General features: G+C 36.8%; 5 protein-coding genes and 1 long non-coding RNA gene across 8 annotated transcripts; 1 reads left to right on the forward strand and 5 right to left on the reverse strand.

Moving 5' to 3' along the window:
• Positions 1-1673: 1673 nt before the first annotated feature.
• On the forward strand, positions 1674-44895 carry iglon5 (IgLON family member 5). Its single transcript, XM_048152712.1, has 7 exons — positions 1674-1929; positions 12844-12963; positions 23543-23674; positions 28386-28506; positions 28629-28769; positions 37449-37459; positions 44795-44895. The coding sequence occupies exons 1-7, from the start codon at positions 1845-1847 to the stop codon at positions 44893-44895; spliced, it is 711 nt and encodes a 236-aa protein (XP_048008669.1). The 5' UTR covers positions 1674-1844.
• On the reverse strand, positions 29671-35556 carry LOC125243228. The gene is made up of 2 exons (XM_048152711.1): positions 33968-35556; positions 29671-29862 (listed from the first exon to the last, which is right to left on the reverse strand). Exons 1-2 carry the CDS (start codon positions 34511-34513, stop codon positions 29791-29793), a joined length of 618 nt encoding a protein of 205 aa, XP_048008668.1. The 5' UTR covers positions 34514-35556; the 3' UTR covers positions 29671-29790.
• On the reverse strand, positions 39437-48187 carry LOC125243230. 2 transcript variants are annotated; one of them, XR_007178999.1, is made up of 3 exons: positions 48055-48187; positions 44747-44938; positions 39437-40645 (listed from the first exon to the last, which is right to left on the reverse strand). It is a non-coding gene; the product is annotated as an uncharacterized LOC125243230 (long non-coding RNA). The 2 variants fall into 2 exon arrangements; XR_007178998.1 differs by lacking the exon at positions 39437-40645 and adding an exon at positions 42880-43414.
• Positions 48188-71536: 23349 nt separating this feature from the next.
• Positions 71537-80178, reverse strand: LOC125244224 (free fatty acid receptor 2). Its single transcript, XM_048154272.1, has 2 exons — positions 79908-80178; positions 71537-73347 (listed from the first exon to the last, which is right to left on the reverse strand). Exon 2 carries the CDS (start codon positions 73282-73284, stop codon positions 72304-72306), a length of 981 nt encoding a protein of 326 aa, XP_048010229.1. The 5' UTR covers positions 73285-73347; positions 79908-80178; the 3' UTR covers positions 71537-72303.
• Positions 80179-80918: 740 nt separating this feature from the next.
• On the reverse strand, positions 80919-89713 carry si:ch73-90p23.1 (free fatty acid receptor 3-like). Of its 2 annotated transcripts, none has more exons than XM_048153595.1 (2): positions 89624-89713; positions 80919-84564 (listed from the first exon to the last, which is right to left on the reverse strand). In XM_048153595.1, the coding sequence occupies exon 2, from the start codon at positions 84534-84536 to the stop codon at positions 83550-83552; it is 987 nt and encodes a 328-aa protein (XP_048009552.1). In that variant the 5' UTR covers positions 84537-84564; positions 89624-89713; the 3' UTR covers positions 80919-83549. The 2 variants fall into 2 exon arrangements, with proteins under 2 accessions (XP_048009552.1, XP_048009551.1); XM_048153594.1 differs by lacking the exon at positions 89624-89713 and adding an exon at positions 88686-88828.
• Positions 89714-99820: 10107 nt separating this feature from the next.
• On the reverse strand, positions 99821-106124 carry LOC125243582 (free fatty acid receptor 3-like). Its single transcript, XM_048153339.1, has 2 exons — positions 106069-106124; positions 99821-102009 (listed from the first exon to the last, which is right to left on the reverse strand). The coding sequence occupies exon 2, from the start codon at positions 101979-101981 to the stop codon at positions 100998-101000; it is 984 nt and encodes a 327-aa protein (XP_048009296.1). The 5' UTR covers positions 101982-102009; positions 106069-106124; the 3' UTR covers positions 99821-100997.
• Between the last annotated feature and the right edge of the window lie 16481 nt (positions 106125-122605).

Raw genomic sequence — 122605 nt, forward strand, 5'->3', positions numbered from 1 at the left:
ATTTAATGCATCCACGCTGAATAAATTGACCCCAAACAGTAGTGTATAATGTTACAAAAGCTTTGTATTTCAGATCAATGCTGTTCTTTTGAACTTTCTATTCATTCATTCATTCATTCATGTGGATAAATGGATCATTTTAAAAATATATAAAAAAGTACCTACTGATATTTAACCCTTTCTTGCATGCATTATAAAAAAATGGTTTAAAATTGTTTAATTCAGTTTTCATGCATAATAAATGATATATTTGAATTGGGAGGAATAATAATAAAAAAAAGTAAATTAAATACTGAAAAATAGATTAATATGGATAAATATAAAAAATATAAATAAATAAATAAATACAAATATATTTTTAAAAAATATAAATATGATAACTGTAACATTCTTCAACAAACATATTAATTTAGGAGAGAGCACTGTGTGATATTTTACACTTTTTCACTAAATTATTTAAATGTACCTAAAATGATATTTAACCCTCTTGCATGAATTATGCAAAAGAAATCATTTAAAATATGTCTGGTTATTTTTTCATGCATAAGAAATGTTATTTTTGGGAATTGGGAGGACTTTTTTAATGTAAAGTAAATACTAAAAAAGAATTAATATGGAAAAAATGATCATTTAAAAAATAAATAATTTAAAAAATCTAAAAAAAAACATGGTAACTGTAATATTATTCAACAAACATATTAATTTAGGAGAATGTGTTGTGTGATATTTTACACATTTTCAGTAAATTGAGTAAGTTCTTATGTTTGGTTTAGTTTTTAAAGTTATATTTGGGAACTGGAAAGACTTTTTTGAACGTAAAGAAATACTGAAAAATAATTATCATGGATAAATGGATCATTGAAATATTCTTTAAAAAAAAAAAAAAAAGTAAATAAAAAAAACATGATAAATGCAATATTTTCCATAGTGGCTGCATCCGCGTCTGTTCCACTCCCACACGATGCTGCTTCAAGCCTTCAAACATATTTCCTCATGACAAATAATTTATATGAGTCTAAATGTTTTAAAATAGGGTTTACTCACTAACAAACGTGAATCATATTTTGGATGAAGGAAAAAAGCTTTTTGAGGGCAGATCTCCAGAGCAAAAATGCATCCTCCGCACGGCGAACAGCTCCAGAAAAAGATTTCGACTGCCAGGACATAGTGTGACAAAGAAAAGCTTTTATTGCTTTATTCAAAATTAACCATTTTATCGGCATCTTATGTGCTTGCAAAGCGAATGAATCACTTTAGTTGCCCTCGGGCAGGATTCATGTGTGTATATTGATTATTTGTGGATAGATAAACATCACACCACTTTTTCAGATGCTCATTTGGGGATCACGGCTTGTTTTTTCTGGCACTGTGCAGTCTTAAAGCAATCACCACTGGTCTGATTAGTCAGCTTAATGATCTAGTTAATGACCCGGACCTTATGAGCGAGTTGTAACGATTACAACACAGAAAGTTTCGTGCAGAGTTTCATGCTAGCGCTCATTCAATGACATCACAGTAATTGGCTATGAAACTTAGTCTGCAGATGCCATATTTTATTTAAAACAAGACATTGAGGGAGAGACGTGCAGTCCAAAAATAGCGCACAAAACAAACGTCCTTTGCCTTACAGCCTTGTTTTTATTCACATCAAGTGACTCGATTCTGTCTGCCACAAACTTGTTCGTCTCTTTCTTAGATGCAAGATAGATGAGGAGGTCACTCACAAGGCGTGGTTGAACCGCTCCAACATCTTATTTACGGGCACAGATAAGTGGTCCCTGGACTCCCGCGTCTCCCTGGTGAACAACAACAACAGCGATTTCTCCATTAAGATTGAGAGAGTGATGGTGGCAGACGAGGGACCCTACACATGCAGTTTCCAGGCCAGAAACCAGCCCCGTACGGCCCACGTCTACCTCATCGTTCAGGGTACGTTGATCTAAACCCTTTACAGTAGTGGCCAAAAGTGATGTCCGGAGGGGATATTTGCTTTTAATGACCCTACAAGTTTGATTAAACCATCAGAATATGAGGAAAATATGTTACATTGTTTAAATATTTTAAATTTGAGGGAAGAACCAAACACTGAACTTGGTTAAGGTATTTATCAGACAAAATTATTTGGCAGAAAAAAGGCAAACTACAGCTACAGGCTTTATTTTACTATGCAAAAGGAAATGACAGGAAAGCATTGACTACAACTTAATCAGTTATTAAATGGTTAGTTCACTCAAAAATGAAAATTTTGTCATTAATTACTCACCCTCATGTCGTTACACACCCGTAAGACCTTCGTTCATCTTCCGAATTAAGATATTTTTGATGAAATCCGATGGCTCAGTGAGGCCTGCATTGACGGCAAGATAATTAACACTTTCAATGTCCAGAAAGCTACTAAAGACATATTTAAAACAGGTCATGTGACTACAGTGGTTCAACCTTAATGTTATAAAGCGATGAGAATACTTTTTGTGTGCCAAAAAAAAACTAAATAACAGCTTTATTCAACAATATCTAGTGATGGGCGATTTCAAAACACTGCTTCATGAAGCTTTACGAATCTTTTGTTTTGAATCAGTGGTTCAGAGTGTGTATCAAACTGCCAAAGTCATGTGATTTCAGTAAACGAGGCTTCGTTATGTCATAAGTGTTTCGAAATTTCAGTGGTTCACCACTGGGGGGCGTGACTTTGGCAGATTCAAAACAAATGATTCGTAAAGTTTCATGAAGCAGTGTTTTGAAATCGTCCATCACTAGATATTGTTGAATAAATTCACTATTTTGTTTTTTTGCTGCACAAAAGGTATTCTCATCGCTTCGTAACATTAAGGTTGAACCACTGTAGTCACATGAACTGATTTAAATATGTCTTTAGTAGCTTTCTGGGCATTGAAAGTATTAATTATCTTGCTGTCAATGCAGGCCTCACTGAGCCATCAGATTTTATCAAAAATATCTTAATTTGTGTTCCGAAGATTAACGAAGGTCTTACGGGTGTGGAACGGAATGAGGGTGAGTAATAAATGACAGAATTATCATTTATGGGTGAAATAACCCTTTAATATTTTGTTGGTTCTCCCTTGTTCATGATTTCTTTGTATATGACAGCCTGGCCAAAAAATTATGTCTGCACAATGTTTCTTTGCATTATTATCACAAATTGACTCCATGCACAACTACGTAATATACTTACAAAAACACTTTTTTTTTTAATCACATTTGAGTGAAAGATGAAAATGTCAATTTTCTATGGAGTCAAATTAATGCCTTAAAGTTTTGCACAAAAATAAAGTTTTGCAAAACACAAAAAAGAATAATAAAAAATAAAAAATATAAAAAAAAAATAAATAAATAAAAAATAAAAAAATGTTTTGCAAACAAAAATAAAGAATTGCAAAGGAAAAATAAAGTATTGAGCAGAAAAAAATAAGTTTTGCAAACAAAAATAATAAATTGCAAAATAAAATAAAGTAGTGCAAAAATAAAAATATAATCAATTACAAAAATCAATGACAGCTGTAATCCTATTTTATCTTTGCCAAAGATTTTTCATGCTCAAACCTACTAAATCATTTGCAACGCTCATTTTATTCTGCGTTTCAGTCAAGCGTGCGCTCACGATACTGGTTTTCTTTTGCGCTGCACTTTTCTGTGCGGATCTCTTTATGGCACTGGTTTGACGTGGGGGTGGAGTCAAGAAACGGGGGCACGCCCCCGCGAAATGCATTGGAGGGGAACGTAATCAGCGACAGGTGAAATAATTCTTTGACATGGTTAAAAATAATGAATGGTTTGTTTTTGTTGGTTTGTTTAGCATATGTTGTCGCCAATTACGACCCCCTCCAATGCATTTCTTATAGTAATATGACCCGTTGCGCTCTGTCTCACTGCCTGTATCCACTTTTGTGTCCTTAAACATTCGTTTTTTGGGGTCGACAGCTTATAAAAACTTATTTCTGGGTTTTTTAGCTTGTTAGCTGTACACCTTGTCACACAGCAGCTTTTAGGCATTGTTCTGTTTTTTGTAATGAGTCAGAAAAGACAAGGAGGCAGCATCATGCATTACAAAGTCAATGGAGACGGTTGGATTGATTTTTCCCCCGGTTGGATTGTTTTTCCCCCGGTGGGCATGGTTTTCAGATTATAATAAATGCGCTCTGTCTCTATGTTTGATCTGTTCTGTTGCGATCTGCGTCTCCTGTCGATGACGTGTTTCGCGGGGGCGTGCCCCCGTTTCTTGACTCCACCCCCACGTCAAACCAGTGCCATAAAGAGATCCGCACAGAACAGTGCAGCGCAAACGAAAGCCGGTATAGTGAGCGCACACTTGACTGAAACGCAGAATAAAATGAGCGTTGCAAATGATTTAGTAGGTTTGAGCATGAAAAATATGTGGCAAAGATAAAATAGGATTACAGCTGTCATTGATTTTTGTAATTGATTATATTTTTATTTTTGCACTACGTTATTTTATTTTGCAATTTATTATTTTTGCTTGCAAAACTTATTTTTTTCTGCTCAATACTTTATTTTTCCTTTGCAATTCTTTATTTTTGTTTGCAAAACATTTTTTTATTGCTCAATTCTTTTTTTTGTTTTGCAAAACTTTATTTTTGTGCAAAACTTTAAGGCATTAATTTGACTCCATAATTTTCCTATAGACCGGACATCACTTTTGGCCACTACCGTACGTGTCACACAAACAAATGAACACAAAAGAACTGCAAAAATATGAATGGTTTTTAAAAGAGGTTTTTCAGAATAAAAATAACTGACAGAAATGTGTGTACATTTTGTGATCAGTATTTCTATGGAAGTCTGTAGAAACAATTCCAACTTTATATCTCACAGTTCTGACTTTTTTTTAAAGTTTGAATTAATCACACTTGTGACTTTATATCACACAATGCAACTTTATGTCTCACAAAAATGACTTTATATCTCTTGCAGTACAAATTTAAATCTCACAATGTAACATTATATCTTAAAATTGCAACACTGTATTTAAACTACCATTTGAAAGTTTTGGGTTAGTAAGTTTTTTTTTAAAGAAAACCAAGAATGCATTTATTTGATCAAACATACAGTAAAACTGTAATATTGTGAATTATCAACATAATATATAGTAAAGTGTAATTTGTTCCTGTGATCAAAGCTGAATTTTCAGCATCATTACTCCAGTCTTCAGTGTCACATGATCCTTCAGAAATCACTCTAATATGATGATTTGCAGAAACATTTCTGATTATTATCAATGCTGAAAACATGCTGCTTCATATTTTTGTGGAAACTGTGATACATTTTTTTTCAGGATTCTTTGATTAGAAAGTTCAAAAGAACAGCATTTAACATTATAAATGTCTTTACCTTTACTTTTGATTTAGATTTAATCATTTAGCAGACGCTTTTGTTCAAAGCGACTGACATTTGAGGAGAGCAATAGAAGCAGTTGAACCTACAAAAGAGCAACAATATGTAAGTACTGTGACAAGTCCCAGAGATCTATGTTATAACATAGATCAATTTAATGCATCCTCACTGAATAAAAGTATTCATTTCTTAAAAGAAAATTAAATCTTTCAGACCACAAACTTTTGAACGGTGGTGTAAATGCATAGCCATGAGAAGAAAAAAACTAAATTGTGAGATATAAAGTCACAATCCTTTTTACATTTTGATATATATATATAAGGCAGATATGGACTTTCACAGATTTCTGTCCATCCAGAAGAAAAACAATACAAATTATGCTTGAAACATGCATTTGAACAGTTGTCCTCATGGATGTCTATTTCATTTGCTTCTCTGTGTTTCAATCAAACAAACACCTTCTAAAGATTTTGTGCCACTAACCAGGGTAACTTTGACACATCCAGTGGCTATTTCTTCTTTGAAAATGCTTATTTACTTTCTTGATCAATATGCAAAGACTGAACAGACTGTCGGTGTGCCTAAGAATGGTTTAATTTCAGTACTCTGTGCATTAAAGTTAATGAGTTTAACATCAATTTTAGTGCTTCTCTTAAAAGTAAAGTACTTCTGTCAAAAATTCTGTTATTTACATCATTCAGAACACATTTAACTTTATTTCTGCTGTGGAACACAAAAGAACCATTTGCACAATATCCATACGAGTAATTCCTGTAACTCTTTCCCCGACAGCATTTTATTTTTAAGTTGCCAGTCAGCACCAGCACTGGATTTCCCGAAACCTTCTTAACTGTGTGTTGTTCTTAAATTATACCTTAAGCTGTACCTTAACGTTAATACGTGTTTCCCAAAACGTTCTTAGTTAAGTGTACCTTCTGTAAGTCATACTTTCATGAGGTTGGTCTGGAGCACTCTGAGCTATACCTTATCACTGTTGACAGTCAATACAAAAATAATTCTGAAGCTGTAATACACCCAGTGTTCGATTAGGATAATGGCAAAGAATAAAATGCAAAGATTCACTGATAAATTTAAATGTGCTTTGGTGCTGAACCAGAGACAGACGCGCACTCCGCTCTTGTCATGTATCACAACTGTTCAGTGTTTTTAACCTCATCAGGTTTATTTTAGTTTTCAGACATTTAAATACACATTTGAATTAAGTAGGCTACTGCATAAAAAAGACATTTATTGTTTGTTAAAATCAAATTACATACACTCATGTCTACGGAAGCTGCAACAATAACCCTTTCGGTTATATAATTTGACGAAGTGTTTTATTCATATCAGATACACATTGTGTATGAAACAATAAAGTTTACTCTATTCTTTTCCCAGTTCACCGGCCACATACTTTTATGTATTTCGGGGAAGATTTCGTAAATCCGACAGCTCTGAATTGCCATGCAAACTCATCGCCCAACAAAACACATTCACTTCCACATATTTTACAATCGGAATATATCATAAAATTTATGATATAGCTAACACGTTTGTGCATATTTTGAATAAAAAAATGAAGAAAAAAAAACTATATATAAACGCAATACCTACATGTCTGTCAGCTGCATGACGCGTCTCCAAGGAATTAAAACTTTGTTCTAAAATAACGGTCGCCTTAAACTCACGCTGATGGGGGCTCCGCGCCCCCAGAATATAGATCAATTACAATATAGATTTAGTTTGCAATTTGGATTACTTTTATAACATCCCATGAGTCCTGGTAAATGCAATTTCTACTTCTGAAGTGTTTCTTTTTATAAAGAACACTGATTTCTCGCATAACGCAGTGAAGCAGCCCCTGTATACAGGTGCTGGTCATATAATTAGAATATCATTAAAAAGTTCATTTTTTTATTGTAAATTATTTTTAAAAATGAAACTTTCATATATTCTTGATTCCCTACATGTAAAGTAAAACGTTTCAAAAGTTTTTTTTTTTTTTTTTTAATTTTGATGATTAGAGCATACAGCTCATGAAAGTCCAAAATCCAGTATCTCAAAATATTAGAATATTTCCTAAGATCAATCAAAAAATGGATTTTCAAAACAGAAAAGTTCAAGTTCTTTAAAGTATGTTCATTTGTGCACACTCAATACTTGGTCGGCAGCACATATTACAGCAAATGACTTGCTCCTAGTACAAATTACAGCATCAGTGAAGTGTGGCATGGAAGTGATCAGCCTGTGGCACTGCTGAGGCACTATTGAGCCTTCAGATCATCTGTATATTGCTGGATCGACTGTTTCTCATCTTTCTCTTGAAAATATCCCATAGATTCAGGGGTCAGGTATGTTGGTTGGCCAAAAAAGCACAGTAATATCATGGTCAGCAAACCACTTGGAAGTGGTTTTTGCACTGTGGGCAGGTGCTAAAGTCCTGCTGGAAAAGGAAATCAGCATCTCCATAAAGCTTGTCAGCAGATGGAAGCATAAAGTGCTCCAAAATCACCTGGAAGAAGCTTGGATTCTGTGCCTCTCCAGTCTTCCTTCAGACTCTGGGACCATGATTTCAACATGAAATGCAAAATTTACTTTTATCTGAAAAGAGGACTTTCGACCACTGTTCACTGTCCAGTTTTTTTTTCCTCCTTAGCCCAGGTAAGATGCTTCTGACGTTGTTTCTGTTTCAGAAGTGGCTTGGTAGTCCTTTTCCTGAAGATGTCCGAGTGTGGTGGCTCTTGATGCGCTGACTCCGGCTTCATTCGACTCATTGTGAAGCTCTCCCAAGCGTTTGAATCGGCTTTACTTGACGGTATTCTTAAGCTTGCGGTCATCCCTGTTGCTTGTGCACCTTTGCCTACCCAATTTCTTCCTTCTAGTCAACTTTGCATTTAATATGCTTTGATATTTCACTCTGTAAACAGCCACCCCATTCAGTAATGACCTTCTGTGACTTACTCTCTTTGTGGAGGGTGTCAATGATTGTCTCCTGGACCATTGCCAAGTCAGCAGTCTTCCCCATTAGTGTGGTTTCAAAGAACAAGAGATACCCGGAATTTATACTGTAGGGATGGTCATTTAATGAAACTCAAATGTAAATATTCTAATATTTTGAGATACTGGATTTTGGACTTTCATTAGCTGTACGCTCTAATCAACAAATTAAAAAAACAAAAAAAAAAAACTTTTGAAATGTTTTAATTTACATGTAGGTAATCTAGAATAAATGAAAGTTTCATTTTTTTTTTAAATCATTTACAATAAAAAAAATGAACTTTTTCATGATATTCTAATTATATGACCAGCACCTGTAGAGTGAATTATTGATTCTCGAGCCATCGATATCATCCAATTCAGCACCAGCGCCATGGACAGCACCTGGTAACATCGCACTTAAGAAGATAAACCTTAAGCAACCTCCTAAGTGATAGTTCGGGGAACACGCCTAGAAACGGTATATCTTCAGTGAAGGTCTACCTTTAGAGTCTTCGTAGCGCGCTAAGAGACAACGTTATTGGGAAATCCAGCCCTGGATTTTTGAGTGTATTCACATCAGTCAGTATATCAAAAGAAAGAGCCTCTGCTTATAAACATTTTATTCTAGCTTCATTCATTCTCAATTCGAGGAAATGAAATAGTAAATAGAGTGCACGATTTAGAAAATCGAGGAAACGAAATAGTAAATAGTGCGCATGATTTAGCAAATCGAGGGAACGAATAGTAAATAGTGCGCATGATTTAGCAAATCGAGGAAACGAAATAGTAAATCGTCCGCACAAACTAGCAAATCGAGGAAACAAAATAGTAAATCGTCCGCACAATTTAGCAAATCGCAGGAACGAAATAGTAAATAGTGCGCACGATTTAGCAAACCGAGGAAACAAAATAGTAAATCGTCCACATGATTTAGCAAATCACGGGAACGAAATAGTAAATTGTTTGCACGATTCAGCAAATCGAGGAAGTGAAATAGTAAATCGTCCGCGCAGTTTAGCAAATTGAGGGAACAAATAGTAAATAGTGTGCACGATTTAGCAAATCACGGGAACAAAATAGTAAATCGAGTGCATGATTTAGCAAATTGAGGGAACAAAATAGTAAATCGTCCCGCACGATTTAGCAAATCGAGGGAACGAAATAGTAAATCGAGTGCATGATTTACCAAACCGAGGGAACGAAATAGTAAATCGAGTGCACGATTTAGCAAATTGAGGGAACGAAATAGTAAATCGAGTGCATGATTTAGCAAATTGAGGGAACAAAATAGTAAATCGAGTGCACGATTTAGCAAATTGAGGGAACGAAATAGTAAATCGAGTGCACGATTTAGCAAATTGAGGGAACGAAATAGTAAATCGTCCCGCACGATTTAGCAAATCGAGGGAACGAAATAGTAAATCGAGTGCATGATTTACCAAACCGAGGGAACGAAATAGTAAATCGAGTGCACGATTTAGCAAATTGAGGGAACGAAATAGTAAATCGAGTGCAAGATTTAGCAAATTGAGGGAACAAAATAGTAAATCGAGTGCACGATTTAGCAAATTGAGGGAACGAAATAGTAAATCGAGTGCACGATTTAGCAAATCGAGCGAACAAAATAGTAAATTGTGTGCACAAATGAACAAATCGAGGGAAAAAAATAGTAAATTGTGTGCACAAATGAGCAAATCGAGGGAACGAAATAGTACATCGTGCACACGATTTAGCAAATTGAGGGAACGAAATAGTAAATCATGCGCATGATTTAGCAAATCGAGCGAACAAAATAGTAAATTGTGTGCACAAATGAACAAATCGAGGGAAAAAAATAGTAAATTGTGTGCACAAATGAGCAAATCGAGGGAACGAAATAGTACATCGTGCACACGATTTAGCAAATTGAGAGAACGAAATAGTAAATCATGCGCATGATTTAGCAAATCGAGCGAACAAAATAGTAAATTGTGTGCACAAATGAACAAATCGAGGGAACAAAATATTAAATTGTGTGCACAAATGAACAAATCGAGGGAACGAAATAGTACATCGTGCACACGATTTAGCAAATTGAGGAAACAAAATAGTAAATCGTGTGCACGATTTAGCATATTGAGGGACAAAATAGTAAATCGAGCGCATGATTTAGCAAATCGAGGGAACGAAATAGTAAATCGTGCATACAAATTAGCAAATCGAGGGAACGAAATAGTAAATCGTGCACACAAATAAGCAAATCCAGGGATCCGGAGATGCTGTACTATTTCAGAAGATGCGTAATAGCGCCCCTACCGTATAACAGTGAAAACATGGATTGCCAGAAAAACTCGTCAGTGGCAGGGAAGCGTTGTGTCATAATGATATAAAATCTAATCAATGGTGGGAAAAGAGTTAATGGCAGTACCAAGAAAACAAGAGGGCTTGACACAGATGTAATCAGGATCAGAGGGATCAGAGGGGTGGTTATGCTCAGTAATCTTTAGGTTGACCGGCTGTGTGGGGCAGAAATGGGCCGTACCGACTGTCACGTCAACAGCAACATGAGTAAGATCTTCAGCGATCCTGACTGACGTGATTTATTGGCAGCAGACCCCTCCGCTGATGGATTGCTAGCATCCCTCCCTTTACTTCAACCCCAACCCAACCCCGCCGGCTGAAAGTTGTCAATTGTTATGTATATCACGCCGTGCACGGTGCATTTTCCTGTTGCACAAGATTGAAAATATCAAAGTGAATTAGGGCTGCATGGTATTGGAAAAAACTGACATTGAGTTTTTATAGCGATATAAAAAAATACAGGAAGTTTTATCTGATGACTTGAATAGCTCTATTTGGAAAGAATGAATAATTCTAGAATGATTAGCATGATTTTGCTGGGGAGTGAAAGCCATAAACTCGCAAATAGTCAGTATTGTGAGTCGCAGTTACCTTTTTTATTTAGTTTTCATAGGTCACATTCACACTGTTTTTGACCAATTCGATTATTTATTATAGTTATTAAATAAATTAAACAAAATATCAAATATAGTAATAGCAAATATATAGTAATAAAACTATTGTAGTGTAAAATAACATTAAAATTAAAAACACTAATATTTACATCTTCATTTCTTCATTTTTCAAACAGTATATCAAGCCTTTATTTTGATGGGTTGCTGGAAAATAAATAAATGCACTGCCAGTTTGTTGTATATATTTATTTACATGCGTGCAGCTCACAGTAAATGAACCAAGCCATTCTGAGACTGAAGCACTTGCTGCATCCCAATTCGCCTATACTATGCCCTAAAAGTATGTACTGTTTTTGTGAAGAAAAAGTACATACTTCTGAGTGTGTAGCAGAAGAGTAGGCAAGCTTTGGGACACACTGCTTCGTCATAATTGCATCTTTAACGGATAACTCTGACAAATCCTGTCACCATTTAAACTGCCCCGTCAATCATCTTGTCACAGTTAAAATCCTCCACATTCAATTTAATTTCCTACCGTTTCGGACAGAAATGTAGTTGCACGTTGATCTGCCAGTCAGGTGTCTTTCCTTATGTGTTTGCATAATGATGCCTTTAAAAGTTAACCAAACAAATCTTTATAAAAGTTCACAATGCTGTTGCTGTTGTTTTTATTCATGTTTGAAGTTCTAATCAAATCCTCGTCCAACACGCAATGGGTTGTGAGCAATATTAGCCGTTAAAACATGCACGGATCTGCACTTCGGATTCTAAACGGAAAAATTAGACCATCCGGGATTCTTTGGAATACTCATTTCAACATTCTACAATTTGGAACACATTAATTCTAATTTCGAATAGTATTTAGGACTGATAGTATGCGAACTGGGATGCAGCAACTGCATTATGAACAACATGTGCAGAACCTAAAGTGAAGAATATTTGATAGAATGCTGCTCGGCTGGTACAAAAAGGGGGAGCATGTTCAAAATGCATCTCAAGCGCATTGTTGGCCGACCGGCAGGCCAGAACCATCTTACCAAACACAGGCGTTTTTATCTGCCACACGGAGCTTTGCAGACAGATGACCATATTTGCTCGATACCATTGTGCCCTCAATTTTAGTCTTAGTGCGATATGAGTGAAAATAATTACACCCCCCAGTCACTCCTCCAACAGGAAGGCATCTGCTTTGGGTCCAATCTTAAGTTTATCGTCGGAAGTATTTCGCCCTGTTAGAAAACTGAAAAATGGACTGCTTGAGAATGCCTCGCAGGCCAAATCTTTGGCCATCTTCATTAAAGCTCTGATCACAGGCCATTTAAATTCAAGGACCAGCTCATTATCCATCCGGCATTATGCATTGCCCTCTGCTTTGGGAATTTAGTTCAAAACAGCTGATTGGAATCATTTATACACCCTGAAACAAACAACCCGTCTCGAGCAAATTTATTCAGCTTTTTTTTTTAAACTAAGGTTGATTTTTGACATCAGTTAAGCCATGATATATTAACTTTAATCATAATTAAAAACTGTTTTGCAGTGCCGGCCCGGATAGTGAACATCTCGCAGGATAAATCCGTGAATGAAGGCGATGACGTGAGCCTCTTTTGCCTGGCGGTGGGCAGACCGGAGCCCACCGTGACCTGGAAGGACTTCAAATGTGAGTATTACTGCGGCCATTTTCTTTATTGGTCATACTGTAAATGAAGGTCAAGTTTAAAGGGATAGTTCACCCCAAAAATGAGAATACTGTCATCATTTACTCACCCTCAATCCTGTATGAATTTTTTTCTTCTGCTGAACACAAAAGAAGATATTTTGAAGAATGTCGGTAACCAAACAGTTGATCAGTGTTGCGTTGCCAATGCATGGTTTTCCCGCAGAATTAGGCTACTTTAACAGTGTTACTGCAGGTTGAAGTGACCCCAATAACGTGATATTTAGCCCCTGGAATGCTAATTTTACCAGGGGAGCCCTGCCAAAAAAGCACGGATTTTACTCCACTGGACATGATTTTTACCGTAGGACACCTCTGAAATGTGATTGGGCTCATTTGGGGCTAGTTTTGAGTAGCAATTGGGCAGGTTTTGTTACAAAAACCTGGCAACCCTGCAGTTGATGATGTATTTTTTTCCCATACTATGGAAGTCAGTGGGGTCCATAAACTGTTTGGTTACCCATATTCTTCAAAATATCTTCTTTTGTGTTCAGCAGAAGAAAGAAACTCATACAGGTTTGGAACAACTTGAGGGTGAGTAAATGATGACAGAATTTTCATTTTTAGGTGAACTATCCCTTTAAGCGCATTGCATTGTGGGATACTGTTTACTTAATATGTACTTAACATTTTATTTTGGTGGAAATATGTGTAATTGTCATGAAATTACATTTTTTAATGGTCCTAAAATATGCTTTGTTTTATTAATGCAAAATATATATTTTTTTCTTTTGATTTTGTGGACCAACTTTTATTTTGGTGTAGTTATCATGAAGATTATTTTTTAAATGGTCCGTAAAAAATGCTGTTTTATTTAATCAAAATATAATTTCTTATGTTTTTTTTTATTATTACTTTTTGGTGAAATTTTGTGGTTTCATGTTGGTATAAATATGTGTAATTTTCATTAAATGCAAAATGGTCTTAAAAAAAGACCTTTTTTAATATATATTTATATAACAGTTCTTTCTGGTTCTCAAATCTGATTGGCTGATAGCCGTGCAATATTTTAGTGATAAAAGCACTCTTACCTTTTCACCATTTGTATCACTCCTCCGAGCAAATCCACCATATTTTTTACAAATACTACACTTGTTATACTACGAACTGTAGTTTTAAGAGATTTTTTTAGGTGAGAATGTAGTTGTTTAGACCTGAAATATGTGACTCATATTTAATTATAGCGCCTATTTTACAATTTGTTTAGACGTTTTCGGAGATGCGAGCTCCAAGCCGTCAGCGACCGTTCAGTGCTCGAGTACCCGCCGAGAACAGCTTTATCTTGGCCAGTGCTTCTGGGATTTGCTGCTGTGACTTATATGTGATACAATTCATATTGGGTATATAACACAGGCAATCTTTGGTCTTATTAATCTGTTACTTGTTCCTGAGCACATCGAATTGTGCTATGTTAAATTTGATAATTTAATATTAAGGCTATATTTAACTTACATCCTCTATAGTATGTGTGTACTACACATTTTGACGAATGTTGTATGGGTATTTCATACATAAAATGTGCATACTGTACACAATACACTGCAGAAATACTAGTAGTTGCATGCAATTATGAGTTTAGTCTAAGTGATTTACAGCTCAGATTTCATTATAGTTAATTACAGCTACAACCAAGGGTGATAATTGTCAACATGTGCCGTCATCCTCTTTGCCACCATTATTGTTCTGCTGCAATATTAATAATTATGGTTATCATTAACATACTATTTATAACTTTCATTATCGCTGATATTAGCTGCATTCATTTCGAGTGGTCGTGATGAAACTCATAACAGGACAGGCATTTTTGTTTAATCTTTTCACAATATGATTACTGGACACGGTAGGGATCATCATTTACTGTCATTTATTTCTCAATTGATGCTTAGTCCTTTGAAATCAACTCAAGAGTCACTCCGCCTGGAAACAGACCAGCTTCACATGAATAGACCAGCTGAGCTCAGATACTAAACCTCTAGTGTGTCCGTGTAGTGTACACTCGCCATATCTGTGACTGTATTTTGCTCATTGAAGGGATCCGGTCACAAATGGTCAGCTGAGCAGATGGCAGATAGTATTACATGCGTCTCAAATCCGTCCAATGACCATTTATGATTCGTCAATTATGAGTCTGTTGAGAATGTGCCTGTTTCACTCCAAAATCAAACAAATTCAGTTACATTTATGCATTTGCCAGGCAAAAATGAGAGTGCATTTGGGATACGAATTTTATCACTGACCTTGAGCGTGGCATTGTTAACATCAGGTTTTACCACTTACAGGAACACAAAAATTAAGTCACAATTAAGCATTTTTTCCCCCTGTAAATTCTCATTACTGTAATGCAAAAACTATACCGTAATGAAAAAAAAAAAAAAATTAACTTAAATGTAACTTTAATGTGTAGATAAACACTCACACCCATCTGTTCACCCATGGGCGTGCTGGTCTGAAAACAAGGTGGGTTCAGGTGCATTGTTGGCGTGTTGCTATTTTGAGGCAACTGAAAACGACTGCGCCATTGACCAACAAAAACCTGGTCTAAAGTCAATGGCGCAGTATTTTTTGTTGCACAACTGCTCTCTCTGGCTCAGCGGAAGATCTGAATGTTCGCTGTGATCGTACTTGTCAAAGCTTTAATAGACATAGTCGAATCGTTGTCATTTAGGAATAAGATGTGGGTGTTTGAATAGAGATTGCAATCTTTCAAAAGGGACCTATAATGCCTCTTTTCACAAGATGTAATATAAGTCTCTGGTGTCCCCAGAATGTGTCTGTAAATGTGTCTGTAAATGTCAAGCTTGTCAAATTTGCCCCTATTTGGGTGTGAGCAAAAACATGCCGTTTTTGTGTGTGTCCCTTTAAATGCAAATGAGCTCTGCTTTCCAGAAGAGGGCGGAGCTTTAACAGCTCAACAACAACAAAGCTGGAGAATCTCACGCAGCCAAAATGAGGATTGTCAGTAACGGTGTTCAGCCTTACATTGTTCAAACCGGAGTCGACACTGATGGAGAGACTCAGGAAGAAGTTACAACTCTAACAGTGATCAGATCACTTGAGATGGATGTTAATGTTAGGTGTAAACAAGGTCAAGGTGATCTAGTCATGACAGGAATGTGTCAAAAGAAGAGATTTTTCTTTTATAATATCTGCTTTGAGTCTTTAGTTTCAATAGTGATGAATTGAATAATCCAGTCTATTGGTTTGTGTCTATCAAGTTGAAAATGCGAATGTAAACTTTTTTTAAAATGTATCATATTATTTTAGATAATTACATATTATTGCATATATTACTTTTTTCCATTGCATCAGCAAAAATAACCACATTGTGATATATGCCCTTTTCATGATATAAAATTACTCCTACTCTGCATAAAATCGTAGCCATAGCTCCTGTGGTCCTTGTCTGCAGATCTCTCATCTGCGCTTTTCCCCACTCAGCACTTCCTCTACACCTCATAACCCACCGGCACGGCAGAAATAAAGAGAGGGGCGTTAAGCGGGACAGAAAGAGCCACATTGTTATTCAGTGCGAGTCACTGCAGTGGAGCGATTGGTTGCCAGCAGCAGGGCGAGAAATTGGGCGTGTAGATTAGGCCGGAGAAACAGAAAGCCATCTGGACATGTACATCACAGTGTAGGGAAGCAGACAGGGTGCCATGACATCACAATCACATACCTGTCCGTCACTGACAGGTGACACGCCCACTCTGTCGACACACTGTAGCGCTGAGTGACTAACCAGGAGCTTACGTCGCACATGCACGTCCAAACGGATTGAAACCGGCGTTAATCACACATTCGACAGGTCAGTTTCATTCATTAGACTGACCACCTACACACATTCTGTCCAGTACGTTAACTAGCTGTACACCTCCGTGTTTTGTGAGTAACAACCGTGTTTAGATGCAAAATAAATTATAGAATCACTCCTGAAATTGTGAAAACGGACATAGTGATTAGCATACACTCGTAAAGTCAGCATGAAACAGAAGTTGCAGTAGCCTTTGTGACTTATATCCAAGTGAAACAGCTTCTGGAATGAGGAAAAAATGACTGTGTTTCATTCTCGGGAATGGATTTGACTATATAGAGGCAGGTCTGAAGGGCAGACTGCGTCTGAAATCACATACTCTCTTGAGTAGGTTGCGTCGCTTCACTGCCATTCACAAATCCTCTCCCGTGGCCTCATGGGATAGTAAAGTGTCCATCATATGCACACTTCAGAATCTCGCCAGAAGTAGTAGGTCATCCGGGTGCTTTTTGACTACCCTTTAACGAGTACTGTGAATTCGGACACACTTCTTTTGTCAAATACTGTTTTTCGCCTACTATATAGTAGGGAAGTATGCAATTTTGGACTCAGCCCCAACCTGCAGTCAGTTGTGGAGGATATTGAGTCCCACTCTCCGCCAAGACACACGACATGAAGGGATGCTGTTTTTCGAGTGCATATGAGTTAATAATAATAATAATATTAATAATAATGTGCATGGATAAATCATTCATAATAAACATGGCAACAGTCTGTTACAAAAAAAGAATTGTCCATTTTGACTTCATGGTGACTTTAAGAAAAAATGTTCAATGAGGTTTTAAATGGAACACTAGGGTTCTTGACTTGATTTTAAAGAACCCTTTATGCTACAAAGTTTCTATATAAGGAGAAATATCTCAAATTATTGCATAATACTTTCAGGTTTTTTCCATTTTTTCTAGTGATAAAGTATGTTTACAATCTTTTAAATTCATAAAATTTAATTAAGTCAAAATTAATTAAGACTAAATCCATAAAATGATTCCATGATAGGAACCCCAAAAGATTCTATATAGGAAGAACCCTTTACGGATCCATTTAGAACCTGTTCTTCTAAGAGTGTATGGTTTGTCATCTCATGGTTGTGAACAAGAAACACATTTAAGCATTTGGCAGTCAAAAATTAGTGCATTTGGAATACATATTCCTTGAAAAAAATAAACCGATGACCTCAGCATTGTTAGCATCATGGTCTACTAGTTGAGTTACAGGAACAGAAAAGAAACTGCATATTTTTACAGACTGCCCAAACCTAAAAAAAGAGAAGCAAATGGATCACTGCAATTCACAGAAGCGACTGGACTGGACAATGTAGGGAAATGCGGATTTGCAGTTATCATTTTGTGTCAATATGTTGAATTATGAGGTCAAATCATACCCTATATATTGTGTTGACAACTCATCAATTAAATATTTACCATCTTATATTCTGCATAATTGGATGTTTTTAAATAAACACTGACAAAAACTAAGTTTTAGGGCTGGACAATAAGACGATATATGTTACATTGATATAAGTGATTTAGACCTACCTATATTGTATTTATATAAAGCTTTCACAGGCAAATTTGCTTTATGTATTTCCCCAGCAAATCAGGCACATATAAATGTAAGGAAACACGATTCCTGTTTGCATGTCAATATCCATGGATTACTGGATTTTTGGTATGTTGTAACAGGAACACTAGAGTACAAACTTTAGTTTAATTCGTTTTACTCGTGTTTTACTTGCGTTTTCCCTATTAAACCCAGTCATGCGGCAGGCTCTTTTGCCACTCAGTCCAGCTGAGGGGGGATAGGGATGTCAATGCATACCCTCTATATATTATAAATGATTTATCCATGCACATCATTTGTTTAAAGGTGCCCTAGAATTAAATATTGAATTTACCTTGACATAGTTGAATAACAAGAGTTCAGTACATGGAAATGACATACAGTGAGTCTCAAACTCCATTGTTTCCTCCTCCTTATATAAATCTCATTTGTTTAAAAGACCTCCGAAGAACAGGCGAATCTCAACATAACACTGACTGTTACGTAACAGTTGGGATCATTAATATGTACGCCCCAATATTTGCATATGCCAGCCCATGTTCAAGGCATTAGACAAGGGCAGCCAGTATTAACGTCTGGATCTGTGCACAGCTGAATCATCAGACTAGGTAAGCAAGCAAGAACAACAGTGAAAAATGGCAGATGGAGCGATAATAACTGACATGATCCATGATAACATGATATTTTTAGTGATATTTGTAAATTTTCTTTATAAATGTTTTGGTAGCATGTTGCTAATGTACTGTTAAATGTGGTTAAAGTTACCATCGTTTATTACTGCATTCACGGAGACAAGAGCCATCGCTATTTTCATTTTTAAACACTTGCAGTCTGTATAATTCATAAACACAACTTCATTCTTTATAAATCTCTCTAACAGTGTGTAATGTTAGCTTTAGCCACGAAGCACTATCAAACTCATTCAGAGTCAAATGTAAACATCCAAATAAATACTATACTCACATGATCCGATGTATGCACGCAGCATGCATGACGAACACTTTGTAAAGATCCATTTTGAGGGTTATATTAGCTGTGTGAACTTTGTTTATGCTGTTCAAGGCAAGCGCGAGCTCCGGGGGTGGGGGAGCACGAGAATTAAAGGGGCCGCAACCTATATATCGGTGCATAGTTAATGATGCACCAAAATAGGCAGTTAAAAAAATCTATGGGGTATTTTAAGCTGAAACTTCACAGACACATTCAGGAGACACCTTAGACTTATATTACATCTTTTAAAAAGAAGTTCTAGGGCACCTTTAAATTAATGTGCTTCATAAACTTGAATGATTTTCCCTCCCTCTTGCAGCAACATCTCTTGTCTGATGACGAGGGCGGGGCAACCTGTCACTCACATGAGATCCACCAATAGCAAACCACAACCATCTAATCAATTCCCCACAGACAAAAATCAAGCCCCGCCCTACATTTGTTCTTGTTTGAGAAGCCATTTGCAACTTTGGTTTCATGCCGACTTTAAGCACATTTTCTGCAAATTCTCATTATTGTAATGCCAAAACTATACCATATAATGTAAAGAAAATAAGGATATATTATTTAAACTTGTAATTACTGTAATTAAAAAAAAAAAAGCTGAAAATTCAAAAGGAAAAAAATTATATATGCTCTAATATATAATTATATAAAGTAATATATGCAATAATAGCATGCAAACATGAAAAAAAAAAATGTTTCTGAAATGATTATGCATATTTACATTAAATCATGGTATGATTACATAGACACAAAAAGTGTCCCAATCAACCCTGAATTCACCCTATGTATTTTTGTTTTTTTATTTGTATTATTTAACACTGATCTAGATCCAGTAGGAATCCCTGTTTGATTCCATCCAGCCATTTGAATGTAATTCTAAAGCTGATTTTGTCATTTTCCAGCTGTAGTGGAGCAAAAATGCGTCTGGCCACATGGGAATGTGCTTGCCACAACTGTGAGAAATAAATACAAATAACATCTTATAAGTAAGCATCCCAGTTGGAAGTGTGCAAGACATACCAGTCTTTTTACCTGTAAACCCTTTTTGTCAGGATAAGATTATTTTCTCCTCCCCAGCGGGTTGAAATAGGTGCTCAGAAGGCCTGACGAAGATGTCACGGGGGAATGATATTTATTACGCTAATGGAATGAGTGAATAACATTGCTGTAAACCGCAGCGTGTGCTCAGTCGGGTGGTGTCGGCAGCTGCAAATAATCCTCTCCAGTTCAGTAGCTGTGCTAATAATCCCCCGGAATAATCTTCAATTAGAAAAGGTGCCGAATTTGTGGCATAAAGTCCTGGTGGTTGTGAATTAAAAGGTGTGCGGTTGCCTTTGTGATTGGCTGAGGCCAGAGAGACACTACTAAGAAGTGGATTATTCTGGTTGACACTGAGATTTTTGTGTGCTGTTAATAGTCAGCAGTCTGACTATAAAGAACAAAGTATGCTTGCATGAATCCGTTCTCGCTGTCATTGTTATACTAATAACATCCACTTTCATCACACAGAGGCAAATCCACCTTTGTCCCTGTAACTATAGATTTCTGTTGTTGTCTGTTTCGTCTCGCTAAAGGGAAAGAAGTGCCTTGGAGGTGCGAGACAGTCTTTTTGTAGTTCACAATGGCCGGTAAATAAAGCTCAGTGACGCATTACCCGACACACGTTCTGTGATGTTTATCTGAGGGCGACGCAGACATGAGTTTCTTATCAAAGCCTTTCAGTTTATTCCGCGGACCGTTTGTCACTCGCCTCCTCCTTTCATTGCTCTTGTTAAATAAATAAATTTTATTCTGTTGAAATTAATTTTAATCAAGGTGAAGTGTGCGATTTCTGCTCCAGTTGAGGCACCAAACTGAATTGCAAACACAACTGGAAAATAGAGTTCATCACATGAATTTTATTTTGAAGTGTGAAGGTTACATAAGCTCTGAAGAGAGGTGTGAAGTGTGAAGGTTGTATGGAGTTTGACAGCAGGCTTTATATAGGCTGTGTATTGAGACATGGTAGTTGTTAAGGTCTTATGAGAGGATCTGAGCATCAAGATAAGCAGTGTCTCATTTTGAAGGTTGCATCCTCTGGAGATCACATTTGTCGGCTTCATACGTCACAGCATATAGATATACAGAAAGTGTAAAAGTGTATACTAGATAATGTGAATAAATGTAAATATAAATATTTAAAGGGGTCATGAAGGGAGTTTTATTGTTTTATAATGTTTCCTGGGGTGCACTTATAATGTTAGTTTGCTTTTTGCATTAAAATTTGTTATAATTTAGAAATAAAAGGCATTTTTCTTACCCTGATTTTAGCGCTCTGTTTTAAGGGGCGTGTCTGCTGTGAGACTTCAGTGTAAACGCCCACTGCTGTGATTGGCTGACATGTTTGCATATGAAATAGCTCAGTATTACTCTCTCTTTTAGCACGTTTTTACTATTACAGCTCTCAAGGTTAACTAATCGTGAAAAGTGGTGATTATAGCATTACATTTAAATCTATGGTATTATATTTAGATCGTGGCATGAAAGGTTGCAGTGATGAACATTGTAGCCGATCACAGACATGTTGTTGAGATCATGAAAGCAGTGATCTTGTCAGTTTCTGCACACTAACGAATGCTTTCATCATAACTAACAGTGCAAACATGATGTAACTAAGAGATTCGTTGAATAAAACGGGAGTTTTGGCGCAAGTCCAGAACTTAGTCACTGATAAACTCACACTGTTTGATTGACAGCTCCAGCGATTGTAAAGGGAGCGTTCTTTGATCGCTTTCTATATATAATTTAATCACAGTTTAAATAACAGATTATTTTCATCCTACTAAGAGAAACAACGTAAAGTTGAGCGTTTAGTCACTGGTTTGATTTACTGACACACAGACAAAGATCATCTGACTGTACATGAATCATTAATATCAGATCAGGCATTAGAATGAACACAGTTACTGACATGTTGTTGCATTACTGTCGAGTCCATATCGTAAAAGTCTGTTTGCACCGAAATGCGATTGCTTTACCAAAGAATCCACAGTGAAATGTACCGAATACAAATAAATAAAGCTCAACTGAAAATAAATAACCATATTCCTGCATTAGGATCCTTTGAAAGGTAATGTTATTTTAGTCCTGTATCGCTCTTCTCTCCTCCTCATCTCACTAACACACCAGTGGGCGGGGCTAACGTTCCAATGATGAAGTAGGCATTGATTTCTTCTGCGGAGGCGGAGTTTCACCTATCTAGGCACATTGCACAATGAGTTGTTATCTGCGCTTGATTTCTCAGTTCATGACCCCTTTAAATATAAATGTTTGTAGACTATTGCAAAGGTGTTTTGAGTTTCTAGTGAGTTGCAATGCAGTTTTCTAAGAATTTCTGAGTAATAGCTAGGCAATCTACAGTAGTGGCCAAAAGTATATATTTGTTTTTTACGATCCTACAAGATCAATTAAACCATTTAAAATATGAGAAAAATATACAAAACGCTAAACTCGGTTAAGATAATTATCTGATGAAATTATTTGGCAAAAAAGGCAAACTACAGCTACAGGTTTTATTTTACTATGCAAAAAGATGCACAAAAAAAAAAAAAAAAAGCTCACGGGAAAAGCATACATTGACTACAACATAATCAGTTATTATGTTGTCTGGCCAAAAATTATTATCAGTCTGGCCAAAAATGATGTCGGCACAATTTGGCATAGCAAAATATGCTTACAAAATCGTTTTGCAGGAATGGCACACTTCACCTTGAACACTGTTGAAATAAACTTGGGATCGGGTGAAATGGTTAAATCGTTTAGTCATTTTAGCGGATGTAGAATAGTGGTTAAAGAGCCGGGTTCAAATCAGTGAATTCCCGTGTCACCATTGCGCTCCAGGGCAAGATATTCAACAGCCGGTTACTCCTTGAGACCCGTCCCTTGTGGTACACCGACCGAGAGTCGCTTCGGATAAAAAACATCCACTACATGATGAATAAGGAGAGTCGTTCTCCCTCAGTGTCCTCAGGCTTTTTCTTATTTAATATGACAGTGTGAAACAATGCTCCTGGTGCACCTGCTTTACAACACCTACCCACCCAATTACACTCACGTATGACATTGTGCACCACAGCAGCGTGTATTCAATCACCTTCTCGTCTTTTGTCTTCACAGATGGTCTCCTGAACGAGGGCGAATTTCTGGAAATCACAGAAATCAAGCGGCATCAAGCAGAGGAATTTGAATGCATCACCAACAACGGTGTGGCGCCGCCAGACACACGCCGTGTCAAGGTCACAGTCAACTGTAAGTCGAGTCGTCAGGAACACACATTCACATCCTAATGAGATCGTTGAGACTGTTTCAGAACACTCTGTGATGGTTTATTGGAAACATAAATTGAATTGCTGTCAGCCGTGTATAGAATTAAACTATCTTTTCATCATCTCCTCTCATCTCCACAGGGTTGTAAAGAACTTGAGTAATAGTACTTTATTACTGTACTTAAAGCTCCCTGTTTTAGCTGTGTCTAGTGGTTTTTGCAAATTTACTAGCCACTCAGCATTTTCACTGGCCACATTTTTGACATCGATACCATGGGGAAAAACTGCCATATAGATTTTTTTTATATTATCTCATAATTTGTCAGCAGGTTTATTAGGCCGCTGTCACTTTAAGACATGATGCACGGATCCATTATACTGTTACACATGCATTTCGTTTCTCAACTGTTTACGTTCATTTTAGACATGACCGACTGTGTTTACGTGAATACTCGCCGGCATTATCATTTTGTGTGTATTTGACTGTTTAAGTGCAATAAGCAGCGAAAAAACAACTCAATTTAGCACTGAGAGACAGCTTTATGTGTGAGAATGAGTAAAATTATGCGCAATGCATGCAATCCCACGCCGAAATTCAAGCCCTGTAATACCAACAATATTCATCTGGAGCAAATGAAAGGAGTGAGTGAGGGGGGGAGGGTTTGTGTGTCAACTCACTGTCTGAGAGATGAGAGAGAGAAAGAGCAGCTGGCATCGTGTATTTATTCTGCGGAAAATAAGTATTGGAAGCGTTTTTAGATATTTCAGTGTCGATATGCATCAAAAAATCTATATTTTTGACAATACTACATTGCATTTAGTTTATTATTTCAGATGCCTTTTTAAAAGACTACAACTGAAAAATGTATAAATTCATATAAAATAATATATAATATATATTAATATATAAATAGTGCTTGGCAGGAGTGACTGCGTTACACACCACTGCTGAAATTCACACACATTTGGCAGGTTGGCGGGTGTTAATGTCAAGCCCTGCCTCAGATTTGAAAAAGACTCAAGAAATGGGTGTGTAAATCTGTGGAAAAGTGGGAATATAGAGAGTGGGAAGAGAGGGACAACAACCATTAAAACACAGATCTACAACACACTCATCTCGTTCATGATCAGACGTACGTACCACAGTATAGTCCTTATTTGCACATATTATATTTAATTGGAAGAAGACATGATGAAATAGGTGCGCATGCATGGTGCTGGTTCATGTTTGGAGCCCTAGACTATATGAAATATGTCCATAACAACTTGAAACACCGCTTCGGATATGAACTGTGATCCGTGTTTTGTTAAACTCATCGCGGCGTTCCGCGCAGAAACTGCTCTCATTACATATTAAATATTGTCAGTCCTATTTTCCATGTGTTCGTAGTCAAACTCCAGCTCTGACCGCATTGTGAGGAAAAAGCAAACAACACTTGTGTGGAAAACATACACTTACGACATGTCAGAACACAAAGCTGAACAGGCAGAGCAGAGGTGAACGAACAGTGCTGAAATGATCTTTCGTGACATTTGAATTCTCTGCTGTAATGTGATCTCATGCATAATACAGCGCACTGATTGGATTAACAGAGTTCATTCTCATGAATAATGCAGAGAAAAGCTCAGAAACCGATGACATAGATGCATACTCTCTAGCCACGACAGCCAATCACAACTCAGAATTAACGCACATACCTCACTTTTCATGACGTTGGCTTTGCTTTTTAAACCGGAAGAACGAAATAGCTCTGAAAAATGTAAAAATAACCACATTTCCCATAATAATAAACATAATGTGTGCTATTGTTGCTTTCATTGATGTGCAAGCTGTACATATCTGTTAACATCTCAAAAATGTGTTTTAGGGTTTCATGACCATTTAACCCTCTACCACACGCATTATGATAAATCTATAGAAATTTTTTTTGACTCTTTTTCTTTTCTTAAAATGGCTTAACTTGAAGTGCTGTAAAAAAAAAAAAAAAAATTGAAAAAAAAAAAATTTGGAAAAAAAATATTATTTTAAGGTACTTTATGATATGTTGCCATATGGCAACAATGTACAATAGTGGAAATAACTTAGAATAAGTGTAAGTGTATATAGTTAATATTTTTCCTCAGAAATGTTGTTTGTATTGAATCAATTGGTGCTATTATAAGCTTTAGCAGTAATTATAAACAACACCTTATAAATATTCTCCAACATCTTGTGCTTTTATTTATTCCATTCTCTTTTGCTGAATAATGCTTTATATTCTTTGAATTTCATTACGTTTTTCATGAATATTATTTAAATTGCAAATGTAGACAAATCTAATACTGTTCATCATGTATCATAAAACATTGACATAAAACCAAAAACACTGCAGTTCATGAAAATTCAACATTACGCAATCTTATGATAGGAAGGTTATGAACATGAACCCTCCATAATCCTTGAAACTTCACCTTTTTTTCTGTATGAAACTTCAAAAAGCATTTTTTTTAAGAGGTGACGCACAGGTACACATCACATTTGGTGCTCTTTACCCTAACAATACACAATACACTTTGCTAGCTAGCTAACCTATTATAATAATGTCATTCCATATGGCAACACAGACATTTTAGCGATTTACCAAAAACTTTTTTCATAAAAACTTTTTTGAGTGGTGAATATGTCATCATAACTTACCTGAGATGATGTTAACATTTTTTTTGTGAACGTGACATGGACGGGTCCTCGTTTGTTACTGACGTTTTAGTTTGCTTTCAGCAACTACCGACAAGAGACGGCAGTCTGTCAGAAATCGCGCCACAGAAAAAAATTGCATGTCATGTGACTTAACCAAAGCACATCATTGGCTAAACTAAGGTCTTATCTTACCAAAAAAAAAAAAAAAAAAATGTTCTCTTAAAGAGATAGTGGCAAGGAAATGAACACAAAGTGCTATACAGTAGAGGGTTAAGTGTTATTTCAGGGAATTTGTGCTGCTCTTGAGTACCATAGAAACTCTTTCTTGTACTTTTTACAGTTTTATGTAGACTTTCAAAGTGCATATACTACCATTCAGACGTTTGAGGTCAGTAAGATGTTTTTATATATTTTTAAAGAACTTAATACTTATATTCAGAAAGGATGCATTTCATTGATCAAAAGTGACAATAAAGACATGTTACAAAAGATTTCTATTTCAAATAAATGCTGTTCTTTTGAACTTTAAAGGTGCCATCTAACGTTTTTTTACAAGATGTAATATAAGTCTAAGGTGTCCCCTGAATGTGTCTGTGAAGTTTCAGCTCAAAATACCCCATAGATTTTTTTTTTAATTAATTTTTTTAACTGCCTATTTTGCCGCATCATTAAATATGCGCCGATTCAGGTTGCGGTCCCTTTAAATGCTCACGCTCCCCACCCACGGAGCTCACGCTTGCCTTAAACAGCATAAACAAAGTTCACACAGCTAATATAACCCTCAAAATGGATCTTTACAAAGTGTTCATCATGCATACTGCATGCATACATCGTATTATGTGAGTATAGTATTTATTTGGATGTTTACATTTGATTCTGAATGAGTTTGAGGTTTTGCTCCGTGGCTAAAGCTAACATTACACACTGTTGGAGAGATTTATAATGAATGAAGTTGTGTTTATGAATTATACAGACTGCAAGTGTTTAATAATGAAAATAGCGACGGCTCTTGTCTCCGTGAATACAGTAAGAAACGACGGTAACTTTAACCACATTTAACAGTACATTAGCAACATGCTAACGAAACATTTAGAAAGACAATTTACAAATATCACTAAAAATATCATGTAATCATGGATCATGTCAGTTATTATTGCTCCATCTGCCATTTTTTGCTGTTGTCCTTGCTTGCTTACCTAGTCTGATGATTCAGCTGTGCACAGATCCAGACGTTAATACTGGCTGCCCTTGTGTAATGCCTTGAACATGAGCTGGCATATGCAAATATTGGGGGCGTACATATTAATGATCCCGACTGTTACGTAACAGTTGGTGTTATGTTGAGATTCAACCTGTTCTTCGGAGGTCTTTTAAACAAATGAGATTTATATAAGAAGGAGGAAACAATGGAGTTTGAGACTCACTGTATGTCTTTTCCATGTACTGAACTCTTGTTATTCGACTATGCCAATATAAATTCAATTTTTAATTCTAGGGCACCTTTAAAGGTATTGAAAAGTGCATCACGATTTTTACACAAAAATATGAAGCAGCACTTTTTTTAACATTGATAATAATCAGTTGATAATTAATAATCAGCATATTAGAATGATTTCTGAAGGATCATGTGACACTGAAGACTGGAGTAAGCAGTTTTGCATCATATACTTATAAATACTTATATAAAACGTACTACATTTTATAAGACATAAAAAATAAATAAATAATAATAACAGTACAATAGAATTAGATTAATAATAATGCATGCCTCAATACTTTATAAAGTTTGTGCATCACAGTTTAATAAGAAAATCTCCTCTACTTTTATCAATTTATAAGCAAAAGTTTAACATTTTTATACCATTAACAATGACTTATTTATGTCTCATTACTTCAGTCTTCAGTGACATGATGTTGAGTAGAGCACATAATTCCTATTTTTGGTTGAATTATTCCTTTAATTGAATAACAAGTGCTTGTACTTTAACTTCAGTACACTGTCTGTTTTTGTCTTTAGATCCACCAGTGATTACAGACGTAAAGAACATGCCCGCCCAGCTGGGAAAAACTGCAATTTTGCGCTGTGAAGCTATGGCGGTTCCCACCGCATCCTTCGAATGGTACCGGGATGACCGAAGGTAAGGTAACATCAACAAAGCGAGTGAAAGAGACGCTGTGAACCATGGGAAGCAGCACATACTGTGTTATGTGACAACTCACCTACCCTAACGTGTGATCTTTTGTATTACTTCTTTCTCAGGCCGGTCGAGAACGATAACACGCTGAAGATTAAAAACGAGAAAACACGTTCCCTGCTGCTCTTCACCAACGTCACAGAAAAACACTTTGGCAACTACACCTGTTTCGCCTCCAACCGCCTCGGGGCTTCCAATGCCAGCATGTTAAGAATTTGGGGCGGGTTTTTTTGGGCGTTGGTATTGTTACGTCCCCCTGGCGTCTAGAGGATATGGAGACGTAACATGAGAAAAGATTAACTATTAAAAAGCTGTTAAAAGAATGGACTCATTTATTAAGGAGATGTGATGTGTGTAGTAAAGAAACAGGCAGAGAAGAACTAAATTTGTAGTTGCTTTTAGTAAGGGAAAAATAATTCAATGTAACAAAACACCAATGATACAATAAGCAGTGAACCAAACATACATCCAAAACAAACAAATACCTATTTACAAATTATGTACAAAAGTAAAATAAACGATAACAAAGCGAGGGACGAGAGCGGTGCTAAAACAAAAAAAATCAATAAAACAAAACAAGTTAACTAAACCCCAACAAATTCTAAACTAATCAAAAGAAAGCAAGGAAAATAACATCTTCAGTGTAGAACACCGCTATCTACACTAACTAACAAACATAAATACATAAATTGGCACCCGCTCCTAAACTAGTGTGTTTAAACAACTTTACTCTACGTGTTGCGAGGTGTAAGTCACGTGACATACTAACCTGGTCCCATCACTATGTATCGGAGAAGGACTTGAACAAACTCTGACAAATCAAGAGTCGAGTCACGCCATAATCACAGTATCAGTAGTAGGGCATGATGAACACAGTTTCAAGTGAAGAAAACACACAATAAACAAATCAAACTAAACAAGAGCAAAAACACGACAGCAAACGCAGGAGAGCAAACAAAACAAAGCAAACGCTTCTCCCGCGCTCGTGTCGCATCCGGGTCTTTATACGCGCCCACTAGCGTCTCATTGGTTCTCGGGATGTCGCGAGACTCCGATGACTGGCCGCGACGTCATCCAATTACGGGACCTGTAACAAGTGACAGTGAAGAGAGAGAGAGAGAGAGAGAGAGAGAGAGAGAGAACGCTACGGGACGTAACACCCCCACCCTTAAAAAACAAACATACACATGTTTGATAGAACCAACCTATACCAGTAGGTACTCTTCCTTAGACCCGAGACAGAGCGTCTGCCACGACATTATCTGTACCCTTCTTGTACCGGATCTCAAGATTGTAGTTCTGAAAAATAAGGGACCACCTCATCAACCTTTGGTTCTGGTTACGCATACGTGAAATAAAAGTTAAAGGGTTGTGGTCTGTATAAACAGTCACAGGAAATACAGAAGAACCAACGTAAACCTCGAAGTGTTGGATTGCCAACAGCAAAGCCAAAGCCTCCTTCTCTATCGTTGAATAGTTCCGTTGACTTCTATTAAACTTCTTAGAGAAATAACAGACCGGGTGATCGATTCCATCCTTATCCTCTTGTATGAGTACGGCACCAGCTCCTAAATCACTCGCATCCACCTCCAGTTTGAACGCCAAGGAGAAATTTGGAGCAGACAGAACAGGCTTACTACACAGCAACACTTTAATATTTTCAAATGCTGTTTGACAATCAGTTGACCAGACAAAATGTTCTGAAGGACTGAGTAAAGTAGTTAATGGTGCAGCAACGGAGGAGAAATTGCGACAAAAACACCGATAGAAACCGGCCATGCCCAGGAATCTACGTAGCTCACGTCGGGTCTTAGGTACTGGAAAGTCATTTATCGCTGAAATTTTGGCCATCACCGGACGTACTTGACCATACCCCACCTGCTTACCAAGGTAAGTCACTGTAGCCTTACCGATTTCACACTTGGAGAAATTCAAAGTCAATGAAGCCTCCTGCAAATGCTTGAACACAGTCTCTAAAAGAGATACATGCTCACTCCAACTCTGTGAATAAACCACAATATCATCAAGATAAGCGTTACAATTCGGGACATCAGCAAGAACCAAATTAACCAGTCTCTGAAAAGTGGCTGCGGCATTTCGCAGGCCGAACGCCATAACCCTGTACTGAAGAAAACAATCTGGTGTTACAAAAGCTGAAATTTCAGATGCTCTGGGCGTTAATGGAACTTGCCAATATCCCTTGAGCAAATCCAGCTTACTCACAAATTTGGCGGAACCAACGCTGTCAACACAGTCCTCTATCCGTGGCATCGGGAAACAATCAGGGACAGTTACAGCATTGACACGTCGGTAGTCTGTACAAAAGCGTGCGGTACCATCTGACTTTTGTACCAAAAGACATGGCGAACTCCATGCACTAAGACTAGGACTGGCTAAACCTTTCTCTAATAGATACTGAGTTTCCTTCTTCATTGCAGCTCTTTTAATAAAGTTAACTCTATAAGGATGCTGCTTAATCGGCTGGGCCTCCCCTACATTGATATCATGCTGTAAAACATTGGTTAGTGTAGGAGTGTCCCCCAGTATAGAAGAAAAATTGCTAAGGAGTTTAATGATATCATCCCTCTGATCGGTATTAAGATGTGCCAAGAAACTTGACAGATTGGCTAGGGTTTCAGAATTAGACAATCTAGCAGATAACAATGGGGTATCTAACTCCAATAAGCCTTCCGCATTGTCTTGATCGTCAGCAAATGAGCTCTTGTCACATGCCACACCTACTGGACGGACACAATCGTCTTCCTTCTCCTTAGGTGACTCCCTGTCATCTCTGGTATGGTAAGCTTTTAACATATTGATATGACATACCCGTTTCTGACGTCTCCTATCTGGTGTACGCAATACATAATCTGTCTCTCCTCTCTTCTCCAAGATCTCATAAGGCCCTGAAAACCGTGCAGTTAATGCAGACCCTGGAACGGGAAGTAGAACCAGCACCTGATCGCCAACTGCAAAAGATCTGTTGACAGCAGATTTATCATACCACATTTTCATCTTGCCTTGAGCTTTAGCCAATGTCTCACGAGCCAGCATACATGATTTCTGAAGTTGATCACGGAATTTGCTAACATAGTCTAACACGTTTGTTTTCTTAGAGTCCTCAATGCCTAACATCCTCTCTTTTAGGACTTTCAATGGTCCTCTAACAGTATGGCCAAAGACCAGCTCTGATGGGCTGAACTTGAGGGACTCCTGCACTGTTTCACGAATTGAAAATAAAAGCAAGGGAACACCTTCATCCCACTCGGACCCTGTCTCGAGGCAGTATTTCCTAAGCATTGCTTTTAAAGTCTGATGGAACCTCTCCAAGGACCCCTGACTTTCTGGGTGATAGGCACTGGCTATGCGATGTGTAATATTGAGTGACTTAAAAACTTGAGCACACAACTTAGACAGAAAATTAGTCCCCTGATCAGTCTGGACAATTCTTGGTAAACCAAATGTGGTAAAAAACTTTGTTAAAACTTTAACGACTGCTCGGGATGTGATTTTGCGTAGTGGAATTGCTTCCGGGTATCTGGTAGCTGAACACATAATAGTCAATAAAAACTGATTACCAGATTTGGTCTTTGGCAAAGGACCAACACAATCCACAATCACATGTTCAAAAGGTTCGCCTATGACGGGAATTGGAATTAAAGGGGCTGGTGGAATCACCTGGTTTGGCTTTCCAGCATACTGGCAAACATGACAAGTCTTGCAGTACTTTACAACGTCACGCTTCAAACCGTACCAAAAGAAATGCTGTAAAACACGATTGTATGTTTTCGTCACCCCTAAGTGTCCGGAGAGCAGATGATCGTGCGCCAACGACAATACCTGTTGACGAAAAATGGAAGGAACCACCACCTGATAAACAACGTTCCACTCATCCTCGACAGCATTATTTTTATGCCACTTCCGCACCAGCAGTCCATCTCTCACCTAAAAATGAGACATTGTTAAGTGCAGGTTTCTCAGCCAGTTTAAAACATTTCACAAGTGAAATATCATTCTTCTGAGCTTCAATTAGCTTTTCACGAGTTACCGTCAATATTAATGGGTCGCTTACGACAACCTCATTCCCCTGATCACTGACATGAGACTCATCTGCAAGACTTCCCTCAGCCTCTTGATCTGCACATAAGAAAGAGTCAAATAAAGACACACCACCATCTTTCTTTGATTGAGCACGTGTGATGACGCAAGCAGTAAATGCACTTGGATATTTCTGTGCCAAATCATCAGAGCTATGCTCTGTCAGAGTATCAACTACCTCAAGTGAAGGTACCACCTTCCCTCCGGCCAAATCGTTACCCAAAATGAAGGATACCCCTTTCACTGGTAAAGCAGGGCGTACTCCTACCTCCACAAAACCGGACACCAAGTCTGTCTGCAGATGGATACGATGAACCGGGACTCTCATGACCTCCATGCTGAAACTCTGTACGAGTCTATTAGATCCAACTGATGTCTGATCTGAAAAAGGCAAAACATCTGCACACACAAATGACTGGGCAGCGCCCGTGTCTCTTAACACCCGCACTTCTACCTGATCTTCCTCCTTACCTGATAATGATACGTAACCTTTAGAAAGAAATGGTACATAAACACTGTCAACCTCACCTTGAATCTGTTCAAGATGTGCACCCGGATCAATGGCATTCACAAATGCAACCTCTTTTGTTTGGGTCTGCTGCTTACGCTTCAGAGTCAAACAATCCGCTATAACATGTCCCTTCTTATGACAGTAAAAACACTCCCGCATTTCTTTGGGCTTCTCGCCATTTAACTTGGGTTGCTGAACTTTCGTCGGCACCCTAAAAAAGGACTTTTCAATGCTTGCTGGCTGAAAAACATTTCGGTGTGTGAGCACAAACTCATCCGCTAACACTGCTGCCTGAGATAAAGTTGTTACTTTCTGTTCATTCAAATACAGCACCATTCTCTCTGGAAGACACTGTTTAAAATCTTCTAGTAGCATAAGCTCTCTAAGCGATGTGAAATCATCCACCTTACTAGAAGCGCACCACCTATCAAAAAGGATTCCCTTGTCTCGGGCAAATTCGACGTACGTTTGACTGGCGTTTTTTCTACGAGTACGAAATTGCTGCCTATAGGCCTCTGGGACTAATTCATAAGCTTTAAGTACAGCTAGCTTAACCACCTCATACTTAAGACTGTCTTCTAAAGACAAGGTTGAATAAACTTCTAAAGCTTTCCCAGCTAATTTACATTGCAACAACAATGACCATACCTCTTTTGGCCAACCCAAAGAAGTTGCAATTCTTTCGAAAGCGTTAAAATAGCTATCCACTTCCGTTTCACGAAAACTTGGCACTAAGGCAATATGTTTGCCAACATCAAAAGTGGCTGAAGTCGAATTAGCTGAATTGTCACTTACCGATGAAGAGTTCTGTGGAACAGAGGAAACCGCAGCAGCCTTCGCCGCCTCGATGTCCAACTGTCGAAGCTTAACCTCCTTATCGGCTTCAATTTCGAGCTTGCGCACCTGTAGACGCAGATCTAGTTCTGCTTGGCGGGATTGTGCTCTTTCTCGAGCTTCCATACGGAGCCGTTCAATCCGCACTCTCAACTGCGCCTCCCCTGTTGACCTGGGAGAGACTGGTGAAAAAGGTTCAAAAGGTGGAAGAGTTGCCCCAACGGTAGCCTCCGCCTCCGCTGTGACTAACTCGCCCTCACCTTCACCTACCTTCCCAGCATTCTGCTCCATGCCCGCAAGATCTGCCCCTCGGTCTACCACCGGCAAGCTTAACACTCCAGAGTCAATTAAGCAGTCAATCAATTCAGCTTTAATTTTCTTTTTTAAAGTTTGCTTTGGAATCGCAATTTGGAAGTGGTTAGCTATAATTAACAACTCATCTTTTCTGCACTTCTCAATCACCTCTAATGAGGGATTATTAACAAAGCTCTGCAAGTTAAACGCCATCAAAACTCATCAACATATGCCACGAGACCAAATTTGCTCAACCTGCATTCACACAAAATTCTGCCTGTAACCACACACACCTTATTCCTTAACAAAGGAGACAGCATCGCTTTGGGACGAGCCCCCAATTATGTTACGTCCCCCTGGCGTCTAGAGGATATGGAGACGTAACATGAGAAAAGATTAACTATTAAAAAGCTGTTAAAAGAATGGACTCATTTATTAAGGAGATGTGATGTGTGTAGTAAAGAAACAGGCAGAGAAGAACTAAATTTGTAGTTGCTTTTAGTAAGGGAAAAATAATTCAATGTAACAAAACACCAATGATACAATAAGCAGTGAACCAAACATACATCCAAAACAAACAAATACCTATTTACAAATTATGTACAAAAGTAAAATAAACGATAACAAAGCGAGGGACGAGAGCGGTGCTAAAACAAAAAAAATCAATAAAACAAAACAAGTTAACTAAACCCCAACAAATTCTAAACTAATCAAAAGAAAGCAAGGAAAATAACATCTTCAGTGTAGAACACCGCTATCTACACTAACTAACAAACATAAATACATAAATTGGCACCCGCTCCTAAACTAGTGTGTTTAAACAACTTTACTCTACGTGTTGCGAGGTGTAAGTCACGTGACATACTAACCTGGTCCCATCACTATGTATCGGAGAAGGACTTGAACAAACTCTGACAAATCAAGAGTCGAGTCACGCCATAATCACAGTATCAGTAGTAGGGCATGATGAACACAGTTTCAAGTGAAGAAAACACACAATAAACAAATCAAACTAAACAAGAGCAAAAACACGACAGCAAACGCAGGAGAGCAAACAAAACAAAGCAAACGCTTCTCCCGCGCTCGTGTCGCATCCGGGTCTTTATACGCGCCCACTAGCGTCTCATTGGTTCTCGGGATGTCGCGAGACTCCGATGACTGGCCGCGACGTCATCCAATTACGGGACCTGTAACAAGTGACAGTGAAGGAGAGAGAGAGAGAGAGAGAGAGAGAGAGAGAACGCTACGGGACGTAACATTCATGCTTGTATTTTAAAGTGCCCCTATTATGCTATTTTAAAGGTTTATAATTTTGTTTTGGAGTCTACTACAATAGATTTACATGCATTCAAGATCAAAAAAACACTTTAATTTTCTCATAATACACATTGCAGCACAGTGTTTGAAACGGTTCAATCAAGGACTCAGTCTCTCTAAACCCCTCCTTTACGAGAGCCTGCTCTGCTCTGATTGGATAGATGGCCCAGTCTGCTGGATTGGTCGACCAGTTACAGCCAGTGCCTTACCCACCATTGAGGTCCCTAGACCTTGGGATTTTTCCAAGGTGTATATAATGAAGTTTGTGAAATAACTGCCTAAAATTAAAGGATTATTTAACTTCAGAATTCAAATTTCCTGATAATTTACTCACCCCCATGTCATCCAGGATGTTCATGTCTTTCTTTCTTCAGTCGAAAAGAAATGAAGGTTTTTGAGGAAAACATTCCAGGATTTTTCTCCATATAGTGGACTTCAACAGTTACCAACGGGTTGAAGGTCCAAATGTCAGTTTCAGTGCAGCTTCAAAGAGCTCTACATGATCCCAGACGAGGAATAAGAGTCTTATCTAGAGAAACCATCAGTCATTTTCTAAAAAAAAATAAAATGTATATACTTTTTAACCACAAATGCTCATCTTGCACTGCTATTCGATCTGCCACGCATTACGTAATCACGTTGGAAAGGTCACATGTGACGTAGGCGGAAGTACTGATCCAGTGTCTACAAAACGAACGTGCAAAGACTAAGTCAAACGGCCTTTACAAAAAAAAAGTAAAACAACGATGTCGGATGATTTTGGAGTTGGAGGAGAAAATGAGATGGAGTTTTTCACCTACCGCGGTACTTCCGCCTACGTCACGCGTGACCTTTCCAATGTGATTACGTAATGCGTGGCGCATCGCAGAGCAGTGCAAGACGAGCATTTGTAGTTAAAAAGTATATAAAATTGTATTTTTTTAAAAAATGACTGATGGTTTCTCTAGATTAGACTCTTATTCCTCGTCTGGGATCATGTAGAGCTCTTTGAAGCTGCACTGAAACTGACATTTGGACCTTCAACCCGTTGGTAACTGTTGAAGTCCACTATATGGAGAAAAATCCTGGAATGTTTTCCTCAAAAACCTTCATTTCTTTTCGACTGAAGAAAGAAAGGAAATCAGGAAATTTGAATTCTAAACTGAACTAATCCTTTGACTTTACTTTGGTGCTGCACGGATATATATACGTCAAGATAACAGACCTTCTCATCTGAGCTGTCAAACTCATAAACTTTTGTTTAATTTTGCTATTTTTGGTTGAAAATATTGGCTATAATTTATGTGATTCATTGCCATTCATAACAAGAAAGCTGTTTTCATCAAGCATAAGATTAATAATGATTGTGCATGTGCGCTCTGAAACAAGCCCAACGTGGATGAGGAGCATGGCAACGGAACAAGTGAAGGAAAATGCACATAACATTCATTGCTCTTCTGGAACAACAGTAATGCAGCCGTTACCCTGCTAACCCAGTCAACAAAGCAGCTGTGCTAATTTATGTATCTGAACAACATTTAAATATTTCAAACAGCCAAGCATGCCCCAGAACCCCCCCAGCTAACTTCATTTTGTGACCTCTGTAATTATGAAACCCTGAGTACGGCCCTGCTTACAGCATGTGTCACAAACCAAACTCCTATTACCATATCTGAGTACAACAGCTGATACATAGTGATGCAAACAGAAATGATGGCATCGGTTTAAATGTATCAATCTCATCCTTTGGAAGTGCATCATAGTGGACTGGAAGACTTGTTGACGACTCGTTTCAGGCAGTTCAGAATCGCTTCTCAATTTTTGGAGACAATAACTCTTTAAAACTTTGCAGACTTTTACACAGTCGTGCTTACCACAGAGAATTATGGGAAATGTATATTAAGCCTGACACCTTAGTTTTATCATTATTCTTCAGCTCACAAATTGCATACATAAATTGCACAGCCAACATTCACAATTTAAAATGAATTATGATCTAACATTCTAATTCTAACAAAACTTTGTTAAAGTTTGTTGTGCCCAAAGCGTTAGTTAACTGAATTAAAGTTTTGTTACAACAAATATTTTGTCCACTACAGGACATAACTGTCTTGAGTAATAGAGGATTCCTATAAAGCATGTACTGTTGTGGAAAATGTGCTTTGTGCATTTACCAAAAGCTTTCATTGTCTGGCTGTAAATAGTTCCTCTCTTATACTGTAGCTCTGCTTTATTGAAGAAAAACCTCAAGGGTTTTTAAAAAACCAGGGCTGAATGAAACAACAAGGACACAATAACAAATCATGTCAACACTAGAGATTTACTTGAACTAGCGATTTTTCAATGGAGTTTTCTAAATTATATATATTATATTATTTTTTTATAGACAGGGAGACTATTTGGTTAGTGCACTAGCAGCATTAATCTAGCAGCTTGTTTTAGTGATAAAGGAAGGAATCTCATGAAAACGTTTCACCCTGAGAATGAAAGAAAGATATAAGAAATTATATAGAAAATGCAGCATTTGCATTTTTTCCCCCCAAAGTTCGCAGTACTGTTAATGCAGCTGGTTGTTTTGCTTTTGAACTCCCATTATTCTCTATGGTGATTGTCATTACTGTATTGCAATGATTTTTCTATTTAAAGGAGTCATGAATTGAGAAATCAACTTTTCCTTTCCTTTTGATATATAAGAGGTCATTGTACTATAAGAATATCCTGTAAGTTTCAGAACTAAAAACTTCCTTGTTAGTCCAATAAAAGCTTTTATTGACACCAGACCCAGTGAACAACTCATCCCCTATAGGTAGGTGAAACTCCGCCTCCACAGAAGAAATCAACGCCTACTTCATCATTGCAACATTAGCCCCGCCCACTGGTGTGTTAGTGAGTTGAGGAGGAGAGAAGAGCGATACAGGACTAAAATAACATTACCTTTCAAAGGATCCTAATGCAGGAATATGGTTATTTATTTTCAGTTGAGCTTTATTTATTTGTATTCGTACATTTCACTGTGGATTCTTTGGTAAATCAATCACATTTCGGCGCAAACAGACTTTTACGATATGGACTCGACAGTAATGCAACAACATGTCAGTAACTGTGTTCATTCTAATGCCTGATCTGATATTAATGATTCATGTACAGTCAGATGATCTTTGTCTGTGTGTCAGTAAATCAAACCAGTGACTAAACGCTCAACTTCACCTTGTTTCTCTTAGTAGGATGAAAATAATCTGTTATTTAAATGGTGATTAAATTATATATAGAAAGCGATCAACGAACGCTCCCTTTACAATCGCTGGAGCTGTCAATCAAACAGTGTGAGTTTATCAGTGACTGAGTTCTGGACTTGCGCCAAAACTCCTGTTTTATTCAATGAATCTCTTAGTTACATCATGTTTGCACTGTTAGTTATGATGAAAGCATTCGTTAGTGTGCAGAAATTGACGAGATCACTGCTTTAATGATCTCAACAACATGTCTGTGATCGGCTACAATGTTCATCACTGCAACCTTTCATGCCACGATCTAAATATAATGCCACAGATCTAAATGTAATGCAGCACTTTTCACGATTAGTTAACCTTGAGAGCTGTAATAGTAAAAATGTGCTAAATGTTTTCGAGAGAGTAATACTTAGCTATTTCATATGCAAAGATGTCAGCCAATCACAGTAGTGGGCGTTTACACTGAAGTCTCACAGCAGACACGCCCCTTAAAACAGAGCGTTCAAATCAGAGGACTAAAATCAGGGTAAGAAAAATGCCTTTTATTTCTAAATTATGACAATTTTTGATGTAAAAAAGCATACTAACATTATAAGTGTACCCCAGGAAACATTATAAAACAATAAAACAATGCAGTTCATGACCCCTTTAAAAGAGCAAGAATTCAATACAGTATAACAAATACTACCATGATGTACTAACACTTAAATATCATTATTATTATTTCATATCACAGTAGAAGAATTATGATATTAACAATTTGTAGGTAAATTGTTAGTGCAAAAAAGGTTATTTATACTCAATCTTGGTGGTGAAATATGACCTGGACATATTCTTGGTTTTTGTATGGTTCACCCAAAAAGAGATGTTTCCCTACTGTTGGAAAAACAAACTATTTAAACCAGCCCAAGGTGGCTTTCTGTACTTTTGTTGGATGTTTTAGCTGTTTTTTTCCAGGCAGACCTGCTGAAAACTATCAAACAAAACCAGCTTTAGCTGACCAACAAACCACATTAGTCAGTTTTGGTCGTCAGGAGGTGATCTTTTTAATCGCTTCCGTTGTTCCGGGTGATTCCAGGGAAAGCGAGCGCTTGTAAAGAACAAGGAAGGTTGAGAGTTACGCTGCAGTCTGCAACAGGAAACTGCTGCTGGTTAGCAAACAAACATATTATGAATATTTCATTCATTTAAGCCTGTTTCTTTGCTGATGGTAATTTACCGCAGCGGTTTACTTGTTTTCTGGAGCAGTTAACTCCTGATTACTCTTACATACTTAATGATGAATTGTTTTCAAACAGTACTGTATGTCTATAGCCAAATGAACTGCACAGAGCATAAACAACCAATTAGCGAGGCGAGTATGTCAGTTCTGCCACTGCAATCATTGCAGAAATTATCAGCATTTGTATTTCATGTAGTGAAATCCGTTCAGACGTTGTGTTTCTTATACCTCATTACGTTCTTAAATCTTCTTTAGGAGATCCTAAAATGCTTTTGCCGATTCTAATAATAAAGAAGAAAGCTTTAAATAAAGTTTCCAATTAAACAAATCTTTCTGTTCTCCCAGAAACATACTTTATCATTTTAATTATGCAAAAGTCAGTTAGTAGCCAGTAAGTTGCTTAATTGCTGCATTAAAATATTTATGTAGCTCAACAAGCTTCTCTGTTGATGTATTTCCTCTTGAAAAAGTCTCCTTCCGATATCCATCTCTAGTTTCTGGTGAACATTATGTCTCAGCTCTTCCTGAGAACAAGCCAGCTTCACTCAATTTGAGGGTCACGCTCTTTCTAGCTCTCAACAGCAACCTATAAAGGCCCTGTTAAACACAAAAACAAAAGCAGCACTAAGTCAACTCCTGTACGTAATAACATCACATCAGAGTTTGACTGTGTTCTGGACCAAGCTAAGTGAGCAGGCGGCAGATCTCTCAGTGGAAAAGTTTTAGCTCTTAGCAAGCAAAAGCGAGAGAGGAGGAGGAACAGGTCACTGCAAAACCTGTATTTATGGGAAGGAGCCAAAACATTGTTACATTGAGTGAGTGAGCATATAGTGCTGCACAACACAGAAAGAGTTTCTACTTTCATCTTACGTTTGTTGCAGTTTTTCACCCCACGCACGGCTGCTTCTGATTTTGACATAAATAAATGTACAAAATTCTCAAACCTCCAGTGTTTTTGCAGAACTATTAACTAAGGGCTGTGTGTTATTTTCTTTTTTCACTATAGGACTATATATCTCAATACTTTACAGACCTTTACCAATATTTAGTATAGCCTATATCTCGTATTTATCAATATTATGCTCTGAAATTGTTTAATGCAACAAGTAATGTTTTTTTTTTCTTTATTTTAAATGTTTTTTTTTTCTTGCATGTTATATATTATATTTTATTCATTTTTTATGTTATTTTATAATAAAGAAAAAAATATATAATTTAAAGAGAATGAAATTTGTATGCACAAAAATAGTAACACATAACAAATCTTATTTGTATTATTACGTCACCGACATTAATTTGTGACATGGCACATATAGACTTAAATATTTATAAATATTTATTTATAAATTATTATTATAAGTAATTATACATTTTTATAAATTAAATTGAAAAGGATTATCATTGTAAATAAATGTAATTTTTATAAATATTTATTTGTTTATTTATTTATTAGGTATATATTTACTTAAAATATAGTTTAAAATTACACCAATTATTAATAAAAAAATATTAAAATATTAATAAATTACATTATAATATATAGTATAAGGTTTTTAGGTTAACTGCCATAACCCTGACACACACACACACACACACACACACACACACATATATATATATATATATATATATATATATATATATATATATATATATATATATGTATACACACACACATTATATTGCCAAAAGTTTTGGGACGCCTGCCTTTATATGTGCATGAACTTTAATGACATCCCATTCTTAATCTGTAGGGTTTAATATGGAGTTGGCAACCCTTTGCAGCTATAATGGCCTCAACTCTTCTGGGAAGGCTTTCCACAAGGTTTAGGAGTGTGTTTATGGTAATTTTTGACCATTCTTCTAGAAGCGCATTTGTGAGGTCAGGTAGTGATGTTGGCGAGAAGGTCTGGCTCACAGTCTCCGCTCTAATTCATCCCAAAGGTCTTCTATCGGGTTGAGGTCAGGACTCTGTGCAGGCCAGTCAAGTTCCTCCACACCAAACTTGCTCATCCATGTCTTTATGGACCTTGCTTTGTGCACTGGTGCGCAGTCATGTTGGAACAGGAAGGGGCCATCCCCAAACTGTTCCCACAAAGTTGGGAGCATGAAGTTGTCCAAAATGTCAAACCAAGACTCATCCATCAGATTGCCAGACAGAGAAGCGTGATTGGTCACTCCAGAGAACACATCTCCACTGCTCTAGAGTCCAGTAACGGCGTGCTTTACACCACTGCATCCAACGCTTTGCATTGCACTTGGTGATGTAAGGCTTGAATGCAGCTGCTCGGCCATGGAAACCCATTCCATGAAGCTCTCTGCACTGTTCTTGAGCTAATCTGAAGGCCACACGAAGTTTGGAGGTCTGTAGCTATTGACTCTTCAGAAAGTTGGCGACTTCTGCACACTGTGTGCCTCAGCATGTGCTGACCCCGCTTTGATTTTTTGTGGTTTACAAGTTGCTGTTGTTCCCAATTGCTTCCATTTTGTTAAGATAGCACTAACAGTTGACCGTGGAATATTTAGTAGTGAGGAAATTTCACAAATGGACTTATTGCACAGGTGGCAACCTATCACGGTACCACGCTTTAATTCACTGAGCTCCTGAGAGCGACCCATTCTTTCACAATTGTTTGTAGAAGCAGTCTGCATGCCTAGGTGCTTGATTTATACACCTGTGGCCATGGAAGTGATTGGAACACCTGAATTCAGTGATTTGGAGGGGTGTCCCAATACCTTTGGCAATATAGTATATATATATATATATATATATATATATATATATATATATATATATATATATTTGTTTACAGAATGCTGTGATTGACCAATCAGAATAATTAATTGTTTATGGATGGCTGTACATTATCGCTTACATAATGCTTTTATAGCTCATTAACAATATGCAGTAGGTCCTTTGCACAAATAATATTAGTAAAACAGCCATACAGCATCATGATGGTCCATATCCATTTCATCTGGGGGGTTTTTTCCGCTTCTTCCCTCCTTTCCGTTCCACCATTCTTTTCCATTCTCTGGCCCATTATGTCGGAACGCTGCTTTCCTGTCCTCTCGTTTGTTCCCGCTCTGTTGTGTCCTGTTACCCCAGGAAGTCATCAGCAGCTTCTCTCCCTCCATTCTTCACATTCCAGTCCCCAGTGAGTGATTCCTGCTCTGTTCATGCCATTTCCCCCCTCATGCATTACCATTGTAAACGAGTCCTCCGCCGTCTCATTCTGTCTCCCATTATCTCTGCGACTTTTTCCGTGATGAGTCACCTGCCGTCTCTTGTTCATGTAGCTGCTACCGTCATCTGGCCTTGACTCTCACTTTTCCATCAAACATGCTGCGACCTTTATCTTCATCCTTAAAAAGTTAGTCCAAAAAATGAAAATTCTGTCATTTATTACTCACCCTCATGTTGCTCCAAACCTGTAAGACCTTTGTTCATCTTCAGAACACAAATTAAGATTTTTTGATGAAATCTGAGAGCTTTCTGTCCCTCCATTGACAGCCTATGCAACGACCACTTTTAAGGCCCAGAAAAGTAGTAAAGACATCATTAAAGTAATCATGTGATTCCAGTGGTTTAACCTCAATTTAATGAAGAGACGTGAGTACGCGAGTACGTGAGTACTGGAAAAAATGTTTACCACGTTATTTACAAAACATTAATCTTCAACACGTGTTCACAAGAGCACCACGACACATGCGTGTTGTGTTGATGCGAGGACAGACGCTGTTACAAGAATGCACGTTGGAGATTAGTATTTTGTAAATAAAGTGGTAAATAGTTTTTTTTGCACAAACAAACACTGACGTCACTTCATAAAGGTTAAACCACTGGAGTCACATGACTCTCAGATTTCATCAAAAAGATCTTCATTTGTGTTCTGAAGATGAATGAAAGTCTCACGGGTGTGGAATGACATGAGGGTGAGTAATTAATGACAGAATGTGTTCAGTTATTTTGGCACAAATATCAATTAAAGTTTAAATTTGTCACGATATGATCATTTTAAAGTGCATATCAATCAAACAAATTAAAATAATTAATCAGGAGTGATATTAAAAATATACCATATACACAACCCTATTGTTTATTCTTAAAATATATATATATATATATATATATATATATATAAAATAAATGCATTTTTTTATAATTTTTACTGTAGTTTACTTCTTGCATTTTTAATATTGGATTTATTTATGTAAATATTTTACAATTTAATAAAAATAATTTTAATAAAATTATTACAATTATTTAAATAGAATTTATAATTATAATTTAATTTGCTTGTAATTTATTTTATAACATTTAAATGCTCTGTATATACAGATATAATATACAGATTTATCAAGCCTTTACAAAATCCTTCAAAATTAGGTTAAAGTCAATGAAAACAATGTTTGTGATCCCTTTAACTTCTATAATATGACTTTTTTTCTAGTTTAAATTACGTGTGACTTCTACAAACAGGAACAGTTGTTTGAAAAGTGGAGCAAATTATTATTTAATAAAAACAATATATAAAAAAAAATATTCAATTAAATATAATTTTGATTAAATGTATTGAACATGCACCAGTGCAATCAATACATGCACTCGCTAAGACCAGAAATGTGCATTTTCAAAAATAAATAATCTATTGTGATTTCACATTGACTTTACTACAAGATTTCCATGTTGACCACCTTTGTCTCTCATTCACCCCGTTCACTTCTGCTTCTCTTCTCTTGCAGGGCCCGGGGCGGTGTACGGCGGAGGGGCGTCTCTGAACGGCCGTTTATCAGGAGTCGGTCTGTGGTTCTGCCTCTCCATCTCTGTTCTGATGAAGGTCTAAAACTTTCCCGCTTCGGAAGGAGTCTTTAAATACGAACCCATCACTGTGAACAAAAAGAAATTATGCATTAATCCAGGAGCCATCGCTACATCACTCGGTCATTTCTTCTCTTCCTATTTCCATTCACGCCCGGTCACATATCACCGCTTCATTTCCCCCCCTCCCGTCGCCAATGACGGTCACCTTTTAACGTCCAAACCTGAAATGTGATGCAAATTATGTGAACGACAAGATAACGGTTCGGTGTTTCTTGATGTGCGTGCTGGACATGCTGGTCGTAAAGATGACGACGATGGTTGCGATGTTCGGGTGACCCTCTCGAAGCTGTTTCACCAGCGGGCCCGTCGGCCGTTGACCCTCGGATCCGAACGCAGAGATCTGAGCTGAACGGTGGTGCATTCTGACATACGTAGCTACTATGAATGATGTCAAACCACATGTTTTCCTTTCTAGCAAGGGTTAGCAGGAGGGCCGCGTCATCTCGGCCCCTCGTTTGCGTTCGTTTGGGCTCTCGACCCAAAGCAAACATCTGACCCGCGTCCAGCCCTCATATTGTCCTCAGTCTGTCCATCACTCAGATCGTCCTCAGTGTAAATATATATGCAGCAGAGGCCACTCATTTCACAGGCAAAAACAACATTTCTCATCAGCCTCTCTGTTTCGGCCTTTTGGCTTGGACGATATTGCTGCCTTTAAGTCACGTTGGAATGATCGTATTTACGAGATGAGCATGCATTCGCCACCAAAATGTCATTATTAGAGGAGAATCATTGATCATAATGAGTTTCGTTTGTATACATTTAGAAGTGCTTCTCGTGTTTGTTGCACAAGTGCTTAAAGTGGACCCCTTTTCACAAGATGTAATATAAGTCTGTGGTGTCTCCAGAATGTGTCTGTGAAGTTTCAGCTCAAAATACCCCACAGATCATTTATTATAGCATGTCAAATTTGCCCCTATTTGGGTGTGAGCAAAAACACGCTGTTTTTGTGTGTGTCCCTTTAAATGCAAATGAGCTACTGCTCCCGGCCCACTTTCCAGAAGAGGGCGGAGCTTTAACAGCTCAACAACAACAAAGCTGGAGAATCTCACGCAGCCAAACTACAGCTGTAGACTTCATTCATGTACTAAAAACATTTGCAAACATGGCTTAGAAAAGTGAGAAATTTAACGCAAAGAGTGAAAGAAATTGTGCAACGTTTAAAATAATTTGGATGCATCATAATTACGTACAAACTCGTAAGTAAGAACTTTCCACAAGGACTTGAAGGCAGCAGAAGTTTCTGGCGTCTCCTGCCCTGAAACAGTTCATCGACTTCTTGTTGCTTGTGGATAGCATGTACCGGTTAGAAATGTCCCTCTTGTGACCTCACTTCCTGCACCGACCCCGTTTTAACCCCCTGCACTGTGTACATTTTAATCTGCAAGGTTAACTGCTATTACTTTTTTGGTGTTAATAATGATTATAATGATGATGATGATGATAATGATGATGACAATGTTAATAAGTATTTGAATAAATATGATAGTAATTCCATGTGAGAAAAAAAACAAACGTCCGAGCTGATCGCAAGCCATGTGTGTGAAAATATTTTGTACTAAAAATCACTGAATTCATCAAACAGCAAAAAAAAAAGAACAAAAAAACTTTTTGAAGTATTGTGCTCTGTTTTACCATGATTAACTTTTTTAAAATGGAAATAATTTGACCACGTCTGTAAAAGAGAGCAATCGATGAAATGTGAGGGCGCTTACACGCTAGACGAATCGGAAGGCGTAAGATATGTTTTGAGCATGTGAAAATGGCCGCAGGAACACAAATATACAGTACAAAGTGGAGCGTCACTTTTCCAAACCATCCCATTTGTCCACTGTCGCTGCGTTCACACTGCGAGCCTTAGTGCTCAATTTGTTTTGTATAGCTGTTCACATTGTTGTTTTAAATGTGGCCAATATCAGATTTCCAGTGTGAACAGATAATGACCTGCATGCGAAAAAGAACGATACAAGCGGGGTTGCCAGGTTTTTACCACAAAATCCACTCAATTACTATTCAAAACTGGTCTAAAACTAGCCCAATTGCGTTCCTTGGGGTATCCCAGTAAATAGCGCGATAGTGCGGTCGCTACAACCTACGGAGTTGCAAAACAACCCCCGGCAACAATGAAAAAGTAACCCAACTCTGCGGGAAAATCGCGGACTTGGCAACACACACAGCATGCTGTCATACAGAAGTAAACACGGAGGGCATTCAAGTAAGCGATTACGCGTTTATTTATAGAGTGATCCACAGCAGAAGCCAGCTAAATTATGCGCAGACAACACCTGAATTCCAATATGACTGTTCACACTGCGGTCGCATTACAAAACATCTGACCTGAATCGGATTTGGCACAAATCGGAATTGAAAAGATCAGATTCCATGTGGTTTGTACTGTTCACACTGTCATGGGGAAAACAGATATGAGTCACATGTGGGCAAAAAAAATCAGATTTACCTGCAGTGTGAACGCACCATCTTCATTGAACTCAATGCATTTGCATTGGAAACTCTAGCTTGTAGGCGCCCTGATATCATTTCAAATGTGTACAGTACGTATTGCGATTTTTTTTTTCTCATGCTGTTGATGACTGTAATGTATGATATATTCTGCCGTAATGATGTAATGCTCATGTCTGCCTCGATGACATAACCAAAATCCTCAGTATCCAGCGGTTATGTGCACACATTAACATATTGGTGCAATGCTGCGTTCCATTCAAAGACGATTGTCGGATGTGATGTCGCCAGCTTCCAGCCATAAATGCATGCATTTGCTTCATGCATTATGCTTGGAAAATGACATGGGCTATAATGAAGCAATGCTACCATTAGCGTTCTTCTATGCAATGCTAGCATGTGTTCTGTAGGTGTGCAGTTAACAGACAGTATCATAGTGTTTTATTTGCTTAACATTTTTCACATTTATCTGCGTGTGAATTTCTGCACAAATTTCCAAACTGCAATTATGACTTCATGTTGCATTCGATTGCACTTTTCCAAGTTGAATGGAACGCAGTATTAGATTCTGTTCGCTGCCTCTTTTTTTTCGTTCAGAATCAGATTAGCGGGAGATAAAGATGTAATTAGCCAGCGACTGTGACTCGCTAAGCAAGCGGACCGTCGTATTCTCTCCGTCCCCCATCTGGTGAGCGGCATAGCTCATAAATCAAGCTCAGTCCAGGCGCTGACAGAATCCTCTTCAAGGACAGCTGTGCCTTTGAGTCTCGAGCCCGATGTGGAGTCCGATCCCCTACAGGCTAATTAACCGCCACTTAAGAGCACACGGCGAAGAGGCTTTGACGTAAAGCAGCAGTGCGCGACTTAACGCGCTGCGGCCGCTGCGGTGCTTTATGCAACCCTTCACAATGACCCTGCATGAGCGCTAACCATTCAGTTTGCAATGTTAATGCTGTATATATTATAATAGGATAATGTTGCGCTCCCTGAATATGTGCTCCATTATTGCATTTCAGCCAGCAATAACCCTGAAAATAAAACCGAAACCTATTAAAGTTCAATTTAAAGTCTGACGGCCACTATGCCATTATTAATGAACGCTGAAGACTGTGCATTAGTACAATGTGCACTAATTGAAGATATTGCATACTGCTTAGTATACACAGTGGCCGCAAAAAAGTATTTGAACACTTAAAAAGTCTGATTGTCTTTGCGTTAGATCTTACAGTAAAAATCAAACCATTTGTTTTTAAGAATTACAATAAAAACAGAAGCAATAAAATAGTGTTGGAAATTAAGATTTTAAAACAATTGGACAGGTGTCAAAACATGAAGTTAATAAAATAAACTACAGCTGAAGACTTCATTAATCTACTAAAAATCATGTTGACCTTGCAAAAATCTAATGCAGTTGACATTCAGGCATTTAATTGTGACTTACTTTTCCGCCGATGTATGAGGGTTCGGTTTCAAGCACAAAAGCAGGTGATTTTTCCTCATCTCTTAAACTTTTATCCCGCTGTCAGTCTGCTTTTGTCCGCTTCACGCTTTTCCTATCATGCTCATGTTAGCATCGCCCTCGGGGTCCGCCGATCCATCTCTGTGTACATGTATTCTCCTCAAATATAAGTAAACAAAAGGGAAAAAAAAAAAAAAAGTATGAAATGTCGTTGCAATTCTCGGTGTGGGTATAACGCATGTAAATGTCTGTTTTGGGTGGAGTTTATATGGGTGTGTGTTATCGTGATGGAGCACCGCTGGTGTATGTTTTGGGCTGGGATCATTTCCCCTCGTGATTCCCGCACTGAACTGCAGAGATTCGGATTGAGAGGGGATTGAGATAGAGGTCTGGAATGGAGGACAGATGTGAACGGGTCGGATTGGACAGGGAAACATGCAACAAGGCACATGCAAACTTAGTGTTTGTGTAACACAGTGTACTAAGAAAGACGGAAACTAGCTGTGAAATATATATGAATTAAATTATAAGCTAAAATAAAACTGTGCACAACAAACCCCACTTGTAAATGCATTTTCTGTCCAGTTCCCAAACACTTCCTCTTTCCCTATTTACAAATGGCTTACTTATAGTTGTCTGAGCATATTAAACTGAGATAGAAGGAAGTAGTTTAGCAGTTCACCTTTAAATATTTGCTTGATTGTCTCTATAAAGGCCTGCTTACACCAAGAACCATAACTATAAAACGGGCGATAAAGTTCTGTTTATTCTAAGCACGTGCTTATGTTTTCAGTAGTTGTCTGTCGCTTCAAATGATCAAGCTCTTTAAAGCAGGATGGATTCTGATTGTCTGTCAATGTTTTTATCATTCATAAGCTGGAAAAAAAAATCATTCTAAAAGTGATTTCAATGATATCTTTTTTTTCTGTGCTGTTATCGTTACAGTTGTGGTGTGAACTTTGCTATTCTTTAATATTTAGAACAATTTATATCTTAATGGTTATGGTTATCATTCTTGGTGTGATCAGGCCTGAACTCTCTCGAGTTTGTTGTAGATCATTGCACATGATGTTATGTTGATTTGGAAGGAAGTCTGCAACCAGTTTACTTTGGAGGTACTTTCATATAAAACTCATTGACTAAACAGTAAAACTTCATCTGCTGCTCATGTTTACAGATCTAAAAGTGGACTGATTAGACCCCAGTACTGCACATCGTTGACTAGGGGTGTGACGAGATCTCGTGCCGCGAGATTAAAATGTGACGAGATTTCTCGTCGAGTTGAAAAGCCGTCTCGCGATATTGCCATGATGGAGTGTGAGGGTGAGATTAGGATAGAATATCGTAGCCACCACTACGTTTACATTGCACCTCCATGTCATTTTGCTTTTTATAGAAATAAAAACCGTTTAATTTGGTTGGATAACGGTCACTTCAATCTTATCCAGCTCGAGCAGAGTCATACGTAGAGCAGCAGGAATCAGAGTTCACTGATCATGTGACAAGAGTAAGTCACGAGATGACTGACAAGACCATGGCAGAGGATTCGTTGCACAACAGAGCCTAAGCGTCTGACAAATGTCTGATCTTGTAGAATGCGTGTTCAGCATCAGCGCTCCCTATTCACAGAGTACGTGCAATCGTGAAATAGAAAGCGAAAGTAAAACGCGAGCGCGCATTCAAACGCGATTTCAATACCCCGCATTTAAATACAACTCCCTGATGCATGCAAATATCTCCCATTATGAAAGCTATCTTAGGCTGGGCTGTGTAGTTGTAATCATCTCTCAGCTCTGTATCATGCTTGAAGAACAATTTGGTCTGTATTTGCACTTTGAATATTGAGAGAGTACTTTGATTATGATTTTACTTATAGTTTGCACAAAATAAGACTAAGAGAAAACTGTTATTAATTTTTTATTTAGACTGTTTTTATTTGTTTGATCAATTTGTGGAAAGGAGTTCAGTTCTGGAAACTCATAAATCATATACACTGAGGTCTGAAGAGACTCATATGAAATCATACAGGAGAGAAGCCAGTCAGTGAGTATTGTTGTCTTTTACTGCTTATAATAATTCATACTCAGAAAGTAGAACTGAAATGACATTCATTACAAGATGATTATATAGTTAAAACATTTCAAATGCACCTGCCGACTATTTTCCTATGTATTTCGTCACTGAGAATTTCTTTAAAAATTTGGTAAAATCTTGTCTCGATCTCGTGAACTCAATCTTGAATCAATCTCTGTCTCGTCACACCCCTATTGTTGACTAATTACCATTTGTCATATTGTGAATTAACATTGCTTCATTGGGCCACAAGATGGCAGTGCCAAATCACACTGCATGATGCATTTAGTAGTTTTTTTAGGTGGTTAAGTTGGTATGCCAACCCGACCAAACTGCTGGTTGGCAAGTTGACAAGTTCCCATAACCTCTCTAAAACCATCAGACTAGACCAGCATGACATGTAAAAGCAGCTCTGTGGCCACTTTAGACTGATTTAAGATGAGCTTTCAGTATTGCATGTGCTTTTGTGGTTGTTGCACTAGTCTGCGTTACATAATTTACCAAAATATGTGAGCTTTTGAAAAATTGAAAGTCAGTGCTTATTGATACTGTGTATCTGGAGATAAAATATATTGAGACAGTTTGCACGTAGAAGTAGATAACAGAACGGGGCGAATGTTAGATAGTCCCACTGTTGGTAGTCAAATTTAGATGAAAAGTAGATCAATTGTGAGAATATAAGCTTGTTATCGGTACTATGTATCACTAATGTCACAAGATTGCTCTCATTACAAATGCTGGAGTAATTTAAAACGGCTTCAGTCCGGACACAAATGCAGATGTGAATGTTTGGTGTTTTTCAGGTACTAAACGTCAACAGTTTAACTATATTTCTCAATATCATTAATTAAAGAGAAAACTGACCACAGAAGATGTTGTTTGTGCTAATATATTTTGTCTCGTCTTGTGCCATAGACATTGCGTTTTGAAGACAGCGCGTATGTCAGTCTGCACGTTTCAGGCTGACATCTTTGGCCGTTGCGTCACATCTTGCTGTTTTTCAGCATCTTGTGTGAATAGTGTTGCATTTTGAAATCTGGCTAAAAATAACTACTTTTTAAAAAACATCTTTAGACTCTGTTGGGGAGTCAAAGAAGTCAAAAAAAGGCACTTTGGCTAAAGGAACACTCAAAAAATATGTAGGCCTAAATTTAAATTGTATGTAGGCTATCTGAATTGCATATCAAATGTGCATTTATTTGGATTACAGAGTTTTAATGTAAACTAATTAACTTCATGTGATGCATATTTGTCAGTCATACATGAATTAAACTGGTATGATTTCAGGTACAGTAAGACAATAAACGGAATAATAAACTGAATGTGTTTTAAATGCACAATAACCAGGTTTATATATTTATCATCAATAAATAGCACTAATAAACTGAATGTGTTTTAAAAGCACAATAGCCAGGTTTTTATATTTATCATAAATAGATCAATTTCTTTGAATCTCATACATTTTAATTGAATATTTCTTGTTCCACAGCTAGTCATATTTTAACCATGTTCATACGTTTTAATTGAATAAATGTAATTGCTTTCACAATCAACAGATTTACGCTGATTGTAAACGATTTGAATAAATGCATTATGATTATTTAAATAAAATCAAATTGATACAGATATTTAATGATAATATCTACCATGATTTTTGTGCACAAATCCTGTTTAATTTATGAATGACTGACAAATATACGTCACATTAAGTTTAGTTGCAATTCAAATACATAAATCTTACATTTAGGCCTAAATATTTTCGAATGTAAATTTAATAAAGCGTGACAATATGATGCATGTACTATAGATAGATAGATAGATAGATAGATAGATAGATGTTGCTGTACAGAGTTCATTGTAATTTACGAAAGGGATTTATGAGAAACAGATGGTTTTATGTCAATCATTTGCACATGTTTGAATAAGAATTCACTAATTACTAATGTGCATAATTAGGACTAATTAAGTTGTCAGAACACCACACAGGCATTAAGAAGACATAACAGGGCCAGTTCCTCCAAAATCAGCGGGTGATCGACCCACCATGGTGCATTTCAATAAGCGCTTTATTCTGAGCCTCACGAATGTCAACAACACATGCTGTTTCTGTGCAGAACGTGACGTCTGTGCTGTCAGTCATGGGGTAAATACGCACGATTAGCCTGTGTCACTTTCGACTGGTTTCTAAAGGAGTTAGTGGCCTTTCCAGCCAGTCGGACGTCCTTTCCCTGATCCGAGCGTCCCGTCGCGCCGTGTCCTCCAGACCTCCACCTCAGTGTCTCTGTAATATAGCCGTTTGTTTGTTTGTGTGTGTGTGTGTGTATGTGTGTGTGTGTGTGTATGAGTGTGTGTGTCTGTACATTCTCTGGCCTTCTTACGGCAGGCATGCTGGGTCGTGATTCTGTTTCAGACAAATGGATTTTATCCCCCTGTAATTGTCAACTGTCTTCAAGAAATCAATGACGCAACTGAAGAACAGCGGAAAATAACAGAACGTTGTCTTCCACAACGACACATTCTGTGCTGTGATGTAACCTTTCTTTCAACGTCATTTGTTTTACAGTTTTCCCTGTCCTTTGTTTTTAGGTGTGTGTAAATTTTTTTAATCCACAAAGAGGAGAAAAAAAAGTCAAGAATTTAAATGGAAGGTGAAAAATAAAACTGAATTTTGTTTTTAACATACTTCTGTGAGTCTGTTTTTATTTGCATTTCTGTGACTAGAAACCTCCAGGGAATGGCTCATTAAAGAAAACAGAAATTATTTGTGACATTTTATGTGTTTCTGTACGTTTTTATGTGTTTGTTGTCTTTTGAGTTCAAGGACAAACGCCTGAACATGTAGTGAAGCATTAGATTCAGCGTGAGCCATTAAGAAATTCCCCTACTGAAAATGAACTTTATTTTAAAATTGATTTGAGGTTAAAGGCTAACTTTTTTGTTGAACGACTTCAGATTTTTTTAAAGTCGACATTTATGTGATTAAAGTCGAGTTGACGTCGACTAGTCGATGATGATCAAATACACAAAACGCGTTTTTCCATTCCAATGTGCTACTTTTCCATTGTTTTTCTATGTAAATACGCGTTAGACGGACATGTATATAACTGTTGCGCTCATGTCTTGTGTCTTTTGCAGCATTCAAATCAGTCGACTCGACTTGTGCACAGCTATGGCATATGACACGGCGCTGACCACATGGCTATTGCTCCTACATACGTTTATTTTTATCAGTTCTTTTGTCTTTGGATCGTTATATTTCTCATAGACTTCTGCTCATTCTAAATCAGATACAGATAAAGTAGCACAATAAAGATTCCTTTTATGTGAACACATTAGTGAGAGAGTGATTGCGTGTGAATTAAACAAACTCCGAACAGAGGAGAGTCTGCTGACAAAAAGAAAACTCGACAGAGCTCGTAATAAAACAAGAATCAACATTGGCTTTTTGGAGGTAACGAGAACTGAGGATTTTCAAATGTTGTAAAAGTGACGCAGAGAAGCTGTTTTTATTACACAACAGGTGAGTAACGTTAAAGGTGCAATATGTAATAATTATGTCCGCTAGAGGTCGCTAGAGGCCTATTCAAAACAAAGGCGTAGCTTGATGACGGCAAGTTTGAGCACAGAATCTTGGGACATGTGGTCTTCACCTCAACGGCCGGTGGGAAAGAATTGAGATAGGACTCGGGAAGAAATCATGTTCATGGATGTGATTATTAACGTTACTGTAGTATGAAGCAGAGCAGGAGCGAGTGTTGTGGAGCTGAACGAAGCCACTGGAGCGATTGATCAACACACGCCTCACGAGCAGCAGGACTTTTATTTTGACACAGTCGCCGGCGCTGCTTCCACTTTTCCGGTCATGAGTATGAGGGAACACAGCTCTGTTTATCATATTAGATACATTTGAGTGTGTTGATACATCTGTGTGTTCGCTCGGCGGCTGCTGTGAGACACTGTTACACACTGCAGTAAGATAGATCGATTTTACAATATCATATTAAATGCTGGATGGCTTGTGTTGATAAATGGCATGCAATTCATTTTAAAACGTATTGTATGATGGAGAAAATGCTGCATTACTGTTACTAAAAATAAAGCTGCATCTATGTTAGCTACTTCACAAAATAGTGTTTTTCTCTGAGGCATGGTAAAGCATGGTACTCGCAAAAAATCAAGAAAATTAGATTTAAACAATAAGACTAAACGTGCTGAGCTATATAACAATAATTCGTTTTCTGTCTTTAAATATATCAGTTGTTCCCTTGTCTATTAAAACGTTTATTATTTGAAAGCATCTGTGGTGTATCCATGGTTTCTACAAAATAAAACCGGAAACCGAGGGTAACACGGGTATGACGCAATTGACAGGCGACTCCTCACACGTCCCGGAGCCTTGGTTAAAATTGCAATTTTCTCACAATTTACAAATAGTTGCAAACATTTGGGATATTGCAAGTACTTAAGTGAATAAAACGTATAACACTGGCCTAGTGGTTTTTGGATATTTTACTACAAAATTCTTACATATTGCACCTTTAAGGTGTTTTACTGAACAGATAAATTGTAGCTCTCTAACAGAGTTCATTGTAAAGCATTATCTATTGTGAAGGGTCATTATGGTGGTTGTAGTGCTGTGCAGGAATTTATTTTTTAAAAGCTACAGTAACGTCATCTAAACTGGTTATATCTCTTAGGCCGTATGTCCACCAAAGCGTTTTTAGCCAGCTGAAAATGTCTAGCTGTGAACGCTTGAGAGCATTTTGGCAGCACAACATTTTTTTTTTAGTTGAGGCGCTTTGCTTGCTATGATACAAAATAACCACAGAAGTGTTACTAGTATCTTTGTTACCATGTTTGTTGTTGTCATCTGTTGAAGTTGAACATTCTTCAACTTTCAGAGTTGAACATTCTTCATCTTTCGACGACCAGTAAAAAATGCCTAGCGCTTCAGCGTTAAAATAGACACTCAGTGCCTCGTTACGCTCCTGGCGTTTTAAAAATGTGCCGCTCCCATTGAAAACAATTGGAAAAATACGCTAGCCTCAGGAAAAAAAAATGTTTGGTGGACACACGGCTTTAAACCAAGGGCTATGTCCGAAATCGCCTCCTATACCCTTAAATAGGGCGCTATTTGAGGGGACAGCCATTTGTAGGGGTGTCCGAAACCACTGTTATCGAGTGAACTCATTCAATCCCATAATGCATTGCAATAGCAAGTGTACAACTGATGTACGCTCAACAGCTAGAGAATACCCATAATGCACTGTGAGGGTCGCGTGCCGAATGAATTCCTGCATCTCACCAGAAGATGGCGCCCACAGCTGAATCATCCACCTGCGCTGATCCAATGTGGGTACAGCGTAATATCATACAGGTATAAACTCATTTTTAAGTGAGTATTAAATTGTTTAATTAAGGTTTGGTTTCAAGATAAATCTTTTCATTACTACAGGAGCTGCCAGTTTAAGGTTCATTATTAAACAGAAAGCACAAACTATGCAAAAGCAGCAGCCGACTCGTTTTCATTCACTCCTTCAGGTGGACTATATTAGTGGACTAATGCGGGGAATAGTGAACGAGGGTTTAGGGGGCGATGTCAAACACAGCACTAGTAGTGAATGTTTAAAAGCAGCAGTAGGATAAACATTCATCCACACAGCTGAAGCACAACCAAAACAGTGTTCTTGCAGTTCTGTTTTTTAACCGCTAGAGGGCCAAAAGATACATGGTGTACATTTAATATGTCAAGAAATATATCAGGAAAATCCAGGGTTAATTCATTTAATATTTATATTTCATATATATATATATATATATATATATGAAATTCATATATATATATATATATATATATATATATATATATATATATATATATATATATATATATATATTGTATACATAGGCCTATACTAATTTATTATAATTAACAATAACAAATATAATCATAATTAATACATTTTAACAATTTTAATCATTTAATAGTTAATAAATGTTTTTAGGTGTGTGCAATTGTTTTAATCCACAGAGAGAATAATTGAAATAAGAGAAAAATAAAACCAAGTGTTGTTTTTAAAATAACTTTTGTGTGTTTTTACTTCTCTTTCTTTACTCTGTATATGTTGCAGATGCAGGAAGAAAGGCTTTTTAAAGATCTCTGCGGTTTTGATAAATTTCTGCAGAGTTTCCTCCGACACACAAGATGCACATCTCACAATAAACTGCCAAATAAGAGCGGTTGAGAAGGGCTGCGTGCTAGTCATACACGTACAGTATGATTCAGCATTAAAGTTCACACCAAAGTGACAATTCTGTCATCACAGACTCATCCTCGTGTCATTCTTCACGACTGCGAAACACAAAATAAGGCTCTGTTCCGTACAATGAAAGTGAATGAGACTGTCTGCATGCTGCAGCAAATGCCCTAAAACCACTTTAAAAGCAGTGTGCACTATATTTCAGGTCTTTTGACAGTCTTGTAAAAACAGACTAAAATTTAAAGCGTTCTTCACTATTAAATCATCTTGCTTTTTCGTCATTTTGGAGCCCTTCGTTGACATTCATTGTGCAAAAGGAAATTCTGCTAAATTTGTCATTTGTGTTCCACTGAATAAAGTGAGTCATACAGGTTTGGAAGAAATTAAACTATTACTATAAATGTGATGTGTGTAATTTACTCACCATTACGGTCATCTACACTGTAAAAAAAAAAATGATTTTGAAGTTTTTGAAGTTGTAAATAAAACAAAGATTATTGAAGTATGTTTTACAAACAAAATACAGTTTCAGGCTTTCAGGTTTCTAATTATTTGTGAAATTTACTAGCAATTTCTAAATGAAAATAATTTGGTCTAGAAACATTTTCAGTGCATGTTTTAAAATAATCACACTGTTTCTCTTTTCAGGACGTCAAACTACCAACGATGTGAGAAAGTCTTTTAACATGTTGTGCTTCTATAAATGCTGTTATAATGTTACTTCAGCAATTTATTCTTCAAAAGAGAATTATTTTCTCTGTCCTTGTTGTTTCCCCCTCCCCATTCTTTCTTTCTGTCATTCTTTCTTTTGTTCTTATCTCTTCCTCAAAGTACAGGGTTTGCATTTTTCACACCAGCTTCAGTCGTTTCCTGATACCATCTATATTTGTATTGCAAGCAGCCATTTTGGAATAATATTGAATGAGCATAAAATTGTCCAATTTTGTGCAAAAGCCTTAATGTTCATAACATTCAATTCAAAATATTTGTTCAAATACGTTTTATTGACGTTATATAAATGCATGAGTTATTCAGATTTGGGTCAACAAGGTCAAATAGCCAACTTTAACTTTAGTCAACTTTATATATTGCAATTGGTTCACGATGTCGAGGCCTGCACTGTAATGACATGGATATTTGAAATTGACATGACATGGGAAATTGTAAGTTTTCACTGGCAATAAACATTCAGCAACTTTGTTGAACAGTGACACAATTCGTCTTGTTTTTAATGACTGTAAATTCATGAAAAGCCATCATTCCTCTCCAGCCTTGAGACATATTTATGTTCACACATCATTTGTTGAGAAGAAAACAACACTGGCATTTTCCAGTTCTTTGACTAGAAACATCCAGGGAAAGGCTCATTAAAGAAAACAGACCTGCTTCGGTGACATTTTACGAGCTGTTTTTGTTCTCCTGAGGTCAGACACTTCAATGCCAGACACCTGGACATGGAAGTGAAGCATTCCCTGTGACCTATTAAGAAATTCCTGCTACATCTTGATCAAACGAGATGCTGAGAAAGAGCTTCCTTATTTTAATCAAGATTTTAGAATGTCTATAAAACTGGGATATGCGAGTTGATGAAATGCAAATAACTAATTAATATAATTATTATTTTAATATTTAATTTCATAAATAAGTTTAATATTAAGAAGAAATAATTTTAAAATCAAAGATTTGCAAATAAAACTCTTATTTGGATTGTTAAAAGTCAAAATAACAATGAATTTAATATGTATATTTAATTTAATAATGATATTATGTATATATTATAATTAATTAATCAATAATAATAATTAATTTTAATAATAAATCATTTAAAAAGTAAAACTCTCTAAATAAAGCACTTTATTTGAATTGTTAATTATCAATATAAAAATGTATATTCATTTTAATAATATTATTATGTACCAGTACATATAAAAATTAATGAATTAATAATAATCAATAATTATAATCAATTATTTAAAAATTAAAACTAGCCAAATTAAGCCCTTTTTTGGGATTAGTAATGATACATATAATTAATAATTAATTTAATATTTATATTTAATTTAATAACTATGTTAAGTTCTTGAATAATTAATTAATTAACCAACTATAATCAAAAATAATAATTAATCAATGATTAATTTTAATAATAAATATTTAAGTAAATTAAAACTCTATAAATAAAGCACTTTATTTGGATTGTTAATAATCCATATAACAATTAATTTAATATTTATATAAATGTTAATAATTTAATAATTAATTAATTAATTAATTGATAATTTAATACTTAAAAAAAATAAAAAATAAAACTATCCAAATAAAGCATTTTTTGTTTTGTTTGGTAATAATACATATAACAATTATTTTAATATTTATGTTTAATTTAATAATTATATTACCTACATAATTATTTAATTAATCAATAATAATAATTAATAATTTTTATTATGAATAATTTTAATAATAAATAATTTAAAAATGAAAACTCTAAATAAAGCACTTTATTTGGATTTCTAATAATCCATATAACAATTGATGTAATATTTATATTAATTTTAATAATGTTATTATGTGCATATAATAATTAATAATAATAATATATCATTTAAAAATGAAAACTATCCAGTTAAATTGCATTTTGTAATGGTAATAATACATATAACAATTAATTTAATATTTTTATTTCATTTCATATTTAATATTTGTTATGTACATAATTAATCAATAATAATAATAATTAATAAATAACTAATTTACAAATTCAAACAATCCAAATAAAAACACATAATAAAAAATAAATATTTTATTTGTTTTCCTGCATGTCATGTGACATTAACCAACATCAGTGAACTGTAAGCATGTGAATGTGTTATTAAATGATTGAAATATTTAAAACGTCAGGGTTAATTCAAGAAAATATGTTAGGTCAGAGGAGTTCAGCTGAAAAATAAGATCTAACAGTCTGACATCTGTCTGATGTAGACACACTGTTTTTTCCAGCAGCCAAAATGAGCTATATGTCGACTATATGTATCGTAAATATGTTGTACACAAACAGGAAGGCTGAACCTCAAAGCGACCACCGTCAAAAATAAAACCCACTAATTTGTATTTAGTTCTCTATTTTGACAGAATTTTTCCTGGAATAATCCAGACTGACCCAAGAGGGGAAGTGAAATGACAGAAACTACAGAAACACAGGCCTGAATGTTCCTGAATCGATGTGATGCTATAACCTGATTTCTACATTCAGCTGCTTCAGCAAAACCACGAGAGTTTCTGTAAGGCTGATTTACCATCAGGTCAGTGACGCGGCTGTAGCATGTGTGATGATGTGTTTGTAGGTGTGTCCGGTGTCACTTCTGCTCTACAAGCATTTCTTTGTCTTTTCATCAAACAGCATCAAAATCATTTCACTGATTCAGCATTTGAATTAAAATGGCATGTGAACATTTCAGTTTTGCAATACTCATTTTAGGAATATTTTATCTTTGGTTCAGTTCTTGGAAATGGGGTTAATTCACATTACACTATTACAAAAGAGCTCACAGCTTCAAACGTTTTCTATGGGGGTTTATTATAAGGTATAATGTATTATGTACTATAATGGACTGATAGCAACTGAGACAAAGGCACTGAATGTCAATTTTTAAGTCAATCAGACCAACAGTGCTGCAGTTAGAGCCAATTTCATGTTTTGTTCAATTATAGCGCCACCAAGTGGTGCAGTCCCACCGCTTTTTGTGTCTGTCCTCAGAATGTCCCTATATATAGATGTGAAATTTGGTAAAAATATCCATAGTTTTAGACATTTATATGTCTAAATTAAAAATGAATACATTAAAAATGACCCACAATTGAACAATGATTGCATTGTTTTGCCACTTACTATCAAAATTTTGACATTTGGCCATTAGTGTATAATCAACGACCTATGTTTTAAATTTTTCTATGCTGGTTTTGTCTCGATCAGACTAACGGTTTCTAAGATATTTGCAAATGTTGTTAAACACTAAATCACGACGTTGCACTAACTAAAGCAAAACCTAGCATGTTTGGTATCACTTGACTCTGCAAGGATTCAGGAAAATAAGTGAAAATAAGTCAACCATATCCAAAGTTATAAGCATGTAAATATTTTTTTTTTTCACCACTAGGTGGCGCTGGTCCGAAACTTCTCAGACTCCTTGAGGGCATCGTGCCGATGACCCATACCGAATTTCGTAATGATACGTTCATGCATTCGTAAAATAAAGCATTTTACTACAACATTCAGAATGGCTGATGCCCAAAATGTCCGACATGGAAAATTAGATTGGACGCCTCAAATCTAACGAGACCAATTTTATGATTTTTGGACAAACCGTTTAGAAGTTATAAGCAAAAATAGCCATTTTTTGTACCTCCGGACCAGTAGATGGCACTGTTCTGAAACACAGCATATAACCTCAGGTCATGCTTGGCCTGGAACAAATTTGGTCTGAATACAATAAAGCGTAGAGGAGATAGAGCCTACGTCTATTTTCGCAAACGCTACAAAAAAAACGGTTTGACAAATCGACTTGAATTCCACAACTTTGTGTCAGCATGGTCTGAAGATGATCTGGTTCTAGAGTTGTCAAATGCACCGACTTCAGTACCTAGTTTGTACTGAAATGTTAAAAAAGTGACGCTTTGAACGGATTCGTAAACACCTCTGATTGGCTCTTGTGTTCAAGCGCTCATCAGATATGTCTGTGATTGGCTTCAATGATCAACACTTCAAAAACGTTGTCATTAATGACGCTCTTCACTGAGCGCTTACACAGATACACACAGGAGTGTCTATTAGGCGTCTATTGTGGACCAGTCCGCTGAAATTTTCATGAAAGCATATCGAATCATCTTGAGCCAAGGAATTTTGTTTCTAGCCCTTACGGTTCAAAAGTTATTAGCATAAACATGAGTGAAAGTTTGGACAGTTGGTGGCGCTAGAGGGATTGAGTTAGAGACTCCAAAATTGGTGTGATTAATGTTGAGACTGACCTCTATCAGTGTGCCAAATTTCATAACTTTCCCACAAGTTATAAGCAAAAATAGTAGGGCTGGGTAAAAATTATTGATTTCTCGATTTTAATCAATTCTCATTTTTACGACCCGATATCGATTCTTAAATCCCAAGAATCGATTAGTCTAGTCTGTTTTCAGTTGAGCAGAATATGTAGCGCCTCCCTTCCAATAAATCGCACTAATCTTTGTGCTTTGTTTCTTTTGATATGAAGCAAAGTCTCAGATTTCAAATGACATCCATCTTATTATGAGATTCAACAAATAAATACCGTTTTGGCGCTGTTTAATGTGGCGTGACAGATCGCTTTAGCGCCTCAGTTAAAGAGAAGCATGTGATCATCCTCTCCTCCGCTTTAATACCAGTTACAGCGCCAAATAAACATGCATGAACATCTGAAGGTATGTTAAAATATACAGTACAACTTACTGAAATCCGTATCATGTCTTGTGTAATTGCTCAATCAGTGCTTCAACCTCGGAAAGACGTCAGTAAAACACAATGTCACGTAACGTCACATTTACCTCAGAAGAACATATTCAGTGACCATAAACTCATTAGTCAGATAGAAAAGTGCTCTAGAAAGCAACATTCTGATAAATATAGCTATGCACCGTTACATATTCATTATAATTTTTAATGTTCTTCAATATTTAATGCATGTTTGAATAAATCAGTTATGACAGCCGTGATTTAAATGTTTATATTTCAAAAAAACGAATTGGAGTAGAAATATGATTATGTAATTCTAAACTTTATTTATAATAAAAACATCATTGAGTGTAATTTAAGTGTTTGTATATAAATAAGTTAATTTAACCTTCAGTATTATTGTAGTAGTACCAGCTGACTCTCATGTGTAGTTTACAGCATTAGTTGAGAGATTTTTTCCTCTAAAAAATTAGCCATGTACTGTAACTGAAATACTACATCCAAAATAATCGATATCGAATTGAATCGAATTGAAATCGTAATCGTAATCGAATCGTATCGAAAGCATGTGAATAGTAATCGAATCGAATCGTGAAAATTGTGTCAATACCCAGCCCTAAAAAATAGCCATTTTTGTACCTCCGGACCAGTAGGTGGCGCTGCGCCGAAACACAGCATGTAACCTCAGAATCATGGCAAATTGTAAAGATAGTGAAGTTTGAATCAATATTTTTGCATACTATGGTACAGGTTTCCACATTTCCCATCATTCTCTGTGGCTGCAGAATGATAAAATACCCAAATGAAGCATCAACCCTAATGCACTCCTCTTCATTATATCGTACTACTGTTAAAAAGCTTGCTATGTTTTTTGGGGAAGGTAAATAAATTGCCCAATATATCCATTTTATTCCAACCAAAATCACTCGAATGCACATAATGCGGTAATTACAATTTCCTAACATCTCTGGAGAGAGTGTGCTCATGAGGGAAAATCTGCTCAATCGATTTAAATATGGTACAATGGAGCTGAGAGAATTGCAAAGCATCATCAAATTAGACAAAATATTTAATCAACAGTTACATAAGTGATGGAGGATGCTGAACTTCTGCAGTTTTTGTGTTTATCTTTGGTCTGTTCCAGATGACCCCTCTAGAGCCTATTTTCTCCTGCAGGTTCCCTCTAATCCAAACACAGCTGAATGGAGTCTGCTGAATGTCATCCTGCCGACAAAAGACTCTGCCGGACGTCTCATTGCTTACTGAGGTCTGTCAGCGGACGGGATGGCAAATCCCAAATCCAGCATCCACACAGAAGGAGTTTGACCCTTATAACACAACTGCATATTGCCATCACTGTCGTAGGAAATACATGAAGTGATCTCTCTGATATCACATGCACTGAAGGGTGGAATGAAGTACTGTGTTGTTTCAAATGTAATTAATTAAATCAAAATAAATAATACTTAACAAATAATTTTACTTATTTATTAATTATATACACATAATGAATTAAAATGTATATTTTATATTTCATTATTATTTATTATTCTAATTAATAATTATTATTTTGATTTAATTATTAAATTTTTTATCAATACAGTACTTCTATATATAGTACTTTATTTATTTAAGGTAATAATTCAATCAAAATAAATAACTAAATAATTGTATATTTATATCTAATTTAAATATATACATTAAAAATAAAGTAATAATAGTTATATTTTAATAATAAATCATTTAATATATATGTTTAATTATTTATAAATAATATAAAATAATAATTTTATATTTAATAATATATAAACATAATTAAGAATTTATAAATATAACAATTTTAATATATATATATATATATATATATATATATATATATATATATAATTAAATTATTTATTTTGGTTTAATCATTACTTCTGTATATAGTACTTTATTGATAAAAATGTAATAATTAAATAAACATAAATAAATAAATAAATAAATAAATAAAATAATTATAATTGTAATAAACAATTTTATCTATATATATGTGTGTGTATTTAATTATTTATAAATAGTTATATAATAAAAAATAAATACAAGTGTATATTTAACAATTATATACTAATATAATGTATATGTATAAATGAAATTAAAAAATGTATATGTATAAATATAATAATGATTTTTAATTATCGTTAAATTACTTTTTATTATTTAACTATTTTAAAAAGTACTTCTCTATATAGTATTTTATTGATTAAAATGGTAATAATTAAATCAAAATACATAATTAATGTTAATTAATTTTGTATATGTAATGTAATAAATGTTTACATGTAATTCAAAATGAATAATAATTATTTGTTTTAATAATAAATAATTTTAAAATAAAAAAAAAAAACAATCCAAATCAAACATTTGAACGATTAAATATTTTATTTGTTTACTTGCATTTCATGTGACAAAAAATATCAGAGAACGGTGATTATGCAAATGTGTTGTTAAATTATTGAAATAATAATTAGTTCAGGGGGTATATCAAGTAAATATTTTATGTCAAAGGGGATCAGCTGACAAAAAGAGTTTGAGAATCTCAGATTTACAGATCAGATCACCATTTCTATTAAGACAAATTTGTTGGTTATAATGGGAACAACTAACCTGGCAGTGTGTGTGTGTGTGTGTGTGTGTGTGTGTGTGTGTGTGTGTGTGTGTGTGTGTGTGTGTGTGTGTGTGTTTCCTGATGACTCATGGAAAATCATTGTTTCATAAGCACATGAATATGAAGCCACTCTTTACTACAGTTCATCTCTTCAGCTCCTGAGAAACCTTCACACATTCAGGCCTTGATTTTCTTCAGAAGAAAAACCCAGTGAAGTGACTGGATGCTTGAATATTCTTAAAATTGCAGTCATTTCCTGTGCCGAGTGTATTTATTACTGCAGGTGGGCAGGTAATGGTGGTGATGGTAGGAGCGAGAAAATGGAAATCATTTAAATGATTTATAGTGGTTAGATCCTGAAATAAAGTTGACAGCATTATGAATCTTGTGCGATGTAGAAACATTAAGAAAATTAGATGTCTTAAACAGAACTGCTGTAGAATGAGATCCAAGATAAGTTCAGTTAAATCAGATGCATATAGAAAACTTTTTGTGTATGTAAAATTAGGTGTCTTCATAACTTCAAGATGTGCAAACATGCAATTATGTTCTAGAGTCGGACTGATGAAAATCATTGTAGAAAGAAAGTTCTTAGGAACATATTCATGAACTTCTGTAACATTTTACAATAAGGTTTCATTTGCTAACTACGTTACTTGAAATTCCTGTGCAGTTCTTGTGCAGTTCTCAAGAATTTACTTAAAGGATTAGTTTACTTTCAAATGAAAATGACCCCAAGCTTTACTCACCCTCAAGCCATTCTAGGTGTATATGACTTTCTTCTTTCTGATGAACGCAATCGAAGAAATATTAATAAATATCCTGACCCATCCAAGCTTTATAACATATTCCACACAGCTCTGGAGGGTTAATAAAGGCCGTCTGAAGCTAAGCGATGCGTTTGTGTAAAAAAAAAAAAAAAAAAAAAATCCATATTTAACAAGTTATGAAGTAATATATCCAACTTTTTTAACACAAACATATGGAAGAGGATTAGGGCCAAGCAATAATAAAAAAATAAAACCATCTCAAGATTAAAATTGTTAAATTTCGAGAAAAAAGTCGAGATAAAATGTTGAGAGTAAACTCATTAAATTATGAGAAAAAGCTTGTTAAATTTCAAGAAAAAAGTCGAGATAAAATGTTGAGAGTAAACTCATTAAATTATGAGAAAAAGCTTGTTAAATTTCAAGAAAAAAGTCGAGATAAAATGTTGAGAATAAACTCGTTAAATTACGAGAAAAAACGCATTAAATTTCGAGAAAAAAGTCGAGATAAAATGTTGAGAATAAACTCATTAAATTACGAGAAAAAAAATCGTTAAATTACGAGAACAAATTAGTTAAATTATGAGAAAAATGTTGTTAAATTTCGAGAAAAAAGTCGAGATAAAATGTTGAGAATAAACTCGTTAAATTACGAGAAAAAACTCGTTAAATTTCGAGAAAAAGGTTGAGATAAAATGGTGAGAATAAACTCATTAAATTACGAGAAAAAAAATCGTTAAATTACGAGAACAAATTAGTTAAATTATGAGAAAAATGTTGTTAAATTTCGAGAGAAAAGTCGAGATAAAATGTTGAGAATAAACTCGTTAAATTACGAGAAAAAACTCGTAAAATTTCGAGAAAAAAGTCGAGATAAAATGTTGAGAATAAACTCATTAAATTACGAGAAAAAACGCATTAAATTTCGAGAAAAAAGTCGAGATAAAATGTTGAGAATAAACTCATTAAATTACGAGAAAAAGCTTGTTAAATTTCAAGAAAAAAGTCGAGATAAAATGTTGAGAATAAACTCATTAAATTACGAGAAAAAACGCATTAAATTTCGAGAAAAAAGTCGAGATAAAATGTTGAGAATAAACTCATTAAATTACGAGAAAAAAAATCGTTAAATTACGAGAACAAATTAGTTAAATTATGAGAAAAATGTTGATAAATTTCGAGAAAAAAGTCGAGATAAAATGTTGAGAATAAACTCGTTAAATTACGAGAAAAAACTCGTTAAATTTCGAGAAAAAGGTTGAGATAAAATGGTGAGAATAAACTCATTAAATTATGAGAAAAAGCTTGTTAAATTTCAAGAAAAAAGTCGAGATAAAATGTTGAGAATAAACTCATTAAATTACGAGAAAAAACGCATTAAATTTCGAGAAAAAAGTCGAGATAAAATGTTGAGAATAAACTCATTAAATTACGAGAAAAAAAATCGTTAAATTACGAGAACAAATTAGTTAAATTATGAGAAAAATGTTGTTAAATTTCGAGAAAAAAGTCGAGATAAAATGTTGAGAATAAACTTGTTAAATTACGAGAAAAAACTCGTTAAATTTCGAGAAAAAGGTTGAGATAAAATGGTGAGAATAAACTCATTAAATTACGAGAAAAAACGCATTAAATTTCGAGAAAAAAGTCGAGATAAAATGTTGAGAATAAACTCATTAAATTATGAGAAAAAGCTTGTTAAATTTCAAGAAAAAAGTCGAGATAAAATGTTGAGAATAAACTCGTTAAATTACGAGAAAAAACTCGTTAAATTTCGAGAAAAAAGTCGAGATAAAATGTTGAGAATAAGCTCATTAAATTACGAGAAAAAACGCATTAAATTTCGAGAAAAAAGTCGAGATAAAATGTTGAGAATAACTCATTAAATTACGAGAAAAAGCTTGTTAAATTTCAAGAAAAAAGTCGAGATAAAATGTTGAGAATAAACTCATTAAATTATGAGAAAAAAAATCGTTAAATTACGAGAACAAATTAGTTAAATTATGAGAAAAATTTTGTTAAATTTCGAGAAAAAAGTCGAGATAAAATGTTGAGAATAAACTCGTTAAATTACGAGAAAAAACTCGTTAAATTTCAAGAAAAAAGTTGAGATAAAATGTTGAGAATAAACTCATTAAATTATGAGAAAAAAGTCGTTAAATTATGAGAACAAATTCGTTAAATTACGAATTTTTTATCATAATTTAACGACTTTTTTCTCGTAATTTAACGATTTTTTTCTCGAAATTTAACAACTTTAATCTCGAGATGGTTTTGTTTTTTTATTATTGCTTGGCCCTAATCCTCTTCCATATGTTTGTGTTAAAAAAGTTTGATATATTACTTCATAACTTGTTAAATATGGATTTTTTTTTTTTTACACAAACGCATCGCTTAGCTTCAGCCGGCCTTTATTAACCCTCCAGAGCCACGTGGAATATGTTTGTGATGGATGGATGTGGTAGATGTATTATATATTATATATTATATATCTATATATACCTTATACAACAAATTTAAAACTTCACACTGTTAAATCAATATATTTGTCCATCTATTAACCCTTTTTTAAGTAGAAAGCACCTCGCAATCATTTTTTAAGTGTATGAAATGTTTAATGACATTAACCGTCATATCAGAATTTACTTGTTAGATTATAAAATATGTAATATGTGTTGCTAATGTTATGTTGTAATGCTATTTGAAACAACCCAGTGAATGCATTAAATATCTTACCTTGGGTTTGGAGGTTATTCTAACTTTAAGACGATATGATTTCTTTTAGGAGTTTTAGGAAAAAGCACATTTTCATTTACACATTCAGTGGATGGGTTTTTCCAAAATATTCTTAGGTAAGAAAATATGAAAATAGCAGTTCAGGATTATTTTATTAGGAATATTTTGTGGCCCCTGATGTTTTGAGACATCCAAAACTGATTTGTTAAAATCTCTAAAAAAAGGCTTCAAACCTTTGAAAGACACTCAAAATGAGTTTGAAGCATTTAGAGGGAAGTATAAAGAATATCCACTGTTTTCTGTCCATGAAATAATCAGTAGGCTACTTATTTTAGATGCACAGAAATTCTTCTCACAATTTCCATGATTTGTACATTTCATAGAGGCTGACATAGTTTTGAATGTGTTGGCCTGAACCAGCTCTAATATGGGCCAGAATTTATGTCGACAGTCAAACGTCTGGCTCTTGTGAAACTAGCTGAACTGAAAAGAGAGGAAATACACCAGATCACTTGTGTATATGTGATGAGTCAAACATTCTTCCACCTCGCTCTTTATTATTACAGAATTTGCCTCCAAACTGGAGCAGTAACTGTTTATATCAACATGTTTCCTCTATAAGGAACTAAGCCAAACATTCAAGCGTTTTCCACACGTGCTCCTGGATCTGTACATACAGTACACTCCTGCTCGGCTCGGTAGTCGAAGACAATAACCCTTCGCAAATATTTGTCGGGTTTATAACAGAGACACAAGATTAGTGGTTAATAGTTATTACGGACAGAGAGGAAATACGCCATAAACTTTTTATGACATATGAAGAAAGACTCCAGATGATTCAGTCCTTCTGGCACAGTTGTGCTCTAATACAGTGTTTTATTTAATGACACATTTACATTTTTATTTACATATATAAACAATGCATTTAAAGGTGAAGTGTGTACATTTTGTGCCTCTAGTGGTGCCAAGTGGAATTGCAAAAACAAGAAAAATGCTTCATGAAGCCTCGGAGCATTATGAATCTTTTGTGTCGAATCAGTGGTTCGGAGCGCCAAAGTCACGTGATTTCAGCAGTTTGATGGTTTGACACGCGATCTGAATCATGATTCGGCATGCTGATTCATAACCGAAGCTCAGAAGCTTCCTGAAGCAGTGTTTTGAAATCGGCCATCACTATATAAGTCATTATTTTGTTTGTTTTTTGGTGCACCAAAAATATTCTCGTCGCTTTATAATATTAATATTGAACCACTGTACTCACATGAACTGATTTAAATATGTTTTTAGTACATTAATGGGTATTGAGAGAGGAAATGTCATTGCTCCCTATGCAGGCCTCACTGAGCCATCGGATTTCAACTAAAATATCTTAATTTGTGTTTTGAAGATTAACGAAGGTCTTACGGGTGTAGAACGACATGATGAATAATAAATGACAGAATTTTCATTTTTGGGTGAACTAACCCTTTAATTTAGAATATATTCTAAATGGCTGTCAGTGTTTTATCATTCAACAGCTGTGAAAAAATCGTTCTGAAACTCATTCCAATGATATCGTTTCTCTATATCGTTATAGCTGTGGTGTGGACAGTGCTATTCTTTTATATCTAGAATGTTTTTTAAAACTTTATCGTTATCTTTAGTTATGGTTCTTGGTGTGAACGGGCCTTTAGTGGACTGTCTGCTTAATATCTGCTAACACTTTATTTTTATGCTCCCCATCAGTCATTCTACTAACTATAAGTAACTTTGCAGGTACATGCCATATTATTCTACTAACCCGAACCCTAACCTGTCTATTAATACTCTAATGAGTGTTAGTTGACATGTAGATGCAAAGTTACTTAGTAAAATGTCTAAAGTAGACTATCGAAAGTGTAACCATGTGCTTTCCCCAAAAACTCAGAATTCAGAAAGCACCACAAAATCAGTCTTAAAGGGTTAGTTCACCCAAAAATGAAAATAATGTCATTTATTACTCACCCTCATGCCGTTCCACACCCGTAAGACCTTCCTTCATCTTCAGATCACAAATTAAGATATTTTTGATGAAATCCGATGGCTCAGTGAGGCCTCTATAGACAGCAATGACATTGTAACTCTCAAGATCCATTAATGTACTAAAAACATATTTAAATCAGTTCATGTGAGTTCAGTGGTTCTACCTTAATATTAAAAAGCGACGAGAATATTTTCTGTGCGCCAAAAAAACAAAATAATGACTTTTCAACAATATAGTGATGGGCCAATTTCAAAACACTGCTTCGGAGCTTTATGAATCGGATCAGTGATTCGGAGCACCAAAGTCATGTGATTTCAGCAGTTTAGCAAAAATATTCTCATCGCTTTATAATATTAAAATTGAACCACTGTACTCACATGAACTGTTTTAAATATGTTTTTAGCACATTAATGGGTCTTGAGAGTTACAATGGCATTGCTGGCTATGCAGGCCTCACTGAGCCATCGGATTTCATCAAAATATCTTAATTTGTGTTCTGAAGATGAATGAAGGTCTTACGGGTGTGGAACGACATGAGGGTGAGTAATTAATGAAAGAATTTTTAATTTTTGAGTGAACTAACCCTTTAATCTATAAACTGGCTTATTTTGACATCAGAATGCAGGCACACTTCAGCTTTAAATCAATTGGGAATAGGCTAACTGTACAGAGCTTGATTTCTTCATTTCTACATTCTTAGAAGAAAAGGTACTTCATATAACCTTTCAGGGGTTGATTTTATTGATTTAATTTTAATTAATTAATTAATTTTGCTAATTAAATTTTATGAATTAACCAGCTCATAAACATACTTGAAATAACCCATTAAACATGAAAGTATTATGCAGTCATTTCTCCTTATATCAAACCAAGGGTTTTTAAAATTGAACCCGAGGGATCTATTTAGATCCCCAGTGAACCTTGAACAAGAGTGTCTCTTCTTTCATCATTAATTTCTGTGGTGTATGTTTTGCCACTTCCTGGACACTAAAAAATGAAGAAGTCTCTATCATGCACTTTTGATCAAACACGTACACAAACCATCAGAAAACCGCATTGTCAGTTCCCAGATAAGCATCGTCCTCAAAAGTGAAAACCCTTCAAGTAGCTACGTGATCGTGCTTTTCTGTTGACCTTCATATGGCTGGCAGTTGTGGCTCCTTTATCCCAGTGATCAATGTCCTCGTACTGCTTTCTGTTTATATTAAATAAAGTCATTGCTGACAAGTTTGTTATTAGAATCAGCTCACACCATGGATGAATAAACACTCTATACAAAGGGAAGTTTATCCTCTGTTTGCCAACACTCAGTTCAGTCCCTTTATGTACACACAAGTTTCATTGCCGTGTTTTCCCTTTTCTTACAAAGATAACACTCAGCACGTGAGTTGTGTTGTTTTGGCATTCCGCATCGCCTCCGTCATCTTACAAGGAAGTAGAACAACATTGGTGTACAAAAATAATTCTCTGGCCTAAATAAAACTTGGTCAAAGTGCATTTGTGACTTCCTGTGGTTTCGGGAGGCTGTTTTTCTCCATTTCAGAAGGTTCCTTCTTGGAGCTCCATAAAATTTGTGGGCATTGGCACCAGTTAAATCTACCCCAAATGCCCCTCAACATTGCACTAAGTGTGTTTCTAACAGCCGCGGAGGTGAAGTAAAAAATAAACGGGTCCAAGCAGGCATTGAACGTGCTGAGAAGAAGGGCTTTGTCTCTCCAATCTGGGCTTTTCTTCGTAATGAAGCCAACGACATGGGAGACGTTGTAGGGTCCAAAACAGAGCGCAAACACCACCAACGTCCCCAAAGCCAATCCGATCGCTCTCAACTTTCTCCGCCGGCCGATGTTCGGCAGCCTTGAGAGGATGTGGATGAAGTTTATGTAGCAAAAGCTGCAAATAAGAAAGGGAATGCAGAAGAGAACCACGCACAACTCCAAACGCACAGGCAGGAGGATCTTGAGCTGAGCGTCGGTGAATCCCTCGTAGCAGACATTGCGGGATGGCGGTATTGTCCCAGACGGGTTGTAGTAAGGCACGATGTAGACGATGCTGAGGTGAAGGATGGAAAACACCCACATGAAGATGCTGGCAAACACGGCGTATAGGGGTCTTCTCCTTAGGGAGTGCTGAATCGGGAACGCCACGCCAAGATAGCGCTCCACGCTCACCGCGGTCAGGACAAAGGTGCTGTTGTAGATGGTCATGTAGAAGACAAAGCCAGACAGCGGACACAGAAAGTAGTGGAGATTCCATACCATGTTATTGGCCACTTCTTGCATTTTAAAGGGCAAGAAGATGAGGAAGAGCAAGTCTGACATGGTGAGGTTGAGAAGGAGGATGTCGATGGGAGCCGGCTTCCTCCAAACCTTGCGGCTGAGCGTGTAGAAGGCCAAGATGTTGGCCGGGAAGCCGGTGATGAAGGTGAAGATGTAGACGGTGAGACACAGATGATAATCACAGTTTTGCATGGTTGCTCTTTTCCATACGGTCCACAGGAGAAGGAGGCCTCGGTAGAGCTGGATGTTTCAGTCCTGGAAAGTCGTGTCAAATTTATTCACAATACACATTGTTTCAAAGCAGCTTTATAGAACATCACGACATTAATGTTTATAATATCTTAAAACCTTCATGCCTTAGTCATATTAAGCAGATTAGAGCTACTCGATAATATAGTTTACATTTACAGATGATGCAATTATTCAAGCAGCTGAGATTTGCTGTATAGTATATATCATCCTACGCAAGTATACTGCATTTTGTAATGGACGTAGGCCGGTAAGAGCTGTGCATGTAAACCTCACTCTCCTGATCTCAAGAGGCGCTCTAGCGATTGACGTTAGAGACTGCGGTCTTTGGCCCCCTTGTTAGAGCGCCCGACACCCATGCCGGCGGACCAGGGTTTGAGTCCCGCTTAGAGTGGAGGGTTCGAACAGGAGGGGTTACATTTGGTCATACTTGTATATACAACTTTATATATAGGCCTAGGTGGGTGATAATTAGGGTTGCAAAATTACAGGAATTTTCAAAGTTGGAAACTTTCCATTAAAATTAATGAGAATTAATGGGAATAGACTGGAAATTTGAAAATTGCAGGTTAACTTATAACAGGGAATTTAAATATGGTTAAAACAACCAGATTTAAAGGTGCCGTAGATCGTCTTTTTAAAAGATGTAATACAAGTCTAAGGTGTCCCCTGAATGTGTCTGTGAAGTTTCAGCTCAAAATACCCCATAGATTTTTTTTATTCATTTTTTTAACTGCCTATTTTGGGGCATCATTATAAATGCGCCGATTCAGGCTGCGCGTCCCCTTTAAATTCTCGTGCTCCCCGCCCCCGGAGCTCGCGCTTGCCTTAAACAGGATAAACAAAGTTCACACAGCTAATATAACCCTCAAAATGGATCTTTACAAAGTGTTCGTCATGCAGCATGTCTAATCGCATACGTATAGTATTTATTTGGATGTTTACATTTGATTCTGAATGAGTTTGAGGCTATATGCTCTGTGGCTAATGGCTAATGCTACACTGTTGGATGTATGGAATGTGTTTATTCAACATTCATGTTTATTTGTTTTATTTGTTCAATGAAAGAAACGATTAAAGATCTACTCACTAATAAATTAAAGTAAAAAATGTTGAAATTTGTATTAATTTGCATGTATGTCTGCTTATGACCAAATGAAATGTTTATATTTATGTTTGTATATGATAGTTTGCATAATTAAAAAAATTAATTCCCTTTAATTTAATTCCCCATCTTAACTTTCCATGGAAGGTTTCTGGAAATTTTCCGCCCCTTTGCAACCCTAGCAATAATATAGTTAGATTTAGCGATGATACAATCAATCAAGCAGTTGACACTTTGCTATATATCACCGAAATTGAGATTTACTATATTATATATCGCCCTATACAAGTGCATATATACACTGCCAGGATAAAAAAAAAAAGTCAGTGTTAGGATTTTAAATAGGCAAATACTTAAGAGTCTATGATTGCTGTGATTATTACGTTTCTAGCGTGTTATATGTTTGAGAACTGTTCTTTTAATGGAGTATGTAGCTTTTCATTTCTTAAACAACCATGTAGGAACTTGACGTATCATGGCCATATTCCAGGAAGACAAAGCCAAAAATCGATGCACCTCTTGATGGAAATAAATGTTGTGATGTTATTTCCATTAAGAGGTGCATCAATTTTTGGTCAAGATCTTGACAGTGCAAGAGGTGAGCACTCTGTAAAGTCTCCTCCAGCACATCCCAAAAACTTTCAATGAATTTAAGGTCAGGACATTCTTTCACAATTTGAGCCTGATGAATCCTTGACATTGTCATCCTGGAATATGGCCATGATGTGTCTTCCTACATGGTTGTTTAAGAAATGAAAAGCTACACACTCCATCAATCAGGGTTAAATTAGGTTCCCATACATATAACATGCTAGAAACATAATAATCACTGCAATAATGATCCAGTCATAGACTCTTAAGTATTTTCCTAATTAAATCCAAACAGCAAGTTTTTTTTTTTGGGCCGGGCAGAATGTGTTGAGTGATAATACAGTAAACCAGGCAGTTGAAATCTACTATGCAGTATATGCAGTGCTTTATGTGAGTGCACTGTATGTATGTGGATAAAGTTTGATATAATATATATATCCAAATTTATATAAAGATCTGTGGGATAATGCTGTTATAGTCCATAACATAGATCATGGGTGTCTAATCCTGCTCCTGTAGGACCAATATCCTGTAGAGTTTAGCTCCAACACACTCGCCTGCAAGTTTCCTTAAGACTTTTATTAGCATGTTCAGGTGTGTTTAATTAGGATCACAAAACAGTGGACCTCCAGGAGCAAGATTGGACACCCGGACGTAGATCAAACAGAGCTCACTGTGTCGGTATAAGAACTGTCAAACAATAACTAGGCTTCATAAAACTATAGTATATGATGACCAGGCCCAAAAGGAATCTGCGCCCACAGAAAACTCAGCCGAAAGATCAACAAACCCCCTATTCCTTGTATAAATATTTTGCTGAATATTATGATTTAAAAGTGCAGCACTCTTGGCTCAGTTTAACATGTTTTACTCTGTTTAAATTACATTGCATTAGACAGATTTCCTAAAGACTATCCTCCCAAATAACGACACACTGCTACCAGAATTAGCAATTATTACTGGAAAACGTCTACAGGAAGTATTCAAACATTCAATGCTTCATGAAGAAGGAAAAACAAAGTTACGCAAGCATTAAGAGAACAACTCTAGTATGCTTAAAACGATCCCTGCTCTTAGACAAAAAGACAAACTCACCCCGGAGCGCAGTAGACCTCTCGACTGTGCTTCTGTATTGACTCTCTCTTGCTTTTCAATAGAGACTAGGGTATAACTTCCGTACCAGCTGTTTGCTTTCCATTTTCAATATTGAACACTGATAAGGGAAAATTAATAAATGAGAATGATGACTGGATCCAACCTGGCATGCGCCTCGCACACAAGTCTCTAGCGCTCATGTGAGCGAGCCTATGTAGTCTTATCGGGATTTATACTCCTTCAGGGTGTGTGGGAGATGTGTTTAAAGATGATGGGTGTGCGCTCGCATACGTGAGTGTCACTGGGAGGGTAATGAATCAGTCTGGCCTCTCCTTCACTTTAACGCTCAGCATCACTGCTACAGACTCTCAAAGATTACCATGTGACTGCGTTTACAATCTCAGTACATCCCCAGAAATCGAATTGGGAATAATGCTGTATCTAAAGTGGGATATTCCTGCCTGAAATCTGATTTCTGGTCTTAAAGTCGGACATTCTTAAAAATAAAAGTTTGTATTGGTTCCATTAAAAGCCTTCAACATCCATGGAAGCTATTCAAAAGGTTGAAAAATGGTTCTTTTAAGAAATTGTTCACTGAAAAAGGTCCTTTTGGGAACCTGGTTCTTCTACGCTCTTAAAAATAAAGGTTTCAATAGTGGGTTTTCTCAGAGATGCCATAGAAGAACTGTTTTTGGTTGCCCAAAGGATCTTTCACAAAATATTTCTTAAAAGAACCTTTTTTTTCATAGTCTGAAGAGCATTTTAATGATCTAAAGAACTTTTTTTCCACTATAAAGAACTTTTTGTGCAATGTAAAGGTCCCAATGATAGTAAAGATTCTTCATGGAACCGTAGATACCAATAAAGAGTTATTTTTATTTATACAGTGCCTTTCTGTATATACACTCTTAGAAGAAAAGAACCTTAAAGGGTTCTTTCAGGCACTTAAAATAACCTTTTTTGGGTTCCCATCATGGGATCATTTTATGGATTTAGTTTAATTAATTTTGTCTTCATTTATTTTAATGACATTTTATGAATTAAACAGCTCATAACATACTTTATCACTACCAAAAAAAAAAGAAAGAAAAAATAATAACCTGTTAAACATGAAAGTATTATGCAATCATTTAAGACATTTCCTCTTATATAGAACCTTTTTGGAATAAAGCATTCTTTAAAATTAAGTCAAGAACCCTATGGTTCTATTTAGAACCCCATGTTGCTTCAAATCAGCAATACATCTATGCAGATGTCCGATTGTCAACAAAATCATCTCCTAGCAACCAAACTGTGATAAACGATGTTATTCAATGCAAGCATTTATTCTACAGGTGTGCGATTATCAGCAGAGGATCATTTACAGTCTCTGCAAACGTTTGCTAAACTGCTTTTATTATCATCGGCTTTGACCGATTGGGGTAGTTTTATTGCTTAAACATGAACGTTTATCATATGCTATGTCAATCTCCCTGGGTGCCGCCATGTATGCATGATGTCATGCTTTGCCATCTTGGTGAAATCAGCGTTTTCTGCAAGAGTTGGAAGCGTTCCGTTTTTTTTTTTTTTTTTTTTCAAGCAGGAATTTAGAAATCTCAGTTGTCCAGGTTGAATGAAATACAAAAGAAGTTCACTATCAAGTCTTTTAAGTCTATTCTTCATGCAGCAGCTAAAATCTTGGAAAATCCCTGTTGTCATGGAACTCCCCCAAAAGTAGGACATTCAGTCATTTCACAATGACGTGCAGAACACTTTACTACAGATAATAATGTTGCATTTCAATGCAAAAAATTTGATTGTGTAATGATCTGAAAACACTCACTAGTTCCCTCATTCATTGTTTGCTATATTGGGAAGAAATGAGCAAAACTGAGTCAGCTAAAGTAATTATAGATCAACCCAGCTGGTCAGAGTTCAACTATGACAATGAGCATCATCATCATTTGTCCCAAATGCATTGATAAAATCATCAAAAAAACATAATTTGATTAGACACATGAATGGTGTAAATATGTGAATCATCCACTAAATTATTAACCCTCTACTGCACACATGTTGATGGCACATGAAAACATGATCATCAAAATCAAATAAAAAATTTAAAAAAAAGTCAAGAAATCATTAAGTAAAAAGGGAAAAAAAGACTTGAAAGACATTGATATATTGAATTTGATACATGCATAGGTCTGTATCATGTAGTGTGCTATGCCATATAATGTACTTCATGTAATAAGATTTCACTCCGTATGAAACTTCAAAAAGCACTTCTTCTCTGCTGTGAAACAGAGGTGTATGTTACAATTTTTTCACATCACTTTGGGTGTTCCTGCACATCCAGGAACCCTGCATCTTCCCTTCTTATAACACATTATGTCCAATGTGAGGTATTATCCAAAACATCCTTGAAAATACCCCTTATCACACAACGTTGCCCAGAGGCAACGAAAAGAAAAACTGAATTTCTGAACATACAAAATAAAAAAAAACTTCATAAAACCTGACAAAAGTCTTCTCTACACCTTTATACACATATTTTATGTACAGTTCGTGTCATTTTAAATAAGATTACTAAAGCAAATAATCTTGCCTTCTTCTCACACCATGTGCTTCTGTATGAGGTTTTGTCGACAGTTTGAGGATTCAATGGAGTTATGAGGTTTAGTCACAAGCTCTTTGATAAAAGCTATTTAGTATAAAGTACTATTCTGGCTCTGGTATCAAGTATAGGCTAAAAAATAACGTTATTAAACAGTATTTTTCTAATCAAACCGTTTTCAGGACAATAATGTTATAAAAGTAATGCATGAACAGAAACGTTAAAATACTGATTCTGCTCGGAGTGAACCCATTCAATTTTTATTTATTTATTTATTTATTTTCATTTAAACCCTGCATCACTAAAAAAATTTGGGTTAAAAACAACCCAAGTTGGGTTGAAAATGGACAAATCCAGCGGTTGGGTTAAATGTTCGCCTAAAGTGCTGGGCAGTTTTATTTAATGTGGCTGGCTTAAAATAAACCCAAAATAGGTTGTAAATTAAAAATCAGACATAATTACTAGAGGTGACAATAATAATCAAAAGTTGAACATTTATTAATAAGCAATTGAATAAATGTTTATTGTTTAATTATTATTCATTAAACGTATTTATAAATGTTCATTTATTAAACATATTAATACATTTTTATTTCCAACATACTTTGGATTCATTTTAAGCAAACAATACAGTATTTTTAAACAATATTTGAATTAAATAAAACTATCCAGCAGGTTGGGCAAACATTTAACCCAACCACTGGGTTAAAACAACCCAATTTGTCCATTTTCAATCCAATTTGGGTTGTTTTTAACCCAGCATTTTTTAGAGTGAAGGAAGCCAACAGAACTTCAACAGGGGTCAAGGCCAACAAAACAAACAAAACATTTACTAACTCCCAAAAATAATCTACATAAAGTAACAAAATAAAATAAAAAGAACAGTCTCGCTGTCTGGTCCCAAAAAAAAAAAAAAAAAGGATTAAAAAGTATATTCAAAAAAGAAAACGGCAACCACCTCCCTACAGCTTCCAAAAAGAAAATAAACAAAGTAAAAATTAACTTGCACAAAATTATTCACAAGTTTGGGTTAAGTAGATTTTCATGCAATATTATTTAAGGACTTTTCTTAAGAATATTACTTCACGTTAACCATATCACCATAAGGCCTGAACAAATACATTTCTACATTTTAATTGCCGAATAATTGACAAAAAATTACTTCTTTTGTAAACATACCTTCGCAAACCGTGGGTCGACTCGGGACGCTGCCTCCACACATCACATACGCACTCCACATTTTGGCCAGTTTCACGGGATTGCTTCTGCTCTCCTCGGGCAGCTCCTTGTGCTTCACTCTGTCACCCCTCCCACTTCGGCACCAAAGCATAAGTGGTCTGCCTATCAAAAAAGTTCATGCCAAAAAAGAGAGAGATTGATGATAATGGCACTGTACAATATAGATCAAGTTAATCACGTATTAAAAAAGCAGTTGTTGTCATAGGAAAGAGACAAGGAATGTTGTGACGAGGGAGGCAGACTAAAGCCTACTGACTCTTGTGACTCTCGGCCCTGCACATGCCTGATACACATCTACTGACAATGACACCAGCGAGCAACCGAACGGGAATGCCTTTTGTCTGTATATAAGATGCATTGTTTTGTTGGTGATTATTTATTTTCTAGTGAGGCATAAATATCATGTTGAATGTTTAGCATGATTCAGGGTTACACATATGCATGTCTAACAATGCCATGAATTGTTCTGTCCTTCAAACTGGAGCGATGTAAACAGTACGCACAGATTGTTAAAACAAACTGTATTTAAACAATTCCAGAGATAGTACATCTGTTCAGACTTCATATGCGTGTTTGAACAGAATGACTCAGTCATGTTAGAAGTCTTATTTTTCTTAAATATATTTGTGGGTCACACTTTAATTTAGGGTCCAATTCTCATTATTAACTATGACTTTTGCCTCAATAAACTCCTAATTACTGCTTATTAATAGAACAGTTTTTAAGTTTAGGTATTAGGTATTAAGGATGTAGAATATAAGGTCATGCAGAATAAGGCTTTAATATGTGCTTTATACTGTAAGTGCTATTAAACAGCCAATATCTAATATGCATGATAATAGCACTTAGCAACTAATTAATAGTGAGACTACTACTAATTAATTATTAATTGGACACTAAACTAAAGTGTTACCAAAATGTATTAGATGCATACAGAACACTCATGAATTCTATTTGTTGAAAGCAAGTTTATTTATTATTATTAGTTTTTGTTGCATATTTTAATTCATTAGAAATGACACATGAAGGCATTTTCTAACCTTTCTGTCTCCTACAACAGAAAAAAGTGCCTAGGCCACAGCTCTAAGCTTATAAGTTATTGCATCAAATAAAGAACAGCTTAATGATTACATATTTACATGCAAAAAACACTAATATAAACTTATATTTAAAAAAAAAAATCTTAAAAAGAACACACATTTTAATATTTACATGCAAAAACAATTCAATCAATCTTCATTCAATCATTCAAAGTGTGACGATAAAAAGAAAAAAATCAATAAAATTGTAGAGGAAAAAAGCAAAATATTAGAATACTTAAATTATATAATGTCAGAAGAAAAGTTAATAAAATGTATTTTATTAGCTTTCACTGACCTTTTTCATTGAAAGTTTATTCAGATCCGATTTTTAAAATGATTTTCAAGAGAAATGTTAAAACAGTTGTCTTACATTCTGATTGGTCAATATAAGTTATAACATTGGCCCAGCCAATGGTGTGAACTTGGGGGCGGGTCTACCTGCTGCAATGGAAGACGTGGCCGTGTTCAAAATATCATTATTTTATTCGGTGCTAATGCCACGCAAATCACACTTCACATTGAATGCCCAGTTCAGAAATTGTTCAAAGACAACACATACCCCAGAGGGTGTATTTACCTGATAATGATACTGATCCTGACGGAAAATATACAACGGCAACCTGCTTGAGCATTTTCCGTTACACCATGTCCTAACCAGACGCGGCTCGATGTGCACACGAACACACGATAAAATGTAGGCCTATGTTAATCAGAGTTTTTATCCTAACCAGTAACCATGACAATGATACTCTCAGCTCATACTTTATTTAATGTTAAAAGGATCTAATGTGAGTGAAGTGAGGTAATTTACCTCAGATCTTGAAAATAAAATTAAGGAAACAAGCACATTCAAAGTGTGAACTATGTGTGAACAAACAAATGTATTCAATGACAAAGATTGTATCAGTCACTCGGCATGTATTTTTAATTATGTTAAAATGGTATAATATTTATGAATTAGCTACTTATCCATTTCATAGCAAGTGCTTTGAGCTTACAGAGACTCCGCCCACATGCTCTTCTGATTGGCTGTGATATTTGATGTTGCAAAATGCTTGTGCTTAAATCTTATCGCATCACGTATAGTTAGGACATGGTGTTAGGATCAATATCGGACAGTGCATTAAAAAAACATGGTGCCCATTTTAGGCTGCTTCACCAGGAAGACGACCAAGATCAACCGGCTTTACCAGAAAGTCCAAGTTGAGGGCACATCGAACCCCAATAGATGCAAAAGTAATATTATAATACAAGTTATAAACTCAAGTCAACAGAGTGCAACAGATAGGTTACATTAATTTTTTTCATAGGGAAATTGATTTTAAACAGTAACTAATAAACCTTTAAAGACAGACCTACTGTGAAATACAAGGTTGTTAATCAGTGGCGTGTGCTTTTGTTGAAACCATCCGTTCACATTATTTCAATGTATTTTTAAAATAACAGCTACATTGGTGGTGAAAAACTACATTACCCATGATGCATTACAGAAAATTACACCAAAAGAGCTTGCAGTATTTTGCATTGCACTTATATCAAAGTCCCTTTAAGACAAGCCATTTCACTCGGCAGCCATCTTTGAAATGCCTCTCGGGCATGCAAGAGCAGGTCCTATCTCTTTTAATGGGGATACATCAAATTCTCCCAAACTGTTCGCCAAGCCTACAGTTAAATTTCATATTTGAAATCACCAATCAAATCAAATCAAAGTTGTGATTCACCTTGTAGCTTGATTCATGACACTAAGAGCCAGATTTACTAAACAGGGCAAGATCTCCCAACGCCGATGGGAGAGGAAAGTTCTGCGTGTGACACAGACGCAGCTGGATCATTTCCATAATGACCAGCGCAATCTACCAAGAGCATCGCAAATAGCGTCTGGTTTAAGCCATGCTTTTTTGGGCGTTAAATAATGGCGCAAATAACAGTAAATTGACTAGCGCAAACATTAGTAAATCGTATTGCATGATTCATTTAAATACTCTCCTCCCATAAATTTTGCGTCTGAAAGGGAAATTCCTACAAATGCATATGCAATAAGGTCAGCTGCAAAAATAACCCTGTCCACACCTTTTCAGCGCTAATTTTTCACTGTGTAAATCCTAGTAAATCCTGACAGTATTTTTTTTTAACGCCAAAAGAGGGTTTGCGCTGCCGCAAGCTGTTAGAAAATCTGGCCCTTAATGTTTTAACAAAAACATTTTTTAAAATCACTATGAGAAACATGAATAAATAAAATACTTCCAGAAGTATAAAAAATGGGCAGGTACTGATGCATTCTATAGTGGTCCATATACAGGTCCATTAAGCTGCTGCCACAGTGGCTCAACAGAATTACAATCTTATTGCTTTGGACTGATCAGCATGTGCTCACATCGCAGTCAGAAGAAAATACAGAAAAATACTGGCCCATATGGTGCTCTTCTTCAGTCGATACCTCATAGATTGAGTCTCATATTCATGCATTTATCAGGCAAACTCTACATCATAGTTTATGGTGTTATAGGGAGCTGTCAGTCATGCTCGGTCGAGTTTTCTCGTCTGTACTCGAACAGTTCAAGAAAGGGCAGTTGAGAGCTGAGCGGCAACAGGGCACGAGCAGCCGCCTTGTCAACTCCTGCAACACGTTCTTAAATGTTCCTCTGAGTGCTGAAGATGAGAAGTAGAATATGAAAGGATCGAGGCACGCGTTAAATGTGCTGGTGAGCAGAGCGTACACCCGCCAGTCGGGACTTTCGTTGTTCACATATCCAACCACATGTGAGATGTTGTAGGGCATGAAACAGACAATGAAGACCAGAAGCGTGCCCAGCGCCATCCCGATGGCTCTATACCGCTTCTTGGCGTTGATGTTGGGCAGATTGGAGAGGATGTGGATGAATCGGATGTAGCAGAAGCAGCAGATAAGGAACGGCATTAAGAAGAGCACTGCAAAAAGCTCCAGACGAACCGGCAGGAGGATCTTGAGCTGTTCAGCGCTGAAGTCTTCATAACAGGTGTTACGCTTCGATGGATCAGTGAAGTTGGGGTTCGAATGATTGTGGTATTGCATGATGTAGACGATGCTGCAGTGCGCCATGGAAACCACCCAGAATATGACGCTGGCTATCACGGCATTTCGAGGGTTGCGTTTCAGCTTGTATTTAATGGGGAAAGCTACACCCAGGTATCGCTCCACACTGATGGCCGTCAGGTGGAAGGTGCTGTTGTAGATGGTGGAGTAGAAGATGAATCCCGACAGCGGGCAGAGGAAGTACGGCAGCGCCCATTTCATGTTTGCCGCCTCCACCATGCGAAATGGCAGGAAAAAGAGGAAGATCAAGTCAGAGATGGTTAAACTTAGTAACAGCACGTCCATCGGGGTGGGGCGCTGGCGGACCTTCTTGAAGAAGGTGTAAAAAGCCAAGATGTTGGCAGGAAGGCCTGTGACCAGCGTGAATCCGTAGACCGCTAACACCAGGTTACTGAGACCCACCGTCCACGTCATTGTCACTGTAGATGCCAAGTATGCAAACCTGTAAGAGAAAAAGAAAGATTTAATTCAAGATAAAAAAAGCGCACTACAAGAAAAGCATGTTGACCTTTTTAACTGTGTGTAACTTCAAGATTCAGACTCCTGTGCACTGTTTAAACTTGCATTACCACAAACAGATTTTTATTAGCAATGTTTGCATCAATCCACCTTTGCCAGGCTTACAACGAAAGTAACAGCAAATTTAAACCCGACTCGTTCCAAATACAAACATCTTAAAAATTCAGACATCAATATAATTTTAAAAAAGCCATAAAAGACATACCAATGAATTAGAGCTGTACAATTATGACAAAAATCATAATTGTCGATTATTCCCTTGAAATTGTTATTATCACAATTTTATATTGAAAGATGTTTTGAATAGCTTTATGCCACTGTTTGAAGCAAATGCATGCCATATTGTTATAAATAAAAAAACAAGCTGAAAACACTCTTCCTGATTTTGTTTCATTGCTTTTTTTATAGCATTAAGCCTCAAATGTCAACTGTACATTGGTTTGGTTTCTTCTTTCAAATAATAATTAAAAAAACAAAAAAAAAACAACAACATATGGGCCATTTTCCTGGTGGCATTTGCACCGTCAGTAGGAACTCTGAAGTGATGTAAACTGCGCTTATTGTTGTTGTGACTTTTATTTTGATGCCGCTGAGAACAACACAGCTCGAGCCTGAGCACACAGTGCATGCATTCTCCGTCTTCATTAGTTTATGATCTGTTTAACAGTCCTGTAGTTGCCTTGTGGTTGGTGCCCAATGTCGCTAGCTGAGCAGAAATACATGTTTCGCTGAGTCGTGCTGGATTTTCTCTTTAGCGTAAGGTTGAGAGGTCCATCTATCACTGTTTTCCATGTTTGTAGAGTTAGTTTGTGAAGTAAATATATAGGCTGTATACACGGCTTTTTAAAAATAGCGGGTGCTGGTGTTTCGCGTTCATTCGACCAATCAGCGTACACTTCACGTCATTGGTAGTTCCTTTTGTGCTGGGTTAGACCTTTTACACTCTGAAGTCGTCGTGATTCACCTCTCACAACGTAACTATCTCTAAACACACCTCTTAAAGGGTTAGTTCACCCAAAAATGAAAATGATGTCATTAATGACTCACCCTCATATCGTTCCACACCCGTAAGACCTCCGTTCATCTTCAGAACACAGTTTAAGATATTTTAGATTTAGTCCGAGAGCTTTCTGTCCCTCCATTGAAAATGTATGTACGGTATACTGTCCATGTCCAGAAAGGTAATAAAAACATCAAAGTAGTCCATGTGACATCAGTGGGTTAGTTAGAAGTCTTTGAAGCATCGAAAATACATTTTGGTCCAAAAATAACAAAAACTACAACTTTATTCAGCATTGTCTTCTCTTCCGCAATCCTTTCCATTGAATTGATTCCATTGAATCCTTTCATCTGTCGGCGTTGGTAATGCACTTTTACGTCGTTGTTTTTGGCGATTAGGACATCCGCGACATGCACACTTACGCACCATTTAAAAAAATATAGCAATACCAAAATACAAACAATGTAGAATAGCTTGAATACAGCGTGCGTCTCCCTCAGACTGTAAATGAAGCTCGGGCGCACCTGATAACACGTCAGCAGCATCACTGCGGAGTCGTGAACCACACTCCAGAGCAGAAGGGAGCGGTAATGCACCAATAAACTGGATGCCAACCGCCGTAAAACAGGAGAGAAGAAGAAGAAGAAGATGTGGAGTCGTGAACGCGAATTGACAACAGACCCGGAAGAGAAGACAATGCTGAATAAAGTCGTAGTTTTTGTTATTTTTGGACCAAAATGTATTTTCAATGCTTCAAAATGTTGCGGATGTCCTAATCGCCAAAAACAACCACAGCGACGTAAAAGTGCATTACCAACACCGACAGATGAAAGGATTCAATGGAATCAATTCAATGGAATCAATTCAATGGAAAGGATTCCGGAAGAGAAGACAATGCTGAATAAAGTCGTAGTTTTTGTTATTTTTGGACCAAAATGTATTTTTGATGCTTCAAAAAAATCTAACTGACCCACTGATGTCACATGGACTACTTTGATGATGTTTTTATTACCTTTCTGGACATGGACAGTATACCGTACATACACTTTCAATGGAGGGACAGAAAGCTCTCGGACTAAATCTAAAATATCTTAAACTGTGTTCCGAAGATGAACGGAGGTCTTACGGGTGTGGAACGACATGAGGGTGAGTCATTAATGACATCATTTTCATTTTTGGGTGAACTAACCCTTTAAGCAGTTTAACCCTTTAAGTGTATTTTTTTGTTTGTTTGTGATCACACCTTTGAACGATTACAAAATCATGACGTCCATAATTGTAATCGCGATTAGAAATAAGATTAATTGTGCAGCCCTACCATGAATGATCTGGGTATGCGAGGCTCTATATTTCTCACAAAATTGCATTCTCACACAAATTAATGCACAGTATTCATATGATTGTTGATAAGTCTTTAACAATGGTAAAATATTGTTTTTGAAGAAGCAAGCCTTGTTTAATCCAACTGTCCTGTAGACACTAAATCTGACAGCAAACAAAACATTAGGGCAGCTCAAAATTAGGTAATGCCAAAAAATATAGTACAAAACAGTCTTAATAAACCAACTGTCAGTGACACGTACAGTGTGCAGTACTGTGTCGGGGGTCGAATTCTAACTAGGTAACACAGAACAGGAAATGCATCATGGAACCTCTAGAGATATAAGATAGAGTTGCTAAAAAAAATTACTCTGCAAAACACATGAGAGAAATAAGTAATGAGATTCTTGATAACATCTCTGATAACAGATTGCTCATAATATTGATATGCATTCTCTGTAAAGCTGCTTTGAAACAATATGTAAATTGAATTGAATTGAAATTCTTCAGGTTATTGTCGGTCAATAAATTAGCATATAATAGAAAATGTTTGGTGAATATGTCTTAAACAGTCCTTCATTAGCTATACATAAATAAACTAACGCATTTACATTGGGCTGCATGATATTTTGAAATAAAATTTCAAGGCAAACCAGCAAAATAAAATCTTTATGGTTTACCATTTGAGCATGAAAAAAATATTAAGAATAAGATGTTTTTTTTTGTTTTTTTTTTAACAATACATTAGTATTATTACAATATATTTCTTATTTTGTTTAATATTTTATGTAATGATAATCACAACAGAAATCATAGTTATTATTTTATAGTCAAACTGAAGGGGTGAAAAACAGTGTTAATGTGGCCTATAAAAACTCAAATGGGAAGAGTTTTTTCTCTCTCTCTGATCAATTCTGAACTTTAATTTTGAACTATAGTTTAATTTATGTTTACTGAAACAGGTTTGAGTTAGTTCATATGAAGTGTAAAGTAGGTATTTTTAAAGTTTTTCCCAAATTTTTCAGCCCTAAAATGAACATTCACATTAAAAGAAATCATTCTAGAATAATGAATTATTTCCAAATAGACCTATTCAAGTAAACTATAATATAATGCTGTAAATGATGTTAACCTAAAACTAACTTCCACAAAACCAAACCAGTTTTAAAAGTCACAATAACAGTGTGACGGGTGTTAAGTTCATTTTGGTCAGAAAAAAAGGACATGTGCATCATATTAGACAAGCAAACAAACAATTTTATGCAACAAAATGAAGAGCAAAAGATGCAGATTAGGTGTTTAACTGATGATTTATCTAAGCATTTTATCCGTCCCGTGAGTCCTGTCGCCCCAGAGAATCATGAGACATGCAGACTTGAACATATAAAATGGCTGACACCTGCTGGAAAATAATAAGCTGGTAAAGTATCTATTTTTGAACACAGTAGCTCATTTCTAGCCAGGTCCAAAACCTAACCTGACCACTTTAAACTGAACAGCTCACAGTGAGTTTCATGATCTAAGGTAGGGGGATTTTCTGTGTTTAAGAGCACAAACACCCCTCTGTGAACTCTAGATACAAATCAACACACCTTTGAACATTAAAAATGTTTGTTAGCCTCAGAATATCTATTGATTCATTTCAGAAGTATCATGGTACCATTTTAAAATCAGTGAAGGAATGCCAAACTACACAAAATGGAAGAAACAGAGTTATTCCATACCTTAATTCAGTCCACAACCACAGATTCAGAAGTGACAATGTCCACTTCTCACTCACATAATGCTTCTTATAATGAAATCATTGTGACACACAAACCTATAATGACACAACAGGAAAGAAGCAATGCTTCCTGTTTTACTCCCTGCACGTGTAATCATTACACTCATTTTTGCTTATACAAATATAATACATATAATAAAAAATTAATAATTAATAAAAATGTACTGTAAAAAGAGTATGTATAGACCTTAGAATATTGTATTTGAGCTCTGTATATTTCTATGGCATCGCTTTAGTAATTAGTGGATTCACTTATTGTAGAGTTAACGAAAGTTATCACAGGCATCTGTTTAAAGCAGAAGTCCTAGCAAATGTCAGTAGTCCGGGAAGATTTTGAAATGAGCGTTCATTCATAAATCCGTAAGATCTTACCTTCATTCTACTTACGGAACGAACGCGGCGGCAGTTTCGTTTTTTTCCGTAACTTGAATAGGGAAGGCGTAGGACATTCAGCGTACGCGTTATGAAGAATGCGGAAGCGGAAAGTACGTTCAAGGCGATATTTTGTTTATAAAGCATAAACGGTTGTATTTTTTTCGAAAATGACCGATCGATTCGCTAGATAAGACCCTTATTACTCATCTGGTATCGTTTAAAGCCCTTGAAGCTGCACTGAAACTGTAATTTTGACCTTCAATCTGTTGGTAGCCATTGAAATCCAGTGTAAGGAGAATAATCCTGGAATGTTTTCCTCAAAAACCTTCATTTCTTTTCGACTGATGAAAGAAAGACATGAACATCTTGGATGACATGGGGGTGAGTAAATTTATCAGGAAAAGTGTATTAAGTGGACTAATCCTTTAAGCAGCAATGGAGGCAAAACAGAGAGAAATGTCAAAAAAAGGAGAATTAAAAACAAAGGGAAGGAAAGAAAAGTACCTGTGGGAGCGATATAGTGAAGTAGTTAACCAGGACCAATCAAATGTTGTGTATGTGATATGTAACGGCTGTGAAGCGCTGTATGTAGATGATAATAAACTAATAAAGCCTATATCCAGCCTTTGCTTGGCTGAACGTATTTAATGACTTGAGTGTGTGTGTGTTCAGGATGTTGCAATAATGGAAACAATGACATTCCAATTTAAGTTTGAAGGGAGTAAAGCCTCTATTAAAGACGTCATTTTGCCAAAGAGGGCCTTTTTACTTTAAATAGCTAAATGTTCATTTAAAAGCAGCACTGAGAATTTGAATAACTGTAATGTGTCAGTCGGGTGCGGATATCCAAATCTGGACAGATGACTAATTTTAGCGTTTGAGCTGATCCACGCATCACTAATATATACTCTTTTCTGTTTGTTGTTAGCAGGGTTGCTATGCAATTGCTAAAGTGTTTTGGTCTGTTGTTTACTTGCAAAAGAGTGAAGTGTCTCTATGATACACCAAAGTTTAATGCTACAGAGACAGTACTATTCATGCCTATGGTAGACTATTTTAGTCTATTTTTAGGTTTCATTTATCTTCCAATCTAATAAATAACAATAAAAGGTGTCTGAAGTTCTCAAATGTGACAGTTCCCTAATGTAACGAGGAGACGTGATGGGACGCACCATTGCTTCACACATTTCCTCTTTTACAAAACTCAAGATTGTACAATAGAGGGCAACCTGGGATTGTGTAATACTGTACAATGAAATATTTCACACGTTCCATATATATAACTTGTACTTTCACTTTTAACTAAACTACTGAATCTATTTAAGTCAAATCAGCATTGTTTTTCCAGACCTCCTAGAGATTATGCTGGTGTTTTGAATATGGGTAATGGTGTTTAGCCTGAGAGACAAGCTTATGTTCAAGAAATAGTTAGACAGGTCATTATTTACTCACCTTAATGTCGATCCAAACCCGTTCTTCTGCGTAAATTAAAAGGAAAGGTTAGGCTGAGTGTTTACACTCTTCCGTGGAATGAAATGAGGATTGAATCTGGACAACAAAACACCATAAACGAACCATAAAAGTACCTCATATGATTCGTGCTCTACATTCCAAGTCTCCTCAACTCATATGATAGCTTTATGTGAGGAACAGTTAATATTTAACAGTTAATGATTAACTAAATCACTCCTTCTATCCAATCTCAATTCCTGCAAGCACATATCCATATTCAATATTGCAAGTGTGAAGATTTTTGTTCCTTGCACTGTTCTTAACTAAAACTAAAACAATTATAAATTGACGCTAAATAGAAATATATATATATATATATATATATATATATAACTATAAAAATAACAAAATTATTAAAACTTAAATTTAAACTAACATTAAACTAAACTAAATCATTTTAATGTTAAATATTAAACTCATTATCACTCTATTAAACTAACTCATTTTAATGTTAAACTAACATTTAAAATTAAAATGAGAAAATATAAAGCAAAGCCAATTCAAAATTGTAATAAAGAATCTAGAATAGAATATAAATGAAGAGTTTCGTTGCAAAACGAGATAACTCCGTTTTTTTAATTTTTCAAAAATCTTGTTTTTTGGTTGTGCATTCCATTTAATATCAATTCAACTGCAGTTGGTTTGTTTTGATTTAAACCTTCATAACTTAATAATACAAAAATTACACTGGTTCCTTGAATAAAATAACTATGATAAAGGGTACATACTGTATGGGTAAAAACAACAACAACAGCAACAACAAAACAGTAAATTATAGGCCTGTCACGATCATGAAATTTGTGCTAATGATTAATTGTGATACAAATAATTATGATTAACGATTTAATTCTGTTTTGTTTTTTTTCTGTTGTCTGTATGATGTATGTTTTAATGCTGTGAAAATTTATATTTTTACAATTAATTTACAATATAATCAAATATAATACACTCTATAAATAAATATAATACACTCTTAAAAATATCTGTCTGGGTAATATTATTTGTTGTTTTCAAGAAAGCAGCCTCAAAATGTCAAATATCACCCAGACGTGCATTGTTTTTATGGTATATTACTGTTTCAATGGAAAATGGTATTTTACTGTGTAAATTTGTTATTTTTAATGTGTAATATAATATAATATAATATAATGCAGTTTCATTCATTTCATATGAAGGAAGATCTTTGTCTATCTTTGTGTAGGCCTCTATATATATATATATATATATATATATATATATATATATATATATATAGGTATATATAATATAAAAAAAATATTCTTTACTCCATGCCAAATTGCTTCTTCATACCACCACACCAAAAAAAGGAGACGCCATGCATTTAATGCATTTAAATAATGCATTCAGTAATGCATTAGTGTAAGGACTTAAATTCCTTTCATTTGGATGGCAAAATGTGATTGAAATTTAAACTACACCATTATTGCAGTTATCTCAAATAATTGCCATTAGCTCGAATAACTGCAACGCGTGCACGCGACAGGAAGTAAGTGCGCAAGACCGTTCCATGTCTTAAAAATGCCCAAGTGCAGTGCCCTTAATGTACACTAAACCCACACTATCTTGAATACCGCTTCAGAGCGGTATTCGAGGCTAAGCATATCCCATCGTGCATTATGTTCGGGCTCTCACATGCCCTGAAATCATGAGATGTCAAGGAAAACATTCAACTGTAAATTAAATTAATTATATATTACATATAATTTGGTAGTAAAATATAAAGTGTTGCACATTTTATTGATGCAAAGATGGCTATGTTTATGTTTATGTACTGCTTTTTATCACTTAAAGAAGCACCACAATTTTAAAATTGTGTCTTCTGTTAGTTACATAGAGACCACTGAACAGACATTTAGAAATGTATTTTAAAATGCAAAGTATTGAAAATAATAATTTTTTAAAAAAATCTGTAAACTCTTGCATTTTTTGCAAGACTGTGGCCGGGTTCACACCGCAAGCGGCAGCAGAGCAGAAGCAGCGCGTATTTTTTCGGCGTCCATGTTAACAGATGAGAGCGTTCACACCGCACGCAGAGGCTGCGCGGCAGCGCGGAGCAGGAGCAGAGCAGAAGCAGCAGTGCCGCGATCGTTTCGGCGCTGGGTCTATTTTTGCTGCGGTGCTAACGCTCAATTAAAGTGAAAGTACACCTTTGATGGACAAAATAAATATGATTTCACACAAAAAGTGCTCAAAATGCACAGAATAAGCATATCTAGTGTGTTTTAACAAGAATTGAAGTAGGTCATGAAAGAAAATCAATATTAAAAAATATTTATAGAAGATTTACTCATTTAAACTTGTTTTTAATTATTCAGTTTGGGCTAAAGTATGGTATGGTATATTATAGTAAACTAAACTAGCCAGAAAATATGATATATAAACATTATTTTAGTTATTACACAGACAGCAATAGCCTATAGGCTCTTGCATACCCAAATCAAACCCGAGTTTGCTGTCTTTTTCGCCGAGTTTGCAGTCTTGTAAACATGTTCATGCGTCAGATGATGTAAAACACAAAGCTTACCTCATTCGTGTGCAGCAATGGATGACACGAGGCTTTTATTTATTTTCTGTGAGTGTTGTACACCTTGCATGTTAACAAACTTTCAAGCCTACGTTTAACAATGACCAATTATACAAACAAATTTATAGCTGTCTTTGTAAAGAAATGCTCATTTTATATGTAGCTTCGAGCCGCTGCTGTGACGCTGTACAAACGCTTCCAGTGTGAATACTCGCGCGTCACTGCAGCTGCAGTTCACGCTCACGCGCTGCTTCCGCTCTGCTGCCGCTTGCGGTGTGAACCCGGCCTAAGTGTGTCCCATCGGGTATTCAAAAGTTCTCCAACTCTCATTGGAGTATTAGTAGACTGTAGTAGGCGGTTAGGTTAGGTTTAGGGTTAGTAGAATAAGTTGACGTACTTGCAATGTTACTTATAGTTAGTAGAATGTCTAAAGTGGACCATCAAAATAAAATGTTACTTTTTGTTCATTTTTGGAGCTTGACAGCCATAGTCACTGTATGTTGTTATTGCACGAGAAAGAGCATGTCTTCATAATGTCTTCTTTTGTGTTCTACAGAGAAAAATAAAATCGTACAGGTTTGAAGTAGCCTGTCAGAGTTTTCATTACTGGGTGAACCAATCCTGCAAATACCCAAAGAACTTCTCTGAAGGTAAGTGACGAGACATCCAGCACAGCACAAGCACTTCATGTCATGCAGACTAGAAAAAGCCACTGAGAGCCTCTTCAGAAACGAAGGTGAAGGTGAGAGGAAGTTAAATGTGACAGACTCATCATGTCACAATGAATCGCTGCCTGCCGTTTAATCAGAGATGGTGGCAATCAGCACCGCCTCCTCTGACATTTCAGCAGATTCGCTCTGTCCCGTGTGCTGAAAGATGAATCTATGTGATAATTAGACTGTCCTGTTCTGCATCGCGCCCTATAATTACCCGGAGATCTGCTGTGTGTGAGTCTGTGAATGAGCAGGACAATGTTTATCAAAAAACTCATCTAAATGGCATTTACCTGCACACCATGTGGACTACTGATTGATCCCATGATGATTGTGCATCAGCAAAACCACCTCATCAATCAACGATCATCTCATTAGGCATGTGTGCATTTTTAGTGATGTTTGCTGAAGTTTAAAATCAGAATTACTGTGTTTATGTCAACTTTGTGCCTAGAGGTCACTAGAGGCCTATTCAAAACAAAGGTGTAGCTTGATGACGCCAAGTTAGAGCACGGAATCTTGGGACATGTGGTCTCCACCTCACAGCCGATGGAAAATAATCAAGATAGGATTCGAGAAGAAATCATGTTCATGGATGCGATTATTAACGTTACTGTAGTATGAAGCAGAGCAGGAGCGAGTGTTGTGGAGCTGAACGAGGAGCTGGAGCGATTGATCAACACACGCCTCACGAGCAGCGGGACTTTTATTATGACACAGTCGCCGGCGCCTGCTTCCGCTTTTCCGGTCATAAGTATGAGGTAACACACTTCTGTTTATCATATTAGATACATTTGAGAGTGTTGAAAATGATGTTATAACGTTACTCTGTGCATTCGCTCGGCGGCTGCTGTGAGACACTGTTACACACTGCAGTAAGATAGATCGATTTTACAATATCATATTAAATGCTGGATGGCTTGTGTTGATAAATGGCATGCAATTCATTTTAAAACGTATTGTATGATGGAGAAAATGCTGCATTACTGTTACTAAAAATAAAGCTGCATCTGATTATGCTATGTTAGCTACTTCACAAAATAGTGTTTTTCTCTGAGGCATGGTAAAGCATGGTACTCGCAAAAAATCAAGAAAATTAGATTTAAACAATAAGACTAAACGTTGCTGAGCTATATAACAATAATTCGTTTTTTGTCTATAAATGTAACCAAACAGTTGTTCCCTTGTCTATTAAAACATATAAATACTAAAGCATCTTTGGTGTTTCCATGGTTTCTACAAAATAAAATTTTGAGCTGAAACTTCACAGATACATTCTGGGGACACCTGAAGCTTATATTGCATCTTGTAAAAAGGGGCATAATAGGTCCCCTTTAAGGCCCGTTCAAATCAAGAACTATACATATAAAGATACGGTGCTCAAAAAAAGGAACACTTTGAAAACACAATGGGGAAAAATATCATGCTGGATATCTATACTGAAATGGACTGGGTAATGTGTTAGGAATGAAAGGATGCCACATCGTTTGATGGAAAAAAAAATTTATCAATCTACAGAGGACTGAATTCAAAGACACTCCGAAAATCGAAGTGAAAAAATGATGCAGCAGGCTAGTCCATTTTGCTGAAATTTCATTGCAGCAACTCAAAATGATACTCAGTAGTTTGTATGGCCCCCACAACGTCAGGGCATGCTCCTAATGAGACAACGGATGGTGTCCTGGGGTATTTCCTCCAGATCTGGACCAGGGCATCACTGAGCTCCTGGACATTCTGAGGTGGTGGCATTGGATGGACTGAAACATAACGTCCCAGAGGTGTTCTATTGGATTTAGGTCAGGCGAGCATGGGGGCCATTCAATGGTATCAATTTCCTTCATCCTCCAGGAACTGTCTGCATACTCTCGCCACATGAGGCTGGGCATTGTTGTGCACCAGGAACCCAGGACCCACTGCACCAGTGTAGGGTCTGACAATGAGTCCAAGGATTTCATCCCAATACCTAATGGCAGTCAGGGTGTCATTGACTAGCCTGTTGAGGTCTGTGCGTACCTTCCATGGATATGCCTCTCCAGACCATCACTGGCCCACCACCAAACCTGTCATGCTGAACGATGTTACAGGCAACATAACGTTCTCCACAGCTTCTCCAGGCCCTTTAATATCTGTCACATGTGCTCAGGATAAACCTGCTCTCATCTGAAAAGCACAGGGCGCCAGTGGCGGACCTTCCAATTCTGGTGTTCAATGGCAAATGCCAGTCGAGCTCCACGGTGCCGGGAAGTGAGCACAGGGCCCACTAGAGGACGTGAGGCCCTCAGGCCACCCTCATGAAGTCTGTTTCTGATTGTTTGGTCAGAGATATTCATACTAGTGGTCTGCTGGAGGTCATTTTGTAGGGCTCTGACAGTGCTCATCCTTGTTCCTCCTTGCACAAAGAGCAGATACCGGTCCTGCTGATGGGTTAAGGACCTTCTACGGCCCTGTCCAGCTCTCCTAGAGTAACTGCCTGTCTCCTGGAATCTCCTCTATGCTCTTGAGACTGTGCTGAGAGACACAGCAAACCTTCTGGCAATGGCACGTGTTGATGTGCCATCCTGTAGGAGTTGGACTGCCAGTATTAACGTCTGGATCTGTGCACAGCTGAATCATCAGACTAGGTAAGCAAGCAAGGACAACAGCGAAAAATGGCAGATGGAGCAATAATAACTGACATGATCCATGATATCATGATATTTTTAGTGATATTTGTAAATTGTCTTTCTAAATGTTTCGTTAGCATGTTGCTAATGTACTGTTAAATGTGGTTAAAGTTACCATCGTTTATTACTGTATTCACAGAGACAAGAGCTGTCGCTATTTTCATTTTTAAACACTTGCAGTCTGTATAATGCATAAACACATCTTCATTCTTTATAAATCTCTCCAACAGTTAGCTTTAGCCCGTTAGCCACGGGGCACTATCAAACTCATTCAGAATCAAATGTAAACATCCAAATAAATACTGTAGTTACATGATCTGATGCATGCATGCAGCATGCATGACAAACATTTTGTGAAGATCCAATTTGAGAGTTATATTAGCTGTGTGAACTTTGTTTATGCAATGTATTAGAGTCGCGAGCTCGGGGGCGGGGAGTGCGAGCATTTAAAGGGGAAGCAGCCTGAATCGGTGCATATTTAATGATGCCCCAAAATAGGCAGTTACAAAAATTAATAAAAAAAAACCTATGGGGTATTTTGAGCTGAAACTTCAGTGGACACATTCAGTGGACACCTTAGACTTATATTACATCTTGTGAAAAAGCATTCTAGGGCACCTTTAACACCAAAGCAGCTAAAACTGATTAACAACTCCCTCTGCTACTTAACTAACCAATTTAATATCCCAGGAGTTTAACTGATTTGATGCTATTCTCTGATTAAAAAGTGTCCCTTTAATTTTTTTTGAGCAGTGTATATTATCATCCACACACGCACTATACTGTTCTGTTTATTTTAAATGTACAACACTTCAAATGTTCAAGCAGGATGTATTCTTATTGGCTGTAATGTTTTTATCATTCATCAGCTGGGGGAAAAAAAATATAATTCTGAAACTGATTCAGTTTCAGTTTCAGCCATTATTGTTATAGTTGTGATATGGGCTCTGCTATTCTTTTACATTTAGAAAGATTTTTAAAACTATATCTTTGTTATAGTTAAGGGCTGTAAGTTACTGTACCACCTAGAACACCCTAGCAACCACTGAACAACTCTCTAGCAATCCGCAACCAACAAGAAACATCTTAACAAACATTCATAACACCATTGCAACTGCATATTTTCTTGCAACCACGCCAAACACCACAGCAACACCACAGCAACTAGTACCTTATAATGTCTTACCAACCATCTGCCTAATAAACAATCATAACCCCTTAGCAGTTGCCAGGCAATGCACAAGCAACATTTAGCTTGGGAAAGCACCACTTATAGCAACTTCAGAAAATGTTCCCATCTAGTTTTCTTTATACACTTTCAAAACTAAACCTTTGTTTCCTTTGTCTAATGATGGGTAGATAACATGTTATTGAACTCATGCTGAGCTGTTAGGGACACAATACTAAATTAACTGAAAAAAAAGATCTACTAACCCAAGCGTCTAGTGGTCTGAATGCAAAGTGTTCCTGAATTTAAAGGTTTCCTGAAACAGTTTATTCACAATAGCTTATATATGGCACCATCTTGTGGCCTATTTTGATATATACCAGAAGGTTAAAACCATGCAATTTTTCTCGAACACAAAATATATTTTGAAGAACATCCAAACAGATCTTTATCTTAATGCCTCTGGAACATACTTTCAAATGCCAATGAAACATTATTAGAAAGTTTTCCACATATGTGGATTCCCCCTGTAACACACAACAGGAAAAAGTGTTGTTTCAGACGCCTCTGCCACAGGAAAGACAGATGAGCTCTTTATAGAATCTGTCACAAAGAGCACACAGCTTTTGCTGAAGTGGAAGTAGAGCAGAAAAGACACAGACTCATGTTTAAAGTTGACAGCGGAGCTCAGAATAATACAGTAGCAGCAATAAATAGATGTGATGTTTATGGTCACTTTCTTAAATTTTAGTAAACTCTCAGGGTATGAACTCAATGCACATGCTCACATGCACGTACAATGCACCAAAAACTACATTCTGAACAAGCCTTTAAGCAAAACTATGTACGATCTTTAGACTTGTTAAAGGTGTACTATGTAACTTTTAGCCCTGTAGCAGTTAAAAAACAAAACTGCATGCATTTTGCAGAAGAACATTGTTTTGGTTGTGCTCCGGCTCTATACTTATAATACTTTACGGATAATACTTTACAATAAACTATGTTAGAGAGCTACAAATGGCAATTTATCTGTTCAATAAAACACCTTAGTCATCTGTTGAGTAATAAAAACGGCATCTCTGCATTGCATTTGCAACATTTCAAATCTCTCAGTTTTCGCTACCTCCGAAAAGCCAAGCCAATGTTGATTCTTGTTTTATTACGAGCTTTTGTCAGCAGACTCTCCTCTGTTCAGCGTTTGTTTAAAATGGGTGATTCCCAGAAGGTTGGGGATTTAGCTGCTCCATGTCAACCTTTCTCGCTCATTGTGACAACTAACCTATGCCACTCCCACACCATACACGCATCAAATTAGGAAATTAACCAAAGTGATAAACAAAATCTGATACCCAAGTTAGAAAACTTCATGCAACTGTTCAAAATCTGCTTCATTGACACCAAATATTCACATTCATTAGCCTTTATAAAGAGAAGAGAAAAAAAATGATTAAAAATCAAACTTGTTCCTCCACTTTCTGTATATCTCCAAAAAGGGACAGGAAGTGACATCAGTGGAACAAGTTTTTGTTGGTCTATCTAAAGAGATGGCAAGTTAAAAGCAATCAATGCATTATTCGAGTGCTGCGTAAAAAAAAAAAGAAACAGAATTCATGTGATATGGTTCAGAATGGAGGAATAAAGAATGGAAGCATAATCACATATTTTATTGAAAAATTATTTTTGTCAAAATTAGAGCCATCAAGTAAAATTTTTAATCTAATTCATTACACGATGTGGTGATTAATTCAAATTAATCACACACCAAAAGATAATTTAAAGTAATTATTGTGTTAAATAAGAAAAGCATGAACTAGACATTACAAAAGGTAGCTTTAGAAAAAAATATTTTATTTGATTCAACAGAGAATTTGTTAAACATACTTTTTAGGCAGTTGTCGCCTAATGGTTAAAGAGTCAGACTTGTAACCCGAAGGTCGTGGGTTCGAGTCTCAGTACCAGTAGGAAATGTAGGTGGGGGGAGTGAATGAAAAGCACTCTCTTCCACTCTCATTACCCTCAACTGAGGTGCACTTGAGCAAGGCACCTAACCCCCAATCGCTCCCCGGGCGCCGCAGCAAAAACAGCTGCCCACTGCTCCGGGTGTGTGTTGACTGCTGTGTGTGTGTGTGTACTTGGATGGGTGAAATGCAAAGCACAAATTCTGAGTATGGGATACCATACTTGGCCACACGTCTCATTACTTAGGCCTCAACGGCCAGAAGGGTGAGTAAATGATGATAGGGTGAAATATACCTTTAAAGGATTTTTTCTTAATATGGAAATATGAAGTTTTTTTTTTAATGAAATGATACTGCAAATAAGAAACTAAAACTGCCAGTAGGTACCGGTAAATGTCTAAATGAGTAAGTCATTGAGTGATTCATTCTTTCGATTAATTCAAACGGCTGATTCATTCAGGAATTAAGTAAAAGGCTCTCTTTATGAATGAACCATTGAATCACTGATTCACCTGATTGATTTGCTCAAAATGGGGATTCATTCAGAAACTAAACACCGCTGTGTGTTGCTCGGAGACGCACAACAGTTCTGCTTTGGCTTTAAAGGATATATTTTTATTGGCAAAATTGAGCAAAGGTAGACAATATTGTGTCTAAAATGTAACAATCTTAACTTCTTATTTATTGAACTATTGAGTAAAATCAATATCACATTTGCACACAAAATCGTATGATATTGCACTCCTTGCTCGTGTGATGTTGCTTAACTATATCATATGATATAAAAATGAGACAAAAACTCATACAGGGGCCTTTTTGCCCTGCTATTTTGATTTTTAGGGTCATTCTAACTGCATTCTATAGGCTTCATCATGCAGTGAGTTGTTGCCCTGCATCATATTCATCAACAATCAACTTTATGAAATGTAAGATGAACTACGTAGGTCTGGGGCGGGGTGGGTGCATTAAATGTGTTAATGATGCATTATTTTTTTCCATAACTAATTAAATTAACATGTTAAATCGACAGCCCTAGTCTAAATATCTTTGTTTAGTTGATTGTTTATTGGTCGAGCTCTATATTTCATTGTGAATAAAATTGTGCTGCTGCAAAGATTTAAGTAACATATTAGTGCAATCAGCATGTGCATGCTTGATTTTCTTCTGAAAACCATTTTTAAGCTGCTCCACTTCTGTCTATGCATAAAGCATTGGGTCACGGTGGCATAATAGAATTACATGAATTGGCTTTGGACAGAATGACATGCATTGAAGACAACGCAAAGCACAACAATCAATGCAAAACCTGGCATGATATGTTAGCGGATGCTGTCATCTGAGCTCTGTGTTCTCTCCTCTGATTTCCCACGGTTGAATAAAGGGCAGCAGAGAGCTGAGCGGCAGCAGGGAGGAAGCAGCCGCCTCACCAGCTCCTGCAACACCTTCTTGAAAGTCTCTCTGAGTGCTAAAGAAGAGAAGTAGAATATGAAAGGGTCGAGACATGCATTCAGCGTGCTGGTGAGCAGAGCATGTGTTCTCCATTCAGAGCTGTAGCCGTAGACATATCCCTCCACATGTGAGATGTTGAAGGGCATGAAACAGATAACAAAGACCAGAAGTGTTCCCAGTGCCATCCCGATAGCTCTATACCGCTTCTTGGCGTGAACTTTGGATAGACGGGAAAGTATGCAGATGCACTTGATGTAGCAGAAACAGCAGGTGAGAAAAGGAATGCAGAAAAAAACAATAGAAAGCTCAAGGCGAACCGGCAGGAGGATATTGAGCTGCTCGGTGGTGAATTCTTCATAACAGGTGTTATGCTTCGATGGATCGGTGATGTTAGGGTTGAAATAGTTGTGGTATTGCATGATGTAGACGACGCTGCAGTGCGCCATGGAAACCACCCAGAACATGACGCAGGCTATCACGGCATTTCGAGGCTTGCGTTTCAGCTTGTATTTAATAGGGAAAGCTACACCCAGGTATCGCTCCACACTGATGGCCATCAGATGTAAGGTGCTGTTGGCGATGACGGAGTAGAAGATGAATCCCGACAGAGGGCAGAGGAAGTACGGCAGCGTCCATTTCATGTTGGCTGCCTCCACCATTCGAAAAGGCAGGAAAAAGAGGAAGATCAAGTCGGAGATGGTTAAACTGAGTAACAGCACGTCCATCGGGGTGGAGCGCTGGCGGATCTTCTGGAAGAAGGTGTAAAAAGCCAAGATATTGGCGGGAAGGCCTATGATCAGCGTGAATCCGTAGACCGCTAACACCAGGTTACTGAGACCCACCGTCCACGCCATCGTCACTGTAGGTGCCAAGTATGCAAACCTGTAAGAGAAAAAAAAATTAATTCAAGATAAGCATTTTAATCTTGTGTCATAATTTTAATTTCAAGCAAGAGCAATACATACAGTACATACATTCCAGAAATCAAATTTGCTCATGGTTGAACACTTAAAGGATTCGTTTTTAACTAATAAATTTTAGTTTTAAAATGAAAATTAGCCGAAGCTTTACTCACCCTAAAGTCATCCTAGGTGTATATGACTTTCTTTTTTCTGATGAACACAATTGGAGTTAAATATCCTGATGCATCCGAGCTTTATGCAGTGAACAGGACCAATAAGTATGAAGCTCAAGAAAATGCATCTATCCATTATAAATGTATTCCACACGGCTCCGGGGATTAAAAAATGCCTTCTGAAGCATTTGTGTAAGAAAAATATCCATATTTAACAAGTTTTAAAGTACAAGCCCGATTCCAAAAAAGTTGTGACACTGTACAAATTGTGAATAAAAACAGAATGCAATGATGTGGAAGTTTCAAATTTCAATATTTTATTCAGAATACAACATAGATGACATATCAAATGTTTAAACTGAGAAAATGTATCATTTTAAGGGAAAAATAAGTTGATTTTAAATTTCATGGCATCAACACATCTCAAAAAAGTTGGGACAAGGCCGTGTTTACCACTGTGTGGCATCCCCTCTTCTTTTTATAACAGTCTGCAAACGTCTGGGGACTGAGGAGACAAGTTGCTCAAGTTTAGGAATAGGAATGTTGTCCCATTCTTGTCTAATACAGGCTTCTAGCTGCTCAACTGTCTTAGGTCTTCTTTATCGCATCTTCCTCTTTATGATGCGCCAAATGTTTTCTATGGGTGAAAGATCTGGACTGCAGGCTGGCCATTTCAGTACCCGGATCCTTCTTCTACGCAGCCATGATGTTGTAATTGATGCAGTATGTGGTCTGACATTGTCATGTTGGAAAATGCAAGGTCTTCCCTGAAAAAGACGACGTCTGGATGGGAGCATATGTTGTTCTAGAACTTGGATATACCTTTCAGCATTGATGGTGCCTTTCCAGATGTGTAAGCTGCCCATGCCACACGCACTCATGCAACCCCATACCATCAGAGATGCAGGCTTCTGAACTGAGCGCTGATAACAACTTGGGTTGTCCTTGTCCTCTTTAGTCCGGATGACATGGCGTCCCAGTTTTCCAAAAAGAGCTTCAAATTTTGATTCGTCTGACCACAGAACAGTTTTCCACTTTGCCACAGTCCATTTTAAATGAGCCTTGGCCCAGAGAAAACGCCTGCGCTTCTGGATCATGTTTAGATATGGCTTCTTTTTTGACCTATAGAGTTTTAGCCAGCAAGCGGCGAATGGCACGGTGGATTGTGTTCACCGACAATGTTTTCTGGAAGTATTCCTGAGCCCATGTTGTGATTTCCATTACAGTAGCATTCCTGTATGTGATGCAGTGCCGTCTAAGGGCCCGAAGATCACGGCATCCAGTATGGTTTCCGGCCTTGACCCTTACGCACAGAGATTGTTCCAGATTCTCTGAATCTTTGGATGATATTATGCACTGTAGATGATGATAATAACTTCAAACTCTTTGCAATTTTTCTCTGAGAAACTCCTTTCTGATACTGCTCCACTATTTTCGCCGCAGCATTGGGGGAATTGGTGATCCTCTGCCATCTTGACTTCTGAGAGACACTGCCACTCTGAGAGGCTCTTTTTATACCCAATCATGTTGCCAATTGACCTAATAAGTTGCAAATTGGTCCTCCAGCTGTTCCTTATATGTACATTTAACTTTTCCGGCCTCTTATTGCTACCTGTCCCAACGTTTTTGGAATGTGTAGCTCTCATGAGATCCAAAATGAGCCAATATTTGACATGACATTTCAAAATGTCTCACTTTCAACATTTGATATGTTATCTATATTATATTGTGAATAAAATATAAGTTTATGAGATTTGTAAATTATTGCATTCCTTTTTTATTCACAATTTGTACAGTGTCCCAACTTTTTTGGAATCGGGTTTGTAAAATATCTAGCTTTAGCCAGACCGCCTTTTGTATTTAACTTACGAAAAAGCGTATCTGACGTCTCGGAAGGCATAGGATGTAACATAAGTGTTTTGAACTGTGAGAGGCGATTTCGGTGGATGCCATTTCTTGAACTTTATACTCCTTGGTCCCGTTGGCTTGGATGCATTAGGATGTTTATTAATATAACTCCAATTGTGTTCATCAAGGAAGTCATATATACCTAAGATGGCTTAAGGGTGAGTAAATCATGGGGTAATTATTAGTTTAAAGTGAACAGATCTGTTAAACAGGGTGTTTAACTTAGGTATGTTAAGATTCTCACCCTTGGCTCTCCACAAAAATAACATCATTTAGACATGACAGGAAGTTGATAAGCATCTTCTCAATACTAAAAATTGGCGAGCAAAGGTTTTGCATAGTCTTAACCCTTTTTTAATTGCATTTAGTATCAATAACAAGGACTTATTCTCATTAACGTAACTGTCCTCAACAGGCAGTGGTATCTAATCCAGCAGTATCTTGACCACACAATGGAGCTTTAGGGTAGTAAAGAATCCTATTTTTGGAAGTAGGCCACTTATTAATGGAAATAAAAAAAGTTCAACACAGAAAGAAACTGACTGAAACCAATCAATGGTGTTAAATATGCATCTATGCTTGCAATTATAAATAAACATGCAGTATATTTGGGATGCTATCAAATAAATGTTGAATATATTTCAACACATCTCAGGAAATGATAAGAAACATCACACATTCAGGTGTTATTACTGAGAAAAAAAAAATTCCACAACGCACATGCAGAGATCAAAATGCATGATTAGGCGATACATTTTCACACCTTTAGGGTATAGAGTATATACATATCAACTGATGAAGTATTTTAATTACTCCAAGCTACTAACAATATTATTGCTCAAAATGCATTTCCTAGAACACTTCCAAAGTGATCAGCTGCAGATTCCAGCCGTCAAATATTTTAGACTCTATACGATCTATCTGAATAAATACATGTTTTAATTTCCAGTTTGCATAACCAATCAGAGATGGGAAGCTTGTTAAAGAGGAATCACAGACTGTACAATGGAAAATGTAGACTATGATGACAGTTAAAATATAAACATAGACAATGAACATTTTCAAGACAGAAACAAATACACACACACACATATGTTGCTAAATATACACACACACATATATATATATATATATATATATATATATATATATATATATATACACACACACACACACTATATTTAGCAACATATGTTTAAGAACAATTTAGATTTTAGATATGTAAATGTAGTTAATTTAAAGAAATATTTCTGTAACACTTTACAATAAGGTTCATTTGTTAACATTAGATAGTATATTAACTAACATGAACTAAACATGAGCAATACATTTGTTACTGTATTTACTAATCTTCATTAACGTTAATGAAAATAGTTGTTCATGTTAGTTCACAATGCATTAACTAATGTTAACAAGATTTTAATAATATATTAGTAAATGTTAAAATTAACATTAAGAACAATTAATAAATGCTGTATAAGTGCAGTTCATTATTAGTTCATGTTAACTAATGTTAACTAATGAACCTTACTGTAAAGTATATTTCCTTCTCAAAAGCAATAAAAAATAAGCCCTTAAAATACTTTTATAATTTCATGTGTATACTGTAAATATCAAAATGCATATTATCTGGTATTTGAGGAATCCATATTTCTATTTGATTTTCTTTACTGAGTTTATGTAATAATGAATTATTAGGATGAAATACAATATATGGGTTTGTGTGTCTATATATACAGTAGTATTACATTCTAATAATCCTTATTGCATAAAACTACATTTAGAAATATGAGTTCCACATACATGTTTTTTTTTTCTTTATCCTATAAATCACAGAAGATTGTCATTTTCTTACCAAAGCTGCAAAAAAACTACCTGTTGAAGCATCAGAACCTTCAAAATAATCATTATCACAAACCAATCTGAAAAAATATATATAGATGCAAAATATTTTATACCTTACTAAATCAATCCAGTACCACAGACGTGAGAACGTGATGCTCCTATAGTCTTTAAAGCTTTGTCTCATTATGTCATATCGACATATGCGTCTATGACGACAAAACAGGAAAGAAGCAACCCATGTGTCATTTCACTGAAAGAGGTGAATTTTCTTTGAATAGCACAGTGACAGAATGCTTTTTTTGTTCTTTGCAGAAATCTATAATAGCATTTTAAATTACAAGATGGGCTGTTGAAAGTCAAAGAGGGAAGTCTCTTCTTCTACAAAAGGGTTCATGAGAATTCGCTGTGAAAGTTAGTTGACTTCAGTGATGCTGCACAAACATGCACACAAAGTGTTACAAAACTGAAGAATATCAGATTGAATGAGTACAATTAAAATTGATTCCTGAATCTGACTTCGAGAAAACTCGCTTGAAAGTTGTAATGAAGAACAAAGTGAATATTAAAGCTGCAAGCAGTGATGAAAGGGCCCTCGCACCCATGCCACCGCCAGCTGGTGGCTTTAGGAAAACAGAGCATATATTTAAGTATATTTCAGACAGGACCACTTTGGCAAGTTACTTGACTTTATTGAAACACAATTTGTCAAGAGCTTTAACATTAACCCCCCGGAACCATCAGCTTGGAAGTACATAGACAATTAAGACACTTAGTAACGTCTTTAAAAGCGAACAGTGGTAATCATGTAGATATGGCAGTGGGACGTCTATACTGTAGCTTGTTATGAGGATGAATGTCTCTCAGCAGTGAGGTCCATGCCAGCTGGGACTTGAAAGCCTTAGTGATCTGAAACTAAAGATGACAACAACCAGAAGGTGCACAGTAATATGCTCACGCTTATACTGGGGAGGGAGGGAGGATAATGCCATTTGTATGTGTCACACTTCCTGCTACCAGCTGGTGGCAATATGACTAGAACTAAATTTTTGTGTGCAGATGTCTTCAGGCCAGGGCACTGAATATTGTCATGTAGATGCGTTCAGGGCAGGACTGTTCTCAAAGATGTGAAGTTTGGAGCAGATCTGACATTGTATGCCTGAGTTACAACAACGTCCTCTTTCGTGGCGTTAATCACATACATTAGCACTTAGCCAAGTGTTGCATGGTTTAACGTGTTTCTAGCATGTTTGGTACTTCGAGGCATATTGAAATGTGTTTCTGGGAGTGAATTGCAGTGTAAAGCATGCCATTTCCTGTTGCCAGCAGGTGGTGCTATAACTAACTGAATATTGGCATATAGATGTCTTCATGCCAGGACTCTTTATCACACATGTTAAGTTTGGGGCAGATTTGCGATTTAACATCGCAAAGGACTTTAGATTAGACTATGAATATGATGTTGATCTGATTAAAGCTCTAAGAGAAGACTGTCTGGAAATGGCAAAAACTGCAAAAATTTTGCAGAGAAAATTCAAAATATCTCATTTCCTGTTGGATTTTCAGATTTTGCACCTGAGACTTTTTTTAGGTATTGGGCTGTTACCGAATTTCATACCTGTACATGAAACGTAGCGCGAAAAAATAAATAAATAAATAAATAATCGAGCCATTTTGCCACACCTAAATCTGAAACCCATATCAGACACAAATTTTCACCACTTCTGATGCATGTGCAAAGTTTCATGAGTTTTCAAGCATGTCTAGGCCCTCAAAAATGCGATTCATTTCGGAGAAGAAGAATTGACCGAGCAATTACAATAGGGTCCTCACACCATCGGTGCTCGGGCCCTAATAAAATTGGGAGACTTTATTTGTAACAACATCCTTCGAGCTCAAAGTACATGAAGCATCTGATCAAACATTTGCTTTTCATCATGTTTTTTGCTAGGCCTGTCAACAACCTATTTTACTTAAAGTCATTAGAATTTTCCACATCATTAACATAAAAATGAAAGAGCTTAATTAATTACACGTCCGTTAGGTGGGTCTCCTTCATACTCAAATGGGCAATCCATCCACAAAAGCACCGTAGCAGATCGCACTAATTGAGTGGCGTCACAAGAAGCATCTGTGAGCAGAAAGCTGAATAAATAGTTGCGAGAGGACAAATAGTGGCAGTCCATTATTTATCATTTAGTAGTTCAACTCTGCCAGCCATCCTAATTCATTTGGATTTTGTTTGAGACTTCCTGTCTGTGGAAAAACACTGCATTGTGTTTTATTTTCAGACACCATAGCAGCATTGTTCTGATGAATGTAATTCACACTGTCTTATTCAACAGCCACAGCTTTCACATGCCGCTGTGACAGTTGTGCTGGAGAAACAAAAAGATCAGTCTTTTTATCGATAATGTGGTCTCTCCAACAAAATACAAAGATTTGTATGCTACAATAAGTGGAGGGCCAGAGGAATGGCTGAGCATTTGTTTCTTTCCACCAGAGAAACATTGTGCTTTGTAAGAAAGTTTTTTTTGCAGGGCAAATAGTGTCGAGCTAGACGAGCGCTGCATTTTCTCAGCGTCTGGGTCTGCCTCTCTGGACCTGGGGGAGATAAGAAGCAGAAAAGAAAGAACAAAATGCTTCATTTGATATAAATCATGTCTAAAAGCCCTTTCACATCACCAGAGTCAGCGTTGCCCAATGAACTGAACTCAGCATCAGCTACAGTGTTACCACAGTTTACAGTTCAATTTCAACTTTGACACCATTTGTCTCTGACCTTTTTTTTTTTTAAAGTCGATAATTAAAAAATTTCCATGATGTATGGAAAGTCTGCCTGTGCAATGACAAGTCCAACTTTGCACATATTAATAATCATTTAGAGTAAAAGACATCAAATAATTTAAAAGTCAAACTTTATGATAAGATCTAGAATGCATCCTATGCATTTTTGTGCATTTATTTTTACCTTATATTTTTAACACTTTCACATCCTTTACAACACATTCTCACTCCCAGCTCATCACATATTGCTGCTTGGTCAGGACCCCTGGGTACCCCTTTAGTATCATTTTTCGATGTGCAGGGTACTCCATTGCTTTCAATGAGAAACCTTTGGTGTCATACGTAGATGCATTGGGCAGGAGAAATTTATTGTCATGATGAAATTACATATTGGGGTAAAAATTATGAGCCAAAACATTATGACCACTCACAGGTGAAGCCAAAAATGTTGATCATCTCCTAACAAGGTCACGTGTCAAGGTCTGGGTTGAGAACTATCAATTTTTGTAGTCAACGTGTTTGATACAGATGAAATGGGCATAAATAAAGATCTGAGAAACTTTGACAAGGGCCAAATTTTTATGGCAAGGTGACTGGATCAAAGTATCTCTGAAACGGCACAGCTTGTGTGTTGCTCCCTGTCAGCAGTGGTGAGAATTTACCAACAGTGATCTGAGGAAGGACAAACCACAAACCGATGACAGATTAGCAATTCTTAGGTGTGAGGTGTTACCAAAGTAGTCAGAGTTGGAGTCACCTAAGGATAATATTGGAGGTGTCAGGGGACACCTTATTTAACTTAAGTCAGATGTGTAGGGGAATTTACCTACCATAAAGGTCTCATTGGTAAACATTAGTTAACTACATTAGTTAACATGAGCTGAACACTGAACAATACTTCTACAGCATTGATTAATCTTAGTTAATGTCAATTTCAACATTAAATACCTGTTTAAAATCAAAAGTTGTATCTGGTAACATTAGTTAATGTGAACTAACATGAACAAGCAATGAACAATTATTTTTATTAAGTAATATTAATAACCACTTGATGATTTAAATCACCAAGAGCATGCAGAAACAGTAAAACTTAGTGAACCCAATAATTTTTTTCTTTCTACGTTGTATCAAAACAATCACCACGGATTCTCTTCCAGGCTCAAATACGTGTTTTCTCTGTTTACCGTGTACATTGCCCTCTTTCGTACCTACCAACCTCATAAAATTGCTTTTCCGTGATGCTATCTGCATTGCTTTCACATGTAGGTCAAAACGGTGCACTGAAGCCTTAATGCAAGTCATGTGAAAAGGCATTAACATATTCACATCCTCATAATTGACTGATTTAGAATGCACTACACTGATAAAACACAAATAGCGTGTGTTAATTTTACATTAGCTTGCAGCTGAGCTGACAGTGGGATATTTTAATATGCATTAACATATTAGCTCGGATGACAGTTCTCATGTCCTCAGAGCTGAAGTTTAGTCTTTGCTGGGAAAAGAACATAATAGGAGAAAGTGACACTGTCTTACTATGGTGCCTTCATTCTGGTTTGTCTTTTGAAGTCCAACATCATCTCTGAGTCTCCGATCAACTGTAAATATAAGCATATGAGCATGTCAGAGCATTTAACGTCATAAAGCAAAAGAGCAGACAGAAGCATTTAGGAGGGACATACCATTCTTTGTCGCAGGAGCACAATAATGACAAAAATAATAATGATGAGTGCAACAACAATCCCTGTGAGAATATCATTTTTACATTTTACATTTGAAGACAGATTAGCAAGCACCCCTAAGAACAGAAGACATAAATGAAGCCAGGGCAAAGAAAAAAAACATCACAGAAACATCAATAATGGAGCTAGCAAATAGAAGAAAGTATCCTGCAATGGAAATGCATTGTAGGCAGATGGAAATTATGACTCCTTCCAGTATGGTGATACATGAGTTTGTCAGTCCTGTAGATGATCACTCCCTCTCTGGTCAAGAAAATGAATGGCAGGCTGAAGAATGAACTGACAGATGTATCCGTCACTCTAGTGCCACAGAGAGCCATTAACTCACCCACGATAGCCAGGTCTCCTGTGCCCCTCCTGTGATGTCATTTCATGAGGTGTGGTGAAATATTTTATTTATCCTATAGAAAACAATTGTAGAAATAGTTTGAAAGCCAGATGTGTTTTGAAGGCCTTATGGCCTACATGGCTATGAGAAATAATTATTACAAAGGTCAGATGCGTCGTGTGGCCGCTGAGCAGTTCCCTTTCGAATGAAAACTCATGCTGCATCCCCCAGAGGGTGCTATGGGGAATGCCTCTGGAATGACCGGTGTCTGAAGCATGAATCTAAACACGACAAAGACAATATCCATCTATCTGATGGATAGATCCGTTTAGATCCACTCTGACGGACAACAACAACAACAACAACAACAAAAAACTCTCTGAGACTTCCTAGCTCATCCATCCAGATAGCAAAATTCTCTGTTTTTACTGTTATTTCTATTCCTTATGTTCTATTTTTATTATTCCTCTTTATGTAAAGCACTTTGAATTACCATTGTGTATGAAATGTGCTATACAAATAAAATTGCCTTGCCTTGCCTTGCCTTGCCTTGCACTCCGCGGTTCGGGTTCCGCAGCTGATCCCTGCGGTGATGCGGGATCAAGTGCGGGGAATGTGGGTGGAGCTTGGATGAGTTAACCCCCAGGGGTCTGAGGCTGATTTGGGGCCTGGAGAAGTTTTGACATGCCCTGACATTTGTGCTTTTTTCAGTTGTTCATAAACATATTAATGACAAAAGTGTCATTACACTGTATTCAGCACAAACTAGGCTACAATAATATGTGAGGAACATGTATGTACATGTTTGTATTTTTGAAGGAATAACGTTTATGCGTGGTTATTGAAAAAACAAAAAACTTAAGTCACTGAAATAAAGCCAAAAAATATATATTAAATCTGTGTTCACAAGACTTCTGGGTATTGGAGGTTGTAGACTAGAGTTTTTGCTTCAAAATTATGTAAAAATTATCATTCCTACTCCTTCATATAAAACAATAGAGAGATTTAAATTTTCTAAAACATCTTTGGTCAAGAAACACAGTATGCGTGGAAGCGTGAATAATCATGAATAATGGATGATTCTCACCTGAGAAGACAAAAGAATCAGATAAAGAGCTCTAATGACCTGCATAATAATGAGCTCTTTCAGTCAAGTAAGCTGTGAAAAAACCCTGTTGATCATGTCTCAAGCTCATCATAATGTAAATCAAACATACAGAAAAAACAGCAATACTGTGAAATATTATTACAATTTAAAATAATGGTATTCTATTATTAAAATATAATGCATTTCTATGATACAAAGTGTCTGAACAGTTATGTTACCTCTATGGCATTTCATATAGGCATATAGGCTTTTAGCTTAAAAGCATGCACATTTGGAGAAATATTGATGGATTCTCATGTTTATGTCAATTTTCTATACAGAGGAGTAATATTTATTCAATATTTATTGTTATCACTATGAACGCTGGATACTGTTTTTAATTCATACTTGCAGCCGGAGGGCGCTCTGTGCACTTTTAGTCCACAAATGCCAATGCTAAAGAAGAATAGGCAATCCAGGAAATAACAACTAACAGAGGCCAGAGATCGCTAACTATGGCTCTTCAAAACACTTTTCAAGACAATAAATACACGATTGAGACGATGTATGCATGTATTGACTGAATTTGCGTCTGAATAGCGCTGCTCCGTGGGCGTGGCCGCATTAGTGGATAATGAGCTGAATCACGGACTTCTGACATGGCTCTCTTTTCATACAGATTACATAAACACAGAAGGTTTGTTTTCGTTTTGACTTAAAACACTTTAAAACCTGACATTTCAACGTCTCTTTAGACACAAGTATAATTTTTTTGTCATTAGTATTCACTAAGTTACAGTTCATTTTCTGAGAACTATCAGATTGGAGTTCGTTCAGAGGGAGACTAGAGATCACGCATCATGTTTGTTTTCTTTATTTTACAAAAAGCACAACATTTTGTTTTTACTCTGAGTGTACACAAATAAAAGAAAATATTCCACAGATTAAAATGGTGTATAACTCTTAATTGTATGTGCAACACTGACAGAGTATTTTGAGTCTCTTTCACACTGGTTAGAAAAAAAAACACGGTGATCACGCCGGTGTGACCGCCGACCCCAGAGTGTTAAACAGGAACCTTTTCTTTTTTTGGCTCCTTTGTTGGCTCAAATATTGCTACTGCTCAATCTGTTGTTTGTAATTCTGTTAAATCAATTTAGGAGTGTGGGAAGTTATGGTCTGCACCACAAACAGATTGAGATCTGGGTTGGTGGCATAAGTGATGGAAGAGATCACTTATGGCAGACTTTGCGAGCAATTTCCGAGTGCTTTGTGCCCTTTCTGTGTGGTTCAGACCCTGGTTTGCACTTAGCCAGAGTGTTGCTAGGCCTCCTCTCACAATAGAGTAGTTTTGTAGTTTTGAGGTGTTGTTAGTCCTCCTCTTATTTGAGAGTCACTAAATTGAGCCCTCCGCCACTAGAGCTCGACCAGGCAGTACTGCCAAGTTGTTAGGATTTCTTTGAGCCCCCTTGCCTATTGCCTTTACAGAGGAGTGCTGTTAGGCTTCCTTTAGTTTAGAGAGTTTCAGCTGAGGCCCTCCTCAGAACTCTGCTAGGACAGCATTCGCTCTGTGAGCCTCCTTGCAAGATGTCCTGAGCGTGGGGTGTAGTTAGGTATCTTCTCGATTTAGAGAGTCATTATGCTGAGACCCCCACTCCTAGAGCTCGGCTAGGTAGTTGGCTAAGTTGTTCTAAGCTGCTCTAGGGGATGCAGCGCAAGTTCTCATTCAAAAGGGAACATCTCAGGTTATGTATGTAACCATGATTCCCTGAGAAGGGAAACGAGACACTGCATCCCTTTGCCATGATATTCCTGCGTGTCTCCTTCAGACAAGTGGATAACATATTTCACAGGTGCCCTTTTATACTCACAGCCCCAACAGTAGTGATATCATAGGCTGCCATCTGCCAATGTCAAGTTCATTGTCATGTGTAAACTCATGCTTCAGAGACCAGTCATGTTGGAGGCATTCCCCATAGTGCCCTCTAGGGGATGCAGCGTCTCGTTCCCCTTCTCATGGAACCATGGTTACATGTGTAACCTGAGATGTTTTGCTTAGTCAGGGTTTTTTCCAGTAAACAACAAGTGGCTATGAAAGAATAAGACCATTATTAGAAGGTGTCACTTGGAGGCTTCGTGCCTCTGGAAAAGTGTTGATTGTCCTTGGTGAATGTTATATCTTGCCTCTGTTAAAGGGCTGACCATCAATTGGCAGGTTTCCACAATTAGAGATAAGGCTAGAGAAGAAAGATTTAATTGTGTGAAACAGGAGGGTTGAATCTCACTAGAGAATTAAGTCGCTTGGTTATTGCGAAATAACAGATAAGAAAAATGTATAATAGTGCCTTGGCCAGAAACAAATTCAGATGTCCTGCAGGTATCTCAGCTTTGTTGCTTTATTCATTAAAGTCTTATTTTGACTTCTGGAACTCTGCCTCTTAAGCTTCATTTGCAAGAAAGAGATGACTTTTCTCCACAACATAAAATTGCCGAATGACAGCCAGGAGCAGTCTGAGGCCTGATTTCGTCAAAACCCATGGCTGGTGGGGCTTGGTAGATCAAGCAAACAAAGGCACTCCTATGTGGTAAGAGCAATTTTTGCTTATTAATTTAGAAAATATCTGTGTGGCCTGTTGAGTCAAACCTGTGACTTTATCAGAGAAAGGTCTTCCCCAAATCGAATCTAGAAAAATCAATGATAAATTATAGGATAAGGAGTTCTGGAATTCAAAAGATGCGCTTACATAGTGTAGATTAGTAGGTGTACTCTGGCATGGAAACAACCGTGAGAAGTAAGGAGCACCTTGGTAGGAGATAAGGGTGGCCTTATTGTTTACCATACAGGGATGCTCACACATGTGAAAATACCAGCAGAGAGGTGTAAGAATACTCACATGCAAGAGGTGTGAAAACACCAGCAGAGAGGTGTAAAAACCTGCAGATACCACTTCCAGTGTGGGCACAGCCAAGGGAAGTGAGGTGCACCTTGGTAGCGATAAGGGTGGCCTCACATAATGTCCTACTCAGGAAAGGTCTGCACTGGCAGGTGCTCATTAGCTAAGAAGTAAACTGTGGGTGCAAGTTTGTCTAGTGTTTGTTTAAATGTTAAAAAAGCATGTGATATTGCGTGTCCCCCCCCCTCCCCCCCCACCCAGTGAATAAATAAAGGATGTGATTACATAGGACAAGGTACCTGAGATCAAGGTGGAGTTTGGGGAGGTGGAGGGATGCTGAAACAGCTGAGACTGAAGAGAGGTAAGCAGCTGCTTATATACTCTGGCTGTTGATTAGATGGGCTCGCTCCTCCCTAAATTACGTTTAGGAATTTCACTTAATGTTGTGTGCTATACGTGTGCTATTAGTTGGGAGTCAAGTGTGTTGTATTAACCATTCGTCTAAAGTACTAACTGCGCTAGCTGTATTGTTTTGCATGCAATTAAGTGTTAAACATAAATGTTTTTGTGACTACTTTAGGATTTGTGGCATGAAAAAACTAGTACAAAAATTGTACTAAATTTTTTTTTTTAAATTCAGAAAAATCACTCCCAGAACAAAAATCATGCCCAAAAATTGGCTTTGCCGACTGTTCATCTAAATTGCTGACGCTGTGATCTAAACAAAGAAACACAGCTGTTAATAAGAAAATAAGTACCTGTTTTTTTTCTGCCCACAAGTAGAAATAAACAGTGACTGGGTGACTTGTGTGTGTGAGTAGAGTAGGAATGTTTTTCTTTCTCAATCATGCCTGAATTGTGAGTCAAATGCTATATAAAAAGCGCTATATAAAAGTAAGGAATTATTATTATTATTATTATTATTATTATTATTATTATTACATGTCACTTTGTATGTAAGTAGAGGATGCCAGTGATGAAACGGGCGGAAGCCATAGACTATTCTCTCATTTTCCAATGAAAGTGTGAATTCTGGAGAACATTCAGTTCTTGAAACTACTGTAATAATGGATTTTTTTCATTTGTATTAAATTATTTTAATATATTATTTCTTGAAATAGAACAGTAAACAAGCAGCAGAAGTACTGGATAAATCTGGGGATATATCAAAAATTGTTACTACATTACTACAATACTAGAAAGCTAGATTATCCAAAAACAGTAAATACCACGATTATGTACCATATGTAAAATTATGGAGTTCCATTTCCAGATGAAAACTGTGATATATACAGTTACTGTCAAAAAAACATATATACAGTGACACAGTAACTGTGAAATTCAGAATAGAGAAATTCACCAAAAGGTGACTAGTTTCTGCAAGTTTCTGCAACAGTGACACAACATAAATTGTTAATGACTCACAGTACACACTGAGGGTGGCCTGATGATCTGACTTGATGATCAAACATCCAGCGCTGATAGTAATGCGGGTGTCAGAGGACAGTATTGGCACACGTACACTCTGCTTATTACACATACAGGGCTTGTGTGCAGTAGCACACAAACATGCCAAATATTAAAAAGAAAAGGATTTCAATGTAAAAGATTATTATTGTGTGCATAAAGATAAAAATGCTTTGGTGGAATCTGGCTTGGCCCGTAGATGGTATGCACGTGCAAAGCAGATCCGTTTCCTCGCTAGAGAAGTGCTCAGTTTTTCCACTTGCAAATTCCGATATTTGTAAATTGTCTTTCTAAATGTTTCGTTAGCATGTTGCTAATGTACTGTTAAATGTGGTTAAAGTTACCATCGTTTCTTACTGTATTCACGGAGACAAGAGCCGTCGTTATTTTCATTTTTAAACACTTGCAGTCTGTATAATTCATAAACACAACTTCATTCTTTATAAATCTCTCCAACAGTGTGTAATGATAGCTTTAGCCACGGAGCACCATCAAACTCATTCAGAATCAAATGTAAACATCCAAATACCCACTGAGCAAATTAGGTCCAGAAGACGTCTTTTTCAGGTCTTGTCTCAGGTTGAAAAGACGTCCACTGAGGGGCCAGAATGAAAGTTTTTATGACGTCTTTTTTGGACGTCTTCTGAACATCCGATATAGACGAACACGCACAATCACCAAAGGAGAAAAATCACAATTTTTAAGCCACCATCGTGGAGATGAGTGTTTGCTTTAGTTGGGCTCTTGACCCTTGCCTTATTAATATTAGAATTTGTTTGGGCTGTTAACTCAGTCATAACAGCCAGACAAACAAAAAGAAATGATCAGGTGTTGGTTATGTTTTCACATAATCATTGTTTGACCTGAATCACTGAACTCATCTAGAGCCCAATCTCTGAGTTAGATTTACATTATTGATTACAGCAGCACTGTGATTCTATAGCGGAAGATCAGCTTTATCAATGCGATTCACATGATTTCAGAAAAGGTGTGTTGAACAAAAAAAAAAGCTTCTAATTTAGGCACACACAGACATCAAGAATCATCCTGTGAATCTCAACAGTGGTGACCATCAAAAAGCATGTTGCAGTGCATTCTGGGAGCAACCAATCAAAATTCATCCATGGCTCCCATCATGCATTGCTGCATGAATAAATTATGAGCTTAATTTTTTTAGTAATTTCCTTTATTCTCATATTTTATTTTGTTCTGTTTATGTGACTTTTTAGTAGCTTGTTTTCTAATGTTCAGAGTTGATCTGTTGATCAGAATATGTTGCTTGTCACCGTTGTTGAGATTCACAGGCTGATTCTTGATGTCTGTGTGTGCCTAAGAGAAATTTTTTTTTTTTTGCTCAGAACAACTGTTTGTGAAATCCTTCAGATTATATTGATAAAGCTGATCTTCTGCTGTAGAATCACAGTGATGCTATAATCAATAATGTAAATCTAACTCAGAGATTGGGCTCTAAATGAGTTCAGTGATTCAGGTCTAATAATGATTATGTGAAACATAACCAACACCTGATCATTTCTCTTTACTTGTCTGGCTGTTATGACTTAGTTAACTGCCCAAACAAACTCTAATATTAATAAGGCAAGGGTCAAGAGCCCAACTAAAGCAAACACTCATCTCCACGATGGTGGCTTAAAAATTGTGATTTTTCTCCTTTGGTGATTGTGCGTGTTCGTCTATATCGGATGTCCAGAAGACGTCCAAAAAAGACGTCATAAAAACTTTCATTCTGGCCCCTCAGTGGACGTCTTTTCAACCTGAGACAAGACCTGAAAAAGACGTCTTCTGGACGTAATTTGCTCAGTGGGTAAATACTATACTTACATGATCCGATAGGCTGCATGACGAACACTTTGTAAAGATCCATTTTGAGGGTTATATTAGCTGTGTGAACTTTGTATTATAGAGTCGCGAGCTTGGGGGCAAGGAGCGCGAGGATTTAAAGGGGAAGCAGTCTGAATCGGTGCATTTATAATGATGCCCCAAAATAGAAAAAAAAAAATCTATGGAGTATTTTGAGCTGAAACTTCACAGACACATTCAAGGGACACCTTAGACTTATATTACATCTTGTGAAAAAGCATTCTATGGCACCTTTAATAGAATAGGAACAACACTTTTAGACCATGCGCCGAGCGAACCGACCATTTTTCCCGTCATTAAACTTGCGAAAGTGGATTTGGACACGCCCTAAGTGCACTTGTACCGTGCGCTTTAGATGTGCTTAGATCGTTAAAATAGGGCCCTATATCTTCCAGTTCTGACTTTTTCTTCTCACATTTGCAAGTTTTTAATCGCACAATTGCCAATTATAATCTCGCAATTCCGAAATTACATATCACAAATCTAACTTTTTTTCCTAAGAATTGCAAGTTTATATCTCGCATCTTCTGAGTTTTTCTCTTAGAATTCTGTTATATCTCGTAATTCTGATCTTTTTTAGGAATTCTGAGTTTGTCTCTCAATTCTGACTTTTCTTCTCTGAATTGTGAGATATAAACTCATAATTCTGAGAAAAAGTCTGAATTGTAAGATAAAAAATTGCAGTTAATAAGCTTCAAAAACAGGGTGAGTAAACAATGTATTATATTCTTTTCATTCAGCATTATGGTCATGTGTAGCATCAAACCAAACACCTTGAGCTGCACTGAATGGGTGTTCCTGTGGTAGAAGAGGGTTAGGTTAGGTTATACTCACATATAGATATGAACATTTATCAGCTAACATAAACAGAAGATCATTTGAGAAAGCATTTAAGTGTAATATTTGTATTATGCAGTGAAGATCTTTATGCCTCTGGAACATACTTTCCAGAGGCATAAAGTGTCCCACATAAGTGGATTCCCCCTGTAACACACAACAGGAAAAAGTGTTGTTTCAGACGCCTCTGCCACAGGAAAGACAGATGAGCTCTTTATAGAATCTGTCACAAAGAGCACACAGCTTTTGCTGAAGTGGAAGTAGGGCAGAAAAGACACAGGCTCGTGTTTAAAGTTGACAGCAGAGCTCAGAATAATACAGTAGCAGCAATAAATAGATGTGATGTTTATGGTCACTATCTTATTTAGTAAACTCTCAGGGTATGAACTCAATGCACTGAAAGATGCAAACTCACATGCATGCACAAAAGAAGTATTTAAGCAAAACTGTGTACGATCTTTAGACTTGTTAAATGTAAATTTTGGCCCTGTAGCGGTTAAAAAACACAACTATATGTATTTTGCGGAAAAACATTGTTTTGGTTGTGCTTCAGCTCTGCCTGATGAATGTGGTTCCCTTTTAAAGATCAGTCTCTATGCGGAATTTCCCTTTCTCTGAAAATGCTAAAGCCTGATAGTCTGGGTAAACCCAGCCTGATCTGCCGGCGATTTGATTTCGCTTGGCAACTCAGTCTGGAAACCCGTGCATTCATTTCTGCTGCGCTGTTACACTTTTGCGAACCAATCACAGACTGGCTTATCCACCTTGCTCGCTATTGGCGGGTATAACACGATGGCGATAGAGAAGCGACGGCAAGCAGCTTTCAAACTCTATCTGATCTACCCGTCTCTCGCATGACCGTCACTCCAAAATAACAATGCACAATCACAGTGACGCAGATTGTGTTAAGCATTTACCTTATCTGAGAGAAATGTAGCAGAGCGTTGATCTGACAGTCTCTTCATAGGAAGATTACAAACAGCGATTAATGACACACAATGATTCTCTGCTGTTATTTTGGTGGTTTGCTTCACGATGTGAGTACAGGACTCTTTTACTTAAATGCCCCTTGATGGTAGACAATATTTTTATTATTTGCTCTATATGTTTCGTCTCCCTGCTTCTTGAATCTCGCGCCGCCTGAGCTGACTGGAATTCTTTTTGGTTGTCATGACAGTGACGTAGTTTAGGGCGGCTATATTCCGCGTTCATTTACACTGAACCAGAACAGCATCAGAGTTGCCTTTTAAACTCTCGACGATGCTGAATGACTTCTTTAGTTAGCAAACAAATTGCTCGAGTGGGTGTAAATACCGATCACTTTCATGTTTTTTTGCACAACCTGCCAAAATCGCTCGATGCCATTGCTGCTCCTGTAAACCACGGATCAATGCTACAAACCAATACAAACTAACCCTGCGTCTCAATCCGCTCCCTAGTTCCCTAGGTTGTGAATCAGTATATCATGAAAGTGAATGTGGCTGATTCCCTGATCAGTGCCCTGACTACTGAACTAGGGAGCTGATTGAGACACACGGTAAACCTGCCTGGAGTTTTTGCATCGCTCTGCAAAGTACGTCACCCGGATCGTTGATCTGATTGGTTGAAGGACTATCCAATTGCGTGACTGATGCTCGTTGATCACGCCTCTTGTGCAGTAGGAAATACATAGCAAACTCCCCAGGCCAATGTTCAATTTTAAATTGAGCTTGGTCTGGTGATAGCCAGACTAAAAGCCTGATTAAATCATTCTATTGCATTGCAATAGCCAATGGTGCTTGAGCGACGGGCTGGTTCAACCGCTATATAACTTGGCGCTGAGTCTTGAAGTGAATCTACTTCACTTTGAAGGACCTTCGCACCTGAGTGGAAGGCACAGAAGAAGCATTCCCCTCCTGCGATCTGGCAAGAAGATAAGAAGACTATTTCATTACAAGGTGATGCGTGCGTGCTGTGCTTGGGCTTCGCCTATGCTAAAGTGGCTTTGGGAGATTGTGAGTGTCATGTCAGTGAGGATCTGCCAATTAAGACTCTCCATACGAGGCTTGCCGTTGTCCTTAATAGCGACCCACCTGCTGTTGCACCTCCCCTTCCCGCCACCGTCAAGTCGTGGGTGGGGAGGCCGCAACAAGCTCAGTCGGGAGGCTCCCTTGATGAGCTGACACCGGCCCAGCACCTGTGTGCTTATTGTCCCCCAGAGCCCCTGGTCTCCTATACTGAAGACAGCCTTCACCCTTCTCCTGAAGTGTGGGAGCTAGTCTCCTTCAATTCTGGAGAGGATGATGCCATGTCAATTAACTCCTCTAACCCAGATACTTGGTCAGAAGCTCCAATGGCGGGCGCCTTTTCAGGAACCCCATGGATGAGGAATTGCTGAATATCCTCACCAAGAAAATGGATGAATGTTTCTTATCTGTACGTGGGCCATCAGTCAGACACCCCTCAGAGACCAGCACTGTTCTTCTCTGAAATCCATGAGGATCTTGCACTGGCATCCCCTCATGGAGCTTCCCTCATTCAGCCGGGAACCCATGTCCTCTCTGTGGTCAAGGGGGCAGACAAGTGGGGTTACACCCACTTGCCTCCTGTCAAGGAGGCCATTGCAGCTCATTGGTGTCCATCCCATGGATGGAAATCCACCTCGTCTGTTCCTTCAAAGCCATGGAGGACTACTGCCTACATTGCTGAGAAGGCCTTCGTGGTGGCCGGACATGCAGAATCTGCCCTCAATACATTGGTAATTCTGCAAGTGTTCCAAACCAGGATCCTGAAGTCCCTCTGAGTCTTTACGTGTATGCTCTTGCTCGGTCAAAATATTCTGAGGTATTGGCACTCGACACCGAGTTATATAGCGGTTGGACATGCCCCTCGTTCAAGAGCCATTGGCTATTGCATGATTCAAACAGGCTTCAGCATTTTCTGAGAAAGGGAGTTTCCCCATAGCATCAGCTGTGATGCAATGTCTCGTTCCCTCCAATCAGGGAACCATGGTTAATTTGAATAACCAGAGACATTTTCCTAGTCCTCTAGTCTTAAGAGATGTAACCAGTTTAGATGGAAAGGATCTCAAGCTGACTAGCTGATGACTTTACTGTAGCTTTACCTAGTAACAGACACGGTACTTCCTTGAAAATAAATTCCAGAACAGCACTATAACCATAATGAAACTCACAATAGACAATGCTTCACAATGAACTCTGTTAGAGAGCTATATATGACAGTTTATCTGTTCATTAAAATAATTACTCACCCATTGAGTAATAAAAACACCATCATCTCCACGTTGCTTTTACAACATTTCAAATCCCTCAGTTCTCACCATCTCAGAGAAGCCAAGCCCATGTTAATTCTTGTTTTATTACAAGCTCTGTCGCTTTCTGCTTTTGTCAGCAGCCTCTCCTCTGTTTGGCGTTTGTTTAAGAGGGTGATTCCCTGGAGGTTGGAGATTTATCTGCTCTGTGTCAAACTTTCTTGCTTGTTGTAACAACTAACTTATGCCACTCCCACACCATACAGGGAGCAACTTTTCTCTAAATACAAATATGCCAAGACGAGCAAGGGTGAGTGATGCATCTACACATTTCCCTGTGAAAAACATCCCATTCAGTCTAAAATAAAAACACTTTAAATCTG

This window comes from Megalobrama amblycephala, linkage group LG13 (assembly GCF_018812025.1).
Source record: "Megalobrama amblycephala isolate DHTTF-2021 linkage group LG13, ASM1881202v1, whole genome shotgun sequence".
In the NCBI taxonomy this organism is placed as follows: Eukaryota; Metazoa; Chordata; class Actinopteri; order Cypriniformes; family Xenocyprididae; genus Megalobrama; species Megalobrama amblycephala.

Coding starts and splice junctions, on each gene's coding strand:
- iglon5 (XM_048152712.1), top strand. CDS start 1,845: ATGGTGGCAGACGAGGGACCCTACACATGCAGTTTCCAGGCCAGAAAC. Junction 1,930..12,843: donor CGTCTACCTCATCGTTCAGG/GTACGTTGATCT, acceptor ACTGTTTTGCAG/TGCCGGCCCGGATAGTGAAC. Junction 28,507..28,628: donor TGGTACCGGGATGACCGAAG/GTAAGGTAACAT, acceptor CTTCTTTCTCAG/GCCGGTCGAGAACGATAACA.
- LOC125243228 (XM_048152711.1), bottom strand. CDS start 34,513: ATGGCGTTTAACTTGCAGAGCTTTGTTAATAATCCCTCATTAGAGGTG. Junction 29,863..33,967: donor TTCCACAGAACTCTTCATCG/GTAAGTGACAAT, acceptor CTTATTTTTCAG/AACTACAATCTTGAGATCCG.
- LOC125244224 (XM_048154272.1), bottom strand. CDS start 73,284: ATGCAAAACTGTGATTATCATCTGTGTCTCACCGTCTACATCTTCACC.
- si:ch73-90p23.1 (XM_048153595.1), bottom strand. CDS start 84,536: ATGACGTGGACGGTGGGTCTCAGTAACCTGGTGTTAGCGGTCTACGGA.
- LOC125243582 (XM_048153339.1), bottom strand. CDS start 101,981: ATGGCGTGGACGGTGGGTCTCAGTAACCTGGTGTTAGCGGTCTACGGA.